This window comes from Polypterus senegalus, chromosome 17, assembly GCF_016835505.1.
Source record: "Polypterus senegalus isolate Bchr_013 chromosome 17, ASM1683550v1, whole genome shotgun sequence".
In the NCBI taxonomy this organism is placed as follows: domain Eukaryota; kingdom Metazoa; phylum Chordata; class Cladistia; order Polypteriformes; family Polypteridae; genus Polypterus; species Polypterus senegalus.
The window spans coordinates 30,338,183-30,447,040 of record NC_053170.1 but is presented as its reverse complement, the minus strand read 5'-3'; the positions used below and the strand labels follow the sequence as shown (position 1 = coordinate 30,447,040).

Sequence of the window (108,858 nt, the reverse complement as noted above, 5' to 3'; positions counted from 1 at the left end):
GATTTATGGAGATGCTGATTTCATTTTCCAGCAGGACTTGGCACCTGCCCTCACTGCTGATACCAATACCTAGTTTAATGACCATGGTATCACTGTGCTTGATTGGCCTACAAACTTGTTTGACCTAAACTCCATAGAGAATCTATTGGGTATTGTCAAGAGGAAGATTAGAGACACCAGAGCCAACAATGCAGACAAGATGAAGGTTGCTATCAAAGCATCCTGGCCTTCCATAACACCTCAGCAGTGTCAAAGGCTGATCACCTCCATGCCATGCTGCATTGATGCACTAATTCATGCAAAAGGTGCCCCAGCCAAGTATTGAGTGCGTACATGGACATACTTTGCAGTAGGCCAGCATTTCTGTACTAAATTTTTTTTAAATAGGTCTTATGTAATATTCTAATTTTCTTAGATTCTGCATTTTGAGTTTTTATTACATATAGGCCATAATCAGCAAAATGAAAAGAAATAAAAGCTTGAAATATATCACTCTGTGTGTAATGAATCTATATAATATATGAGTTTCACTTTTTGAATCGAATTATTGAAATAAATGAACTTTTCGATGATATTCTAATTTTTGGGGAGGCACCTGTATATGTTTTTAACATTACAGGAGCTGCCTCCAGGATGCAATGTGCAAAATGTTCCTTATAATCCTCATAGTAGATCACTGCCTCTTAAAAGGCACACCCACATGATTCTTTTGTCAGCCTCTTTAAGTGCATAGATATCAAAGAAAGCCAGCTCATTTTCAGAAGAGTCTGATGTGGTACTATTAATTTCGTGCATGCTTTTTTTTTTTTTTGTTTATTCTTTGAGCATTTGCGAATCTAGGATCCTGAGGTGGTTTGTCATGTGGTGAGTGCGGCAAAGCTCTGTATCAGCGCGTGCTCCTAACCTCATTCTTGTAAAAGTCCTCCTTATTTTCCTTTAGTTTTAAAAGTCTTAATCTTACATTTTGCCTGTCATTCGGAAAAAAAAAATAAAATAAACGGGCTGCTGCAGTGCACTTGATTTTCTGATATCACCAACTTATTGGCAACCAGAGCCTCTGCGTAGAACAGCAGCAACAAACACCTGTTGGGCTGACATCCGCTTCCTTCGGTGTGGCATGGCACTATCTGCATCACCTTGTGCCTTTTCATTGCGGTATCATGTCTGATCAGCAAGACTAAATACGTCACACACATTCATTAAAGATATTAGCCAGACTGTGGAAAGTCAGGGTGTATAATAAACGACATACAGAGAGACAGCAACAGGCAGGTGCCAATTGCACACATCAACCCAGTGTGTGAAGGAGACCGCAGTCCGAAGTGAGGCTCGCCGCTGCTACACCTCGCGTTTCTCCCATGTATTTGAACAGGAAATGTGCAAATTCAGCAATTTTGACTATAAAAATGATCAAAATTATTGGAATCATGCAGAAAACAAATTTATAGCATAGGCCAATGGACAAATTTATTATATGTTATTATTAGTTTTTTTACTTTTCATAATGACAGGTGAGGCTTTGCCTCACCTGCCCCCCTGACTGCACGTTCCTGCTTCTTCGGTTGTTTAACTTGTTTTATTCACAGCCCCTCTTTGTGCTGCTTCACTGTAATTGTCTTGCTCGTTAAGATTTTGAACCCTTATTGCTTATTTTAGTCTTAAACAGCTGTATTGTTGGTGTTTAATTGCTCCTAATTAGCAACAACATGCAAATGACAAAAGAGACCAGCATTTCTCCATTTAGCTTGTTACCATTTATACCTCAGGGTGTATTTATCATGCACTATTGGGTTTAATTAAATACTTCAAAGGAAAATGAAGAGAAAAAAGTGGACTAAGAATTACTCCTCCATTTTAGCCTTCAAATCATTTGGATGAGATCCTTAGAAAGGGGAAGAAAATTAAGGATATGAGAATGAGCTGACATAGCAGAGTTAAAGCACTAACAAGCCATGAAATTAAATTATTGGCAAGAACTGCTTTCTAATTAAGCAACCAGGTTAGAACAAAAACCTGCAGCCACTGCGGCCCTCCAGGATTGTGACTGAGGACCCCGATGTAAACTCTTGTCACCAGTTGTTGCGTCTTACAACATTCTACCTTATATAAAATTGAGAAACGCTGTGAGGTAACCGCTTTCTATGTTTTTTTTTTATTGTAACTTGTTGTATTCACAAGAGAACTTATATCAATGTGCATGTGCACACATAATGATTAACAGTATACATATACCACAAAAATTAGATCCATTAAAACAATAAACATAACAGCTTTCAATTTTCTGAAACATGACTAGAAACATTTGCTCTTCTCACTATCTTTGCCTTTTATGAATGGATTATGCAGAAGCTGCATGTATGACTTGTTTAATATGCTGTAATTTATAGCAATGAGCTGCTAGCTCAGTGTGACAAAGTTGCTCTTTGAGTTGACTGATGGATGTTCTAACCGTTATGATGCGTTTCTTAGGGTCGAACGAGAACTGCAGTACACAATGAACAATGTGTTTAGAGCTGGCCAACATGTGCCTCGGCATTCACATCTTGTAAAATAACAAACAGAAACGAAAGCCTACTTTGACCATGTGCATTGTTGCTGTGAGAACTGTTGTGAGAATGGCTTTTTTGGTTTGAGGAATGTGTCAAATCAATTGAGAAAAACTGTAATACCTACTACAGAAAGTATTACAAGTTCAAGACATTTTTTTGCTAATATAAACTTATTGTATAAAATCAGTGGCACACAGCACACAGTTTGAAGTCTTGAGGGGATAACGTTAGGCCAGGCACAGGGGAGAGGTCCAGCTGTTCAGGAGTGACTCCTGATGGTGGCTGAAGGACAAACTTCTGTAATAGCATTGTAAAGAAGAGAAACAGCTCTGTCTTAGCCAGCGTTTCACCAAGGCACACTCTGCGACCTGAAGAATCAAATGATAAAAAAAGACAACAGAATTACAGCAAGAAAGACATGTATCCAAATACATCTTTAAGCTTCCTACAAGGTTTGGTATAAGAACCACAGAAATTGCCTAGTTTAGATTTTTTGTTCAGGCTGGGATCCCAAAAGGCAATCTCTTCAAGGACATGTACTGTATTTTTATCCTTATGCTTACTTGATACATTTCTATGGCATTTACATGCTCAAATATGCACCCACATTTTAATTTGTGGCCAATTTAGTTCCTATTTCTGCAATGGATATTTTAATATGATGTGACGGTCCATGCTACTTGCTCCAATCGGGTGCCTCTTGAACCTGGATCATCGATAGTCATAACCAAGATGAGCCAGACAACTGAGGACACAAACATCCAGCCAAGGGGTAGGTGCAAAAGTGAGTTAATACTTTTATTAAAATAAACAGCATCCAAATAAAAAGTGCAGGTAAAATCTTCAGTAAATAAATGATCTGTAAAATGAAAGTGAATGTAGATATCCATAAAAATATCTACATATAAAATCTACATATAAAATGTGAATAAATATCCATAAAACAAGGTTAAAATGCTGGTAGGAACCCGTCCTTTCTGAAAACTGACAAGCCCAGGTGCATCCCTTTAAAACCAACATCTCCCCAGCATACCCTACTTGGGTCTCACAGCATGGAGATACATCATCCAACAGGCACAGACAACTTTCAGTCCTGCCCATGTCCCCACCGCCCATCCCACGGCTTTTCCATGGGGCGCTGCCAAGCCTCCACTCCTTTGACTTCTGCTGCCATATCTGGTCTTGCGGTGGGAGTCCTCCTCAGTATTTGCAGTTGCTCCTGCTCTACGAACCCTCTTGAGCACCAGCCATTCCCGTTCACCTTCCTCCCATATTGTATCGGCTATCTCTCTATGTCTCTTGCTGTTGTCCATCCTTTCACTCTTTCATTTAACCTCTGCTCGTTTTTTCTTTTCATCTCTCTCTAACCACCCCTTGTCCCGGGTTGGCCTCAATTTTATCTCTCCTCTCTAACTGGATACAGGGGCAACAAGCTGCTACTTCCCAGGCACAATTGAGGTGTTTGGCAGTCCCAACCACCACCACACGTGTATGTAGTGCAATTGGGCAATGAACCCAATTAACCACGGAGTGAAGCATACCTGCACACATACACACACCTGACTGGAGCTCCGCACACAATTATTAATTTAAAAAGTTGCCCTGCGCAATGGACCACTCATCACATATGATCCAAGTTGGGGTAAAAATCCATACACGCCAGTAAATAACCCTAGATGGGATGCCAGTCTAGCATTGGGCACATACACACAGACTGGGACAATTTAGAAACATCAGTCCAATTAATCTGTGTATTTTGGATTGCTGATGGTCAATCACTGTGTCTGAGGAAAAAAAAATCAATCAGACAAAAAATCTCTACCTAGATAGTAATAAGTGATATTTGCACCCAGGACTTCAGTGCTTTGAGGCAGTACTGCTGGCCATTGCACCATAATGTACACTAATTTGTTATATATACTTGGCTAATTTAATTGTGTTTAAAAGTAAAAACTAAAGTTCAAATCTAGAATTCAGTGGATTCAAAAAGTGTTCAGACCCTTTCACTTTCTGCACGCTTTATTGTGATTTAGACTTCAATTTAAATTGATCAATATGTAATTTTTGCTCATCAATCTACACTCAGTAACCCATAATGATAAAGTGAAAAACTGCTTTCAGAAAGTTTAGGAATTTTATTAAAAATCACAAACAAATTTCTCATTCATGTAAGTATTCAGAACCTTAATCTTGCAGTTTGTAGAAGTCCCTATGGCAGCAATTACAGCCATCAGTCTTCTTGGCTAAGTCTCTACTGGATTTGAGCAGTTTATCCTACTCTTCCTTGCAGATCTTTGTAAGCTCTTTTAGACTGGATGGGGAATGTCGGTAAATGCAAGGACAGTTAGAGGTTTGTCCCAAAGCCACTCCAGCATTGTATTGGCTGTATGCTTCGGTCTTTGTCACCCTAAAAAGTTGAACTGTCTGAAGTCTCCGTTTCTGGCTACATTCATCCTTCCTTCAGTTGTAACCTGTCTCCCTAACTTTGCTGCTTAAAAGTATTCTTACAACATGATGCCGCCACCACCATGCTTCACCGTAGGGTTGGTATTAGGCAGGTGACAAACAGATATCATGTTCTCACCAGATATCATGCTTAAAGTTCCACCCAAACCGGTCAATTTTTGTCTCAACAGACCCAAGAATCTTTTTTTTCCCATGCTTCCAGAGTCGTTGAATGCCATCTGGCTCTCTACCATAAATGCCTTTTTGACGTAATTCTGCTGAGAGGGTCATCCTTCCAACTAGTACTCCTTTCTAAACAAATTTATTAGACTGATTGTTAGGTCCAAGGCCCTTCTTGCCTCGGCAACTCTAGGAAGAGGCCTAGTGATTCCAAATATGTTACATCTTTTTTGAAGCCACTGTGATCCTGGGAACATTCAAATCTTTAGAAATGGCTTTAAACCCTTTGAACCCCCAGAGAGTTCCTTGGACTGGATGCTGTGGTTTTTGTCCTGAAATGTAATGTGGTATCTTATATACTCAAGTGTACACCTTACTAAATAATGTCCAATCAATTTGATTTTCCACAGGTGGACTTCAATTAAGTTCTATAAACATCTCAAGGAGAATGAAAGCAAACAGGAAGCACCAATTTGGACTGCCACAGCAAAGGGACTGAATATTTACTGTACATGAATGGAGACTTCTTTATATTTACTTACTTATTTGGCTGACACCTTTATCCAAGGTGATTTACAATATTGCTGACACAATATTAATTTTAATATTATTGCAGCACTCACTTATTTCTCATGCAAAATGAGTCGAGAGCACAGAGGACAGTGCTGGAAATGGAACTGAAAACTCCTACTGCCTCCAAAACTGCTCTGCTCTTTTTTGCATCCGGGATTAGCAGTATGTCATGAAGACTATGCACCTGAAGAATGTCTGGAGCTTCTATGGAGTCAGCTCAAGAGTGAGGAATTCATTAACAATTGGCAGTGCACTTATGGTGGTCTTCAGCGACGGAGCGCAAACATCTGGCTGAATTTATTCAAGATTGTCCCATTTTGCTAATCAGGGGAAGATCCTAAAGGTATTTCTCCCACCAATTAGGCATGTTTTTGTTTGAATGACTCTCTCCTCTGAGATAACAAGGAAAAGGGACCTCATTCTAAAAAGATCTGAGATTTTGTAAAGTTAAATGGTGCATCCAGCATGTCAAAGTTTAAACATCTCTTTGACAGTCTTGTGAATTTATGTACCATTTGTCCTTTAGTGTTTACAAAATGACTAGAAACACTCACCTGCTGAGAAGGGCAGGAAAGCTGCTCTTTTGATGAATTTCCCCTGGTCATCCAGGAAGTGATTAACATTAAACTGATAAGGCGTGGCCCATTGAGTCTTATCGTAGAGAGCAGAGGTGAGCAGAGTGATGACGGGCGTGCCCTAAAATGAGAAAAAGAAAATTACATTAAAAAATATACAGTATAGTTCTAAACATCAAGAACATTTCCATGCACACATAATAAAACGCTGTTGTAAATGTAGAGGCAGAAATGTTGCACTCTCAGTGACAGGCATTTTTCCTGTACATTTACAGCTTTTACCTAAACATCTTAACAGTCATATAAAACATCAACAGCAACTACAGCCACACTTACAACCGAAGAAAGAATGAAAACAATACTGCAAAGTCTACTTCCTGCTATCACCCACATATTCTGAAAGAGCATGAATCAACTTTCAACCATTTATCATCTGAAATGTTTTATTTTCATTTGAAGGTTGCTGGGATGCTAACTCTTTTTTTTTTTTGTTCTTAGTTTCATCTTTTTAGTCTCTTTTTTTCCAAATGTTCTTGTGACAGGGCCAAGTTGTAGCATGTTTACTGTTTACAGGGTAAGCGCTAATTATGAACTAAATAATGTCTGTGCAGAAAAATAAAAATTGTGGCTTGTCACGCAAAATCACATATTTCACCTTTATGAAAAATACATTTGCAAAAAAGTTGGGACGCTGTGTAAAATGTAAAATAGAACAGAATGCAATGAATTGCAAATCTAACAAACCCATATTTTATTCATAATTCAGAATACAGAAAACATTAAATGTTTAAACTGAGAAAATGTGCCATTTTAAGAAAATAAGGAGGTCATTTTGAATCGGATGGCAGCAACATGTCTCACAAAAATTGGGCCAGGGCCATGTTTACCAGTGTGTAGTATCTCCTCTTCTTTTAAAAACAGTTTGTAAACGTCTAGGAACTGAGGAGAACAGTTGCTGGACTTTTAGAAAAGGAATGTCGCCCCATTCTTGTCTGATATAGGATTCTAGCTGTTCATCAATCCTGGGTTTGTTTTCAGTTGGTAAAAAGTCTGGACTGTAAGAAGGCCATTTCAGCATCAGGACTTTTCTACTACGAGCCATGCTGTTGTAATGGATGCAGTGTGCAGTTTAGCATTGTCTTGTGGAAATATGCAAGGCCTTCCCTGAAGAAGATGTCACCTGGATGGGAGCAAATGTTGCTTTAAATCCTACATGTTCTTTTCAGTATTGATGGGTCCTTTCCAGGTGTGCATGCTGCCAGTTCCATAGGTATTAATGCACCCCCATACCATGTTAGATTTAAACTTTTGAACTGAGCGCTAATAACAAGCCGGATGGTCCCTCTCTCCCCTCCGGAGGACACGACTTTTAAGTTTTTCTAAAAAGAATTCTACATTTCAATTCGTCTGACCACAGAACAGTGTCCCACTTTGCCTCTGTCCATTTTAGGAGAGCTTTGGCCCAGAGAAGATGCACGGTAGAGCTTTAAGGTCCATTTGTGGATGGCACAATGTGTTCACAGTTAATGATTTCTCCAGATTCTTTGAATCTTTTTATAATATTATTTACAGTAGATGATGAGAAATTGAAAGACTTCACAATTTTTTGTTGAGGAACATTATTTTGAAATAGGTGCACTTTTTGCAGAATGGTGATCCCTAGCCCATCTTTACTTCTAAGAGACTCTGCGTCACTAAGATGCTCTTTTTGCACTCAATCATGTTACTAACCTGTTGGCAATTAACTCTTTTGAGGCAAATGTCGACACAAAACATGTAGGTATGCCTTCAACTGCTAGGAAGTACACGAGTTCAGCACTACGATCAGCAATGGGACGATCAGCTTATGCTGGTGCATCACTTTTGTTTTCGATCTCCAAATCACTTGCATCAAAATCGGAGTGTGATAAGTCAGAGTCCAATTCATCAGTAATACTCAAAACATTGCCCAAAGAGTATTTTGCTTCACTCTCTCGCCAGATCCACCTTTATCTCCAGTGCCTGGCGCCTGCATGAAGACAGATCTGGTGGCAAGCAGCCGCTCTGCTGAGCATTCCTGCCAGCAGCTAAAAAAAATATTCAGCCCTCAGAAAGTTACATTAATTAGTTGTAAAATGTTCCTCCAGCTGTTTCTTTTTTAGTACCAGTTACTTTTCCAGCCTTTTGTTGCCCCGTCCCAACTTTTTTGGGACACGTTGCTGCCATCAAATTGAAAATGAGTGAATATTTTTCAAGAAATCTTAAAATCCCTCGCTTTCACCATTTGATAAGTTTTCTATGTTCTATTGCAAATAAAATATGGGTTTGTGAGATTTGCAAATCATTGCATTCTGTTTTCATTTACATTTTACACAGCATCCCCACTTTTTTTTAATTGGGGTATACCCTTGCAAGTATATTCTTGTAATATTAAAAATCTGTATTTAACCTTGAATTCAGATAATTCACAATGAATTACCAAACATTGCTTATGAACAAATTTGTCAGTGATTAGGTGAGTTACAATCATAATGTTGCTTCTTTGAAGCAATTCAATATGGTTTTTTTTAAGTTACTTTGTAAATTTTGTTGTTAATTATACAGGTGTACAGGTCAACTGTCTGTTTGTCTTTACTAAATCAGAATCTTTAAAATCAAAAAGCACGCAGCTAACAGCACCAAACCACCTAACACACCATATTTCTGAGCTCAGTTGGATTCACAAAGGTGGTTGAGACTTTTTAAGCATACAGATATTTTACAGATTTAGTTTTTAGTAAAGACAGAAAGCCCTATAATTAAAATCACTGCTCTGCAAATGAAAATAGAATTGTACTGATATGATGTGGAATCCATTTTCAAGTAACTGGTACATAAACCAGTGATGTGAATTTCTCAGGTTCAATGATAATGAGTGACACAACTCATTAGCTGATGGCAGTGTTGTCATCACCTTTTCAAATATTAGCTGGATCCTTACTGAGTAAAGCTGACCAAGGAATTTCTTTAAAATAAACTCTACTGTATGCAAGCAAAAATACTACTCTGGCAGACTGTGCCACTTTTACTTAGTATAAACCTATAATTAACTAAGGTGCCTTCAGTCTTCATGCAAGAACTTTTTAATGTCAATAAATCCAGTGAACATTTATAAACAGTGAGGAGTAAAATGCTCAGCCTGTTTAGAAAAGAAAAGACTGATATGTTTATTTGAATTGAAACAAGTTGCCTGGTTGTTAAGTATGCAAGGCAAGATTATATTGAAAGCTTACTAACTGCAGATTATCTGTAGAATAGGGAAATTAATAAAAAATGGTCGTTCATTAGTGATCAAACAGCCAGAGAAATAATTTTTCTAATGAAACAATTAACTAAATACAGTACACAGGAAGATAAGATACTATACATTCAAGAAAGTGCATTGCTTTATTGGTGTAGCATCCTGGCAATCAATCATGCAGCATACGCCAACACATTCATAGCTCATCTAGAGATGTGCCTAAGCAACCTCACCTTGGGTACTGTGTATCCTTGGAAGGTTGTGTCCACCGACGTTTGGTGCAGTACGCCCATGGGTGCAACGTTGCTGAACCTCTGGATTTCGTGCAGAACTGCGTCAGTGTAAGGCATGTGTTTCCGGTCATTAACCTGTGGGTTGCGCTCTTTCCCAATCACAGTTTCTATTTCCTGCCGGACTTTTTCTATTGGTTAAAAAAAAAAATCAATATAGTGCAAAATTAAATACTGAGCAAACGGGCTATGTTGGGATTGCACGGCACTATTGAGAACTACATGTTATTTGTAAGCTTTCATAGGCAAAAACATAAGGCATTATATAAGACAGACAGACAGATAGATAGATGTACAGATGTACTATGGACTTGTTTCCTTTAAAAAGCTCACCCTGCACCTCTGGATATTTCATCATTAGCAGGAGACCCCATCGGAGGGTAGTTGAGGTGGTCTCTGTTGCAGCACCAAACAAGTTTAACGAGGTATAAACCATGTTGTCTTCATTAAAGTATGTTTTGGAACATTTAGTCTCCTATTCAAAATATGAATAAATAAAACATTTATAAAAGTATAAAATGAAAAAAATTACAATTTATCATCAAAACAGGAACAAAACTGCCAGTGGCTTTCCCGAGGAAGCATATGCTATACATGGCCTCCAGGGCTGGAAGCTGTATCCTGATAATCCTGTGTGCTCGTGACACAATCCACTGCGGAGGTTTCCAATCACCTGCCGTGCAGCTGTGATACCACACACAGATACAGTGGGTTAAAGTACTCTCATTGGTGCATTAAGGGTAACAAGGTTAAAGCAGCTATGATATTAGGAATCGCTTGGCCATTCCATGCACTATTATATTGCTACAGAATGATTACAATCAAGTGCCTTAAATTTGTAAATGTTATGCAATTAATTTCAGTGTATTTGATAAAGCCCGCATCATGGATGCAAATATAAAAAAGAAACGGAGACCACCGACAAACAGTAGTACTGTTTTGATGCCGAGTATCGACCATTTACAAAACCAAGCAGTAAAGTGCATACGCATGGTGTGAGGCTGCCATGAAAATGTGTGTGGCTTTACTCCAAATTTAGTTTTTATACATTTCAAAGTGTGTGGAGACAACTGTATGCAACATTTTTGTGCGTATGCACCATTTATACATGAGACCCCAGAACTTTACCCAGTTCCAATAGTATGTGTTTTACACATAATGGGATGCCATTTAAACCCCACTTTACAGTCTCTGTAGGTCAGATCATTACTGAACAATGTGTTGCTGGCTTTGCCCCACTGCACATATTATTTATTCAGATATTTGCTACTCCACGTGTATGTCAGTTCTCAATAAAGGAACTATTTAAATATTTTTTACCTAAGCAACACTATTCTGCATGCTAATTTTCATGTAAAGTAGATCACTTCTCCAAGGTGTTATTTGTTTATACTATTTGTTCATAATATAAGGTACATTACTTCCAACAGGACAATCCTAGCATTTTCTTAACAAGTTTTTCAAAAAAGAAAAATCTATTATAGTTATAAACTAGCAAGCATTCTCATTCTCATGTGCACTTTTTTTTGCAGACCTGATGAACCCTAGAAATATTTTTGATAAAATACAAAGCGAGACCCTGAAACTAATTGATGTAGTTCTTCTTCACTAAGTGTAGTCGTAATTGCCATAATTCCCTCAGGAGCAATAGAATGTAAAGACTAGGAAACAACTAATGTATGACACTTTCAGTATATATTTTCACTTTTTATTTTCTTATGAATGTTTCCAATCAGACAAATTGTACTTAATGAAAACAGATAAAGAATTTCTTAATAAGAAGATAGTTTTATTTGAATTGTTTTTACCTCTTCCCGCCATTTAACAATGAAAGCATCAATGAAGCCCCGCAGATCATTATTGTCCACTTTATCTTTGCGGTCATGATAAACACTTAAAATGAATCTTTCAATCTCTTTATAGTTGGCGATGTTTTTTTTGTGATCAGACAAGAAGAATCCCAAAAACGGATATGTGTTGTACAACTAAAAAAGACAGAGAATTAGAAATGAAGGTCAACTCAGTAGAATACCTGTTTTATCTTAACATATTCTTCCAATACAATGTTCGGTATGAGCTCTACTGTTGATATTAATCAAGAATGACCCAACAACCTAACTTATACTCAGGGGTAGAGACCCCAAATGAAGTTAATAATAGGAACTCCTAAATGGTGATAAAGAAAAACTTATTATGTCACCATAAAGAATCCACTAGACAGTAACCTTTATTTATGATGTTACACTGCAACCCCAAACCTGAATGAATGCATTACAGGCTTCAGTGTGATATACCGAGAACAATCTGTAGCAGCAGTTGTACTTTGAGACATGTGCCCCTGCATTGTTTAGAAAGATGAGAGACAGAATGTGCCCCGAGAAAGCAAACACAGACGCAGCATATCATACCTAGCCACAGTATTATTACTGTATGTATTCCAAAGCAAACAGAATATCTCTCAGCATTTCCCTTGATATTTAGAGTGCAGAGTCTGTATAATACAGGTACATTTGTAATTTCATGATCTTGAACAAGTGGCATTCTACAGTGGAGCTTGAAAGTTTGTGAACCCTTTAGAATTTTCTATATTTCTGCATAAATTAGACCTAAACCATCGTCAGATTTTCACTCAAGTCCTAAAAATAGATAAAGAGAAACCAGTTAAACAAATGAGACAAAAATATTATACTTGGTCATTTATTTATTGAAGAAAATTATCGAATATGACATATTTGTGAGTGGCAAAAGTATTTGAACCTCTAGGATTAGCAGTTAGTTTGAAGGTGAAATTCGAGTCAGGTGTTTTCAATCAATGGGATGACAATCAGGTGTGAGTGGGCACCCTGTGTTATTTAAAGAACAGGGATCTATCAAAGTCTGCTCTTCACAACACATGTTTGTCGAAGTGTATCATGGTATGAACAAAGATTTCTGAGGACCTCAGAAAAAGAGTTGTTGATGCTCATCATGCTAGAAAAGGTTACAAAACCATCTCTAAAGAGTTTGGACTCCACCAATCTACAGTCAGACAGATTCTGTATAAATGGAGGAAATTCAAGACCATTGTTACCCTCCCCAGGAGTGGTCGACCAACAAAGATCACTCCAAGAGCAAGGCGTGAAATAGTCGGTAAGGTCACAAAGGACCCCAGAGTAACTTCTAAGCAACTGAAGGCCTCTCTCACATTGGCTAATGTTCATGTTCATGAGTCCACACTGAACAAAATGGTGTCCATGGCAGGGTTACAAGGAGAAAGCCATTGCTCACCAAAAAAAAATTGCTTCTCGTCTGCAGTTTGCTAAAGATCACTTTGACAAACCAGAAGGCTATTGGAAGAATGTTTTGAGGACGGATGAGACCAAAATAGAACTTTTGGTTTAAATGAAAAGCGTTACGGTTGGAGAAAGGAAAACAATGCATTCCAGCATAAGAACCTTATCCCATCTGTGAAACATGGTGGTGGTAGTATCATGGTTTGGACTTGTTTTGCTGCATCTGGGCTAGGACACAGCTTGCCTTCATTGATGGAACAATTAATTCTGAATTATATCAGAGAATTCTAAAGGAAAATGTCAGGACATCTGTCCATGAACTGAATCTCAAGAGAAGGTGGGACATGCAGCAAGACAACAACCCTAAGCACACAAGTCGTTCTACCAAAGAATGGTTAAAAAAAGAATAAAGTTCATGTTTTGGAATGGCCAAGTCATAGTCCTGACCTTAATCCAATTGAAATGTTGTGGAAGGACCTAAAATGAGCAGTTAATGTGAGGAAACCCACCAACATCCCAGAGTTGAAGCTGTTCTGTGTCACAAGCCATCTACTAAAGCAGATAGCCTGCTAGTAGTTTGGGACCGACCAGGACTGAGGGAGTAACAAGAGAGGCACAAGAGAGGCAGATGTTCAAAACAGAAGGTAATTTATTTATACCACGATAAAAAAATTATTAAAGTTGTTGAAGGAAAAAAAGAACAAAAAAATGGACAAAAATGTATAAATAATCCAGTGACAAGACACAATCAAATTATAAAGAGAAAAAACAAAAAAAAGACAAAAAATAGAAATTGGGAAACACCAAGGCTCTTACCCTAATATAATCAATTCCTGTTCATGAAAAGCCCAGGGCAGCCTTAAAATAATACCAAAAACTAGACTCTGTTTCATTCCAGGTCACCAGTACAAGTCCTCCAAAAAAAAATCTCAGGAGTCGTTTTTTTTTTTTGGTCCTCAGGAGGTTAACCCACTCCTTTACAGCAACCAACAGCTCAGCCACTAGGCACCTCTTAGGCTGGCGTGCCTCGCACTACCTACTTTTTCTCCCTTTTCTTTTCTTCCCCTGTTCTTGCGGCCACAACAGTATTTAAAGCCTTTTCCATTGCCAGGATCAGTTTACCTAATCATAGGAAGGAACCATTTAAGTCCTGCCGGGGGAAATTGTACACTGCTAGTACAAATCAAAAATAGCCGACAACAACATCTACATAATAAAACAATAAACAACAAAACAACACCATATTTATACCTAACCTCGAGGTTACTAATAAACAAACTTAGAGATTACGATACATGTACACTACTAACGCAACTTGGACTCCCCCTATAGCTGTCGTTTGATCTTCCCAGGCACCTATGACTGCATTTAGCGTCTGTGCCCTTGTTAAATAAAAAAAAAAAACCCGATCGAAAAAATGGTATGTTACGTGCAACAATTGCAATCTAACCATATGGTAAAACATCTAGAAAATAAACTGAACAACCGGAGGGTAAGCCCAAAAATCCTAAATGAAAAAAAAAAATCTTTCTTCTCCCGTGGTAAACTTGCTGATATCTTGTTCACACTTAAATTTGATAGCCCTGCCCCATATCCATTTAATCCACCAGGTATCAGCATTACGGTGAGGCTATAGCGTATTCTGTACGGAGGAATTAGCTAAAATTCCTCCAAGCCGGTGTGCAGGAATAATCAAAAGTTACCAGAAACGTTTAGTTGCAGTTATCGCTGCAAAGGGGGGTCACACCAGATACTGAAAGTAAAGGTTCACATACTTTTTCCACTCACAAATATGTAATATTCGATCATTTTCCTTAAAAAATAAATGATCAAGTATAATATTTTTGTCTCATTTGTTTAGCTGGTTTCTCTTTATCTACTTTTAGGACTTGAGTGAAAGAAAATCTGATGATGTTTTAGGTCATATTTATGCAGAAATATAGAAAATTCTAAAGGCTTCACAAACTTTCAAGCACCACTGTATTTTGTTTTTGACTTCTTATACTTATTATTTATTATCTCTCACCTGTTTACAGGTGTATAAGAACTCTCAATACATTTGTAATGAAACTAAAAACAAGCTGTTCATATGTACATCATTCTGTGGGCATTCATTTGGAATTCAGGGGCAAATAACTTGTATTAAAATAGATTCTACATTAAGTAGAACACAGTTTATATTTTTTCCATCAAGAACGACGTTTCCAGTCAAGCTAAATTAAAAACACTTTATTAGGTACACCTTGCTAGTACCGGTTTGGACCCCCTTTTGCATTCAGAACTGGTGTAAGTCTTTGTGGCACAGATTGAACAAGGTGCTGGAAACATTCCTCAGGGATTTTGGTCCACAATGACATGATGGCATCATGCAGTTGCTGCAGATTTTCCGGCTGCATATCCATGATGCGAATCACCCGTTCCACCACATCCAAAATGTGCTTTGTTGGATTGAGATCTGGTGACTGTGAAGGCCATTTGAGTACAGTGAGCTCATTGTCAAGTTCAAGAAAGCAGTTTGAGATGATTTAAGCTGTGTGACATGGTGCATTATCCTGCTGGAAGTAGCCATTAGAAGATGGGTACACTGTGGTCATAAAGGGATGGACATGGTCAGCAACAAGACTCAGGTAGGCTGTGGCATATAAATGGTGCTCAGTTGGTACTAAGGGGCCCAAAGTGTGCCAAGAAAATATCTCCCACACCTTTACACCACCAACAACAACCTGAACCATTGAGACAAGGCAGGATGGATCCATGCATTCATGTTGTTGACACCAAATTCTAAACCTACCATCCAAATGTTGCAACCGACATTGAGACTTATCAGACCAGGCAATTTTTTCCAGTCTTCTATTGTCCAATTTTGGTGAGCCTGTGTGAGTTGTAGCCTTAGTTTCCTGTTCTTAGCTGACACTCGATGCAGTCTCCTGCTGCTTTAGCCCATTGGATTCAAGGTTCAATGTATTGTGTTTTCAGAGATGCTCTTCTGCATACTTTGGGTGTAACAAGTGGTTATTTGAGTTACTGTTGCCTTTCTATCAGCTCAAACCAGTCTTTCCATTATCCTCTGGCTTCTAGCATTAGCAAGGCATCTTTGCCTGGAGAACTGCCACTCACTTGATATTTTCCCTTTCTCAGACTATTCTCTGTAAACCCTAGAGATGGTTGTGTGTGAAAGTTCCAGTAGATCAGTAGTTTGTAAAATACTCAGACCAGCCCGTCTTGCCTCAACAACCATGTCATATTCAAAGTCACTTAAATTAAGTTTCTTCCCCATTCTGATCCTCGGTTTGAACTTTAGCAGGTTATCTTGACAATGTCTATAGGCTCCAATGCAATGATTTGCTTCCGTATGTTTGGCTGATGAGATATTTGCATTGACAAGCAAAACAGGTGTACCTAATAAAGTGGCCATTGAGTGTATTTTCAGTATCATTTAATGGAAACACAGACACAAAAAATTCCAGTGAGACTACAAACTTTGTCTGTTTTTTGACAAAATGTTAAATAATTCTACCATTTTGCATGAGAAATGAAATTCAAGTGATATAAACGTTAAACACTACCATGATACTTCTAAGCTGCTTTAATCACTTACAACAATTAAAGGTAATCTTCAAGGCAAAGTACAAATGACTTTGGGGATTTTCTTTCAACCAGAGCCTGTTCTGTAAGTGTTAATAACAACAATGTCTGGTATACCTGTGACTGGGGCGTTGTTGCCAGCTTGAAATTTTCATGTATGATGTTTATTAGATGGAGAAACTGTAGATCCTTATAATCAAATCGTTCCCCAAATACGATTGAGCAAATGATGTTGGAGACAGCAGAGATTATTACATTTCTTGGATCAAATGGTTCACCTTAAATAGAGAAACAACTGTTACTCGGCATATATATGGATACGGGATATATAGCAGCACAGTTTTCACGCTGCAAATGTGTAGATAATTTGAGAAATTTGACCATAAGGCATATTAATTGGGTCACTTTAATGTCCGTTTTCAAAAGATGTGTCTGTGGGCTTTCTACACCTTTGCACCATCCATCCTTTCCTAACTTTCAGCAAGTAGCAGGTGAAGTGAATTCCATAACTTTCTTCTTTTTGCAATTCTTGAAAATATTGTGTGCTGAAGCATAAAAAGTCATGCACATAAATGCCCATGGACACTTTAGAGTAAACATTTCTAGACATACATCTTATACAGAGTGTGTGTCTCCATTTCTCTGAAGCCTACATCAAAGCACACAGATTCACATCCTTTGATTGTCTTGGTAAGTTAAAGCTATCTGTCTACATTTGTTAGAACTAGCAGGGAAATACATACTCCAAATGGGCTGTCTCAGGAGGCATACCTAAACTAACACAAAGATAAAGAGCAGAATAAAAATGCATGTCTTGTGCCATTCTCCAAGTTACCTTTGTGACTCTCAAAGACCTCCAGTAACTTCTGGCATTCTTCAACAATTCTGTATTCTATTGTTCTTTTTCCCATTCCAAATTCTCTCAGAGTTGAGATGGTAAAGCGACGCAATGTCTTCCATGATTCTCCACTGCTAAAAATGATACCTGGAATTTTTAGGAGAAGCAAACATGAATTCACTTCTAAACCAGCCTATCAAAACCGAGCAGGAGCAGCTCTCGATCAAGTGCCATTCTATTGCAGGGTACCCTCATTCTCACACACCAAGCCGTGCCTATTACACATATTTTAGGATCTGGAGTTGAGCAATTTTAACATGGAATGAAAAGGCAAAATCTGAACTCCACGCACCAGGGTATAAATCTGGGACTCTGGAGTTGTATGGCAGCACTGCACCTCTATGTTACCTCAAAAGATATATCACAAAGGAAATGTATCACAAAGAAAAAATTAATCTTGTATGAGGAAAGTCACTCATATGAATATTTAGTCTTTAACATGCTTGCCATTGTGGTTTTTAAGTTTGTGCTCCTCTCTGGCAACAATTTCAGGCTTCGTTCACTGTTTGGCCTTGAATATGATCATGCCACTCTTCATGGAGTGATTGCTATGAGCTTTGAGGCCAAAGAGACATGGCCACACCAGCTCTATGAAATCAGGGATCAGCAGAAGCATTATGCAACTGGTGGTACAGCACAGGAAAGCAGAATAAAAAACAATCTCCCTAGAATTCTGAAAGTAAGACAAATCTGTTTTGTATTTCTATCTATTGTATGTTCAATGAGGGAAGCCATGGTCAAATTCTAATATCAAACATCGCTAGAATGGTGTTGTCCAACTTGATCAGGTATGTAGACAGGAAGGACATCATGGAGGCTCTGTAGCTCAAAAATGTAATTTGTCGATTTATTAACCACATACCATGTCCTTTTGCGGTGTCCTTATTTATGGGCATTTCATACCGATCTCCAAAATCATCTGCCTGGTCAATCAAGGCCTCCTTCAAAGCTTCATAGCCACACAGAACAAGATACCTTTTGGGACCCATATGAAACGTATATACACTGCCATATTTATCAGCGAGCTAAAGATTGGGGGAGAAAAAGGACAAAAATAATTAATGCTATATTCTAAACTGAATGAGTTTTCTTCATTCCTTTGGATTTTTATCAAATGACACTTTTAAACTTTTGATGTCACTCATTGCTTCTCAAACAAGATTTGTTGAAGTCACTAAAGCCTTAAAAACTGAACTTGTGCACAGTGGATAACAATAGAAAGGCACTGGAATTTAATAATAAATAAAAATTTGATTACATTTTAGAATGAAACAGAAGAATTCCACAAATATTCATAATATTGAAATGTTCCTTTTTGAAATATTCGCTTACATTCATTAGAAACAATTAAGTGAAGATCAAAGACATGCCATCTTTTAGCACACTGCCGAGTAAACTGGTCTTACACACTGGCAAAGTAGCATTTGTTAGAACATCTAGGCACTTCCTTGGTCAAAATCCTGGATTTCTGAATAGATGCAACCTCTACTCTCGTTCACCATAAGTAATCAAGGACACCAAAGAGTTTAGTATAGGGTGCTGTTTACAATTATTATTTATATTATTTATAATTTTTTATTTTATGTTCCATGATTTATTGTACATTTGCAGGATGGCAAATATAAAACCACTCTTTTCTCAAACGTGTTTATGTTTTAGCTGTGCAAAATGTAAAATCCCTTGTTTAAATGGCAAATATTTAACTTAGATGGTAAATGACCCAGCTAAATGGTAAATGTCCTACTTCTATTGTTAAATATCTCATAAAATGTTAAATATCCAACTTAAATGGTAAAAGTCTCTACTAAATCCTAAAGGTCCAACTTAAATGATATATATCCAGCTTAAATGTCTGTGCTAAATGTCCAACCTAAATGCTAAATATTGAACTTAAATTCTAAATGTCCAACTTAAATGCTAACTATTCAGCCTAAAAGGTTAAATGTCACACTTAAATACTAAATATACAACTTAAATGTTAATGGACCAACTTAAAAGGTTTAATGTTGCACTTAAATGCTAAAGTGCCCAACTCAAATGGTTAAATGTCACATATAATTGCTAAATATTCAAATTAAATGCTTAAACGTCACACTTAAACATTTAAGTTGGACATTTACCACTTAAGATAGATATTTAGTATTTTAGTTGGACATTTGGTATTTAGCAGAGACACTATGTTTATTTGTTAGCATTTAAGTGTGATATTTAATGACTGAAGGGGTCATTTACCATCTAATTTAAATATTTGCCATTTAAACATGTGATTTCACGTTTTACACATCAAAACTTCACACATTTGAAGAAAAGAGATTTTTTTTTAATTTGTCTGTAAATGAACAATAAATGATGAAACAAAAAACAAGTTCACCACTTTACATACGGCACCCCATAGTTTATCACCCTTGCAACTGCAAAATTAGCCATGAGCAGAGTCAGGATAAAAAACAAAGAGATGCAACCATCCATTATCCAACCTGCTATATCCTAACTACAGAGTCATCGGGGTCTGCTGGAGCCAATCCCAGCCAACACAGGGTGCAAGGCAGGCAGAGTGCCAACCCACCGCTGGGCCCACACACAGGACGATTAAGAATCGCAAATAAACCTAACCTGCATGTCTTTGGACTGTGGGAAGAAACCGGAGCACCCGGAGGAAACCCACACAGACACTGGGAAAACATGCAAACTCTATTCAGGGAGGACCCGGGAAGTGAACCCAGGTTTCCTAACTGCGAGGCAGCAGTGCTACCCACTGCGCCATCGTGCCACCCCAAAGAGATGCAGTATAAGCAAATTAATAACATAAGAAGTGCCAGGGTATCTGTGCATCACGCCAACCCACTCATTCCCCAAACAACTTTATAACTCAGATTCACCCCCCTGCAAACAACCACTATAACAATATAGAACAAGTTAATGATAAACATTTGGCAAACACTAAAAATGAACACAAATGTACACAGTAACGAGTCTGTTTAATTTTGGAATCCCCTTGGTGACCAGAGGACTCACCCCTTAAGTTACTAAAAAGGTGCCCCTCTAAATCCATAGCGCATACAGTATTATTAGACTTCCAGGACAGATGTTTGGGGTGGGGTGGACAGGCAAAATCCTCTTAGTGTCTGGAGCATGCACCCCTTAAATTATTAAAAAGATCCTCCTCGGTGTCCATGAAACCACAGTGGCTGGGATTCTGGAGCATGAGCGCTGCTTGATTTGCATGCCTGTGATTTAAGCCACCAACCAACATTCCAAAGGTGGCATTCATCATTTGGCAATTCACAAGACGTGTTCTACATGACCCTCATTCTAAAATACCCCGTAAACTGACCAAATACCAATCTGAAACACTGATTCAATGATCTAGGTTTCTCACAACATGCGAACAGTCTATTACACAACAAAGGACCAAACGCATCCATGATACAGCCTCCCAAAGCCATAAATCCAAGCATGACATACTCAATAAAAAATGGAATAAATTCACTGGAAATATGAATACCAATGAACAACAATCTGGTGTATGCAGCTTCTCCAAAACATAGCTTTCAACCACAGACCAAAATGTTTTCGCCAGGGGTTTGAACTCCTAGGCTCCCTGGAAAACATCATTCAAACTGAAAAGATAGGAAAGGGGTGTTTGGGGTGGGGGTGGATGGGGAAATCCCCTTGGTATCCAGAGCATGCACCCCTTAAATTATTAGAAAGGTACCCCTCAGTGTCCATAGCACCACTGTGGCTGGAATTCTGGAGCGAGAGCGCCATTTGACTTGCATAATTGATCCCCCTCAGTGTCTGGAGGCAGTGCCCCTTAACTGTCATGAATTGCACCCAAACCCAGGTGATGGCACTGTAAGCGGCCACGCTTCTCTGTTGCCTAATGGATTGACTGGCTCTATTTAATGGGAAATATGATCATTTTTAAGATAAAATCTGGATTTTTGGTGATGACTTTTATAAAGATGAGGTTAAGAAGAACACACTGAGGGTGTCACACAATATGAGTAACACCCTCAAATATACTGTGGTGAAGCAGCTGGCTGAGAAGTTTGATTTCTTGTGTAAACATCTCACCATGTCTGAAAGTGATTTGAAAGGAAAAGCTTTGTCTTTATCAAAGCATATCCTGTTGTCCTTAATGATAAAGATTTTGTAACAGAAATCTACCCTCAGTAGATAAGGCAAATTTTGGAAATGCACAGTTAAAGCCACCAGATCTGTTGAACATGTTATCAGACGTACAGGCTTGGTGACCGGTTTCCAAATGAATGTGTCAGCTTGCCAAAACTTTTTACAATTCCAGTAATGAGAAAGAATTTCGCAAACACCTGCTGGAGATTTTTGTTTTAAGGTCTATAATGTCAAATCCACAAGACGTTTTTGAGACACGGCTGAGTATTAAATCAGACATTACCAGAACAATTAGGACGCTACCCATTAGAAAGTTTTTCACAAAAAAGGCAAGGAAAGTACATTTAAGCATGTTGTTTGAAATTTGATTTATTTTTCTTTTATCTTATATGCATTGTAGAATTTGCAGAATAAAAAATGGATGTTCGGATGTGATTTTTTTTTCTCCTTGTCTATAAAGATTTTTAAATGTGCATTCTTCCTCTCTGACCTTTTTGACTACTCTTTACTCTATCGTGTAGGGCGGAGACGGTAAAACAAGACAGCTAATGGAGCAGGAAAGGGGCCCTCAGATTCCTCACAGAGGTAACGGTAAGCACATTAATAAACATCCAAACACGGCAAACTCTGTCTTGAAATCCTGTTCAGGCGAACATTAGCCACATTGGTGTGTTGACTCACCTTATGGAGTGTCTCATGAGGCATTCTCAAGTCTAGGATGTGTAGATTGCCCAGGACGGGCAGAGGCGACGGTCCCTCCGGAAACTTGTACTTGGTATTCTGGAAGCGTTTCCGAAAGAAGCTGTAAGAGGCGAGAATTGTAAAGAGAAACACGAAAGCAGACGTTATACCCTCCGTAGTGATCAAGCTAGTGAAAGGCATATTTGTCTGCTTAAAGTTTTATTGTGCGAAAGAGTTCAAAATTTGATTTTTCTTCCAGACCTTGAGACAACTGTGGGAGAAAAATATTCGAAAACAAGGGGTGGAACTGGGTGGACCCTCCGCCCCTGACTTGTCGACTCCGTTTTCGAGGCAGATTTTTCTTCTTTTTTAATTTGCTATTTATACACCGTACGGTACATTACTGCTATTTTTTTTTTCTGGGGGACATTTTATTCTTACAATTTTTATAGTCCTGCCAGTTTAAATTTTCAGAACACTTCCACATTTGTACTTAAAGAACTACCTAAAATATTTAGCTGAGTTTGGTCATACATACGTAAAGCCTTTAACTGTGTTTTCAGCCTGCCGTTCTCCATTTTAGAATTTTTACACTAGTATCAATCATTTTGTATTAATTGATGTGTTTCAGTTGATAATTATTGGCTATTCTGTTGGACATACTTTCAAAAATGTGATGTTTAAGAAAACTAAACAATTAATCACAGATCCTTCACCATTAAACCACATCAATCAGTTCCATTTCAGGTTATTTGAATTGCAAGCTGCTGAGCCACCGCAAGCCTCGCTGTGCTTCTTTAGAAGTCAATTTTAAAGTGCTGCCAAAAAGCACGTATTTAATGAATTCTACTAACACATGAATTGCAATCTGTTATCGTTATTACTTTTGAATACAAAACTTATAAATAAAAATGAAGTAAATAAAAAAAAAATCAATCTTTCATGTAAATTAACTTAGTTGTCGAATACTATGCCATGCGTGCATTGCCTAACTTGTACCGTCCATTACCAAAAACAGTTCACACATTTTTTTGTCAATGAATGAATGAATCAATCAGCATTTTCTTTATTGCTAGATATATTCACACAATTTTTGAAAAGAATATCTGCGTTCTCTTTATCGGAGCCATCTTCCCTACCCATTAGAATACTGGAGTAATGCAGTCTTTAGAATATCCGTTCACTGCTCTAATGTTTTTGCAGTGGGAGTTTCGCCCTCCAGGACTCCAGGACTGATGGTACGATCAGCGTGAAGTCGAGAGGCACAGCGAGTGTGATACGAAATTGGGGGATCGACCGGCCAGCGCTTCCAGTGGACTTCTTCATGTCTTAGTCGAGGCCCGGGAAGGTATGAGTACCTTCACTGTTGCATTTGTGATGATTCCGACGCTGAGCCTAGCTTCCCGTGTTCACTCAAGTTGATTAGAGAAGAGGGCCCTGCTTTAGGCACCGTGTTTTGTGTCATAGATGTTAGTGGTGATTTATGGTTTTTAAATATCGGTTTATTGAATTTGTATTTTATGTGCTCTCTTATGTGGTGGTTTCTCATCCCTGAAAATAGAAAAGAGCCTGTGTGCTTTGTACCAATTTGGAGCATAAATTAACTGTGAGTCCCAGTTCCCCCTTGACTGGGTGGCATAGTCGGTCAGTTATGTTTTTGTTTTTAGTTATCCTTATTTAGGGGGGTGAAGCACCCAGGTGCTCTCTGATGGTCCAAAAATAAAAATAAATAAATAAACTATATATATATATGTACACTGTGTGCACAATTATTAGGCAAGTGAGTATTTTGACCATATCATCATTTTTAATGCGTATATTCCAACTCCAAGCTGTATTAACTTGAATGCTTATTGGATTTAAGCACGTCAGGTGATGTGTATTTGTGTAATGAGGGAGGGTGTGGCCTAAGGAGATCAACACCCTATATCAAGGTGTGCAGAATTATTAGGCAGCTAGTTTTCCTCAGGCAAAATGGGCCAAAAAAGAGATTTAACTGACTCTGAAAAGTCAAAAATTGTAAAAAGTCTTTCAGAGGGATGCAGCACTTTTGGAATTGCTAAGATATTGGTGTGTGATCACAGAACCATCAAACATTTTGTTGCAAATAGTCAACAGGGTCGCAAGAAACGTGTTGAGAACAAAAGACGCAAATTAGCTGCCAAAGATTTGAGAAGAATCAAACGTGAAGCTACCAGGAACCCATTATCCTCCAGTACTTTCATATTCCAGAGCTGCAACCTACCTGGAGTGCCCAGAAGTACAAGGTGTTCAGTGCTCAAAGACATGGCCAAGGTAAGGAGGGCTGAAACCCAACCACCACTGAACAAGAAACATAAGTTGAAACGTCAAAACTGGGCCAAGAAATATCTGAAGACAGATTTTTTTCAAAGGTTTTATGGACCGATGAGATGAGAGTGACTCTTGATGGACCAGATGGATGGACCTGTGGATCAGTAATGGGCACAGAGCTCCACTCCAACGTGGAGGTGGGGTACTGGTATGAGCTGGTATTTTTAAAGATGAGCTAGTTGGACCTTTTGCATTGAAGATGAACTCAAAATCAACTCCCAAACCTACTGCCAGTTTTTCAAGACACTTTCTTCAAACAGTGATACAGGAAAAAGACCATGATTTTTATGCAGGCCAATGCTCCATCACTTGCATCGAAGTTCTCCACTGCGTGGCCAGCCAGTAAAGGCCTTAAAGATGAAGGAATAATGACATGGCCCCCCTTCCTCATCTGACCTAAACCCTATCGAGAACTTGTGGGCACTTCTTAAACGCTAGATTTACGGGGGAGAAAAACAATACACCTCTCTGAAGAGTGTCTGGGAGGCTGTAGTCACTGCTCCACAAAAAGCTGATCGTCAACAGATCAAGAAACTGACAGACTCCATGAATGGAAAGGCTTATGACTGTTATTGGAAAGAAGGGTGGCTATATTGGTCATTGATTGATTGATTTATTTTTTTTGAAATGTCAGAGATGTTTATTTGTAAATTTTGAGGTGTTTGTTTATTATTCTCACTATAACAGATGAAAATAAACAAGTGAGATGGGAAAATTTTCATTTTTCCTTTAGTTGCATAATAAATCTGCACACTAATAGTTGCCTAATAATTGTGCGCACATATGTATTCCCCTGATGATGTTCACACTCACATTTCCGTTGTGAAACATTCAGGTTTCAGGTTTATTAACATTTTGGATTGACTGATAGCACTGTGTTTGTTCCATATTAAAATTAATCCTCAAAAATACAACTTGCCTAATAATTCTGCACTCCCTGTATATGTATATGTGTGTGTGTGTATGTATGTGTGTACTCCCGTGTCCTAAATAAAAGGGTCCACACTGCCTTGTTCAGACAAGTCACAGCTGGGAGGAAGGAAGGCAGCACTTGACTGGAGGATACCAGTTTGGTAGAGAGAGGAGAGGAGGAGAAACAGAGAAAAGACAACTTGTGCTTGTGTATGCGAGGTAATTGTATATAATAAACACAGTCAATTTGAACCCAAAACTGTATTGGTGTGTTCATGTTTTGAGGTTTAGGGCTCTGTGATGCCCCCTAGCCTTTGCAGTATTCTACTTCCTCTTCATCTTTTCCCACTTCTATGTGGGATCAATGTGCCTAATCAACCTTCTCCATACAGCTTGGTCCTGGCACCACCTCCCCTAGTCAAATTCTTTTTCTTCAGAAATTCTTTTACTTCATTCATCCTCCTCCTATTTGGCCTTCTTCACCTTCTCTTCCCCAGCACTACTATTCCCATCTCTTTTGCCCACATTTTTATTGTCTCTCTTCAAGTCCATACCACCAACCTACTTTCCTGTACTTTTTTTTTAGAAATCTCTCCCACTTTTGTTGTCTCTTTTCTTATTCTGTCCTCTTTTGTAAGTCCATGTATCCATCTACAAATTCTCATTTCTGCCATATCCAACTTCTTTTCATGGGCTTCCATTGCTGTGCATGTCTCAGCACCATATATCATTGCTGGTCTAACCATGGTCCTAAAAACGCTACCTTTACCCTTTGCCTTAATTCTTCAATCACCCCATAATCCCATCCTCACTGCACTCTATGGGTTATCTCTGCATCTTATTTTCCACATGAGCTATTACTGATCCTTGATTTTTAAATGAATCCACTCTTTTCAGCAGCTCTCCCTGCAGGCTAACGTCTGAATACTGATTGGTAGCTTCTGTGGATGCAAGCTTAAAAACACAAATTCTGAAGATCATGTAAAAGAACATTAATTACTATACTATATATTTCTTAATTGCAAGTTTTTTACAAATCTCATGATACATTATTTCACTTCTGTGTCCATTAATGGCTTTGGGTTTTAGATGACATCTGCCTCTTGGTTGATATCTGGTTCGAAAATGAAATTACAACATTGATTGTGCTTATGTGACCTCGAGTACAATCGCGATCACTAACCTAAAAGAATATCTCTGATAATCCATATAATAACATTTACAAAATTCACATTCCTCAATTTAGGGTTTCATGTGGGCATAGTGTTTCCTGGCCCCATTAAGTAAGTCTGGAATCGGCCCTGGTTGGGCTACCATTCCAGTATTTGCATCTAAATATTGAAAATATCAGAATAAGACCTTGTGGACCATGATAATATAAGTTAAATGTGGCACAATAAAATTATCAGGCACTTCTGTAGGCTTTACACACCACAGCTATTGCTAGTCGAGCCACATTAAGAACAGAAAAAGCCAAGTACTAACCTAAAGCTAGCTGTCCAGGCAGTTAAATCTAAGAAAAAGGATTGTTTATTTTGTGAAGTATGGAGGAAATATGCTTTATCTAGTGAGCTACATTGTCATCACTTTGTTGTATTATAATTTATGTTTCATCTTCCTGCATGATTTTAACCAATTTCTCATTTAAATGATGTGAGAACACACTATCCTATTAGTACCTATTACATAAATCTCTTTACCAAAGTCACCACTTGGTTTTACTAATGGAGGCTGAGATGATCTTAAAAAAAGATTCTATAAAATCAGTGGCACACAGCACATAGTTTGAAGTCTTGGGGGGATAATGTTAAGCCAGGCATAGGGGAGAGGTCCAGCTGTTCAAGAGTGACCCCTGGTGGTGGCCGAAAGACAAACTTCTGCAATAGCATTGTAAAGAAGAGAAACAGCTCCATCTTGGCCAGTTTTTCACCAAGGCACACTCTGCGACCTGCAGAATCAGAAAAAGAAAAAAAGTAATGAGAATTAAAGCAAGAAAGCACTGCACCCAAACACTTCTTTAAGCTTGCAGCAGCACTATGGATGAATGGACTCCATTTCCCAGCTGCCCCATGGGTACTGCCCTGATTGGACATCTGCAACGGGCGCAGGGGCTTCTGGGGACAAGAAAGGCCAGTGGAAACTTTAAAAGAGAGCCAGCTAAGCAGCAAGGGACGCCTCATTGTTTGTGTTCACCCATTTGTCTCGTCTGCAATACCACCATAGAATGTCATTTTTATCCTGGATCACCGAAGCTATAAGGATGTATGGACCGTCTTGTGCCTGCCTGTCGTGTGAATGGTGTTTGACTGGTCATCGTACTTCATTGCAGGGAGCGCTCCCCACATCCACCGCATCAGGACTTTTTAATACATTACTTACAGAATGCTGTTCCCTGAATTGTCATCTTTTCCTCCATTCCACTTCATCCACTACTGTTGCATTTGGACTGTTTATGGACAGGGTCATTAGTGTTTATTGTTAGATGTTTATTGTTGTGTTAGTATTTAATATCGTCGTAGGGTAAAGAGAGGGTTAGCTGTTTAAATGTTGTTTATATTTTTGTTTCATTCAATATGCCGATTAGTTATTTACTTGATTTGCTGTTAATTCACGTCTCTGTGTGCGAGTTGTGCAAGTCGTCCCTTCGATGGTGTGAATCTGAGCGGCACCAGACCGCTACAAGCTCCCTCCATCGTTTTGGTATAAAAACCACAGAAATAAGCTACTTTAGGTTTTTATTCAGTCTGGGATCCCAATGGGCAAACTCTTTAAGAACATACTTGTATACTTATGCGTACTTGATATGTTTGCATGGCTTTCACATATGGACTCACTCTTATATGCAGTCAATTTAGTTCACTTTTTCTGAAATGGATTATTTAATTCTGATGCAAGTGGGAAGTAAAAATCCATATGAGTTACTAACCAACCCTAGACAGGAGAATTTAGAATTGCCAGTCAAATTAACCTGTATATTTTGGGTTGCTGAAAGACAATCATAGTGTCTGGAGAAAAGAAATCCAGGAGACAAACAAGGTCTGCATAGATAGTGACAAGACTGGGATTTGCACCCTGGAGTCCATTTTCTCCACTGCTAGCTATTTTACCATAATGTGAACTCTGTACTAACCCCTACTCTCTCTTCTGTTTCCTTTTCCGGTGTCCTTTAGGTAGTGGCTTGCACCACCACCATCTACTCAAAGCACCGTGATGTTCCAACAATGATGGATGGATTAAAAGCCAGAAGTCTGTGTGACCATCAACATCAAGTGACTCAGTGAGAACCCTAACTACAAAGAGGACTGTTTCATTTATGTTAGGTAGAATGCCCAGAGGGGACTAGGCGGTGTCATGGCCTGGAACCCCTGCAGATTTGATTTTTTTTCTCCAGCTTCTCCAGGAGTTTTTTTCTGTTTTTTCTGTCCACCCTGGCCATCGGACCTTACTCCTTTTCTATGTTAACTAATGCTGTCTTATTTTAATTTCTTATTTTGTCTTTTATTTTTTTTTCTTCATTATGTAAAGTACTTTGAGCTATTTTTTGTATGAAAATATGCCATATAAATAAATGTTGTTGTTGTTAATTTGACATTTACTCCTGAAATTCTTGTTCATTTAATTGCTTAAAAAGTGACAATTAAAAATAAAGTAGAGACTAGCGGCAAAATACAGTGGATTCAGAAAGTATTCAGAGCTGTTCACTTTCTGCACGCTTTACTGCATTATAGATCTAACTTTAAAGGAATACATTTGTCATGTTTGCCCATCAGTCTAAACTCAATCATTCATAATGACAAAGTTCTAAAATGTTTTCAGAAAGGTTTGCAAATTTATTAAAAATCAAAATCTGAAATGTCTCATTCATATGAGTACACGGACTCCTTAATTCAGTAGTTTGTAGAGTTTCCTTTAGCAGAAATTACTGCTTTAAATCATTTTGGGGGAAGTCTCGACTAGCTTTGCACACTTGGATTTGGGGCAGTTTATCTCATTTTTCCTGGCAGATCCTCTAAAGCTCTGTTAAACTGGATAGGAATGTCTGTATACTGCCATATTTCATCTTCAGGTTTCTCCTCTTCAATGGGTTTCAAATCCGGGCTTTGCTTGGGCCACTCAAGGACAATCAGAAACTTGTCCCTAAACCATTCCACCATTGTCTTTACTGTCTGTTTCAAGTAATTCTCATTCTTAAAGGTGATCTGTCAAACTCAGTCTGAGTTTACATGCACTCTGAAGCAGGTTTTCTTCAAGGACCGCTCTGTATTTGCCTGCATTCATATTGCTTGAAATTCTACCAAAAGCATTGTTTTTGTAACACTGAACTATAGAATCATTTTCCTCATGCTCTCAAATTCTATTAAATGCTGTCTAGTAAGTGTGGCTTCCACCTATCTATTCTCTTTATGACAGGTTCTCCTATCTCAACAGAAGACTCTGAAGTTCAATTAAGAGTGTCCATTGGACTCTTAGTCACCTCCCTGACTAAAGCCCTTCTTGCCTGGACACCCAACTCTAGGAAGAGTCCTGGTGGTTGCAGATATCATACATTTCACAATTGTTGAAGCCACTATGCTCCTGGAATATGCAAATCTTTAGAAATGATTTTATCCCTTTGCCCTGACCTATGCCTCACCACAATTTCATCATGGATGTCTACAGAGAGTTGCTTGGACGTTACGGCTTGGTTTTTGACCTGACATGCAGTGTAAAGTGTGGGTCTTTGTAGACACAAGTGTGTGCCTTTCTAAACAAAGTCCTAGCAATTCAGTTGTCCAAGGCTGATCTCCAATCAAGATCTAGACACATCTAGGATACACCTGACAACAGTCTGGAGTGCCACAGCTTAGGATCTGAATATGTATAGGAATGAGAGATTTCATTTTTGAATTTTTAAAAGATTTGCAAACCTTTTTTTAAAAAAAAAAGCTTTACTTTGTTATTATGGGTGAGTTAAATTATGTAGATACAATGCATTCGGAAAGTATTCACAACGCATCACTTTTTCCACATTTTGTTATGTTACAGCCTTATTCCAAAATGGATTAAATTCATTTTTTTCCTCAGAATTCTACACACAACACCCCATAATGACAACGTGAAAAAAGTTTACTTGAGATTTTTGCAAATTTATTAAAAATAAAACAAATTGAAAAAGCACATTTACATAAGTATTCACAGCCTTTGCCATGAAGCTCAAAATTGAGCTCAGGTGCATCCTGTTTCCCTGATCATCCTTGAGATGTTTCTGCAGCTTAATTGGAGTCCACCTGTGGTAAATTCAGTTGATTGGACATGATTTGGAAAGGCACACACCTGTCTATATAAGGTCCCACAGTTGACAGTTCATGTCAGAGCACAAACCAAGCATGAAGTCAAAGGAATTGTCTGTAGACCTCCGAGACAGGATTGTCTCAAGGCACAAATCTGGGGAAGGTTACAGAAAAATTTCCAATGAGCACAGTGGCCTCCATCATCTGTAAGTGGAAGAAGTTCGAAACCACCAGGACTCTTCCTAGAGCTGGCCGGCCATCTACACTGAGTGATCGGGAGAGAAGGGCCTTAGTTAGGAAGGTGACCAAGAACCCGATGGTCACTCTGTCAGAGTTCCAGAGGTCCTCTGTGGAGAGAGGAGAACCTTCCAGAAGGACAATCATCTCTGCAGCAATCCAACAATCAGGCCTGTATGGTAGAGTGGCAAGACGGAAGCCACTCTTTAGTAAAAGGCACAAGGCAGCCCGTCTGGAGTTTGCCAAAAGGCACCTGAAGGACTCTCAGACCATGAGAAACAAAATTTTCTGGTCTGATGAGACAAAGATTGAACTCTCTGGTGTGAATGCCAGGCATCACGTTTGGAGAAAACCAGGCACCGCTCATCACCAGGCCAATACCATCCCTACTGTGAAGCATGGTGGTGGCAGCATCATGCTGTGAGGATGTTTTTCAGCAGCAGGAACTGGGAGACTAGTCAGGATAAAGGGAAAGATGACTGCAGCAATGTACAGAGACATCCTGAATGAAAACCTGCTCCAGTGCGCTCTTGACCTCAGACTGGGGCGACGGCTCATCTTTCAGCAGGACAACGACCCCAAGCACACAGCCATGATATCAAAGAAGTGGCTTCAGGAAAATTCTGTGAATGTCCTTGAGTGGCCGAGCCAGAGCCCAGACTTGAATCCGATTGAACATCTCTGGAGAGATCTTAAAATGGCTGTGCACCAGTGCTTCCCATCCAACCTGATGGAGCTTGAGAGGTGCTGCAAAGAGGAATGGGCGAAACTGGCCAAGGATAGGTGTGCCAAGCTTGTGGCATCATATTCAAAAAGACTTGAGGCTGTAATTGCTGCCAAAGGTGCATCGACAAAGTATTGAGCAAAGGCTGTGAATACTTATGTACATTTGATTTCTCAGTTTTTTTATTTTTAATAAATTTGCAAAAATCTCAAGTAAACTTTTTTCACGTTGTCATTATGGGGTGTTGGGTGTAGAATTCTGAGGAAAAAAATGAATTTAATCCATTTTGGAATAAGGCTGTAACATAACAAAATGTGGGAAAAGTGATGCGCTGTGAATACTTTCCGGATGCACTGTATGTAGAGTGTAGATGAATGGGAAAAACGGGCACATTTTTTAAATCTAGAATTAAATCAACAACTTTGCAGAAGGTGACGGGGTCTGAATGCTTTCTGAATCCACCATATATACTTTCAAGTTAACATAGCATAAATGACTAAATTCTGTGTTTTAAATTATACACTATATTACAAACACCACTACATAACCAAATGGATGTCTTCTCCTCTGAATGATACCAAAACTGCAGAATGTAAAACATTTTGATTCCCCGTGTGGTTATGAGATTTTTAGTGGCAAGTGAAAAGAGAGGATAAAGACCATGAGCACCAATGTCTGCATCGGACAGGACACTTGAGAGAGAGAGATGTGGTTAGGCACGGACTTTTTCTTTTGTAAGGACCACATATTAAGAATATAGTATATGATCTAATTTAAATGAATAAGTTAAACTTGTTTTATGTTTTAGTAGTCTAACAGTTTTCTTTCGCATTAAGCTTTCGTACTCATGTCAAGCAGTTTTATCAGTGCACATATTGACTCATGACGGAAAGAACAAGTGTCCAAACAGTGATATGTGATTTGTAGCCCATGACTGTTGAACAAAGAGACATCATGAAAAGAAACAAGCAAAGCAGCATCTCTAGGATAAGCAGAGATAAGCAGAACATTAGAAATGACGCAGTCTGAAAGAACAGGTGATGGTAAAAGCCAGTAACTCAGAGAACTCAAAATTTAAATTACATTTTTAAATTAATAACCCTTGATATATATTTAAAGCCCTCCTAAATATTTCATTTATTTTCAATATACTCTTCACTGCAAACAAAGTTCAGTTGCTAAACCTGAATTGTCCTTCCCATTATAACGCCACCATGACATGCCGTTCCAGTGCAAGTGTGTACGTGTTGTGGCATCCGGCCGGGGCTGGAGCCCAGCTGGGACACCCAGGAGGACCGGAGGAGGGCTTGTGCCTCCTCCAGACCGCGAGGGGGCGTCCGCCCTGGTTATGTTGGGGGTCTCGGGTAAAGGGCTTGGAAGCCCAGCCCTGTAGGGACCCGTGGCCACCGCCAGGTGGCGCCCTGGCGCCTAAATATCCCTGGAGCCCAGCACTTCCGCCACACCAGGAAGTGCTGGGGGGGAAGACGACAGGGGACACCCGGACGGTTTCTGGGTGCGCAGCCGGCACTTCCGCCACACTGCGGCGTATCTATGGAGGAGTGTCGGGAAGCAGCTGGAGCCCATCCGGGTTCCTATTTAAGGGGCCGCCTCCCTTCAGTCGATAGCGGAAGTCAGGTGGAAGAGAGACGAAGCTGGTGAAAGGATTGGAGGCGGCCAGGAGAAAGGCACAAGGACTGTGGGGCCTGGACATTTGGGGGAACGGTGCAAGAGGCACTGGGAAGTGCACGGATTTTGTAAATATTATCAACAAAGGGTGTTTGTGGGTGACATGAATGTGTCTGCCTGTCTGTGTCCGGGTCAACTTCCACAGTGTCTAGTTATAGGCTATAAAGTGATAACGTCCGTGTTTTCCATTAGTTACTTGATGTAGTCTAAAGCCAGTGGAAATGGTTGTATTATACTACACTTGCAAAGTTCCCCAGGATTTATTTGTTCACTAGGGAAAAGCTCCATAGAAAACAAACTGGTGTGACATTTTATGTTATCACAGCTCATATTGATTAATCATGCAAAGTCCAGTAAGTCAAGAGCACAGAGGATGGCGCCGGAAATGGAACGAGGAACTCCTAAGCCTGCTCCAAAGCCTATTCTGCTTTTCTTTGCAGGAGCGATCGGCAGTGAGTCATGAAGGCAAGCCTTCTGAAGAATGGCTGGCATTTCTGTGGAATGGGCTCAACAGAGACAAGGTTAAAGGTTAAAAAGAAATGGTAGTTCACCTATGATCATCTTCAGCGATGGAGCTCAAGCTTCTGGCTGAATCTATTCTGCTCCTCAGGGACAGACCCTAAAGACATTTCTTCCACCCACTAGACATGTTTTTGTTTGAATGAGTCTCTCCTCTGTGTTAACAAGGAAAAGGGACCTCGTTCTAAAAGGAGTTGAGGTTTTATAAAGTCAAAGAGTACATTCAGCATGGCATTGCACAACACATGCATGCCAGAGGGTCATGCTCCAGGCTCAGCCCAAGTACGTAATACCACCCCGGGTTGAGAGGGGGCACTGCCATTAACAGACTTGTCTCCATCTTCTTACACAGCCTGGAGTAATCGATCCTTGAGGGCAGCCCTGACCCTTCTGGTTTTCAACATATAAAGGCAGAGCAGCCAGAGATAGTCATCACATTCTGATGTGGACCTCGCTTGAGTACCCTGAAGTCCATCTTTTTTTGCCTTGTGAATGAAGACTTTCTTTCTTATAACCTGCACAAGTGAAGTGCCTGTTTTCATTAATTTCTGTTTTGTTGATTGAAAAAAAAAAATTTTTTTGCCAGCTGGCACCCTTGGCATTCCTGTCATCCTGCGATCATTTGTTTACATCACTACAAAAATTTGAAACTGCTCTTTGATAGTTGTGGCTGTTAGGGGGCACAACAGAGCCCCAAGCAGCACACAAAACTATGCAAAAACAGTCCCGGGTTCAAATCAAGTGCTTTTAAAGTATATTGTATTTTTAATAGGCTTTTTTTGTTCAGTACAGCACAGCATAATCCTTTCTTTTCTTCCATCTCAACATCTCCCAGTAAGCTTTGTCTTCCAACTCCAACTCTTAGACAAAGAGGAAGGCCCATTTTAAACCCAAATGGGAGTCCTTCTGGTGCTCAATCCACTGTCTGCAGGAAGAACTTCCATGTCAGGCGAAACCCCGTTAGCCTCAGAGCACTCAATTCCTGACAGCTGTCCAACAGGGCAGCCCTATAGGACCACAACTCATATGCTCATCCACACCAAGGCTCCTCAGAAGGGATTCTGCTACCCAGTGTATGGTGGAACGGTCTGCCCATGGAAGGCAGTCTCTCACTATCCAAAATGTCTGGCCACATGAACAGAAAAAGCACTGCTAACCATTCCTGCTGGTCTGTTTCCACTTCCAGGATGTCTATCCACAGCTGCTGGCTCACTAAACCCAGTTCAATCACTGCTATAGTGTTCCTCCACATCCATCTCCTGGCCAGTGGGGTAACATCACACCTCCCTTCCTAACCATCCATTATACTGGCCTCCTGGTCAGGCAAGGGAACTGGATCAATCTTGGGAGGGATGCTGGAACATTCATCCTACAGTCATATGTGTTTATGTCAGTCAGTCAGTCAGTCAGTCAGTCAGTCAGTCAGTTAGTCAGTTAGTGTTAAGAAAATGACTAGTTAATTTGCATGCATGAAGCCACAGGCAACCACCAGTTAAACACTCACCTGCTGAAAAGGGCAGGAAAGCTTCTCTTGTGATGAATTTCCCCTGGTCATCCAGGAAGTGATTAACATTAAACTGATGAGGTGTGGCCCACTGAGTCTTATCATAGAGAACAGAGGTGAGCAGAGTGATGACAGGCGTGCCCTAAAACCAAACAAGGACATATATAAATAAAGGTACATTTAAATAAATAGATACTGTATTTCCAGACATGAAGAATATTTTGAAGCATACATAATAAAACACTGTTGTAAATGAAGACAAAGTATTGCAGTATCAGAGACTGGCATTTTCCATGTTCGTATAACGCTTTCCCCAAACATCTTCACAGTCATATAAAAATCAACAGAAACTACAGCCACAGTTACAGACACAGAAAAGGTTTCAACAAAATTAAAATGCATATGATATCGCAAAGTTTCAGTTATTACTATGACCTGTATATTCTAAGAGGGCATATTATTCTCAACCATTTGTCATCTGAAGCTGCTTTATTCCATTTCAAGGTTGAAGGCTTGCTAACTCATTTTTCTGTTCCTAGGTTTATCTTTTTAGGCCCCAGTTTCCAGATGTTCTTGTAAAATGGCCAGGTTGTAGGATACTTACTGTTTACAGGGTTAGTTTTAATTATGAGTTAAATGACTTCTGGACAGCACAATGTAAATTGTGGGTTATCATGCAGATTCACATGTTTCACCTTTACTGAATATATACATCAAATTATTTTAATTTAAATTTAAGGTGGCACAGCGGTAGCGCTGCTGCCTCACAGTAAGGAGACCTGGATTTGCTTCCCAGGCCCTCCCTGCGTGGAGTTTGCATGTTCTCCCTGTGTCTGCGTGGGTTTCCTCCCACAGTCCAAAGACATGCAGGTTAGGTGCATTGGCGATCCTAAACTGGCCCTAGTGTGTGCTTGGTGTGTGTGCATGCGCCCTGCTGTGGGCTGGTGCCATGCCCAAGGATTTGTTCCTGCCTTGCACCCTGTGTTGGCTGGGATTGGCTCCAGCAGACTCCCGTGACCCTGTGTTAGGATATAGTGGGTTAGATGATGACTGACTGACTTTAAATTTACTTATTTGCTTATGAACAGTCAGTGATGGATTTCTTATCAGCAGTAGATCAGTTGCTAACATAATATTGGTTCTTTGAGGCAGTTGAATATGGTTTTGTTTAAGGCACTTTGTAAACTTCACTTTTAATGATGTGTATAGGTCAACTGTCTGTTCATCATTACTAATTCAGAATCAAATAAAAATCTAAAACCATTTAATTTGATACGACAGGTCAGGTCAGATTGTGGAGCATACACTGGTACAGCGCGTTGCTGCACCCACCACATGATGAAACAGCTCAGGCAGACACATGGTCCAGAAATTCCCGTCTATCTGGAGAAGCCAGATGTTATGTGGTCATCCCCTTGGCCTGGTTCAGCCACTCGGGTCCTCAGCAATGAGGATCCTGCGAGCCGGATCACCCTCACAATGCAGCATGCCTCATTTAGGACTCCCGTGAGCAACTGTTCATTCGACACAAAGTCAAACCAGTGGTACCTAAGGATTCTTTGAAGAGACACAGTACCAAAGGAGTTCAGTGTTCAGCTCAGGTCACTGGATAGTATCCACTTCTCGCAACCATATAGCAAAACAGGAAGCACCAGGACTCTAAAGATTTGGACCTTCTTCCTTTTGCATAGATATCAGGACTTCCACACACTCCAGCGCTCTGACCTCATGACCCCCCCATACTCTCCCAATCTGTCTACTGACTTCATATGAAGAGTCACCAGAGACATGAATTTCACTGCCGATGTAAGTGAACCTCTCAACAAGGTTGACACTCTCTCTGCAGACAGACATACTGCTGATGGCTGTGCCCAATAGGTCATTAAAGGCCTGGACACCCGCAAGCCCAGACACTCAGATGCTTCACTCAATCTCTCAAGAGCCCCCATTGACTCTGCGAACATCACAGCACCATCAACAATGTCAAACAGCACCTAACACACACCAAATCATTTCCTGTGCTGACTTCGATTCACAAAGTAAGGAGGTTCAGATTTTTTGCTTAAAAAGTTTGGTTTTAATAAAGACAAAAAGCCCTATAATATGCATGTTAGGCAGCTAAAGGGCTTGAATGAGGTTAATTCTGAGCCAGACTGGACTCTTTTTCTCTTTTTTCTGCAGACCATTCACGGGAAATTCCGCCTGGCCCTGATCAAAGTCAAAGTGAACTTTATTGTCATCTCAACCATATAAAAGTATACAGATAGACGCATTTGCGAAGCTCAGGGTCCACAGTGTAACATGACGTGCAAATAATAAATGAATGATAGAATTAAAATTCAAATTTAAAATTAAAACACAAACAAGACATTGTGCAAAGACAAGACAAAGAGGTAGCAGCAATATTGATGTGTAGTTAGCAATATGAACATTGATGCAATGTATGGTATTTGCAATCTAAATACATAAATATAGTCAACAGATATGTAATATAATAAATAAATAATAAATAGATATAGATAATACAGTGAAATTATCAGTGTATGATAATAGTTGTTTAAGACTTGTAAACAATGACAGGTCAGAATGTTTCACAGCAGAAGGATATCAAGAGTGTCAAAATCCTTAAAGGTCAGTATGAGGTTTTCAGTTCTTTTCTACATGCACGCTCGTCTTTGCAGGACAGTGGCTTGCATGTATAAAGGTTCTGTTTTTAGAGGTGGTTGAATGGTTGTATACCATATTAAAAAAAAAAAAACATTAAACAGACAAAACAAATACACATGTGGTTCATTCCATACACACGAATGCAAAAATGACCAGGGACTGGGAAATGAACAGGATGACTTGCCTGTTGCTGACTATGATTTAATACCAGAGTTTCAAGTTGGAGGACACTGGAAGAAGCTAAGGGAATGTTCATTCAAAACAGAAACAAAGAATCACTTCTTTACAGAAAGAGTGGCACAAAAATGGAAGAAGCTACCAGGTCATGCACTTAAAGCTTTTAAAAAAATCTGGATAAGACATTGGGACATCTTAGCTTTTTGCTGACCAATCATGGCCAATAGACTCAATATATTCCTCTCCTTTGTAATATGGTTTATGAGGATGATAGCATAAAAAGGATTTTACAGAGAATGTTTTCAAAGATAAAGAAATAACAATCCATGTTGAAAAACAATACCATGCATGAAACTTTGTTGCTCAGTCCTGAAACCTAAACTAATGTTTTAAATTACTTCCATTCACACGTATAATACCACATGGCATCATTGAGGTACATTTTCATGGAAGAGGTACACAAGCCGGTGATGTGAATTGCTCAGGTTCAGTGATAAACTTTGTTTTCAAACACAACTCATTAACCGATGGACTTTATGCCTGCAACCTGCAGTGTTGTCATCTCCTTATCAAATATTAGCCTGATCCTTAATGAACAAAGCTGACCAAGTAATTTCTTTAAAATAAACTTTTGACTGTGTGCAGACAAAGGTACCAGTCTGTCTGGTTGTGCTACAATTTACTTCGTATAAATTTATAATTAACTAAGACATCTTCAGACTTCATCACAAGTACTTCTTAACCCTAAATCTAATTACCATTTATACAGTACAATTAGTGCTAAAGTGTGTGATCAAGTCGATGACATCTGGACTAAATTCGTCCATGTCACTGCCCAGGAAAGTAAGTTACATCATCATGGCTGAGTCAGCAACACAAATAAATCACTCTGTATCAAAATCTTAAGGTTCAATCATTCAAAATGCTGGAATCGAGGGTCTATCAAGCACATTCCATCCATGGACACTTCCAGCTGGACCTGTTCTATCCAAAAATTAATGACTTTAAATATAAACCTGTGGTGTGATCCGAGCAGGCCTAACCTCCTCTTGCTGCCGCTTAGAAGCCTGACACTAACAGCAGCAGCTCCATGTTATCCAAGCCAGAAGTGTTTATGTGCATTGGGTGTTGTTATTTGTTTTTATTATATTTATTTATTTATTTTGGGAGTTTCTGAATTTTTTTTAATTTTCCCTTGGGGACAAATAAACTGTAATCTATCTATCTATGAACAGTGAAAAGGAAAACGCCCAGACAGCTTAGAAAAGAAAGCAGTCGTCACTTAATCCTCAGAGACTGACATGTTTATCTGTATCGAAGTACGGTGTCCAGGTGTAAATTTGCAAGGCAAGTTTCTTATGAAAGCTTTCTAACTGCAGAACAAGAAAATTAATCAAACTGGCCATTCATTAGTGATCAAACAGCCAAAGAGTGAACTACTTATAAAATACAGTATATACTGTATATTTTAGAATAAAATAACTAAATACACAAAGAGCATTGCTTTATTGGTGTAGCATCCTTGAAATCAATCATGTAGCATACAACACATTCACAGCTCACCCAGAGATGTACCTAAGCAACCTCACCTTGGGGACTGTGTATCCGCGGAAGGTTGTGTCCACCGCCGTTTGGTGCGGTATGCCCATAGGCACCACGTTGCTGAACCTCTGGATTTCGTGCAGAACTGCCTCAGTGTAAGGCATGTGTTTCCGGTCATTAGCCTGTGGGTTGCGCTCCTTCCCAATCACACTTTCTATTTCCTGGTGAACTTTTGCTAGTGGATGAAAAAAATAAACATAGTTCAAACTGAAACACTGAGCACTGTGGGCTACTGAAGAGTAGGATTGCACATATTTTGTTAAACTCACCCTGCACCTCTGGATATTTCATCATTAGCAGGAGACCCCACCGGAGAGTGGTTGAGGTGGTTTCTGTTCCAGCCCCAAATAAGTTTAACGAGGTAATGGCCATGTTATCTTCATGAAAGTATGTTTTGGTGCTTTTACTCTCCTATTAAAATATGAATGAATGAATGAATAAATAAATAAATAAATAAACATTTATAAAATTATTAAAACTACAATGTGTCAAGGAAACAGGACTAAACCTGGTAACCAAGAACAATTTCCAAAAGCAATAGAATAACTCACTTCTAAAATAAAAATAAATAAAAACACCCAAAAGCGTAGCTGCTATTTGTACTGCTATTTATTTAACAGTCTACTGCTCTATCCTGGGTAGGATGTTACCCTGCATCCAGCCCTGCAAGCAGATCCTCCAGCTTGCAAAGGAAACTTCAGGGGTTGTTGGCAGGTTGGGCACTCCAGCCATTGTAAAAGACCTCACTAACACTGCTCCATTCAAACTAGTGTGCTGCTGAGGTGTTTCCTATTGCACGGCTGCACTCGAGTCTTAATTTGGGATCCTGAGGTGGTACATCGTGTGGTGGGTGCGGCAAAATGCTGTATCACTGCATGCTCCCAACCTCTCTCTGTCTCTCTCTATAAGGGTATCCATACAATTCTTAAATATTTTCAATACTTCCATCCATCATCCAACCCGCTATAACCTAACTATAGGGTCACGGGGGTCTGCTGGAGCCAATCCCAGCCAACACAGGGCACAAGGCAAGAAACAAACCCTGGGCAGGGCGCCATCTTTCAATACTCTGATCAGGAAAACACAAGCACACACCTCACAAAACGCAATACACCCAGAGCATTGTCACTTATTGTGTGGCCTTTGATGTCAGGCTCTCCTGATGACATTTACTTACAGAACAATTCCTGACCTTAAAGAATATCCCATGTAACACCAGCAGTTGTCCCTGCCTCCAGTGGCATGCGTTTAACATTCTGCACTGCCATTTACACCCCACGTTACACTCTCTGTGGCTCAGCTCTTTCTGGCAAAATGTCAGGTTGCATCCCCTGAGCAAACATGTTGGCTATCCAGATATTTACCAGGGGTTAGCCACCCCATGTCGGTTCTGGAGAAAGGAATTGGTCCTTTGTGGATTAAAAACATTTTTTTTACTCAAGCAGCCCTGTTGTGTATGCTAGTTTTCATGCCAAGTGGATCATTGTACCCTTTACATCATTACAGGTATAGCAAGGTTTCTCAGGTTTAACATTGGTAATTTTTTATATATTTTTATTTAAATTAATAAAACCCAAGACTCCTTCGCACTCCAAAAAAAAAATTTAATTTCTAATATTCTAAAAATGATAGTGAACCCAAAGCCTCCCCTGTTCAGGCAACCAAATAATAATGAAATAAAATAAACAGAATACAAATTAGAAATGTAACTCGTCCATAAACCAAAATTGTCATTTTTACATTACTGGAGGATATCAGAAATCCAAAGATATCCTGTATAAAGTAATAAATGTTACAGAGCAGAAATGTAGCTTCTATATAAACTGAAGCTGTGAATTTTTAACCCTTTGAAAATTTTTGATAAAATTCAATGCGAGACCCTGGAATTCGTCAGTACCTTCTGTAAGTTTACCGCTATATGCACCATAATTCTCTCGTAAACAATAGGAAATAAAGACTAAGAAACAAGCAATGTATAAAAATCAGCATGGTTGACAGTAAATCCCACTTCTTATTTTCAAGCAAACAGTTATACTTAATGAAAACAAGTGATTTTATTTTAATGCAGTTTTTACCTCTTCCTGTCGTTTAACAATGAAAGCATCAATGAAGCACTTCAGATCATTGCTGTCTACTTTATCTTTGCGTTCATCATAAATACCTAAATTGAATCTTCTGAACTCTTTGTAGTTGGCGATGACTTTTTTATGATCAGACAAGAAGATTCCCAAAATTGGATACATGTTGTAGAACTGAAAAAAGACAGAGAATTAGAAATGAAGGTCAACTCAGAAGAATATCTGTTTTATCTTAACATATTCTGCCAGTGCAATGTTCACAGTATAACCCTACACACTGAGCTAGAGGATGATCAGAAAGAGAGGCTACAGCCTCCAACAAGGGAACAAGGAAGGACATACTGTATGATAGTCAACATAAGGAGGCAGTAGAGGGTGACCTCTGTTTATGGTATTGTGTATCCTCAGACCAGAAAAGAGGACACTCAGATACTTCATACTATAACCTCACATTCAGAGAAACTAATCAATAAGGAAACATAATCTACCTATGGGCTCTGCTGTTAATATTTATCAAAAGTGACCTAACCTGTACTCAGGTGTAGAGACCCTATCTGTAGAAATGAGTAATATCTCCAAAAAGAGAATGAAGAAAACACTTGATATGCTCATATTAAACACCCACTAGAGGGTGACTTTTATTTATGGAGTTATACAACCATAAGCTAGAAAGGTTGTGTCAAAGCCTTTGGCATGATATATGGAGAACATCTGGTGACATCAGTCATACATACTGAGACAGCTATCTCTACATTGTTTAGAGAGACAAGAGACAGAATGTGTATTCAGTAAGCAAGCAAAGATTTAGCATATTATACTTAATAAGAGTATTATGTATTCCAAAGGAAACAACATTTGTTACGAGATATTGAGAGGTACTTGTTGGTCCAAATCTATTTAATGATACAAGTGACCCAGAGAACATAAATTTATAGGCCTGGAGAGTATAGAGAAAGAGATCAAGTCAAAAACAGGAGCCACAAGAAGACATCCTTTAATTATGGTGATAATTATCACGTACTTGAAGCTACAGTGACAGCAACTTTATTTCTTGGAACCCAGAGAAACATAAACACCAACAGCAAGTGCACATTGCTTGGGTTAAATATGGAGGGGTTCAGAATTAGAAGTTCATATAATGGCATCCAGGTACTGGCAGCCACTCGCCTTTTGCTGCAATGATAGTCCCTTTGGAGGGGAGTCGAGAAAGAGGGGTGTGCTTAAGCAAATTGTCTGACCCACCATTATTGCAAAATCTGCATATGATGCAGTTACATATGCACTGGGATGAAATTTATTGTGGTGTTGCCTTTTTATACTCATTATTTATTATCTTATTATAATAATCTTATTATTATCAAGGAAGTTGTGCTCAGGCTTTATAACACACTGGTAAGGCCTCATCTGGAGTACTGTGTGCAGTTTTGGTCTCCAGGCACCAAAAAGGAAATAGCATCACTAGAAAAGGTCCAGAGAAGAGCAACTACCATGATTCCAGGACCACAGGGGTTGAATTATGAGGAAAGATTAAAAGAGCTGAGCCTATACAGTTTAATCAAAAGGAAATTAAGAGGTGACATGATTGAAGTGTTTAAAATTATGAAAGGATTTAGTACAGTGGATTGAGACGGTTATTTGAATATGAGTTCATCAAGAACACAGAGACACAGTTGGAAACTTGTTAAGGGTAAATTTCGCCAAACATTAGGAAGTTTTTCTTTACACAGAGAACCACAGGTACATTGAATAAGCTACTAAGTAGTGTGGTAGACAGTAGGACTTTAAGGACCATCAAAACTCAAATTGATGTTATTTTGGAAGAATTAAGTGGACAGGACTGGCAAGCTTTGTTGGGCCGAATGGCCTGTTCTCATCTACATTATTCTAATGTTCTAATATTCTAATCACTCACCAGTGTACAAGTACAGTGGTGTAAAAAACTATTTCTCCCTAAAAAATAAAAAGCATCATTTAAAAACTGCATTTTGTGTTTACTTGTGTTATATTTGACTAATGGTTAAATGTGTTTGATGATCAGAAACATTTTGTGTGACAAACATGCAAAAGAATAAGAAATCAGGAAGGGGGCAAATAGTTTTTCACACCACTGTATACAGGTATAAAAAATAGCTCATTATACATTTGCAATGAAAATAAGAAAAAACGTTTATTTTGTACATTATTCCTGGGCCACCCAGTTAACAGTCTAAAGGATAATTGATGCCATTGCTTTGAAAGGTTTTCTTCCTAAAGTCTAAATTTTCCCATCAAGAAAGATTCTTTTCCATCCATCCATCCATCCATTATCCAACCTGCTATATCCTAACTACAGGGTCACAGGGGTCTGCTTTTCTATCTGAGCTATTTCCAAAATGCCATAGTTTTGCATTGGAACTCAAATTCAAGTCATATAAACATGATTAAACACTATCATAATTTTCTAAGCTACTTTAATCAATTGAAAAAATAATGGCAAATTTTGAGGCAAGCTACAAATAATTCCTTTACACCAAGCACCTGTTCTGCAAGCGATAGAAACAGCGATGTCCGGTTTACCTGGGACTTGGGAGTTGTTGCCAGTCTGATATTGTCCCTTAAGATGTTTTGTAGATGGAGAAACTGTGCATCGTTATAATCAAATCGTTCCCCATATACGATGGAGCAAATGATGTTGGACACAGCAGAGTTTATCACTGTTCTTGGATTAAATGGTTCACCTAAGAATGAGAAATAAACTACAGTATTACTAATGGATTAGAATAGCATTTATCAAACCCAACTTGCAGCTACAATGTTACATAAGAATCCTAAATGATTGTTATATTCCTGATAACTATTTCTCATCTATTTTAACATCACACAAATGATGAAGGCATAAGGTCTGAGACTTCCTAAGCAAAAAAAAATGTTTTTTGGAGATTGTGGGCTCTTTAAACATAATAAGAACATATTAGCCTGCATTGGGGAAACAACCTGAAATGGCAAATGGACTATTATGGCTTCACTTTTCCTATAAATTTACTAGAATGGATATGTTTATTGCCAGACCTAATAAGACTTCCGTAAGAGTCCTCATCCTCTCGAAGACGTCAGCCAACTTCTTAAAATCCTCCTTGAATTTCTTAAATACTTATCTTGAATGTATTATTATAATGTTTTGTTCTTTTCTCAACTCCATATTTTTGTCATGGATGGAAAACTGCCACAGTGGGGCATAGCAGTTGTTGAAGGGGTGTGTTAGAGGAGGGGTGCCCACACTTTTTCGGCTTGCAAGATACTTTTAAAATGACTAAGTCAAAATGATCTACCTAAATTTAAAATGTTTATATATATATATACACACACACACACACAAACCACAGACACTCTTTATATATAAAATATATGTTGGCGTACCTTGCATAACTGAATAACCCTTATGGCACAATAACAATTCAATACATTTATGGTCACTACGGTATTTGGACTTAATAATCATGTGGGAAAAGGCTGACTCTCATAAATAAATACATCTGAATAATGCAGTCAAGGAGGCAGCACATTTCCTCATGTTTGGGTACTTTTCCTCTAAATTCCAAAACTGTCCATGAGCCCCAGACTTTTAGTTTTAGGTGAAACAGTGTTGCAATTTCTGATGAGATTGAATCACTCTCACAATCTTCCCTAAATAGAAAGCACTTAAATGTAGCGATTGGCTCAAGTAAAGCAAAGTCTTGAAACCGTCTGTCAAAGTCTGACAGGCAATTTTCAATCTGCTCTGTGTAGCATATGCTGTCAAGTTGCGCACAAGCCTTCCATTGCGTCTCCAGCTCTGACACGAGGTTTTGGATGTTCCCCAAATCAAGGTGCTGCGGCTTTGAGGACAGATGTTGCATTTTTCATTTGAAATCATTAACTGAGCTAATCATATTGACCATGGTTTTCTCTTTCCCTTGCAACTGTAAATTAAGCTCATTTAACATGTTTACATGTCTAGCGGCCATTGATCGTTATTAAGTTGCTTGTATTCTGCATGTTTAATGACAAGGAGAAACTCCTTTATCTCCGGCCAGGGGGTCTCAAAATCTCTGCAGGAATTTCTCCCTAGCCATCTGCCTCAACGAAGGCCTCTTATATCATCTCTGCATCTTGGAAGGACTTCTTATGCTTAATGATTGAGTGACTCACCCAGAATGATGCTTCGGTGTGTCTGCCTTTGCTTCTGAATTCAGCCGAGTGAAAAATGATGGTTGTCCGATTAACTGCGATTTTACTTCCCTCACCTTTTTCTTTTTCAGATCGCTTTTCGGAAGGAAGTCAGTTTTGTAGTTTTTATGAACAGTTCGACAGTGCCTTTCCACATTTTCCTTCTTTGGAATAGCAATGATAGATTCACAGATCAGACAAACGCACTTCGATTGTGACATTGTGAGGGGGAAAAAATCATCTTCCAATTCCACATATCCAGCCCCCGCCTGCCAATTTTTTTTTTTTCATACCCCTTTTTTAGTCGATATAAATTGGAAGGCTAACTAGATCACTTAGATAGCCGGAGTTTTGCAGTAACTCGCACATTTGATTGTGCGTGTGGGATGACCAGTGTGTTAGAAGAAAAGAGATCTCAGACTGGCCGCCCTGTATGTCAATCAAATGGCAAATGCCATAGGGCAGATATATGATAGACTAACGTTTACAAAAATTTTTTTTGAATGCAACGCGATCTACCTGCACTACCTTTCCGATCTACCGGTCGATTGCGATTGACGTTTTGGGCACCCCTGCATTAGAGGAATCATTGGATTGTAACAGCTCACGGTACAGGGACTGTTGGCATGAGGGTTATATGGAAAAGTTGGACTAACGTAAACCGGTGGTTGAAAAATGTGGGAACAAATGCATGAAGGCAAAAAACGGCCATGGCAATAAGTGCGTGCTGCTAGTAAACTGTCTCTTCCACATCAAGATCTTTAACAAGTGGAACTAGAACTCTGTCTTGATTTTTATCACTTTTTTAGTGGCTGACACAGTAGTACAAATATGCCAACTACAATTGTAATTTGGTTTAAGCTTTGCAATTTCAGCTTCACAGGACAAACTGGACCTACAAATGAAGTTATGAAGTTGGTGTTCCAGTGCAGCACAACCTTAGAGTCATGTGATGGACTGTTTTTAATCCCATTCCCAAAGATCCTCTTACTGCTCCCATACGCTGTGCAGTAATAATAAAAATACGTTAATCAAGGGTAAACCATAGTAAAGTTAAGATTCTTAATACAGACATACACTTTTGATATGAACACGCGTCTCTATTTACATAAAGTACTTGTTTATCTTGAGACGCCAAGTTCTATTTTTGTTTACTTTGGGTTGATATGGAGAGTGCACTCCATGCAGTAAGGCCATGTTCATGATGAACACACTGTGGACGCTAGGGGTTGCTGTTGCCCAGTTAAACCCAGCAAACAGACATCCAGGACACACGTGTAAAAGCACGAAGAAGATTTCTTTAATTTTTTTTTCTTGTACAGTTCACAAAGCACCACACCCTCCACAATTCTCCAATACTCAATGATAGTACAATAATCAATAATACCAATAAACAATCCTCCACACCCAGCAGCTTTGTCACCCAACCTCCCAACTCCGGCTCTCTCTTCTGGGTTTCCCAAAGTCCTTTAAATAGTCTATAACCTGGAAGTACTCCATCTTTTCTTCCGGGTTAATGCCACATCATCCTTCCTTATGCAGTCTGGAAGTTCTGCGGGCTTCCGTCCTTGTGACTCCAAAGTACTTCCGGGTTATTGTAATAGTAGGAGTCCCCAGGTCCTTTGTGAACTCCCCCTGGCGGCACCCACGGCACCCAACAGGGCTGAGGGGATGGACTCCATGTCCCAGGATGCTTTGAGGGAATCCGGAGGACCATTGCCGTCCAGGGGAGCTACCACCTAGCGTCCTGGGGGATGCAGTGCCCTGAAAAGCCTGCTCTTCCACCTTCTTTTCTTTAAGGGACATCCCGGCCAGACTGAACCATCGGCCATCCATGACAACACATACATTAAACGCATATCACATTGTTCCTTATACAGTAACAGCTACACATCTAATGTACTGGGAGTTAAATGAGAAATAACTAAATGTGCCTGGTAATAGTTTGTTGTATACTGAATTTAGAAACATGATATGACGATATATAATCAAAGCCTTCAGCAGCTGCAAAACTATATGGATGAATGTTTTCACAAACAAGTTCCACACAATTTGTTTCTTTTTCATTAATTAATGCTGGCAAGGAGCATGTCTTGCTTCACTTTGAAGCCTCATTTGGCTTGGCCTGGCGACACTAAACTCAGCTCCTTTCTTTCTGCATCTCAAATCAGAGAAAGCCTGCTCCAAATTGCCTGACCCTCCCGTCTGTTGTACTGACTGTGAGACTCAATGTGCTTTAAATATCTGGCACTTGGAAATAACATCAGAAATATAGTAGCATTGTCATTGGATTTTTAAAAGGTAAACTAGAATTTGTAAAGTATTTTAGTTCAGATTACATACAGTTTGTTATCCTGCATTTCTCAGTACAGAGCACCAATTTTACCAACATGAGCTCAAAACCTTTAATTCCCAACAACTTTATGGTTGTGTTTCAGTTCAAATGCACACCTTCTTTAGCTAGCAGCATTATTCACTGTGTTCCTTATCACAAGTGTGAGTAATGAGCACCCTTACTATTAATTTTCCTCCTATGAAAACTGCAGTTTGAAATATGCCATATACTACAGGTGGAGTCTCAGTAAAACCTAAACTTTTTAAGCTTAGACCAAAGTGGAAGAGGATGGATAAAGTAAAGCAAGATTTGAAGGAAAACAGGTTTGACTGGGAAGGAGATGCAGGACTGAGCTGTAAGGAGAACATTGATCAGGCACATTGACCCCACACAGAAGCGGGAAAACAAAAAGAGGAACAAGAAGAACAAGAAAAACAAGAAAGCTTATCCCCCTTCCCATCAGTTCCACAATCCTGCATACATGGTACAAATATATATATTTTTAAATTATCATATATGTTCCGCTCAGAAGTTGTGATTTTGTGTTGATGAAATGTGGTAAAACAAAACATACACTAAATGGTGGGAAACACAAAACTATGTAAATAAAAGGGTAACTGTACTATGCAATTTATAGCACCTCATTATGTCCAATTCCTCAGAAAAAAAAACTAAATATGGAACACCTCCATGTCAGTAGTACCGGTTACAGATGGTAATTAAACCGATCGTTTTGGATGCCTTTGGCTCAGAACATTTTCTTGTTGTTGTAAGGGTCCACTTAATTCAATTCTACTAGCTGCATGCCATTTGTCAGCATCCATATTTTTCTTTAGTGAATTTCTCACCACGCTCTTTTGTCAGTGAACTATGGGGTGGGTCTTTAGTTGGAAAATAGTGCTGTTTCATTTACAGTAAGCATTCTAATTATATTCTTATATATTCATTTAAAAATGAGACTTCTTAATCCTCCTGATGATCTTTTTACATTTAATTAACTATGCCTAGTGGCTTTGAAATATTTGTGTAGGAGTATGGGAATTAAACATGGTTTGTTCTAGTTATAGAGCACATTAGATGAAGAAAGAAGACAGACAGACAGACAAATAGATATGAAAGGCACTATATAATAGATAGATAGATAGATAGATAGATAGATAGATAGATAGATAGATAGATAGATAGATAGATAGATAGATAGATAGATAGATAGATAGATAGATAGATAGATAGATCTGTCAAACGTCATTGGTTTCAAAACTGTTTTACAAGAAGAACAATCTGTGTAAATTTTGGTGACCTTTGGAGGTCAGAGCGCAGTGTCAGCCACTGTACAGCATCCCTGGAGCAATTTTCAGGTTGAGGGCCTTGCTCAAGGGAATTTGAACAGGCAACCTTGCAGATACCAGCACAGAACCTTAGTCTCAGAGCCACCATTCCCCCACTATGATACATGGTATTGATGTGTTCTGCTGCATTGATCAATTTCAGGACCACTCTTATTCATACTACATGCTCCCATTAGGCCAAATTATTTCAAAACACAAGGTGAACTACCACAACTATGCAGGTTACACATGGCCACAAGCAAAACAAGCAACTATAAAAGAAATCTTTAAACCTGCCAAAAAGTACCAAGAATGCATTACACATGTACGTGTGCGGAAGTGAATGCCAGCCTGGAAAAATGAAATTTGCATTACAATAAATCCACGTGGCTGCTGCTGGCAATGAGCACAGCTCACAACAGTACGTGTTTTCTAAAATAACACCCCCACCACGTCAGATCTACATCCCCTGCCCTGGGTCATTCTTTACAATGAGGTGACGCCTCTGTATTATACTGTATGTCTCCAGACTCAGCAAAGCTTAAGCATGGTAGGGGTCTGACTAGAACTGTGTATGTCTCTCTGAAACCAGCAATAAGGCTCGCAGACTCTCATCCTTTGGCTGTTTAGGGAATTTAAGCTAATACTCCTAGTTTGTTACAACTAGCAGAGCAATTTATACTCCATATAGACTGAGTTTCAGGAGGACAGAATGAAAACGGCAAATCTCCAGGTTACCTTTGTGAGTCTCAAATACCTCCAGTAATTTCTGGGATTCTTCAACAATTCTGTTTTCTATGGTTCTTTTTCCCATTCCAAAGTCTCTCAGAGTTGACAGGGTGAAGCGACGCATGGTCCTCCATGATTCTCCTCGACCAAAGAGGATACCTGAAATTTTCAGGAGAAGCAACAATTGATTCACTTCCATACCAGCCTATCAAAACTAAACTGTTTTCAGGGCAGAAGCCAGGGTACTCTCACTCACTTATACTGTAGTATGCCACACTTATTACATACATTTTAAAGATCTGAAGTTGTCCCATGTGGACAGTGGAAAAACAAGCAAACCTGTAAGCTCCACAGGCCAGAATTTGATCCCAGGGCTCTTGGGGTGTGTGGCAGTACAGCACTTCTGTGCTGATCCAAAAGCTTTATTATAAAGAAAATGTGTCAGTAACACAGAAAATTAGCCTTGTACAAGTAAAGCAACTCGCAATAAAAACATTCACGATTTCAAAAGGTCTCCCACAATGCAATTGTTGTTCCTTTCTGGTGACCTTTTCAGGCTTTATTCACTGCTTGGCCTTGCATATAATTACGCCACTCCCTGTAAATGACCACAAAATCATTCCACACATAGGGGACATAACAAGATACAATACCGTAAGTGTGAAGAAACTGTGAGGACAAACGCTATCTCTGAAACGGTGAACTTTAGAATTGCTGCACCCCTTGGTAAGCGGAGCGAGGTATGCAATTGATTGTATGTTGTTTCATTTGTTTCTTTATAGAATGTTAAAAAAAAAATATGTTTCTATGGTGCTCGTGATGGTAAAACAACTTTAATAAAGAGCCACATTTGAGACATGAATAAAGATAAATGCACCAGTCTGCGTGTCGATTCGATTAAATCAAGGAATGACTGCAGTGAGCTTCAGATCAGTTAAGACCAAAGCAGACAAACAAGTTTGGTGAAGTCAGGGATTAGGAGGAATGTTTTGCAACAGGTTACACAGAACAGGATTTCTAAAATGGTATCTTCTTACCATTTTCAAACTAAGACAAATCAAGTCTGCATGTTTGTTTATCTTCAACTCGGGAAAACTATGGGTATATTCTAAAATCAGTCAATATGGACAAGAAGGCATTGAGGGCAGTCACTGTATCCTTAGGCTCTACAGGTCAGAAATATCACTTGTAGTTTCTTAACCACATACCATTGCCTTTTGTAGTTTTCTTATTAATGGCCGTCTCACCCCGATCTCCAAAATCATCCGCCTGGTTGACCAAGGCCTCCTTTACAGCTTCATAGCCGCACAGAACAAGAACCTTTTTGGGGCCCATGTGAAAAGTATACACACTGCCATATTTATCAGAGAGCTAAAGATTGTGGGAGGAAAAATAAACAAAACAAATTAATTTTACTTTCTGGAATAGATGATTTCTTTCCCCCCAAAAGTGTAACAAATTTACAATGCATTTTCATCAAATAGGACACTAATACTTTTATCTGAGAAGTAATGAGTAATGCCAAGCTTCTGCTGAGGCTTTTAAAGCTTTTAAAACTAAAGCCATTGAAGGGGCATAAAATCAGAAAGTAGTGAAAATTATTATAAAAATTCATTAAAGAAATTTGTCATTCAATGAAAAGAATTTAATGAATGCTAAAATGTGCCTTTTTGAAATTAAAAGTATACTTAATAACATTTTTTGAAACAATTAAATGCGTGTCTGTTTTTGTATTATCTTATCCCACCATTTTCAAACCCACTCAGTCCAGGACAGCGTCATAAGCATTTCGTTATTCAAAGTCTTTATTTTACACAGTGCATTTGACAGGGAGCTTAATAGTTGTTTCAGTAGTTTTACACAGCCTCATAACAGCTCCGCAGGGCTTCTTCATTGGAAATAAATCTTGCAATGATTATAATTATATTATTCAGTAATCTGGAGTAGTTTACTGTGCAGAATTTTCTAAAAAGTGTGAGTGATTCTGATAAATGAGTTTTGGATGTGTTAATTATATACAGTACATCCATCTATTATCCAACCTGCTATATACTAACTACAGGGTTACGGGGGTCTGCTGTAGCCAATCCCAGACAACACAGGGCGCAAGGCAGGAAACAAACCCCGGGCAGGTCGCCAGCCCACCGCAGGGCACACACACACACACACCAAGCACACACTAGGGACAATTCAGAATCGGCAATGCACCTAACTTGCATATTTAATATTAATTATATACAGTTCCATCAAAATTTGTCAACACAGGTTCTCTATATAAATACATGCTGGCAGACATTTGTGTCAAAATGCCATGGCCCATGTAAGTCAAATGAATAACTGCAGAACTAAATTTATTTTTTTCAAAAGACGTATTTTAAAAAGGAACATTTGTAACCTTTTTTAAAATAGATTTGGCATTGTTATGGTGTATATATTAATTTTGGGGTAAAAAAAAATTATTACATAAGCATATTATTATAGAGAAGTATTTGCTCACCAACTTAGTAATACTAATAATAGAATTAGTACAAATACTGAAACACGTACTGATATATCATTCTTTGCAATGAAACCTGATGTACTGCAGTATTAGTTAACATCAAATCATGACCTATCTGGCTTGAAGCCCTGGCCAGGTTAATTTTAAGACACGTTTGTTTGTCGTTGACTTACCTTGTGGAGGGTCTCATGAGGCATTCTCAAGTTTAGGATGTGCAGATTCCCCAGGACGGGCAGTGGCGTCGGTCCCTCGGGAAACTTATACTTAGTATTATGGAAGCGTTTCCAAAAGAAGCTGTAAGAGGCGAGAATTGTGAAAAGAAACACCAAAGCAACCGTTATTGGCTCCGCCGTAATCAAGCTGGTGAAGGGCATATTTTTATGCTTAAAGTGCTCGAAAAACTGTAGTTGCATGGAAACCAGATGTCTGTAGGTGACCTAGAGAAAGCCGCTGTTAAATTTAAATTACAAAATCCGGAGAAAGCAGAAGGTCAGTGTAGGGAAACCTCCAAAAACCACACCTCCGGAAGAAGAAAGACGTGAAGCCAGACTCAGAGGTCCTGCCCACAAGTGCCGCAGCTGTCAGCAGAAAGCACGAGCAAGTGATGGGAGGTCCGGCTCTTTTGGCTCCTAAATGGCTCTTCATTTAGTATCACTCGGAGCCTTCTATTTTACCCTGATTTAGCAATTCTTAATGGTTTGTGTGTTGGTAAGCAATTTTTATTCAGTGTTTTCATAAAAGCCTTATTTTTATGCTTTTTTCGTTACAAAAATACACAACTATCATTGTTTAACATTTTGATCAAAACTTTAAATGAACAACTGAATACAGAACCACAGCAAACAAATCAAATAAATAAAGGCCAGAGTCTTAACATTATGACACTTTAGATAAAAGTCTGTTGTGCAGGTTACATTCAGAAATACCAGATGCCTCAGCTTGGATGGGCTGATGCGATTTCTCCTCTACATGATTATTTGCCCTGTTTTTGAGAAGACTGTCTCTGAGGGGACCGATGTTGCGTCGATGCAGAATCTTCCTACTATTACTTTAACCAGGCGTGGCTAGACTGAAAATAAAATCCCGCTCCTGCTTGCATGGATTCTCAGCAGAGCTGACAGGAGCAGCTGACGTTTCGGCTCTCAGTCGGCGCTTGTCGTTCGCTACTAAGAACGGCTCGTTTGCGAACGACACATCACTGGCACGAACTAGTCCGGGAGCTCTGGCAGGGCGTTTTAACATTTAATCCATTTTCCTTGATATCGTCGGAATTTGATAGCAAGCTTTTAAAATTTCATATCGAGCTTAGGAAGATTGATATCAAGTTTTTAAAATTTCATATCGAGCTTTTGAAATTTGGTTTGCTTTTAAAACAATTCCAAAAAGGGAGAGCTTAAATGCTAATATAGTATGGCTGGCAATTTTAACATTTAACCTATTTTCCTTTTTATAAAATTTGATAGTAGACTTATAAAGTTTGACATCACAGTTTTAAAATTTGATATCACGCTTTTGAAAATTGCTATCGAGGATTTGGAATTTAATATCAACATCTTCAAACTTGATATCAAATTTCAAAAGCTTGATATCAAATTTTAAAAGCATGGCATCACATTTTATAAGCCTAATATCAAATTTTATAAATGTGATATCAAAATGGCAAAATATGATATGAGGGTTTAAAATGCATATGTATTAGCATTTAAGCTATCATAACAAATTTTACAAACTTGATATCACATTTCGAAAACGTGATATCAAATAAAAAAAAAACAAATTACAAATCAAATTACAGAAGCTGGATTTCAAATTGTAAAAGTGTAATATCAAATTTTATAAGCCTGATATCAAATTTCCAAGTGTTGATAGCAAATTTAAAATCCATGATGTCAACGTTTTGAAAGCAGATTAAAGGAATCAGCTTTCAGATTAAAGGAACATTAAAGGAACTAAATGTTAAAACGGCTTGCCATAGGGAGCAGTCTTTACAAATGTTTATAAGACGGCATCTTAATGGTCTTACTAAGGTATATAACAAGCTGTTTAAAAAAATAAGCATTAATTTTTAATATATATTCTAAATGGCAACATCTTTTAAATAGGGATTTTTGCCCGGTGGTAAGGTGGTAGCACTCACAGTAAGGAAATCAGGATTCACTTTGCATGACCTCCCCATATCTGTGGGGTCTCCTACTCATGGTCCTGTTCCCAGGCCCGGTCTTAGGTATTATGGGGCCTTAGGTGAAAGGGGGGTCCAGGGACCCCCCTGGAAGCTTTGCAAAATGCGTGACGCCGGGGGCCCTAGGCAGTCGCCTACTTCGCCTATGCCTAAGGCCGGGCCTTCTGTTCCCTCCCTCTGTCCAAGGTTAGGTGAATTGGTTACGCTAGTTGGTGTTTGGTGTCTATGTGTGTGTGTGTGTGTTTGCCTAGCGATGGACTGGTGCCCTGCCCAAGGTTTGTTACTGCCTTGCACCAGACCTTATCCCCATCATACACTGGAGAAGGACATGATTCTTTCAAATTTGATACCAGAATCAACAACTGGAAGTTTGTTATCATGGAATTCAAGGTCACTCTTACAAATTCTGGTTCTTTAATGGCAGTGTATGATTCTTTACTGGTTGGTGAGGCTCCTCATAGAACTATTGCTTGACAAAGCACCCTTTAATTCTGGGATGAGTTCTTGGCATGTGATGTTGCTTCTTTGTGCTTTGAAAAACTTACTTCTTCTTCATCTTCTTATTTCGCCTGCTTCTGTTAGGGGTTGCCACAGCAGATCATCTTCTTCCATAGCTTTGAAAAATGTACTAATACTTAAAAAATGCTGTAATCTTTACTATTTGGTGGGCTACCTAGCAGGACACTAATTGATAACAAAAGCTGAACTTAGCCTGCGTGATTGTGTGCAGCAAGAGTGCTTTTAAAATCCACAGGTATTTCATAAATCTATTACCATCTATTCGTGATTATTTACTGTATGGAGACTGTTAAGGATCTAAATAAATACATTCAAATGAATGAGAATCATGCAACTCGTTCTTGGGTAATGATTCAGTTTAAACTCAACAGGATCAGTAAATGGTACATGTCCAGTCAATGACTTGTAAAAAGGGGTGTCATTTTCTAACTACTTAGTGCAGAACAAAGTTAGAGGGCATTACCAGAGCTTATCCCAGCTAGCATAGAGTGCAAGACAGGAACAAACCTCAAACAAGGCACCGGTTCATCGCAGAGCAAAAACACACATACACACACCAACCACACACTAAGGCCAATTTAGTATTGCCAGTCCACTTAATCTGTATGACTTTGGAGTGTGAGGTGAATGGGAGAACATGCAGACTCCATGCAGGGAGGATCCCAGGGCCCAAACTCTGGTCTCCTTGCTGCAAGCCAGCAGCACTACCACTGTGCCATCATGCCACCATAAAAAAAAAGCATGCACTAAAGTAAAGTTGAAAGCAAATAATTGTTAGAAATCAGAATAATATTTCCATAGGGTTCAGTTTTGTGTATCTTTTTTGTTGAATGAACTAAGGGACATAAAGTTATTTGTTTTCATATTGATTATATATTCATTTGAAAACAATTCTTATAATGAATTTTACAAAAAGAACAATTAATTCATCCTAATATAAATGTGGTATTGCTGTATTGTACTTCTGTGGCAAGTGAAAGAATCATCAGTGACAGAGTTTTATTTGCTGATATTGACATGGTTTGAACTCAGAAGAATGGTAACTGAAGACTCATGGTTCAGGCAGTTTCTGTTCATTTGTTATAAACAAAGCGAAATGAAAGACGGTGATGATGTCACACAGGACATGTATGAGTTTCAGCACTCTCATTGAGCTCCATTGAATCAATTTGTTCCTGCTCATAAACAGATTTGTATGATTCACTAGTAGGAACGGATGAGGGATTGTGCACTGGCAGAGTGGATTTAAGCCAACATGCTGGTACGAGAAGAAGGGGCAGGTGAACTGCCCTCTAAGTGTAGTCCATTCCTAAGAAGCAAATTACTTAAGGCAACCAAAGTAAGAACAACTACCATCTTTTGAGGAAGAGGCCAATATTTCCCAACTGTGCTGGTGGGCAGACAGCTTTCATTAAGCTATAACTAAGACAGAGAGAGAAACCATGGAGACCAGACAGTAAGTAGGTTGGTGTAATTCCTCTAGGCCTTTAGCATGTGATTTTTGAATGTTAGGCCCATGGACTTGCTCTCTTCAGAAGAAGTTCAGTGACGTGTTTGTCTCATAGGCTGCCAAAGGACTCTATGTCTCTATGGATCTACCTTGGACTCTGGAAGTGTCATTTTCAGTTTCGTTTCTATGGATGTCATCATTTTGGAGCTTCAGTCTCTGTGATAACTTGTGGTTGCTAAACTTATGACCCATAACATTATAGCAGTTAGGATATAAAAAATAATGGTATTAATAGTGCCTGGACTCTAAGAAATTTTTTGCAAGAGATAACCTGAACAAACTTGATCTGTCACTCAAATAATGACAATCGTTAATCATTTCATTTCCATGTGACAACCATAAATTGTTTAAATGTCACACTGATTTATACTTTAAATGGTAATAAAAGATAGATTTAATTTTTTCTCTATTTACATACAGTATTTACATATTGTAAGGGTTTATGTAATTTCTTCTGTTTTATTTTACCATCATCACTAGTGTCATTCCATGGTTTGTTGCTCATGACAATACATATTGTTAGGGTGTATTCAGATTATAGTGCATATATGTCATTAATTTGACAATGAAAAACTAGGACAAGTTCATCGAGCTACAGAGGGACTCATCAGATGTAGTACATTAAGTATTTTCATTTGTGTCTTTACATTTTGTTTTCAGTTTACGATCCATAACTTTTTAAAGATTTTACAATCTGCTTATAAGAACTATCTTACCCTCAAACCTCTTCCTTACCTGAAAACTCACAGAATACATTCATCATAAATACACTCAGCTTTCATTTTGCAAAAGTGTATTTGTGAAATGTAGTCTTAACAAAGATGGAATGGGTTTGAAGCTTCCAGAAACAAGCCAAAGATCAGGCATGGATCATAACTAACCTGTCCAGAAGAGGCTCGTCTTAACTCAGCCAGGCCCCAAATACTGCCTGCTGGCTACAGCCGGAGTGAAAATGGGGAGCTGGTTTAACAACACAAAATGTCCATAAATCTATTTAAAAGGCCAAAAAGAAGGAGGATAACTGTCAAAACCCCTGGCTTGCGAATAAAAAGCACAACGCAGAATCTTTATAAATCAAAGATTTATTTACAAAAACAGTAAAATAGACCATAATGTTAAAAAGCACAAAAAGCGCAAAAGGACTTTCCTAACAAGCAAACAAGTGCTTTTGAATTAAAGACCTGTCTCTCCCCCTGATATGTTGGCCAAGAGTCCTGTTCTTCAATTTAAAAGCATAATCCTGTGTAAAATGGCTTCTGGGCTACTTTTGTTTTACCAGAGGAATCAATATAGCAATATTTTTTGTAAAACATGCATGTGCTTTGCACATTTTGAGTATACTACTGGATGACCTGACATGGATAATGTGACACAAGGAACACAAGATGTTTTTTATGGATGTTTTGATAGTGTTTGCTCATTGTCCAGCCTTGATCACTGTCCACTTCCATTAAAGCATACACTTTGTCAGCTGAATTCTGCATGAAAACATGAGATTCAAAAATTTTCTTGCCCATAACTACAAACCACATGGGGTCATTAAAAATATGTAATGTTTGGATGGAGTTTTCATTTAAGCTAAAACACTGTGCAGGCCTCATTGCAGAGACACTTAGAGTGGATAAGAAGAGGCACTCTATGTCCTTTCTGTAAAATTCTGCCTGTAAACTGTACTGGCAGCTCCAAGTAGTGACCGTTGGATAGCTACAGTACAGCCATGGAGTTCTGGGAGCAGACTAGTGCCTCCATCTCTGTGCTGTGCCAATACTGAAGAAGTATAGTGTTGAATAGCTATTGGGATCTGCAGTGCAAAATATGTTACGTATGCATAGTTCCAAATTCAAAATGAAACTTTTTTCTTCATATTATCATTTTATAATTTATTGGTTAGCATTTTTTGTTTGGTTTTATAATGTTAAATGTTAAAATGCATACCCATATTTTTAACTTTTCACTAATACTGTTCATGAAGATTTTTCTCACCTTTTTATTTTTGGGGAATTGTTTTTAATGTTGAAGACTGTCCTTTTTTTAAGCAGACTAGGGGGCTTTGCCCCCTGCTCACTTCACTTGCCACCCCCTTACCCCCCCCAACCTATGCTACATGCATTTCTGCCGCTCGCGTTGTGAAGAGAGGGGCTGAACCCACCCCAAGGTGACGCAGCCGCTCCTCCGACACCCCCTCTTAAACAGTGATATAATGGGAAACAAATACAGTTTTTTTTTACCTCCTCTTTGTTCGATCAGCTGCTGGATTGCTTCAGCTGCCGTGCCGCATGATCTCCATCTCATGCGTCTCACTGCCTTGTCTCTCTTTTCCCCCAGACATCCTCGGCTCCTGTTGGGGGTCCTGCTCCCAAGGCGTTCCCCTATGAAGAGAAAATTTTTCTATTCTTTTACTTGAGAGACGGAAATGTCCCCTCCTGGCAACACAAATTAGATGATCTAAAAGTCTCCGACTTAAAGTTTAAATCCAAAAAATATTTTCAATCTCTTTTCGCTGTTCCGTTATTTCACAGAGTAGTAATTTCCGCTTCTTTGTGCTAATGTGATCTTAACTATAATCTTTTGGAGACTTTCGAATTTTCCTACTTCCATTATTTCTAACCTACTCTGCATGTGTATCGGGCCAACTTTTTGAATTCTTTACATCGTTCTACTTTGTCATCTACTCTTTGTCTTTTATTTCTGGCCCTGGGTGTGGTTAAATCTCTTGGCACAAAGTCTCGTCTTGTGGGACTTGAAAGTGTCTTTCTAAGAAAACCATGTTTGATCTCTCTGAACAGGTCTCGGTGTTTTTATATAATAGAGAGATATTTACTAATTTTTCTTTTCTCCTCAGTCCTTGTGAAGAATAAAAAAGGCTGGCACTCTGTTCACTTTTCTTCAGGCAATGAATTGGGAATGGGTTACATTTAAAACATTTATTTGAATAAAGTCTATGTGCTCCTGTGATCAGACCTTTCACAGATGCAAATATGTGAGGTATTTTAAAAAATCAAGTTATAGTGAACAACTATACACTTGCTAACATTGGCACAATTAACATGGCTGTAAAAGATCTTGCAGCATCTATCATTGTACATTAACTGTGCTTAATGCCGTATTATAACGTGACTGTCTTTTGTTCTGATAACAACACAACATGCTAAATAAGTACTTGAACCAGTAGCGTAACTCCAGGCAGAGGGGGCAGGCAGATGTAGCGGACTCAAGGGGCTCCATCTGGATACTAAGTTGTCATAACATCAGTATTGTGCCTACGATTAACGCAGAATTGACAGTCCTGGCACATTCTTCGCTATGCCTCAGCATGTACCATGCAAAGTGCTGTCAATGCTGAATGGGTGTAGTGGAGAGAAGAAGCAGAGTGGTGTTCTCTGCAAGCAAGACAATTCGTGGAAATTAAATAAAACATTAGATGAAGTTCTGAAAGCAAAAAGCTGCAGTGACATGTAGTAATTCAGTAAGTAGGATTGACGGCTGCAAATATACAAAACAAATTGCAAAAAATAAAAATAAAAAATACAGAAAGTAATTAAGACTTCAATATAAATCTTAAGGATTGAAACTTAAGTGAACAAAGTCTATTATATAAATCAAAAAAGGAAGTACTGCTAATCTCCCTTACAAAAAGATACACTCTTAAAAATAACAGCTCAAAAATGGCACTTTACTGGGTTGTGTGGTTCCTTTTGAACCCTTGCTGGAGTCTGATGGCAGTGGGGAGGAAGGATTTCCAATGACGTTCGGTGGAGCACTTTATACTAATCAGTCTTCTACTGAAAATGCTCCTCTGTCCAACCACAACACTCTGAAGTGGGGGATTAGCATTTTCATTAATAGACTGAAGTCTAGACAACATTTTCCAATCTGCCACAGTTTCCAAATTGTCCAATTTCTCTCCTACCACAGAGCCAGCCTTCTGAATTAGGATGTTTAGCCTCTTAATGTCTGCCACTTTCATACTGCACTATGTACACCACAGAGAAAAAAATAACACTGGCAACCACACACCAATAAAACATCCACAGTATAGTGTTGCAAACCCAAAACGTTTTGAGTCTTTGCAGGAAATCCAGCCTACTTTGGCCCTTCTTATATTGTATATGGCCCGTGAGTTCTTGGACCAGTCTAGTTTACTGCTCATATACTGTACACCTCCACATATCTGTATTCCTAAACGATCTCTACATTCACACCCCTAATAGACAGAGGAGTAAATGGTGATTATGATCTTCTTAAATCCACCAATAATATTTTCGTTTTACTGGTGTTGATCTGCAGCTGATTTAGCTTACAGCAGCCAATAAAACTGTCCACTACCTTCCTATATTCTGTTTTATCGTCATGCCAGATACTTCCCACTACTGCACAGTCATCAGAGAATTTCTGCAGATGGCATCCCTCTATGTTGTAGGTAAAATCCGTCGTGTACAGGATGAAAAGGAATAGTGATAGAACTGTACCTTGTGGAGCACCAATGCTACACAGCACAGTGTCAGACATGCAGTACAGCCCTTCTAGTCAGATAGTCCATGATCCACAAAACTAAGGGAGCATCCACCTGCATTGTTGATAGCTTGCTCTCCAGTCTGTCTGGCTGAATGGTGTTAAAAGCACATAAGAAATCAAAGAACACAATTCTAAGAGTTCCTCCTGGCTCGTCTATGTGACTGTAGGCATGGTGCTGTAGGTAGATGATGGCATCTTCAATTCGAATCCTTACCTGGTAGGCAAATTGGAGGGTGTCCAATGTTGGCCTAACCTGGGGGCGAAAGATTTCCAGGACCAGTCTGTCAAAAACATTCATTATATGTGCTGTGAGTACCACTAGCCTATGGTTAGATGGGGCACTAGGATGTGAATTATTTGGAACAGGAATGAGACGAGATGTTTTCCACAGCACTGGCACCTTTAGAATACTCAGGCTCATGTTAAAAATTCTTAGTAGCACACCACAGAGCTATGAAGTGCAGAGCTTAAGCACCCATGTAAAATACAGTGCTATGCCAACTACTCCTGTCACTGGTGGCTCCTCTTTTATATGCTATAAATATCAAAATTAACTTGTAACACCTATGGAGGAAAAAAGTGTGTTCCACATGGATAACAATATAATGACAGGGCACTGTCCTAGCAAAATGGTATCAATGGTAAAAAGAGCAAGTTAAAAGAAGTTTATAAGAATCAGAGTAGATTCCAAGATGGTAAAAATGTGGTCCAGCATCTCTTAGAGGACCCTCTATTCTCCATGTGCTTTAGGTGACCCCAAGAGTGCTGCCCAATTCCAAAGTAGAGCAGTCATGGTGAGGAGTTTGAAGGAGGAGCGGCATCTGTAAGAGGAGGTCATTCCACCTAAATTTTATTGGCTAGAAAGACTACTGGGAACAGTTAGACAACTGTAAGCGCATGTCATGATTCTGTTTCATTTGCTGCCAGGCAAGAGAAAAAGAGGAAGGCCTAAGAGAAGGTTTATGGATGTGGTGAGAGAGGACATGCAGGTGATGTGAAACAGAACAAGGCAGAGGACAGAAAGATATGGAAGAAGATGATCCGCTGTGGTGACCCCTAACAGAAGCAGCTGAAAGAAGAAGAAGACATCTTTCCTTGAACTGGGTTCAGTTTTTTCCTGGTACTTCAGATCATGGAGATTAACAATTTACTTAAATTTTTTTCATATGGTCCTTGGAGTTATTAATTTGTTTTACCATTACTGACCTGTTTTCTTGTGTTGCCATTTTGTTTTCTTGTTTTTGAGTCCCCTAACATTATTTAAGTTATTGATGTGCCAAGTCCTGCTAACGTTTTCATCTGATATTTGTTGGTAGATCTCGTGGTTGATGACTGCCTTTGTTGAATATGGCTTGGTTTTGGGTATTTGTTTTGGGCTTAATGACAGATACTTTTCACTTCCTGATTTTGACCCATGCAAGTTCCTCAAGTTGTCTTAATTTTCTGGTCCCTTTTTCTTGCCCCTGCGGCCTGCCTAATTTTTTGAACACTGGCAGAACACCCATGTGAAATAAATTGAACTCTGTTTTCACAATGGAGGTGCCTGGCCCTTCATGGGCTATTGTGGCTCAGGAATTAAAACCTAATGGATCTCTATGGGTAAGGCTACAGGACTGTTTGGATGTTTTCCTGACCCCTAAAGTGGCTTTGGGTGCTGCACTAAAAGTTGTCTCTTCTTCTTCTTGGCTGTTACTATCCTTTTGCAAGTGGTTGGCTGCCTTGAGAAATATACATTTTTGCCTATCCTCCACATCCTCCTTCCCTCAAACCCTTAATCTTGTGGCTGATCGGTGTATGTATATATTGTGATATACGGCTGCCAGTTTATCCCAGCCAATACCCCCACACCGCTAGGTGGAGTCCTCCCTGAAACATGGAGTGGCCCCGAATTCCAGCAGGGCATCATGGACATTGGAGTTTTACTTAACAGCCCTACTGGATACCGTGGGGGCGGCCAGGAGATGCTGCAGGGAGGCACGTGGATTTGTATTTTCCATATAGCCTGGAAGTACTCCCTAGTCACGGGGACGAAAGAAATGAACTACTTCCAGGCTGAAGAAAAATGAGTTTTCATCTGACCCGGAAGTGCTAGGAAATTATATGAACTGAGGGACAGAAGCACTTCCGGGTCAAGGACTATAAAAAGGACTGTAGGAAACCCAGCAGGGAGAGCCAAGTTGGGTGGGAGTGTGATGGAGCTGCTGGGTGGATTGGATGATTGTTTATTGTATATTATTGATGTTGTGGCAGTAGGGGGCGCTAGTGCTCCATTGAACCCTTAGGTACAACTCCAGACACCAGGTAAAAGTCCAAGATTGTTTATTTTTATCCACAGTGCACCAAGCACACCACACTACTCATAAATCACTGACCAACACAATAACCACTCCTCCTTGCCCAGACACTTTGCTCCTCTCCCACCCAGCACAGCTTGATGTCTGGAGTGAGGCACAGCCCTTTTATAGCCCCTGACCCGGAGGTGTTTCTGTCCCAATCCTTCCGGGTCAGGGCAAACAGTCCTGTTCTTCACCCCGGGAGCACTTCGTTTCTTCCCGGCACGTGACCGTGACGTACTCCCGGGTTATAGGGCACACAAAGGCCCATGAGCCCCCCTACAGCGACTCCCGGTGGTCCCTAAGGTATCCAGTAGGGCTGTGTAAAAACACTACATAGTCCATAAAGCCCTGCTGGAACTCGGGGCACGATCCTGCTGTCTGGAGAGGACCGGCATGGGAAGCCAGCAGCCCTCCACAATGTATTATTGAGAATAGTGGAAGTGCTTTGTGTACAGTATTATATTAATAAATTCATTATTGGGACTTTTACCTGGTGACTGAACTTGTTGTCTGAGGGTTCAGGGGTCAACAGCGACCCCTATCTGACACAATATGTATTTTTACATATTTTGGAGCACTGGAACATTATGCCCCTAATATTGTAATTTTCCCTAAGGAATTCTGAGTTGCAGAATTATTCTGCTTATCAACTTGAGGTTGACTTCTCCTTCAATATCAGCCACTGGAATTTAAGATCAACACTGAGTATTGACTAAAAATCTGCTTAGGAGTGTAAACTAAGAAAGAAATTGTCATTCATGACTTACACTTATTACAAAAATATTTAAAAGTGGAACTTTTATTGTATTTATTAAATGAGGTCTTCTGCTCATGACCTTTCCTACTTCGGTTACTGGAAAGCAGTAGAAACCGTGTGGTGCCCACAAAATAAGCAATGGCATTGAAGGGCTTACTTGAAAAGGACTTCAGCTTACCTTTAAATATTGATGATATCTACTTACATTCCTCATTTCTATCCCATAAATCTATGCATTTTAAATATTTTATCCATTGCACATCATGGGGTTCTGAAGCCTATCCCAGGGTAGTTCCATGCGTGAAAGTCATGGAACTACCTTGGTGTGGACGACAATGCTTCACAAAATATACACACTAACCCTGACAAAGCCCAGATGAATATGGTTTTGTATTTTTTATGATTATATGTCATGCATTGGCAAGTCTGCTTTTTAAATTCACAAATTCGATGGTGTCACCACTTACTCATGCCTGTAATAGAAAGACATTTAACATTCAAATTATAAACTATACTTCACATTTAATATAAGATCATCCATACCATAAAGGAAACCAAGGATGACGACAGTGTTTGCATTTATGTTATATTCAAATTCTGAGCCAGTGCTATTTTGATTATTTTTTTTCTCCAGAGAGTAAGAGTAGAACAAAATTAAACCAACTTTAAAGCTGTGAGTGTTGATTTAAAAAAAGGACTTATACCCTTCATACCCAGTATTATGGAGAGAAAAAACAGCCAGAACTCCATATTGGAATGCAGCAATCACCTTAAAACAGTGAAAAGAATAAGTAGCACCATCACGTACATGAATTACATTTTTACATAATGAGCTGACAAAACCAAATTTTCAATGATAACTTCATCTAATATGTTCTGTAGTTGTAATAAAAAAAGTGTTTTATGCACCAACTTAATGAACTCAAGTGCTAACAATGGCCCTGAAGAGTAAAAAGAAATTCATTTCACTAACAGTCCGAGTAAAAGGTGATGTTTTCAAGTGAGGAAAACCGGCTGCCAAACTTGAGGAAATTCCACTGATTAATACTCCAGGTTGTCACTGAATAACCGCACATAAATCATAGGGTTCTGGAGCTGATGTCACACCAGGAGTAGGAGAAAGATCGAGCTGGTCCTGGGTAACTCCACTGCGTGGCCGGAAGACAAATTTCTGCATTAGCATGGTGAAAAAGAGAAACAGCTCCATTTTGGCTAAGTTCTCTCCAAGACAAGCTCGACGACCTACATATGAGAAAAGTGAAAGAAATTAAAGATTCACCTGATGTGGTGGATGAAACCAGTATTGTGGTTCCAGAAGGAACTCTTAACATGGAGCAGATATTTCACTGTTAAGATGCACAAAATTGCTTCAACTTGGTCAAACCAGGTAAGACAATTAACAGAGGACTTATCCTATCCTGAAGTTGACAGTGTCTGGATAAGTAAGATCGTTTTTATTGAGAAACACAAAGCATAATTTATCAAAACTTAAATCTGATTGCTTTTGGTTTCTATTGTAATAGAAACACTCCCTATCCATTTTCCCTACCCACTTATCCAGAGTAGGGTCAAGGGGTGGCTAGAGTCTATCCCAGCAGTCATTAGGAACAAGACAGGAATGAAACCTGGACTGGGCACCAGCCCAACCGAGACGGAGACACCAAATATTTTTAACATATTATGAGTTATTAAGTATTATTTCCATGTTGCTTTTTACGTTTACATCTTTACATTGCTATCAGTTTATGATGTTATATTTGTATGTAAAGTAGTGTTGTCAATACTTGTGTGGTGACCCCAAAGTGGCATGATGGTGACTGTTTGGGCAGCATGTATATATGAACACTGCAGCTCTTAACAGAATTACTTGATTTAAAACATTTACTAAGTGCAGTTGAGACCTTTTCAGTTTTACTTCATGGTTCACAATCTGTGATTCTGCATTCTCTTTTTGTTCTCAGCAAAGATCAAGATCTATGCTTGACCACAATGGTATTATCTATCCATATCTCTTACAGTGCCATTAATATATAAGTATCTACAATATATACACCATTTCACTGAAAGCAGAACCTCTGGATTTGTTCTTACTATTCCTAGATACATAAAGCCTGTTATTTAATTTCATTTGGCTACTTCTTATATAAGGACAAGGACTGTTTTAGTTCATATATGGACATTCAACGGCTTAAAGAAAAGACTTTATTGATTGTAAAAGAGAATCACCTTTCTTCCATTTGCTTTCATTAAAGAATTTTATGAAATTGATCTCCATTTAGACTTTGAGTTTTACCTGATCTTGCATAATCACTAGATATTATTAAGCTCAATAGGCAAGATATTAGTCACCCCCTGTGTAAGCTCCCCAATATGAATACCACCCTACAAATAGCTTGTTGTGTACTATGGGTTTTGTAAAGTGATGAGGACCAGTGATGTGCAGCATATGTTTGGTTCTGCCTGTGAAAAAATGAGTCACAGACGTGAATGATTGGCAAAAATGGTATACTGGGTTTGACCGTGCCAAAGGGGACTTTACAGGTGTGTCAAATTGCATTGTCTAAAATGTCTTCCAGCTTTGGCGTACATCGCAATCACCTGATAATTGTCGCCAGAATGGTGGTGAAAAGACAGTGTTCAGAGATAGAGACTGTCAACATGTCTCACATATTGCAACAGCAAATAATTCCTACGCGTGTCCCATCTTTTGTTGATTACTTACAAACCTTATGCTTCTGTAAATATAGTTTTAGAACAAACTGTATTCATTTTTATGCTTTGTCCCAAGAGTGAGACTCCATGGGCCCCAGCAGGGTTAAGCTTCCAAGCCCCAAACATGTGGCACTGCTACACGCCAGGTTGGGGGGTTTGGGGGGTGGGGGGGTTTCTGCCCTCTATTTTTCCGGGGGAGGTAATGGTCTGGATATGCTCTCTCCCCCAAAGCTTCCATTATAGGGGCATCTCCGCCATCTGCCACAATATTCAATATAAGATTATTGTTTTAATAGTTCCTATAAAGTGTTTATTTGGCTTGGTTTAATGTTCAACAATTTAACTTCAAAATTAAGATGAGAAGTCTCTAAATAGATGAGTACAACTAAGGCAAATGAAGGTCAAGGATAATCAACTTCTTGGTTATCTAATGTTTCGAGATTCCCAGTTTTTGTCACCATATTGGCACACTGGTTAATGTTGCTCCCTCTCAGCTTCATAAACTTGGGGTTAATTCTCCATTCACTGATTACAGGTGTGGGCTATTCTCCCTGTGCTGATTTGGGTTTACTCCAGGATCTCCCCACACTACAAAGTTCTGAGGTGTCTCTAAATAGGCCCTGTATGAGTGACATTGATGATGTTTGTGAGTGTGCCTATTTGACAAATGCTGGCTCCTACCTCAGACCTGTGTTGGTGACATAGGGTCCAGCTTCAACTAACTCAGTAATGGAGAAGGCAAACTAAGAAAAGGGATTTTTGATTTATTTGAATGCTATCTAAGATTATGTACTTTCATTTAGGATCTTTGCAGCCTTTTCCAAATACTGTATATGTAAAAGTCATTTATCAAAATTCCCTTTCGGAGGCCTACAAGGAAATTGACAAACAAAATGTTATGTAAAATAGCTCAGGTGTTAGTAATGACTAATACAGGAGGGTATTGGAACAAAGTGTCTAATGAGCTACAGAGGAAAACAAAGTTTCTCTGGACTCGGTCTTCTTAAAGTTGGGTGGGGTTAATGAATTTGAAATTACGGCTGTTTACTGATAGAAGGAAGGATGCTGGCACAAGTTGTTAACCGAGACACACTAGAAACTGAAATTTAAGTACTTTGTAAAAGTCTCTTACATAAAGAGCCAAAGATTTGATCAACATGACTATAGTTGGGTGTGCCAGTGATCCTTATTATAAGTATGTGTGTCTACTGAACTTCACCAATAAAACTTCGACTGTATATACTCACTTCAGCCTCTGGGTTCAGAGTTTATATAACTTATACTGGTGAATTAATCTGTACTTCATGCATTAGTTGCTCTTCCAAATAATTATTTCCAAAGTCACTCTCTAAAAATATTTGGGTTGAAGTTTTTTTAAGGAATTATGTGTTATTAGAGAGATGATCACAACAGTCAGTAAAGACCTTTCACTACAAGCTATGGGAAATAAAAGCCCACCATCAAACTGAATACACACTCACCTGCTGAGAAGGGCAGAAAGGCATCCCTCTTGACAAATCTGCCTTGTGTATCCAGAAAGTGGGAGGGGTTAAACTGGTTGGGTGTGGCCCACTGAGTCTTATCATAGAGAACAGAGGTGAGCAGTGGGATTACTGGGGTTCCCTGAAAGAAACATACGTTGACAGCAATATTTATAGTATAATCTTTTCATCAAAGAATTAATTTTGCAATAAACATACTTGAGATTACCATGAAGTAAATATTTGTGTGAAGGTCTTTACACTCCTATGTTCCAAAAACTAGGAATATGATGAAGTTGTAGTCTGACAATCTTATTTATTGCAAGTGCTTCATAGCAGCAACATTTTACAACATCTACTAGTAGTTATGACAAGCCTCTGTACTCTGTATTTAATGCTCGATTAGGTTTGCCAGATCTTGAGTTTCGTGCCTCTGGGGGTTTATATCCGGGTGCCCCAGTTTTCATCCCTCATCTTCAAACACTCTTAACAGCTCCTGGGTGAGTATGAGCATGGATTACATGTGTGCACGAAAGGACCCGGACTTGAACTAGTGACTAGCCATTGGTCAGTTTTTGTCTACTAGGATAGATAGATAGATAGATAGATAGATAGATAGATAGATAGATAGATAGATAGATAGATAGATAGATAGATAGATAGATAGCACTATTTGTCTGAAGGGGACATTCTGCTTCTACAGAAGCTCATGAAATACAAAATATTATAACAAATAGCATTTGTATGCATGCTGAATAAAGCTGGTAAGAAACCTGCATTTCATTCCATGATGGTCTCTTTATAGGAATTAACCAGGGGCCTCATGCATAACGCTATGCGTAGAATTCACACTATAACATGACGTAAGCACAACAGCCGAAATGTGCTTACGCACAGAAAAATCCAGATGCAGGAATCTGTGCGTACTCCAACTTCCACGTTCTTCCGCTACATAAATCCCGATCAGCGTGAAAACTAACGCTCGTGCACGCACTTTATGTAACGCCCCAACTCCTCCCAGAATTACGCCTCTTTGAATATGCAAATCAATATAAATCGCCCTTAAGCTCAGCCTTCTGTAAAAAAGGCAATGACAAAAGCAAGAGGGAAAATAGAAGAATTTCAGCGAATACCAAGTGGAAGCAAGGAAAAACATACTATTTGTTCAAATAAACCGTAGTATAAACAAAAGGAAGTTGATCGACTAACATAGCCCACCATCTGAGTTTCATATGAAAGCTTATTAGGGTACAGAGAAAAAAAAGGCACACAGTGGGGAAAAAGCACAAAATGTCAACTTCAATCTCGACATTTCCACTTTAATCACGTAGTTTATTTTGTAATTAAAGTAGAACATCATAAACTTCATCTTAAAATCGTTTAATTAACCAGTTTCTCAAATCACATCGTAAGTAAAGTAGCACGTTAAATGCTTTGTTTTGTATTTGATCTTCTATGTGCTCTATGTGTGTGAATCACTACTTGCTTCTTAAACCGGCTCTCTTCCTCCGACTGGACACAGAGTCCATTACATTCGTGATATTACAGCTCTCTGAATAACTAAAATACTGAGATGTATACGTGATGTCATTTTCATGATGATAGGAGTTAAAGTACGTTATTAAACATGGGAACATGGTGCCGCAGTGATTGTGCAAGACCTTTGATGAAATAATTTATTGCATAGCCGCCTCATGCTCATGACACAAGCATTTAAATTTTGCAGAAATTTGGCGCTGCAGTTTTAGCTGTGTCATTATTTTGTCTTTCTGTTTTATATTCAATATATATTGGTGTGGCGGCCCCGGGATTTGGCGGCCCTGTGCAGGTGCACAGTTTGCACATGCCTAAGGCCGCCCCTGTAGTACTGTCTCTTTCAAACATACTAACCTCCAATTCCTGTCCTTACTTTTCTTTCTCCAAGTAACCGATCGCCACACAATCAGCTCTGTAATGGACGTTAAGCCATCTGTAAGCTTATAATGCCGATTCTTCAAAACTTTTAAGGAACATTGAAATATCTTCGTAGTACATGTTTAACTATTCTATCCTTCACGCCAGTCCCAGTGAAGCATACAGCACGAGCGGAGAGGAGCGCCAGATCCTTGCTAGCGTAGCAACACTATGTCCTTTAATTATTAAAAATATAGATTACTTAAATGAAGTTAAAGTTTTATCTGTATAATATAATAAGCATATTTTGCTGCATTTCATATTAAAAATGATATTGTCATCATATGTAAATACACTCTTTATAAAGTACTGCAAGTTTACAGTGAGGTGATTGTACTTATAAGTACTAACAGTTCTACAAGGAGCAGCTGATGGACTGATTGAGTGCGTTTAGAGTTCTTGGAATGAAACTGTTTCTGAACTGTGAGGTCCGTACAGGAAAGGTTTGAAGCGTTTGTCATATGAGAAGCAATTCAAATAGGAAGCATGGCTGTGGCAGTGTGTGCTTGATGCTGTATACCGATAATTCTCTTTCTGATCAGCTGTTCCGAGTGGTGCAGTGAGAGTAATATGGAAAAAGATGATCTGCTGTGGCAACCCCTAACAGGAGCAGCTGAAAGAAGAAGAAGAAAGTGCTGTGAGAGTAAAAAACGCTAAAGCAGCTATGGTACAATATTTAGAATAGTTTGACTATTCCGTGGACCATTATTTACAATCAGATGCATTAAACTAATAAACAATATGCGGCTAATTTCAGTGTACAGTATTTATAAAGCCGCATCAGGAAAAGAAAGGATAACCACACAGGAACAGTAGCACCGCTTTGACGCTGGGTGCCGCCAGTCTGCAAAACCAAGTGGAGAACTTGCGTACGACAAGGTATGAGGTACCGTGGAAATGTGCGTGGCTTTATGCCAATTGTAGGTTTTATACATCGCGATTTGAACGTGGAAAACTTCTTGTGCAACATTTTTCTCTGCGTATGCACCGTTTATACATGAGGCCCCAGGTCATTCAGACCCATTAAGAAGGCCTTATAATACTTTTATCAGTAGCCTTTTGCGTTCAGCCATCTTGAATGTTGCCTACTGAACAAGAGCTTGACATGACATTAATTTAGGGACCAACCTCCATATTAATTTATAGGAGAGGTGTGGAAGTGAAATTACCAGTATCTTCATGCTCTATTCCCTGTCCAGTTTTTGGAAAAGCACTGACCTTGGAATAAATATCTCCATACTTTCATGATTTAATAATAATAACAATTATTATTGTTATTAGGCAGCATGGCTGCCTACTATGTAGCCCTGACACCTCACAGGTCCAGAGTCCTGGGTTCAGATCCCAATCCTGGATGTCTATGAGGACTCAGTTAGCTTCTTCCTATCTTGTCCCAAATGACATGCAGGTTAGGTTGATTGATGTGTCAAAATTGGCACTCATATATGTGTGAGTGGGTCATACAATGAACTGGTGACCTCATCAATTTCTGTCATGTGTCCAGCTCTCTTGGGGCAGGCTCAAAAGTCCTGTAACACTGAATTAGATCATGTGGATGTGAGAATTTATTTCTTTGTCTTAGCAAAGTGACTTACATCCAAAATCTTATATATAAACGTCTACGCGTGGAAGTGTGTATGTCTGTCTATCTGGCCTGAGAGTGAGAGTTGGAATCAGGGTAAGGGCTCCACACCAAAGGAAACAGAAACTCGATTAGCCGCTAATACACAAGCAAAGTCAGCATGTCAGCAAAACGAAAAATCCAAAGAAAGAGACGCTCGCTTAGTTGCTAATGCACAAGCGATGCAAGCATGTTGGCAAAAAGAAACCTCCTGGGAGAGAGACGCCCAGAGTAGTTCCTTTCAATTACCTAACATCTCTACATTTCAGTTTTTTTTTCTGACAATTTTAATAGTTTCTAGGACCCCGGGCATTTTACAGCATGGGCTTACACAGCTAGTATGCTATAAATGTTGACAGATATTTTGAAAGTTATAGCACAGGTAGACTAAGTGATTGTCTTAGTGCAATACAGTGGATCATATGCAGTAGTGAAAGTGGCAATTGGCAAGTAGGCTCCTGGAAATGAAGTGAGCTAAATGCAGGCTTTCCATGTTGTTTCAGGACCCCTATGTATGTGTAATCATTACAATGTTGTGCAGCTTTGACTCTGATATGTTGTCAGGCCACACTAGGCCTCAGAGAGTATCTTATCTATTATTCTTTGGCAATTTGAATAAGGTAATAATAACTTTGTTTGTTTAACCAGGGCTCAGAATAATATCGGGGGCAATGTGTTACATTTTTGTAATGTTGCTTTTCATACACATCCTCAGGCATGATCCTGTTTTAACATACAGGCAAGCATAATGTACCTCTTCCTTCATAAATGCACCACATGAACGCATTATACCTTCAGCCATTGCTGTAAGGTATACAATATTTTATCTACATACATAAATAATATTCTATCTAGTTATCGTTTACTGACATGTAAAGGAGAATCACCAAAGTTATCCATTATATCAAAACATTTTACACATTTATCAACATTCAAACACTTGATCATTTTAGCAGTACTATTAACAAGGTCATACAATTAGACATTTTGAGCACTGAATAAATTGTCTGCAATAAAGGAGATTTATTGTACACTCATTCACATTACAGGCAAGGTGAACTCACCTTAGGGAGTTTTTAACCTTGAAAGATCACATTTGAACTCACCTTAGGGATTCTGTAACCTCGAAAAGTCGTGTCTGCTGCTGTCTGATGTAACAGATTCATGGGCACCACATTACTGAATCTCTGGATTTCATGCAGAACTGCATCTGTGTAGGGCATGTTCTTTCTGTCCTCAAACTGCGGGCAGCGCTCTTTTCCGATAACATTGTCAATTTCTCTGTGGACTTTCTCTGATCAAAAATACAAAAATGTCACGCGTATATTATTTATACACACACGTACACTATATGTCAAAAGTTTTAGAACACCCCCATTTTACAAGTGTTTATTGAAATTTAACCACATTCAGACCAGTGAATAACCTGAAATGGTGCAAAGTAAAGCATTAAACTGACAGAGGTTTAAAAAAACAAATTAGGTTACCAAAAACTGAACAATAATGTAATTTTCAGAGTTATACATTTAGGCCATTTTCAGGAAACTAGTCATGAGTTAACAGTTTAAAGCTTTTCTGCAGCAATTAATGTTAATTAAGCTTTGAAAGTTGATAATACAATTCCTACAGGTGTCCCAGCTTTTGTTGATTACTTACAAATCGTCTGACAATACAAAAGCAGTGTTTGAATAAATCCCATTGCTGCACCCTCTGAAGCGTGGTTTGGACAATAATATACTGTACATTGCTATAATAAAGGCAAACAAAAGGCAATTAACAATGGAAGATAAGCCAACCATCCTAACCCTTAAAACTACAGGTCTTTTCTTTGAAGAAACTGCAAAGAGAGCCAAGTGGTCAGTGAGTACAGCTCCCATCAAAAGGAACTTAGAAACTGGAGGAATATGACAGAAACGAGTCTGGCAGACCCAAAGCCACAAAAGAAGTGTGTAAGAGTCACCATCTGCACCATTTCATTTTATTCATGGGAGATGAACTGCTTAAATTTCAATACAAACTGAAAAATGTGGGTGTTTGAAAACAGTTGACCAGTAAGCTGCATATATCATATCTTTTCATATGTTACCAGCAATGTGTGAAAAGCAGGCATTCTATTCTATAGAATGTGCAACGTTTTTAAGCAAATCATGAAATTTCTGTTACTTTAATATGCTATATACTTTCCCTAGGCATTGTATATTATACCTAGGCATTATACAGAATGACTTGCCGGTTTACCTTTCAGCATTGCATAGAATGCCTAGGAAATGCATAAAATTTTCGTTTCATACTTTGATGTTCCATTTCTATAGATTTCCTAGGCATTTTAAATTCACACATAGACGGTAACATATACTGTATACAGTACAGTATATACAGTATATATATATACATATATATATATATAAAACATATTCTGAAGATTCCTTGTAGACACTCTGAATCTACTTGTCCTGAATGAAAATAAAACTGATTTGCATATTCATTTTCTACATTTGTCTACGAGCAACAGCGAGTACATTTGATAGTCTTCAAAACCTCTGAAATCATTCAGTTTGTAATTCAGCAGCTGAGCAAAATACAAAAAATTAACAATATATCAGAAAATACAAGATCCCTTGAGAAATGGTGTTAATTGACAGCTACAAGTGACTGCAGCTGGCGTCGTGTCCATGGCTGATCTGCAGCTTTGAATGGTGTAGAAAACAGACAGATGGATGGGATTAGAGCATCTGGACACTTGTTTTTGGAGGCCATCCTCCTCAAAGGCAAACGGAGCATCACACTCACCCTGCACTTCGGGATATTTCATCATCAGCAGCAGAGCCCAACGGAGGGTGGTAGATGTGGTCTCTGTACCAGCTGCAAACAGGTTTGAGGATACCACAATCATGTTCCTTTCGTTAAAATGTGTTGTAGAGTTTTTAGCCTCCTACACAATTGAAAAAGCATTAAATATAAAAAAAAACAGCAAATACTACTGAAGTGCATTCCAGAGTTTTTAGTTTCCACTTTACTCAGTTGATATACTGAGAAAAATCCAAGTATAAATAAAGGGGGGCTTTCTCTGGAACTAGATTGTTAAATTGGTTTCTGTATTTAAAATTTACAAGCACCATGATCTTGACAGAATCGGTCAAGGGACTATCTAGTCAATCACTGAACAAACTGTGTAAGAAGCATACAAGCAAAAAAATGGAATGGAATTGTCCATACAGTACTTCAGTTTAGTAGTAATTCATGAATTCACTCAATAGAAGATTTTACAATACTGTACAACTGATTGTACTCTGCAATAATATACAATCAAGTACATTAACTTATATTTATTATGTAGACAAATAAATGTGGAGTGAAATTAATTGGAAATTGAATGACATCTTTGTCTTTCAGCTGTTCCCATTAGGGATCATCACAACAGATTGTTTGTTTCCATATCTTCCTCTCCTCTGCCTCTTGTTCTGTTACACCCATCATCTGCATGTCCTCTCTCACTACATCCATAAACCTTCTCTTAGGCATTCATCTTTTCTTTTTGCCTGGCAGTTCTATCCTTAACATTCTTCTCTCAATATACTCAGCATCTCTCCTCTGCACATGTCCAAAACCAACGCAATCTCGCCTCTCTGACTTTGTCTCCCAACCGTCCATCCTGAGCCGACCTTCTAATGTCCTAATTTCTAATCCTGTCCATCCTCGTCACACCCAATGCAAATCTTAGTAACATTAACTCTGCCACCTCCAGCTGTGTCTCCTGCTTTCTGGTCAGTGCCACCGTCTCCAACCCATATAACATACACTGTAGCTGGTCTTACTACCGTCTTGTGGACCTTCCCTTTCACTCTTACTGGTACCCGTCTGTCACAAATCACCCCTGACACTCTTCTCCACCCATTCCACCATTCCTGTACTCTCTTCTTCACTTCTCTTCCACAATACCTATTACTCTGTAAAGTTGATCCCTAGTATTAAACTCATCCACCTTCATCAACTCTACTCCCTGCATCCTCACCATTCCTCTGACCTCCCTCTCATTCACACACATGGAAATTGAATGACATGAACAACTTAAATCATATTCAGCTTGAAACTAAACACATTGAGCCAAATGATGTGAACAAGCTGCACAGATAGAAAGATTGGGTACAGGGGTAGCCTAATGCCTCTGTGCACATCAATCTTAACAGATCTAGGTGTGTGTGTTTCTGTGTGTTCATTCTTTCTCTTCATAATGAAGTATATGCTCTGGTATGGAAACATGCTTTCAGCTGTCTTCACTTATACTTTTCTCTGAGTACGTGTTGGTGTGTGTGGGGGTATGTGGTTGTGTGTGCCTCTGGGTGTATGTACTATACATACAGTATGTATTTAAGTAAATTATGTATCTCAAAAGCTACTTGTACAAAAAATGTGTAAATCAATAGGACTACAAAAATCCCAGCCAAATTAAACAATTTCTACTGAAGTTATCATTGGACATAGGTCAAGCCGTTCATGGAAGATATGGAGATAAGAGGAGGACCATGATCAATAGGCCATGAGCCTGTGACAAGACAAACATTATGCAACTTGTTTGAAGATGACAGGGCAAATTTTTTCAAATTTTATCGTTGCACATGAGTCTCAGCATTTAGGGCAGATATCTCAGAAACTGTGTGTTATAAATTTTTGTATCTTTGCTAGAATGTTTGCATAAAGTGGCACACAGTGGACTACAACGCAGAAGCTTTGAAGATTAACTGGATTCAAAGCCAAAGCACAGCAGTACACCAACGCCAGTTACAATGGGATAACTTAAAGTCATACATTTGCTTTCTTTCCTCCCTCATGCTGTTTGATCACCTTTCAATTGCCTTTTTTCCTGTAATTGTTAGACAAATGTAACTGAATGTAGTCAAAACTGCTGCATGTAATAAACTGAGATTGAGATGAATGAGTCACAGCACACAGAGATGATGTGGTGAAAATTGTCATTTTCCCTTGAGACGCAGTAGTGGTCAGTGTCGAATAGTTGTAAGACACATAGGTCATAAGTCAACGACTACCTGTACTTGTCCTTGTGCTAAAATAGCAGCAGGACTGGGTCGCAGATCAAGAGGCTTCAATTAAAATGCTTTCTAAGAGTGCTAAAGGCAAAAACTAACAGTTAACAAGGACAAAAGTCATTAATTTAATCAACATATAATTAAATGGTGAAAATCATATTTATCAGCTGCAGTGGGCTGGCACTATGCCCGGGGTTTGTTTCCTGCCTTGCACCCTGTGTTGGCTGGGATTGGCTCCAGCAGATCTCCGTGACCCTGTAGTTAGGATATAGTGGGTTGGATAATGGAAGGATGGATGGATATTTATCAGTAAAAATCAACTCTCACAGGTGCAATGCAGAAACCAGCCAGACAGGCAGTCCATTACCGGGCAATCCTTAATATACTTACACCACTTTGTTAAGCCTGGAAGACGTCGATATCCTTTGAGCATAACTTTCATAACCAGCAGTAGAAAAATGTCACTGTGTTTGGTTTACATGTGATACACTACAGACATGGAGTGTACTGAATTATTTGTTCAAAAGAAGGGAAACAAAAGTCTGGCCAAGAGCTATACCTCTTCCTTTTGTCTGGAGATAAATGTGTCAACAAAGCTTCTCAGTTCATTGCTGTCCACGATATCCTTTCGTTTATGATAAACACTCTTAAAAAATTTTCTGTAGTCTATAATATTTTTTGTGGCTTGCTTTTGGACTGGCAAGAACAGTTCCAAGAATGGATAGATGTTGTACAACTGAAACAGAACACAAGACAAGTAATGTATGAGACAATAGTCTTTAATTTTCTATAATTGTTCACCACACACATTTTTTTTTAATGCTGTCATGCATAATCATCAGTCCCTTATGACCCTAAATTGGATAAGTGAGTTAGAACCTGGACGATCCTTGAAGAAGAAGAGAGAGCTGACCGTATCATTCTTCACAAGAGATTTATGGCAAAAGCCAGAAGGCAGCAGGAAATAGAAGCAGAAAATGAACATGAGTTAGATGTCCTGTTACTCAGGGCAGGATGTCAGAAAACAGAGAAAATGACATGTAGATTGGTTCCCAAAGTGGATAAGACTATACGAGAGTTAGTCACACTTATGCTTTTTATATTTTCACACTCAAAAGAATGCCTGATTCTTCCAGGGTCCAACCCAGAGAGCACACGGTGAAGGATGCACTGAAGGCTAACCACCTTTTTTTTGCCTTGATCCACTTGCACTTGCAAAGCCTTTTTGTCATTTGGCTCTCAAATTAACACTCTAATATTTGATTTCATCATACTAGCACAGTGTTTGGAGACTATTGCCAGTTTTTTTTAGTAAAACAGTTTTTAATATAGTTTTTTTTTTATTATTTTTTGCCTCTTTACTCAACGCCATTTCGATTTCCATGGGCGCTGCTGTTTTCTGGTCTGGTTGTCTCCACATTACTGTATAGGAGCCCAGGGATGTGCAGTGAATAACACCACCATCGACACTGTATAAAACTTGATGCTATACATTTCCTGCCATACAAGTTTGAAGATAAAATAAAAAAGTTTGGGGAGTGTCTTGTGCATAGTAATTTGTCTGGTTATTGAACATAAAGCTACCTGTTTCTTCTCTGATTTTGAATTGCATTTCTCAGCTAAACAACAGTTTGAATTGATTTTCCAGTCCTGGTGATTTATAAAATTAATCTGTAGATTCCTCCTGGCCAAAATCCCCTTTTTGTACTGACCTGTTCTTTTTTTGTGTTTTTAAACATTAAGCCCCAAAAGTGATCAAAGTGGTGTGAGGCCTTCAAAAAAGGCAGGGAAGCAGGCTTGAATCCCACCAGCCTACCTAGGGGAGGTACACCAGAAATCAGCCTAGTTTCCACTAGAGTGGATGGCTTGGACCTACATCAGGCCAAAATGCACTTCAAAATCAAAGTTCCAAAAATATACTATGAAGTGTCCTGAAAAACACTCAAATGCCCCAGAAGGGTAAGAATCCCTGTCAACCCCTGGCTTGTATAAAGCAAATCAAAAAAGAAAATATATAAAAGATGTATTTATTGACAGAATAAGAAAAATACAACAAAATTCCACAAAAGCAAATAGGCAGAAGGACTTGCCTGAAAGGCAATCCAAAGCAGATGAGTCCCAATATGAAATCCACAAGAAAATCCAAGAAACAGAAGCAAAAAATAGCTGCATGCCAGAAATCAAAATGAAAGAAATGCGATACTCAGAAATCCCAGCATAATTCACCAGAGCACATTCAAAAGGAACCACACTGGACGATAAATTCTTGTCTGCATTCATAGGGATGGTGTGTATTCCCTTAACAGTAATCCCTGCCTCTTGGGGTTCTACCCACAAAATGTAAGGAACATAAGTGAACTGCAAAACACACATACAGTAGATGCTACATGATAACTAAAAAGATGACAATTAACAGAACAATATAGTTAAAAATAACAGAAATGGAAAGAAATGAACAATACCCAAAATTGAAGACAAAAAGGAGCAATTTAAATATAACCTGAGGAGGATCTCTGGCTTGACCCTAACACATATAAAGACAAAAGTGACAATCAGCTAAAGTCCTGCTTGAAGTGACTAAATAAATATTATTAGATAGATACTGATAAAAAGCAATATTAAATTAAAGAGTGATAAAAATGCAGGTACTGTATATAAGCATTAGAATTAGAATTAGAATGCAGGTATTAGCATTAGAAGGTCAGAAACGACAGGCTACTTGATGGGCATCACCAATAACACAAATTATTTTCACATTCCATGCAAAGGTACCTGCATCTGTGGGCTGGTGACAAGCTGAAGATTTTTATTCAAAATGACCTGAAGATAGAGAAACTGAGGATCTTCATAGTCAAACCTGTCTCCAAAAACAATGGAGCATATGACATTCGAGACAGCAGAGTTGATGATAATTTTTGGATCAAATGGCTGACCTGTAAACAAGTAACAAACACATGAAAAAAAATAAAAGAATGTGTTGAAAAAAGAAATAACTGTTTTATGTGGTCTTTGCATCATACCTTTATGTAGTAAATGCTAACTTTCAATGCTCATGACACGTTCAGAAGTTTCATGGATAAGCCAGCATTTCTCAGCCTTTACGTATTTGCGACCCGAGTTTTCATTACAGTTTTAATTGCGTCCCCCTAGCCCACTAATACCAATTTGTTCTTTTTTAATTAATGATACATCATAGATGCAAATTTTATTATACCTAGTTAACTTTTATCGACATTTATCTAACTCCATATTTATTTTTCTAGTATCAGAATGTAGTTATGTTATTTTGTTTTGGTTTCAATAGATGTATTTTTCATATTTTTGATTGTTGTTTTCTTTTTTTCACATCTTCGCACCCCCCTAGGGGGGCCCACCCCATAGTTTGAGAACCACTGGAGTAAGCCATTAGAGAAGTTCGGTATAAGCAATATCTTCTCTGTATGAACACAAGATTTCTATATCACATATAAGGCTTTTGAAACAAAAATTGCATTGATGAGGGACGCATTCCATAAAGTGGCATGGTTAAGAATTATATAATAATGAGATAAGTATTATGAGGTTACGTGAAACTCTTGCTCTGAAAACAATAAGACAAGAATTTTTTCTTTCATATCCCTCAGCAAGGGATGGTTAATGCTGCTGCCTCACTGATGAACTTATGAAACCATTATTCATATCTCAGCATGGCCTCTCTCTGTGTACGGCTCAGGTCTATGTGGGTTTTGGTCGGGTGCAACACGTTTCTCACATAAACCACAAACCTGAGAATTGTACACACCTGTTACCCTGACAGAATTAAATGATCCCTGAAAATTGATGGATGGACATTCCTTAGTCAGCCACAGCCACGTCAGTACGGCAGTACAGCTCCCTTAGCCATTTCCATTTACAGACGCGTGTGTGCTGATGAACAGTAACTGTATGGCAACATACTAAGCGTTTTGTTAGCCTGAGTGCTACTGAACAAGTTTATATTGCCGTACCCCACATACCGTAAAGCCACAGAACTCCATAAATATTGCTTCAGCACTGATATTAGAATAAATATTTACTTTGATGACTTATATTTAACTTTATATACTGCCGCTCTTTGATGGATGCTGTGTTTGCAGGTTGAGGTCTGCCTTCTACAGTTAAGAGTCTGACAGCTTCTTTTCTTTCGGTTTCCCAGTTACCTTTGTGTGACTTAAAGACCTCTATCAACTTCTGGCATTCTTCAGTGATCCTGCTCTCTACGCTTCTCTTGCCCATGCCAAAATCCCTGAGAGTGGAGAGGGTAAACCGGCGCATTGTCTTCCACGATTCTCCTCGTCCAAAAATTATACCTAAGAAAAGGGTGTAAATAGTAAACTTCTGGGTATACTCAGAAAACAAAAATAAAGATATGAGTATCTGTTGATTAAGATTTGATTATTCTTTCTCATTTTGTTTCTGCTAAAATAATTCAGAATATTAAAAACCTGTATTTTAACTAATGATGATATTATTATTATTATTTTTGACTGATTTCCTTCCATTTGATTTGCAGAAATTTGCATCTTGCTTGCAAATCAAGTCAAGCAGATTCTTCAAGATTAAGCTTGTGGTTGTATGTACAGAGCTCTGCAATTGGGGTGATAGGTTGCTTTGTTAACTGCAAAATGGTAATTCAATTGAATGCCCTTGTATTTTAAATAATAATTATTAGTTATTTCTGGAATTCAATCGTTTGGTTATACAGATAATTAAAAACAAAAGGGACAGAAAAGCAGGAAAGATATTTGAACTGCAGACATGATGTGTCTTTGAGCACCTACCATCTCCGCTGGATGTTTTATTGTGCCAGACTGTCTCTCCACGCTCACCAAAGACATCAGCCTGGTTTACTAAGGCCTCCTTCACTGCCTCGTAGCCAGTCAGAACTAAGTGCTTAATGGGGCCCATGTGGAAGGTGTACACATTGCCATATTTCTCAGAAAGCTAGGTAGTATTTAAAGATAAAGAAAATTAGAGTTTTATTCACCAGTACTTGTTGTACAGGAATTGGGATTGGTAGATTTGGAGCTGCTTATAACATAAAACAACGTCACATACAAGTAAAAGAAATAGCTTAAGTTAAGAAAGAACAAACTTTATACAAAGTTGCAGTGTGAGTGTGTAGTGTGTGTGACATGCACACACATACGTGTACATTTACTGTACACACACACCTTCATACAGTACGTGACAGAACACATGAATATACAAAGAAGACAGACTATGTTACTTGTCTGTGAGGCCTATGGCTCTGGGAAAGGAACCCTACTATTACCCTAGGGTCGGTACCGACCCGTTTTCAAGTTTTAAATGCATAAAAGTACCACATACATTTTGTTTACTGCATCAAGACTTTTTCCATTTTTCTGAAACTTCCATTTAAACAAAAAAAAAAAAATTATTTCTCTAATCAGAAATTCACTGCCTGTGGTCTTACCGGTCGGCCACGACCCAGGGTACAATAAGAGATCATAAAACAATAAATACTGGCCAAACTTAAGTTACAGTATAAACACACTCTCAGCTCACCACTGTCTTCAAAATTTGCCTTTACAGACACAACCACTATTGTGTCATATTGTCCAAAAAAAAAACGGAGTGTGATACTCATGTCCACACTCCACAAGGACACTGCTGTGTCATCAGCAAAAGAGAAAAAGCCCATCATTATTTTGGATTACAATAAAAACAAAGGAGGAGTGGACAACCTGGACAAGCTGACTGCCACCTATACATGCCAGCGCATGACCAGGAGATGGCCAGTGGTATTGTTCTACAATATGCTGGATGTGTCAGCCTACAACGGATTTGTGTTGTGGACCCAAATCCACCAAGGGTGGAATGCAGGGAAGAATCAAAGGCAAAGAATGTTTCTCCAAGAACTCGGGGATTCTCTTATAAAGGGACACATTGAAAAAAGGGAACGGGTCCCCCGAGACCCAGCCGCTGCAGCTGTGGTCAGAGAGCTGCAGACCACAGCAAGCACTCCGTCCACGTCAGCAGGAAGACGAAGAGCTTCAGCACCAGCATCCTTCCCTTTAGCCAGCCCTGCCACAGCCACAGACCCAGACCCAGAGAGGCTGCCAGATTCCAAAAGAAAGCGCTGTCAGGTCTGCCCAAGCAGCAAGGACAGAAAAACCAATTCCATGTGTGCCAAATGCAAGAAATATATTTGCAAAGAGCACACTAAAAATGTCACTTACTGTCCTACATGCACATAGTGTAAACATACAGTAGCAATCCTGCTCCTGGAGAGCTACCACCCTACCACCGTACTACTAATTCTATTGGTTTGATTGTTTGTTTGATCTACATTTTGTAATTTATTTTGTATTTTATTTTGTCTTACTTGTTTGGCTTTGTCTTTGTGATTGAATTAAAGTTCAACTTTTGGAAAAAATACTTTTTTTGCCTTCTTCTTGAAGTAAATATATATGGGTCAAAACCGACCCTAACACCACAGATGTTACTAATATTAATAATATTGATATTGATAGTAATATTATTAAAATAAAAAATTATCTTTTTTTTTTACAGTTGTGTTCTTATACCCCTCAGTAATAGTCAGGTAACATATAAACCTTTGATTTATTTGTATAATTCTCCTGAGGTTTATTTTACCAATTTTTTTGGACTGGGCCATTTTATTGACATCATACGTCTCATCTTCAGAGGGCCACACCAAACATTTTAAAACCTTTTCATGGATAAGGAAGCCTAACAAGGTAACCATGAGGTAAGGAAACAAACTGGATGATAAAAAAATGTTTGAGGGTTGAGGGAGGCTGATTTAGGACACGGGTCGGCACCGACCCGACCGGCCACGCCAAGATAACAGATGGGTGGAAATGCTAGGATAATAGTAGGGTTAAGTGTTTGTTAGTTTTAGTTTGAATTGACTTGACACGTTTACCAGAGGGGAGTTTTTGGAAGAAGCGATGAGCTGGTTGGGAAGAGTCTGTGGTGATCCTTTTGATGTGTTCAATGACATGAGATGTATACACGTCTGCAACAGATGGTAGAGCACAGCCATCAGCAGACGTCGGCTCACAACACGCTGTAATTTATTTCTGGAGTGTGCCGTGGCTGAACCAAACCAGACAACAATGGAGAAGGTCGATTGTACTTTCAGTTATGACTTTGTAAAATTGTACAAGGATTGGCTGGGAAATATTTAATTCCTCTACTTGGTGTAAAAAGTAGAACGATTGCTGAGCCTTCTTAGTGATGGAAGTGGTGTTAATGTCCCAGCTGAGAGCGTTTGTGATAGCTGTGCGAAAAATCCAAAGGATTCCACTATATTACAGTTACTGCAGGATCATTAATTTCTACTGGGAGAGGTTGATTGCTGTTGGCAAAAGTCGATGACCATTTCCACTGTCTTGGTGGTATTGAGGAGCAGGTTATTGGTAGCCCACCGGGACACAAGATGAGACACCTCCTTTCTGTAAGCTGTTTCGTTAACCATTAGTAATTAGTCCAATAATGGTGGTGTCATCAGCAACCTTAATGATTTTTCCTGAAGGATCCGTGGACCTACAGTCATTGGTGTACAGGGAATAGACTAGAGGGGAAGGCACACAGCCTTGAGGGGTACCTGTGCTAATATGGAGACAGTCTGGAAGGTGGGAGCCCACAAAAGCATATTGTTTACGGATTCAGTTCACTTTGTAGAAGTTAAGTAAACAACAGATCAGAGACAATGGTGTTAAAAGCTGAACTAAAATCAACAACCTGTACTATGGTTGTCATAAGTTTTTTTATAGTCCAGTTGCACCTGCACAAAGTGAAGACCCTTGTTAATGGCATCATCCTCAGATCTATTTGCTCAATGTGAAAACTGAAGAGGGTCACGATCATTAGCAGTAACAGACTTCAGATGGGTTAGAGCAAGCCGTTCAAATATTTTCATAAGAACTGATGTAAGAGCAATAGGCCTGTAATTCTTGAGGTGGCAAAAAAAGAAACGTCCCTTTTTCAGGACTGTGTATTTCAACAATAATGTTTTAAAAATCCAAATAACTTTACAGATCTTCATTGTAAATGGTTTAAACAATGTTTTCCATGCATGTTCAATTAACCATAATCAATTAATTAACATGCACCTGTGGAATGGTCGTTAAGACCTTAACAGCTTACAGAAAGTAGGCATTTAAGGTCACAGTTCTAAAAACGCAGGACACTAAAGAGACTTTTCTACCGACTGTGAAAAACACCCAAAGAAAGATGCCCAGGGTCCCTGCTCATCTGCGTGAACGTGCATTAGGCATGCTGCAGGGAGGCATGAGGACTGCTGATGTGGCTAGGGCAATAAATTGCCATGTCCGCACTGTGAGACGCCTAAGACAGCGCTACAGGGAGACAGGAAGGACAGCTGATCATCCTCGCAGTGGAAGACCACGTGTAACAACACCTGCACAGGATCTGTACATCCGAATATCACACCTGCGTGACAGGTACAGGATGGCCACAACAACTGCCCGAGTCACACCAGGAACACACAATCCCTCCATCAGTGCTCAGACTGTCCGCAATAGGCTGAGAGAGGCTGGACTGAGGGCTTGTAGGCCTGTTGTAAGGCAGGTCCTTACCAGACATCACCAGCAACAACGCCTATGGGCACAAACCCACCTTCGCTGGACCAGACAGGAGTGGCAAAAAGTGCTCTTCACTGATGAGTCATGGTTTTGTCTCACCAGGGGTGATGGACGGATTTGTATTTATCAAGGAATTGAGCACGTCTGGGACCTGTTGGATCGCAGGGTGAGGGCTAGGGCCATTCCCCCCAGAAATGTCCAGGAACTTGCAGGTGCCTTGGTGGAAGAGTGGGGTAACATCTCACAGCAAGAACTGACAAATCTGGTCCAGTCCATGAGGAGGAGATGCACTGCAGTACTTCAAGCACCTGGTGGCCACACCAGATACTGACTGGTACTTTTGATTTTGAGGCTCCCTTCATTCAGGGACACATTGTGAAACATTTTTAGTTTATGTCATATGGTGTTGACTCTTTTAGTGTTCATACAAATATTTACACATTAAGTTTACTGAAAGTAAAAACAGTTGAAAGTCAGAGGACGTTTCTTTTTTTGCTGAGTATATATACACATATGAAAGGCACTATATAGTACAGTAGATAGATAGATAGATAGATAGATAGATAGATAGATAGATAGATAGATAGATAGATCCAGTAAGCTAGGGGTGATGTAGACTTTTTTCCAATTGAATACCCTAGTGCCCCCTAGAGGCTACATCGGAAAGTACAGCCAGTTATCCTTTAGATTTAAAAACACCTAAAAAGGGCACGGAAACGTGATAATCTTTTCTACTCAGCATTTTTTAGAGTTCACAAACTAGCCAATATCAACAACAATCCCTGTGACAATGAGAGCACTGAATTAAGTATTGGGTTGCATGACGCCGTGAAACTGAAGTTCAGCCACTGACGTCCTGCAGAAACTGAGCGACACTTATTTGCCTTTTCTCTCAGGTAATGTCAACGCCCTTAAATTTGAATGGGATGAAAGAAGTTATATTCTTGCAAAGCTATGCCATTTTTAAAAAATCAATGCTAATATTTTACACAACACTGGCTTCCCGGGCACTATTAGTTTCTGGATTGCGTCTAATTCTGCCGATATACACTCTAAAAAATAAAGATGTCAAGTAGCTTTTCAGAGGAATGACACAGGGGAAACGATTGTGGTTCCCTAAAGAATCATCTATCTTAAGGTTCCAGGACGAACTTTAATTTATTTAGATCGACAGGTTTCATAGATAACCATGCATAGAAGATAATAGACTTGTGACGCACCAAATGGGTTGCTGATTTCACAGACTACGTTCGGGTCTTCTTGATATAATGGTATCCTGATAGATAGTCCATTATACACTAAAGATTTTTTGAATTTGTCCACTTATTAAGATTTCTCTCTTTTTCAAAGCACACAGGGCCCTTCCCGGAATGAGATATTTTGTCAACCAACGGTCCTAAGAGGAGCCACAAAACTCAGCGATGTGCCATTTTAGAACCGTTATTTTTAAGAGTGTAGGTGCGCTCTCAACCAGGCTGCCAATTAATAGGAAAAAACAGCTCAAAAAAAGTAATACAGTATCTGCCAGTGTTACATTTGCGCTTTAAATGTATATGTGGCTCCACTGTGTTAATTTAAATACAATAATTTTACTGTCATGGCTGGATGGACGGTTGAAAACAAGCCAAACAGGGAAACCCATCTGTACTGTGAATATTTGTCTAATTGATTAGGAAAAAAAACATTGCTCCGTGATATTTTCCATCCATCCATTTTCTAACCCGCTGAATCCGAATACAGGGTCACGGGGGTCTGCTGGAGCCAATCCCAGCCAACACAGGGCACGAACCAGTCCTGGGCAGGGTGCCAACCCACTGCAGGACACACACAAACACACACTAGGGCCAATTTAGAATCGCCAATCCACCTAACCTGCATGTCTTTGGATTGTGGGAGGAAACCGGAGCGCCCGGAGGAAACCCACGCAGACACGGGGAGAACATGCAAACTCCACGCAGGGAGGACCTGGGAAGCGAACCCGGGTCTCCTAACTGCGAGGCAGCAGCGCTACCACTGCGCCACCGTGCCGCCCCCGTGATAGTTTATACTGTTTAATTTGTTGTAAGTTACGTTTGATTGCTTTATCATTTGTAATCTGTGATTGTAAATCCATTAGCTATTATATAGTTTTTCACTTGTGGCAATCATCTTTATCTGTCCTACTACACTTGCTGAACAAACATGCTCTAGTTTAATGTTACTCGATTATGTTTACCTCCTTTGTAAGTCCCTTTGCATTAAAGCGTCTGCAAAGCAAATAAATGTAAATGCAAATGCAAATTATTTCCCCGACGGTTTCAAGTGTCCGTACTGAAGAAAACAACGATGATTATACCTCTGTCTGATGGTTTTGTTTTTTTTTTAATTCGATATACTTTTAATAAGATCTAATACTCTTTTACGGGTATGTTTAATAAGCTATCAAGCCTTTTCCTGGACTGACTAAACGTGGCGCAAAGCAAAAATTAAAGTCCGCCACCATCACAGGCACAATCGGCGACTACGCATTGGACATCCTGGACAGTTCAACTTCTTTACATTTCAAAATGTTTCTGTCGTGAAGTTAACCAAGCAAACTCTTACAGTCTTTGTCCCCGTCAGCCCCGATCGACTCACCTTGTGAAGCGTCTGTTGAGGCATCGTCATGTTCAGGATATTCAGATTTCCGATGATAGGCAGAGGTCGGGGTCCAGGCGGAAAGTTATAATCTGAAGTTTCTGTGGTCTTTTTAAAGAATCGATATATCAAGAGAAGGGAAAGTGCGACAACCAGACACACCGTTAGGGTGTTGGCGAGGAGAAGGCTCATGAGCGACATGGCTCTCAGCTGCACGCGGCGAAGCTTTCAGTCTGTGTGGCTGATCTGTACTTTATACGCACACCTATTGGGGGCGGTGGTAGCTGTGGGTCGGTCATCAGAGACGGCAAACATTCAGCGGCCGCTACCTACTTGGCAAAGTGGGACAAAACTTGAGTTGATTATTTTAGACATTTAGTCAACATATTGTTGGACTGTGTGAAAAATTAATAGAATCAAATGGTTCAGGCATCACTTAGTCCAAGTATCGTTGGATTGAGTAAGCAGTTTTCTTCTTCACATCTGCTTTACTATAGAGAACTATTGACAAGTTCTTAACAAATGTAAAAGATCTACCTATCGGAAATTTAGTCAGTCATCCATCCATTTTCCAACTCGCTATATCCTAACACAGGGTCACGGGAACCAATCCCAGCCAACACCGCAGGGCACACACGCCAAGGACAATTTAGGATCGCCAATGCACCTAACCTGTGAGAGGAAACCCACGCAGACACGGGGAGAACATGCTAGCTCCAGGCGGGGAGGACCCAGGAAGCGAACCCAGGTCCCTTTCTGCGAGGCAGTAGCACTATCACTGCACCACCGTCATCTGCCAAGTCTGCTTAATCCTGAGAGGGGTTGCGGGGAAGCTGATGGTATCCCAGCAAGCATAAGAGCAAGGCAGGGACATTTCCTGCAGGGTGCCAATCTATTGCAAAGCAAACATACACACACGCAGACACAATTTAGTATTGCCAGTTCACCTAACGGGCATGTGTTTGGACTGTGGGGTGAGATTGGAGCCCTGGGAGAAATTCATGTGGACACAGGGAGAACATGCAAACTCCATGAAGTGAGCATCCAGAATGTGAACTGCAGCCCCCTTATTGCAAGGTGGCAGTGCTACCACTGCACGTCCATGCCACCTTACCTCTATTGATTGTGGTGCCCTTTCAGACATTTAACTTCTATACAAAGCCCATCTATCCATTTTGTAAACCCTCTTTATCCTGAGTAGGGTCATTGGGAAGCTGGAGCCTATTCCCTAGAACAATCCCTAGATAGTGTGCCAGTGCATCTCTCCAAGCAGGGTGCACCCAGGATGTACCCCAGCCTCTTTGTTGTGAGACAGTAGTGCCATCACTGAGCCACTGTGCCAACCACACCATTCCAGTAGGCATACATTGGACTTCTTTCAGAAGGGAAACCAGGACACTCAGAAAATGCCAATGCCAGCGACAGAGAGAACATGTAAAGATTATAGATATAAAGGACCAGGAATCTGCTGTTATAAAGCTGCTGAACAGGGTCTTTGAGAAGCTGGAGCCTTAATCTCAGCCAGCAAGCACCGGGCACAAGGCAGGGACAATCCTCAGACGGGGCGCCAGACCATCACATGGTGGACCACTGCATATGGAATGGGTTCTTTGGGCTTTGGAATGATTCCCAACATGTGGACAAAATAGAAATCTTTAATATACAGTAGGATACCTATCAGGATACGACAGATACAAAAAATGGAATTTTTCCTATTTTCTTCTATGCAGCAAAAGTCCTTTAAAAATCAGGAACCCATTGGTATTTCACAAATCTGTTACGGATCTAAACACATTAAAGTTCTTTCTGGAACCTTCATGTGGATTATTCTTTTGAGAATCAAAAATGGTCCCCCCTATGGCAGCACTCTGAAGGACTGATATGGTATCTTTATTTTGAAAAATGTATGCAAGTCTTTGGAGGAAACCAGAGCACCAGGTGGAATCCCAACTGGTCTCAAGGATAACATGCAGACTCCATGGATGTTTCCTGAGATGCAAACCCCTGCCTCCTTGTTGCAAGGCAGTAGTGCTACCACTGTGCCGCCCTTTAAGGAAGTCAAAAAAATACATCCAAGTAAGCGAGGGGAGAACATGCCAAGTAAGGTGCTATCCAGTGTTAAACTCAAATTGGGGCCTCCTAAGGTTACTGCTGCCTCAGGAAGCATCGCAGAAGGGAAGGGTGCTTGAATCTGGACACTGTTTCAAGTGTTGAATATCCAAAATAGTGAAAGCACCTTTCTCCTTTTTTCTCGACATGTCAAATATTAATAAGGCGGTGAGATATAAACTTTTTATTTTCTGTGGTCAACAAGCTACAGTCTGGAGACAGACAGGTAAAGCTCCAGCGATCAAGCTGGGTCAGTGCTTGGTGAGTAAGCCAGGTACCATCAATATTTATTTGCTACTTTAGGGGTTTATTCTAGAAACCCTCATTTTCAACAAATCCAGTTAAAATTCCTTCCTATTTCACAGCGTCGTTTATCAATTATTTTCCCATCAGGTGACTGTGGCATTTCCTCCACATGTGTTGGCTCTGTTCCCATTTGTTTCGTAATTTTTCTAGACTATTGGCCTTTTGTCCTCATTTCTTTCTGTTACTTCAGAGTCTTATCCCTTTATGTTACCTATCTCCATGTCTTACTTCACTCACACCTGTACTGCACAATTCTCTTCATGGGTCAACTGTCTTGATGGACAATTGTTCAATAAACAATTAGATACAAAAGGGTTAATTAGCGCGTGTGTGTGTTTCAGTCATGATACCCCCTCCTTGAACCCAATAGTGCAGGGGTCCTGGAGGGCCGGAGTGGCTGCAGGTTTTTATTCCAACTAGTTTCCTAATTAGAAAGCAGGCCATGCTGATAATGAAACTTGGATTTGAACTGTTTGGCTTGTTAATGCTTGCAATCATCCAAGAGCAGTTTTAATTGCACTTTAGAGTTTCCTTCTGTGAGAACATCATCCATGTGTTTTGTGGACCAGGATAGATTTAACTTTAATGGTCCTTTGAATTCCCCTCTCATTCATTTCTAAACATTTTTTTTTTATCACAGATACTTTATGGTAAGCATGTTAGCTGGAGAGCTGCTGGTTTATTGGTGATCTGCATCTCATTGTTAACTAATGTTTGATTAAGAAAGCAGGCAACAATTAAAACTTAAATGCAGCTTCTAAAATCTAAAATAGGCAATTGAGGGTTCTGAATGGTAAGAGGCAAGAGAAGTAAAATTAAGCCCAAAAAAGTTATTGCTTTAGTAGTAAATAAAAGGGTTTGAAAGTGAAAACCTGCAGCCATAGCAAACCTCCAGGACATTAATTGAGGACCTCTGATCTACAAATTAACTAAAATGTGTCTTTGATCAATAAATGGCACTAACAAGGCACCAACCATAAGGACAAGGACTTTGTTAAATGGTGCGACTCAAACCACTTACACCTGAACACCAGCAAAATCAAGGAACTGATGGTGGATTTTAGGAGACCCAAGCCCCTCCTGGACCCCGTGATTATCAGAGGTGACTGTGTGCGGAGGGTACAGACCTATAAATACCTGGGAGTGCAGTTGGATGATAAACTGGACTGGACTGCCAATACTGATGCTCTGTGCAAGAGAGGACAGAGCCGACTAGAAGGCTGGTGTCCTTCAACATCTGCAATAAGATGCTGCAGATGTTCTATCAGATAGTTGTGGCGAGCGACCTCAACTACGCGGTGGTGTGCTGGGGTGGCAGCATAAAGAAGAAGGACGCCTCACGCCTGGACAAACTGGTGACGAAGGCAGACTCTATTGTAGGCATGGAGCTGGACAGTTTGACATCCGTGGCAGAACGACGGGCGCTGAGCAGGCTCCTCTCAATCATGGAGAATCCACTGCATCCACTGAACAGGATCATCTCCAGACAGAGGAGTAGCTTCAGCAACAGACTGCTGTCACCGTCCTGCTCCTCTGAAAGACTGAGGAGATCGTTCCTCCCCCTGCGACTCTTCAATTCCACCCGAGGGGGTAAACGTTAACATTATACAAAGTTATTTGTCTGTTATACCTGCATTTTTATCACTCCTTAATTTAATATTATTTCTTATCAGTATGCTGCTGCTGGAGTATGTGAATTTCCCCTTGGGGATTAATAAAGTATCTATCTATCTATCTATCTATCTATCTATCTATCTATCTATCTATCTATCTATCTATCTATCTATCTATCTATCTATCTATCTATCTATCTATCTATCTATCTATCTATCTATCAATAAACACCTACTTTCATTATCAGAAAAGATACGGGTTCTTACTAGGACACTGGCTGGAATGAAAACCCGTAGCCACACCGTGATTGAGGACCCCTGCATTAGTGCCAGTTTAGGCATTAGGTAATAATAGTGTTAGGGACGGGATGGATAGAATTGGCTTTCCTGGGTTAATGGCTTGGTTAGAAGGAAGCTACAGCCACATAATCTAAAGGGAGCTTGTGCAGAGAATGTACATTGTGTACAAAAGCAGTGGTCCGCCGTGTATTCAAACTGTGGCTGTTCAGTCATCGTGGAATCATTCTACTTGCTACTGTCATTCTTATTTATACCTGCTCTATTTCTTAATTTGGCCCATGTAACCAAACACCCTTAACACACAATTTCTAAATGGAATATTTATAGTCAACTATTAACTTCAGGTGAAGGACACTTTATGAAAACATCAGTGTTGCAATAAGGCATGAAGTCCACTTTTGCAAAGTTGAATGTCAAATATAGGTAGATAGAGAAATTGCAGAGTTATATCTGCAGACCTAAGACATAAACGTTCATATAACAGGAATAATCATAATCGTATGTAAACTGCTCAAAAAAATTAAAGGAACACTTTGAAAACACATCAGATCTCAATGGGAAAAAGAAATCCTCCTGGATATCTATACTGATATAGACTGGGTAATGTGTTAGGAACGAAAGGATGCCACATCGTTTGATGGAAATGAAAATGATCAACCTACAGAGCCCTGAATTCAAAGATGCCCCAAAAATCAGAGTGAAAAAATTATGTGGCAGGCTAGTTCATTTTGCCAAAATTTAATTGCAGCAACTCAAAATTGTACGCAGCACTTTGTATGGCCCCTGTGTTCTTGTATACATGCCTGACAACATCGGTGCATGCTCCTAATGAGATGACAGATGGTGTTGTGGGGGATCTCCTCCCAGATCTGGACCAGGGCATCACTGAGCTCCTGGACAGTCTGAGGTGCAACCTGGTGGCATTGGATGGACCAAAACATAATGTCCCAGAGGTGTTCTATTGGATTTAGGTCAGGAAAGTGTGGTGGCCAGTCAATGGTATCAATTCCTTCATCCTCCAGGAACTGCCTGCATACTCTCACCACATGAGGCCAGGAATTGTCGTGCACCAGGAGCCACTGTACCAGCATAGGGTCTGACAATGGGTCCAAGGATTTCATCCTGATACCTAATGGCACCCAAGGTGCCTTTGTCAAGCCTGTAGCGGTCTGTGTGACCCTCCATGGATATGCCTCCCCAGACAATCATTAACCCACCACCAAACTGCTCATGCTGAATGATGTTACAGGCAGCATAATGTTCTCCATGGCTTCTCCAGACCCTTTCACTTCTGTCACGTGCTCAGGGTGAACCTGCTCTCATCTGTAAAAAGCACAGGGCACAAGTGGTGCATCTGCCAATTCTGGTATTCTATGGCGAATGCCAATCGAGCTGCATGCTGCTGGGCCCTTGGGTCACCCTCATGAAGTCTTTCTGGTTGCTTGGTCAGAGACATTCACACCAGTGGCCTGCTGGAGGTCATTTTGTAGGGCTCTGGCAGTGCTCATCCTGTTCCTCCTTGCCCAAAGGAGCAGATACTGGTCCTGCTGATGGGTTATGGACCTTCTATGGCCCTCTCCAGCTCTCCTAGAGTAACTGCTTGTCTCCTAGAATCTCCTCCATGCCCTTGAGACTGTGCAGGGAGACACAGCAAACCATCTGGCAATGACACGTATTGATGTGCCATCCTGGAGAAGTTGGACTACCTGTGCAACCTCTGAATCTAAAATATAAATGTCAATGTGTGTGTGTTTGCTCTTTATAGAATCCCAAACCGTTGGTTTAATCTCAACAAAGGTTTGCACAAGTATCTCACTTTGACAGGAATGACAACAGACTACTGTTAGCTGCCTCGAAAGCTTGCATTTGTAAACTATTTAATTAGCCAATAAAAGATGTCATTTCACCCTACTTTCTCCTGTATCAATCTATGGCTAACACGGTACAACACTCTACTGCAACAGACTACTGTGGAACCCCAAATTTTGAACCTGGTGGGTACCGGGTGAGGGGGTCCTTTCTATTACAGTGAGTTTTGAGGACAGTACCTTTTGCAGGATTTTGAGTTGTAATATATATGAAGTGAATGCCATTTGTCACTGTAAGGTACACTTTCAGAAACACCATTTATAGAAGTTAGATGATTTATCTGGGCAACGCTGGATGTTGCTGCTCGTTATCTATAAGTAAATTAACAAATTGTACGTATTGAAACAATAGTGCCTTGTCACACGGAGGCACATATAAAAATAACACAAAAGTTTATTTTTCTTCACCTGTGGGGAACATCTTCCCCGTGAACCCCACAGGCACAACACAGTCCCAAATAAAGCACACACGTCACAAGCACGCCCTTCTGGCACCACCACTCCTCCCTTGAAGCTTCATTCTCTCCTCCCGACTCTGGCCCCTGGATGGTGGTGGCTGGCCCCTTTTATAGCCCACTTGGAAGTGTTCCAGGTGCTTGACTATCTGGTTCCAATTGCACTTCCGGGAAGGGCTGAAGATTAGTCCACCTGGGCTCTGGGACCCATGCAGCTTCCCCTGGCGGCCAGCCTAGATCCCAATAGGGCTGTGGAGAACTCCATCTCCCATGAAGCCCTGCGGGAAACTGAGGCACCATCGTCAGCCAGGGAGGGTGCCACCAAGCGTCCCGGGGGAGGTATTAAGTGGTCCATGGTTGCTCCTCGGAACATACGTAGAAGGGGTATCTCGGCCAGTCATGGGACCCGGCCGTCTGCCACAGTATCTACTAAGTGTAAAATGAGTACAATTGCTCATGCTTATCAGTTACAATTTCACAGTACAGGATATCATGCATTAGCACAGTATATTGGCACACAGCATCATTGTCTGCTGAGATGTCTATCAGACCAGCTCAGTATCAGTCAGTACACAGAGAACAAGACCACCTCTACTGAGAGTAGGAATGACCTTACAAAATACTCCTTGAAGCAATGCAGTCATCTCAGTCTGCTACTGAAGTTGCTCCTCTGTTTAGCCAAAGCCTCATAAATGGGCTAAGCAGCTTCCTGAGTCATCGTCGTCTCTTCTAATAAAACAGGAAGGGGGCCAGTACAGTTCCCTGTGGGACCCCTGTGCTACTCATGCATATGTGTTCTTAAACTACACAAACTGTGGTCTACCATTTGAGTAGTCTGTTATCAAGGACACAATGTTTGCATCATCCCACTATGACCAGATCTTCTCCCCATTAGAAACTGCTATTACTGTACAGTATATTTACACTGAATAAAAGAACCCGTTGGACCTACTTAATAAAATGATGACACATATTTCTATTTCATTGAAGTAAAAAGTTTCAACGGAAAATAATTTATACATCTGGTTCTCATTTCTTGTTATTAGAACCTGATAAATTATGTTACCTGTTTCCATTTAATTGAATCAGATTGTCCCAATTTAATCCAAATAAGTAGATTTAATGTATATCTTTATTTGTGCATTAGCTGGTCATAAGGTAAAAAGCCACTTGATTGGTTATTATTAGGTAATTTATTTCCTTTTTAAAGCTTCCAACAATTTACTGTAGTGAAATTTCTATCAAAAGCTGACGCAAAAAAGGCCAACAACTAAACAACCAACTACAGGTGCTGGTCATAAAATTAGTTGATTTATTTCAGTAATTCCATTCAAAAAGTGAAACTTGTATATTAGATTCATTCATTACACACAGACTGATGCATTTCAAATGTTTATTTCTTTTAATTTTGATGATTATAACTGACAACTAATGAAAGTCCCAAATACAGTATCTCGGAAAATTAGAATATTGTGAAAAGGTTCAATATTGAAGACACCTGGTGCCACACTCTAATCAGCTAATTAACTCAAAACACCTGCTAAAGCCTTTAAATGGTCTCTCAGTCTAGTTCTGTAGGCTACACAATCATGGGGAAGACTGCTGACTTGACAGTTGTCCAAATGATGACCATTGACACCTTGCACAAGGAGGGCAAGACACAAAAGGTCATTGCTAAAGAGGCTGGCTGTTCACAGATCTCTGTGTCCAAGCACATTAATAGAGAGGCGAAGGGAAGGACAAGATGTGGTAGAAAAAAAGTGTACAAGCAATATGGATAACCACACCCTGGAGAGGATTGTGAAACAAAACCCATTCAAAACTGTGGGGGAGATTCACAAAGAGTGGACTGCAGCTGGAGTCAGTGCTTCAAGAACCACCAGGCACAGACTTATGCAAGACATGGGTTTCAGCTGTCACATTCCTTGTGTCGAGCCACTCTTGAACAAGAGACAGCGTCAGAAGCGTCTCAACTGAACTGCTGCTGAGTGGTCCAAAGTTATGTTCTCTGATGAAAGTAAATTTTGCATTTCCTTTGGAAATTAAGGTCCCAGAGTCTGGAGGAAGAGAGGAGAGGCACAGAATCCACATTGCTTGTGGTCCAGTGTAAAGTTTCCACAGTCAGTGATGGTTTGGGGTGCCATGTCATCTGCTGGTGTTGGTCCATTGTGTTTTCTGAGGTCCAAAGTCAACGCAGCCATCTACCAGGAAGTTTTAAAGCACTTCATGCTTCCTGCTGCTGACGAACTTTATGGAGATGCAGATTTCATTTTCCAACAGGACCTTGCACCTGCACAAAGTGCCAAAGCTACCAGTACCTGGTTTAAGGACCATGGTATCCTTGTTCTTGATTGGCCAGCAAACTCGCCTGACCTTAACCCCATAGAAATACGCCAGACCCAATAATTCAGAAGAGCTGAAGGCCACTATCAGAGCAACATAGGCTCTCATAACACCTGAGCAGTGCCACAGACTGATCGACTCCATGCCACGCCGCATTGCTGCAGTAATCCAGGCCAAAGGAGCCCCAACTAAATATTGAGGGCTGTACATGCTCATACTTTTCATGTTCATACCTTTCAGTTGGCCAACATTTCTAAAAATCCTTTTTTTGCATTGGTCTTAATTGATATTCTAATTTTCCGAGATACTGAATTTGGGACTTTCATTAGTTGTCAGTTATAATCATCAAAATTAAAAGAAATAAACATTTGAAATACATCAGTCTTTGTGTCAACTTTGTCATGATATTCTAATTTTATGACCAGCACCTGTATGCCAAATTATACAATTAGAAGATCACAGAAGATAGATAGATAGATAGATAGGGGAAATAGAAAGGGGAAATTCACAAAGATCTTGGAGTGTATAATTTTTTGCCAAATTATTGAAGACACACAAGCCTAAAGTTTCTGTATGATGAAGAAAAGGAGCGAAGAAAATTGATCCTAACACTTTTTGAATTATGATTGTGAGTCATATTGTGTTCTGGCAAGGCAAAGAAGATTTTACCTGCAATCTGGTCCATTTGCAATGAGACTTTTGCTGCAATTATACATCCTATTTCTTTTATGGCTACTTTCACATTATAATTACAATTTGAATTATACTATATATCCATCCATCCATTATCCAATTCACTATATCCTAACTGCAGGGTCACAGGTTCTGCTGGAGCCAACCCCAGCCAACACAAGGGTGCAAGGCAGGAAACAAACCCTGGGCACTGCGCCAGCCCACCACAGGGCACACACACACCCACACACCAAGCACACACTAGGAACAATTTAGGATCGCCAATGCACCTAACCTGCATGTCTTTGGACCACTTTGAAACCGGAGCACCCGGAGGAAACCCACGCAGATACGGGGAGAACATGCAAACTCCATGCAGGGAGGACCCGGGAAGCGAACCCGGATCTCCTAACTGCGAGGCAGCTGCGCTACCCACTGCTATATATATGTATATTTTCCCCCAAAGGGAACTGTTTAACATTATTCCCTGGGTTTATTTCTTCGGGACTGTTTAAGATTATATTCTAGGTTTATAGCATTTGAACTGTATTGATAATAGAAGTCTCTCACACAACAATAGGCTTCATAGCTATATCTCCTGGCAAAATTTGAAATAAAGGTTAAAGCTATTATATGTAATAATATACTACCTCACTTTAAGACTACAAAATGACAACAAAAGTTCAGAAGCCACATCTCTATGACAAAACAGTGAACTTTGTGGGACTCAATCATGAATTAAAGAGGAAGAAAGTATTCTCTCACCTAACAGGTCTAAACACCAAGATAGTATTTTTACAGGAGACCCACGTATTAAACAAGGACCAGTTTTGGTTGCAAAGAGATTGGACTGGCCAAAAATCCCAATCCATCTAAACAAAGAAAACTAGAGGTGTGGGAATTGTAATTCATAGTATAATTTCATTTGTAGTATCTGATGTAGTATTTCATCCTGAAGGATGATATGTGATGGAAAATTAATTGAATTGTAAAGCAACTTTGATAAATATCTACACACCCAATGTGGATGATACAGACTTCAACTAAAATGTATTTGCATCCATTCCTAATGTGAACACTCATAAAATTATAATGCCCAGAGATTTTAATTGTGTTTTAAATCCGGACCTGGATAGGTCTTCAGCTACAGTGGTGATAACATCTAACATTGCAAAAACAATTATACCGTTTGTAATTGACCACAACTTATCAGACCTATGAAGATTTCTAATGTCATACTTAACAACATATTTGTTCTTCTAACCAGTACACCATTGTTGCTGAAGAATTCATTATTTCTTTATAGTTAATTTTTGCCCATGATCATGATTGCAAGTACGGTATTGACGCTATTGTTATCTCTGACCACGCCCCTCTAATTATGGAGCTCAAATCATTATGTCCCACATACTCATCTCACTGCTGGTATCTTAACCCATTGTTATTAGCTGACAAGCTGATAAGTAAGGAATTTATATCCAAGCAAATTGATTCTTTTAGAGACAAATGCATCCTCAGAGGCATCTGCAGGAATACTCTGGGAAACTCTGAAGGCATTTTTAAGAGGACAGATTATTTCATATCTCTCCCACAAAAATAAATTGAAAACCACAAAAGCATCAGAGTTAACCAGTGAAATTACCACAAAAGATCAAGAACATGCCAGGTTCCCAAATGAGGCACTTTATAGGAAAAGACATGCTTTGCATTTAGAACTCAACCTGTTGACAACAAAAGAAATGGAACAACTGGTTTTTAAATCAAGACATCATTACTATGAACATGGGGAGAAGGCTAATAAAATCTTAGCTTAACAAATCCACAAGCAGAAAGTTTGCAATGTTATATCAGCAATTACAAACACAGACAGAGACAAAATTATCAACCATAAAAATATAATGCACACATTCAAAGACTACTACAAGTCCTTATATTCTACTCAGTTTAAAGAAGACACGACACAATATACTTTGATGCATTACAGATACCACAGCTAGATACTCTCAGTGCAGAACAATTGGATAAACCTCTGTCACTCAGAATTGCTCATTTCAGAGTGGGAAAGCAGCAGGTCCTGATTGCTACCCTGCTGAATTTTATAAAAAAAAGTCAATTAAGTTAGCCATCCATCCATCCATCCATTCTCTTCCGCTTATCCGAGGTCGGGTCGCGGGGGCAGCAGCTTAAGCAGAGAGGCCCAGACTTCCCTCTCCCCGGCCACTTCTTCCAGCTCTTCATAGTCCCTCCAGCGTGTCCTGGGTCTTCCCCGGGGCCTCCTCCCGGTTGGGCGTGCCCGGAACACCTCACCAGGGAGGCGTCCAGGAGGCATCCTGATCAGATGCCCGAGCCACCTCATCTGACTCCTCTCGATGCGGAGGAGTAGCGGCTCTACTCTGAGCCCCTCCCGGATGACTGAGCTTCTCACCCTATCTTTAAGGGAAAGCCCAGACACCCTGCGGAGGAAACTCATTTCAGCCGCTTGTATTCGCGATCTCGTTCTTTCGGTCACTACCCATAGCTCATGACCATAGGTGAGGGTAGGAAGGTAGATCGACTGGTAAATTGAGAGCTTTGCCTTACGGCTCAGCTCCTTTTTCACCACGACAGACCGATGCAGAGCCCGCATCACTGCGGATGCCGCACCGATCCGCCTGTCGATCTCACGCTCCATTCTTCCCTCACTGTGAACAAGACCCGAGATACTTGAACTCCTCCACTTGGGGCAGGATCTCTCCCCAACCCTGAGAGGGCCCTCCCCCCTTTTCCGGCTGAGGACCATGCTCTCGGATTTGGAGGTGCTGATTCTCATCCCAGCCGCTTCACACTCAGCTGCGAACCGATCCAGAGAGCTGAAGATCACGGCCTGATGAAGCAAACAGGACAACATCATCTGCAAAAAGCAGTGACCCAATCCTGAGTCCACCAAACCGGACCCCTTCAACACCCTGGCTGCGCCTAGAAATTCTGTCCATAAAAGTTATGAACAGAATCGGTGACAAAGGGCAGCCCTGGCGGAGTCCAACTCTCACTGGAAGCGGGCTCGACTTACTGCGGCAATGCGGACCAAGCTCTGACACGGTTGTACAGAGACCGAACAGCTCTTATCAGGGGTCCGGTACCCCATACTCCCGGAGCACCCCCACAGGATTCCCGAGGGACACGGTCGAATGCCTTTTCCAAGTCCACAAAACACATGTAGACCGGTCGGGCAAACTCCCATGCACCCTCCAGGACTCTGCTAAGGGTGAAGAGCTGGTCCACTGTTCCGACCAGGGCCGAAAACCACACTGTTCCTCCTGAATCCGAGGTTCACTATCCGACGGACCCTCCTCTCCAGAACCCCGAATAGACTTTTCCAGGGAGGCTGAGTAGTGTGATCCCTCTATAGTTGGAACACACCCTCCGGTACCCCTTTTTAAAGAGGGGACCACCACCCCGGTCTGCCAATCCAGAGGCACTGTCCCGATGTCCATGCGATGTTGCAGAGGCGTGTCAACCAAGACAGTCCTACAACATCCAGAGCCTTAAGGAACTCGGGCGATCTCATCCACCCCGGGGCCCTGCCACCAAGGAGTTTTTGACCACCTCGGTGACTTCAGTCCCAGAGATGGGAGAGCCCACCTCAGAGTCCCCAGGCTCTGCTTCCTCATGGAAGGCATGTTAGTGGGATTGAGGAGGTCTTGAAGTACTCCTCCCACCGACCCTAGCGTCCGAAGTCGAGGTCAGCAGCGCACCATCCCACTATATACGGTGTTGACACTGCACTGCTTCCCCTCCTGAGGCGCGGACGGTGGACCAGAATCTCCTCGAAGCCGTCCGAAAGTCGTTCTCCATGGCCTCTCAAACTCCTCCCATGCCCGAGTTTTGCCTCAGCAACAACCGAAGCAGCGTTCGCTTGGCCTGCGGTACCTATCAGCTGCCTCCAGAGACCCACAGGACAAAAAGTCCTATAGGACTCCTTCTTCAGCTTGACGGCATCCCTCACGCGGTGTCCACCAACGGGTTGTGGGATTTCCGCCACGACAGGCACCGACCACCTTGCGGCCACAGCTCCGGTCAGCCGCCTCAACAATAGAGGCACGGAACATGGCCCATTCGGACTCAATGTCCCCACCTCCCTCGGGGCGTGGTTGAAGTTCTGCGGAGGTGGGAGTTGAAGCTACTTCTGACAGGGGACTCTGCCAGCCGTTCCCAGCAGACCCTCACAACACGTTTGGGCCTACCAGGTCTGACCGGCATCTTCCCCCACCATCGAAGCCAACTCACCACCAGGTGGTGATCAGTTGACAGCTCCGCCCCTCTCTTCACCCGAGTGTCCAAGACATATGGCCGCAAGTCCGGCGACACGACCACAAAGTCGATCATCGACCTGAGGCCTAGGGTGTCCTGGTGCCAAGTGCACATATGAACACCCTTATGCTTGAACATGGTGTTCGTATGGACAATCCGTGATGAGCACAGAAGTCCAATAACAAAACACCGCTCGGGTTCAGATCGGGGCCATTCCTCCCAATCACGCCCTTCCAGGTCTCACTGTCATTGCCCACGTGAGCATTGAAGTCTCCCAGCAAAACGAGGGAATCCCAGAAGGTATGCCCTCTAGCAACCCCTCAGAGACTCCAAAAGGGTGGATACTCCAAACTGCTGTTCGGCGCATACGCACAAACAACAGTCAGGACCCTTCCCCCCACCCGAAGGCGGAGGGAGGCCACCCTCTCGTCCACCGGGGTAAACCCCAATGCACAGGCTCCAGTGGGGGCAATAAGTATGCCCACACCTGCTCGGCGCCTCTCACCGGGGGCAACTCCAGAGTGGTAGAGAGTCCAGCCCCTCTCAAGGAGATTGGTTCCAGAGTCCAAGCTGTGCGTCGAGGTGAGTCCGACTATATCTAGCCGGAACCTCTCGACCTCGCGCACTAGCTCAGGCTCCTTCCCTTCAGAGAGGTGACATTCCACGTCCCAAGAGCCAGTTTCTGTAGCCGAGGATCAGACCGCCAAGGTCCCCGCCTTCGGCCACCACCCAACTCACATTGCACCCAACCTCCTTGGCCCCTCCCATAGGTGGTGAGCCCATGGGGAGGAGGACCCACGTTACCTCTTCGGGCTGTGCCCGGCCGAGCCCCATGGGTGCAGGCCCGGCCACCAGGCGCTCGCCATCGAGCCCCACCTCCAGGCCTGGCTCCAGAGGGGCCCGGTGACCAGCGTCGGGCAAGGGAAAGCGTTGTCCAGTTTTATTTTCATTGGAGGTTTATTGAACCGCTCTTTGTCTCATCCCTCACCCAGGACCAGTTTGCCTTGGGTGGCCCTACCAGGGGCATAAAGCCCCGGACAACATAGCTCCTAGGATCATTGGGACACACAAACCCCTCCACCACGATAAGGTGACGGTTCAAGGAGGAGCAATTAAGTTAGCTCCCTTCTTAATAGCAACATTTATAAAAGCCAGAGACAATAAACTTCTACCTCAAACTTATCAGCAAGCATTAATTACCGTCTTTCCTAAGCAAAATAAGAACATATTACAATAAGCATCATACAGACCAATCTCACTTCTGAGTAACAACGTTACGATACTCTCTCTTCTAACCAGAAGGACTGAGGAAGTGTTTCCTTCAGTAATATCACAAGACCAAACTGGATTTTATTAAAGGCAGACATTTAGTTATAATCTTCAAGACCTTCCCAAGTAAATATAAAGATCTTTATCAACAAAATTTTGCTGTCTTCTTGGAAAAACTTAAGCAAAACATGCATAGATGGTCTACCCTCCATCTCACTTTAGCAGGGAGAAGTAACACTGCCAAGATGGATATCCTTCCTACATTTCCGTTTCTATTTTTAATCATTCACATATAAATTATCAAATAGTTTTTTAAGAAATTAGATTCAATAATAACTTAATTTATTTGGAATTTAAAACGTCCAAAGGGCAACCCTACAATGAATTAAAGCAGAAGGTGGCATGGCTCTACCTAACTTTCAGTTTCATTACTGTGTGGCAAATATACAAGTTATAAAAACATGGATATTAACACAAATAGATGAACACACACAAGCTTGGTCCGCAACATAAATAAAATCCTGCAGTACTTCTTCATATTCCTTGCTTTGTACCCCAGTAAATACAAGTTATCATCAGTATACTAACAACCCAATTGTCCTTCATTCACTCAGAATATGGTACCAATGTAGAAAGCACTTCAAGATAGAGAAGCTTTTATCTGTGGCACTTCTACACAATAACCACCTTTTAAAACGTACACAATTTTTAATGTTTGGAAAATGTACATGAATAAATCATTTAGAGATTTGTACATAGATAATGTGTTTGCATCCCACAAACAATTACACTCCAAATTTAGTTTCCCATTAACACAATTTTTCCACAATCTCCAAATTATAAACTTTGCTAAATAAAATCTTCCCAATTTTGCTCTCCTCCCTCCCATTTCTATTCCAGATGAGATATTGATCAGTCTTGAGGGTTCAGACAGCATTTCTATAATATATAAAAACATTTTAAAGTCCATTCCTTTCAAAGACCTCAGAGTACAGTGGGAAAAGGATCTCTTACTCAACATTTCAGAAAAGGAGTAGAAGACAGCCATGCACAGAATTCACTCGAGCTCCATATGCGCAAAGTATATAATTATCCATCCATCCATTATCCAACCCGCTATATCCTAACTACAGGGTCAGGGAGCCAATCCCAGCCAACACAGGGTGCAAGGCAGGAAACAAACCCTGGGCAGAGCGCCGCATATAATTATTCAACTTCTAATCTTTTATCGAGCACATCTGTCTTGTTTACAATTGTCCAAAATGTTCACAGGGCAAGATCCAATCTGCAAACATTGCAATCGAGCTCAAGTCTCACTAGGCCACATGTTTTCTTCTCACTTAAAGGATCTGTTCATAACTTTTTTTAAAACCTGGCAAGATCTAATTAAGAACATTTTAGAAAAAGCTTTTATATTGGGGAAATAGGATTCTCTTCCCTCTTTTCTACACTTAAAGTTTTACGCTGGCTTTTGGCCTTCCTTTCTTTCTCGTGGGTGGAGGGGGGTGAATTGAATTTAGTTTTGCTAAGTTTGACTTTACTGTTTGGAATGTTACTTGTTTTTAATAATTTCAATAAAGAGACACTTTCATAATCACAGATTATCATAGTTTAAACACAGGCAGTAAAGTAGCTGTCCTTGGCTTAAGTCCCAAACTTGTAACTTGTGTCACTTGAAACATACACAATGACTTTTCAGAAACCTTATGAAAGTATCACTTGTAGGAGCTAAAAAATCTATTTCAGATTGAATGCGTTTCAAATTGTCTTGTTTTCCTCCCCTATTGCTCATGTGTGTTCAACTGCAGTGAGCCCGTTTTTTCAGGATCTTCTACTCTGGAGGTTGGGCATTTTATCTTTAGTTAATGAATATTGCCAGCATTCCATATGCTCCTATATATGTGATGAAAGATGTTCAAGACCAATGTCCAAAGTCAGGGTACATTTGGCTCTTTAAGTCCCACTGAGACACAAAATTGAAAAAAAATTTATATCTTTAAATAATTGCTAAAAAAAGTTTATATAAGAAAATTTTAGCTCGGATTAAAGTAAGCAACATTCATTCTATGCTTGGCCATGTGAATACAGTATTTTGGTTATTTACATCCCTCAAACCAGCTAGTAAGACCTGCAGTTTTCATACTTTTTTATTTTGTGTATTTTATCTTTAATGAAACTCTGTTAGACTCCATTTGGACATTCTGCAGATATACTGCACCTTTTCAACAGTCTGTAGTAATGGAGTTCTTAGGTATATCAGTGTTCCATGCAGAAGGAAGACTGTTTTGATAGGACAGAAGGATGGCTTTCATAAGTACATCAGGTGACTGGGACCCTGGGCGCTGTTACATTGGGATGACACAGGTCACCCGCCTTGTGTTCAACAAGGTGCATTGCTATGTGATGCCACTCATTACACAAGACTGAATTACATACCTATTTCATTGATTGGTTTCCAAGAATTCAACCTGTCACAATACAGCAAGATTTATTAAGCACTGAACAGATTTTAACTTCTATCAATATATTGTCATTTAAGTACAGAATATCTGGATTAATTCACTTCAAATATTTTATGAGAAATTAACCAAAGGATTCACAATACATACTGTATCTTTGAGGATACTTCAATAATTAAGTAAACTCAACGATTGCTTTAAGACTGACAATTAATGGCATCAGGGAAGTGCTTATTCAAAATGAGCTCACCAAGACTGAAGAATAGGCGTCCCAAAGAAGGATTATAATAGTGACTGAGGACTCACATACTATATTTGTCTGTTTCCTCCATAGTTCTGAAGATGTCATCCCAAAAGAGGATCTGTGAAGCCCAGTTAAGTAATCCTATCAGCTCACCTCCGTCATGTCACACAACTTTTAAAAAGACCTCAAAAGAAATGTGAGTCGGCAAATAACCAAAAACAAATGAAGACTTGCTTCCACAAGTCTATTATATTCCATAAATTCACCAAAATTAAACAGGGCTTTTCATGTGAAACCCCATCTCTTCTTATGTCCCTTGTACGTTTGTGTTACAGTGAACTATAAAAAGTGTGATAGCTTGGAGCATTGGAAAAGAGCTCTATGAATATACAATACAATTTATTTTTGTATACTTCAAAATCACACAAGGAGTGCTGCAATGGGCTTTAACAGGCCCTGCCTCTTGACAGTCTCCCAGCCTTGACTCTCTAAGAAGACAAGGAAAAACTCCCAGAACAACCCTTGTAGGGAAAAAAATGGAAGAAACCTTGGGAAAGGCAGTTCAAAAAGAGACCCCTTTCCAGGTAGGTTGGCCGTGCAGTGGGTGTCAAAAAGAAGAAAGTCAATACAATACAGTACACCAAACAGAACAGACATAATCCTCAATACAGTATAAAAATAAAAATATTACAAGTACGGAGCAGAATTTAACAGTAGATGATATCAAATAATATTATTTGGATTTCTTTAGAGTCCTGGAGATCTCAGCCATTAAGCTGCCTCTCCCATTTGTTGAGATGGATCTGTGGATTTGCAAAGAAGGACAGAATAAGAAATGAGACAATCAGACGTACAACAAAAGTAGGAGAGATACCAAAGAAAGTACCGGAAAACAGGCTGAAGTGGTATGGACATGAAATGAGAGGAAACAATAAATATGTGGGCAAAAGAGTGATGGGAATGAAAGTACAGGGGAATAAAAGACAGGGATAGCCAAAGCAGAGATAGGTGGATAAAGTAAAAGAAGATTTGAAGGAAACTGGTCTGACCAAGAAGGAGATGCAGGAGTGAGGTTTATAAAGTGGTTAGATCAAACACATCGACTCAACATTGAAGTGGGAAAAGATGAAGAAGGAGGAGAAGAAGACACTGAGGTTGTTCTTCATGAAATCCAGATTTTTGGCAATGTGGCACCTATGGGCTTACAACCTTCTGAGAATTCAGATCCCCCAAGGTAAGGTTGCTTAGGTACATTTCCACATAAAGTTGTGATGGTGCTTACATATGTTTCATGATTAATTTTCATTTTTGGTGTGTAACTACACTGCATCTCATCTTGTTGAAAATCTAATTAATTAGTTTATAATTAAAAGAAATTATAATTAACTGTCATTAACATTAGTAAAAGCAAGAAACAGATTATTATTGACCTTCAACACACCAGACAGCCTCTATGTATGGTCACTTTTCAGGGAGTGGATGTAGAGGTGGTCCACATCAATAACAGGTTGGACTGGTCTCATTACATGAAGGAGCTATTTAAGAAAGGGCAGAGCAGATTGTTTTTTCTTTGGAGACTCCATTCCTTGTGACATCTTTCACATCTTCTATAACTCTGTGATGGCCAATGTGATTTTCTATGCTGTGGTGTGCTGGGCTGGTAACATCACTTCAAGAGAGGCCCACCGAATCAACAAGCATAACACCGAATCAACATCTGACTTCAGGATTTTCCACCTATGTTATTGATGTATTTTAAAACATACCGGAATGTTTTGTTAATCACGTTATTTTATCATTTAATATATTAAAGCACACTACAGAT

The 108,858-nt window shown here is 39.9% G+C and overlaps 2 protein-coding genes across 2 annotated transcripts; both read right to left on the bottom strand.

Moving 5' to 3' along the window:
* Positions 1-2,129: 2,129 nt before the first annotated feature.
* LOC120518062 lies at positions 2,130-53,783 on the bottom strand. The gene is made up of 18 exons (XM_039740647.1): positions 53,420-53,783; positions 51,955-52,117; positions 50,756-50,905; positions 44,726-44,886; positions 42,167-42,343; positions 40,361-40,502; positions 40,079-40,266; positions 35,646-35,787; positions 27,472-27,653; positions 22,442-22,651; positions 18,489-18,651; positions 17,564-17,713; positions 16,846-17,006; positions 11,680-11,856; positions 10,205-10,346; positions 9,815-10,002; positions 6,302-6,443; positions 2,130-2,917 (listed from the first exon to the last, which is right to left on the bottom strand). The coding sequence occupies exons 1-18, from the start codon at positions 53,657-53,659 to the stop codon at positions 2,733-2,735; spliced, it is 3,063 nt and encodes a 1,020-aa protein (XP_039596581.1). The 5' UTR covers positions 53,660-53,783; the 3' UTR covers positions 2,130-2,732.
* Positions 53,784-65,564: 11,781 nt separating this feature from the next.
* LOC120517348 (cytochrome P450 2K1-like) lies at positions 65,565-89,346 on the bottom strand. The gene is made up of 9 exons (XM_039739594.1): positions 89,106-89,346; positions 82,674-82,836; positions 82,053-82,202; positions 80,647-80,807; positions 78,434-78,610; positions 75,620-75,761; positions 73,936-74,123; positions 69,256-69,397; positions 65,565-66,304 (listed from the first exon to the last, which is right to left on the bottom strand). The coding sequence occupies exons 1-9, from the start codon at positions 89,304-89,306 to the stop codon at positions 66,120-66,122; spliced, it is 1,509 nt and encodes a 502-aa protein (XP_039595528.1). The 5' UTR covers positions 89,307-89,346; the 3' UTR covers positions 65,565-66,119.
* Between the last annotated feature and the right edge of the window lie 19,512 nt (positions 89,347-108,858).

What these genes read in the sequence shown, in the direction of transcription:
- LOC120517348 (XM_039739594.1), bottom strand. Translation starts at nt 89,306, where the DNA reads ATGTCGCTCATGAGCCTTCTCCTCGCCAACACCCTAACGGTGTGTCTG. An exon ending in CTCAACAGACGCTTCACAAG is followed by an intron (nt 82,837 to 89,105) that starts GTGAGTCGATCG and finishes AATACTACCTAG; the next exon opens with CTTTCTGAGAAATATGGCAA. An exon ending in TAAAACATCCAGCGGAGATG is followed by an intron (nt 82,203 to 82,673) that starts GTAGGTGCTCAA and finishes CCCTTTTCTTAG; the next exon opens with GTATAATTTTTGGACGAGGA.
- LOC120518062 (XM_039740647.1), bottom strand. Translation starts at nt 53,659, where the DNA reads ATGCAACTACAGTTTTTCGAGCACTTTAAGCATAAAAATATGCCCTTC. An exon ending in AAGGATACACAGTACCCAAG is followed by an intron (nt 6,444 to 9,814) that starts GTGAGGTTGCTT and finishes TTCTCATTTTAG; the next exon opens with GGCACGCCCGTCATCACTCT. An exon ending in TTTCCTGCCCTTCTCAGCAG is followed by an intron (nt 2,918 to 6,301) that starts GTGAGTGTTTCT and finishes TTGATTCTTCAG; the next exon opens with GTCGCAGAGTGTGCCTTGGT.